At 43.6% G+C, this 144,179-nt stretch overlaps 4 protein-coding genes and 1 long non-coding RNA gene across 7 annotated transcripts; 4 read left to right on the plus strand and 1 right to left on the minus strand.

Moving 5' to 3' along the window:
• Positions 1–517: 517 nt before the first annotated feature.
• LOC125403924 (olfactory receptor 7C2) lies at positions 518–1,495 on the plus strand. The gene has a single exon (XM_048439587.3). It carries the CDS (start codon positions 518–520, stop codon positions 1,493–1,495), a length of 978 nt encoding a protein of 325 aa, XP_048295544.3.
• Positions 1,496–12,593: 11,098 nt separating this feature from the next.
• Slc1a6 (solute carrier family 1 member 6) lies at positions 12,594–37,558 on the minus strand. Of its 2 annotated transcripts, XM_048439966.3 has the most exons (10): positions 37,422–37,558; positions 30,766–30,977; positions 29,060–29,197; positions 26,417–26,621; positions 25,281–25,323; positions 23,139–23,482; positions 18,839–19,072; positions 17,108–17,302; positions 14,473–14,607; positions 12,594–12,941 (listed from the first exon to the last, which is right to left on the minus strand). In XM_048439966.3, the coding sequence occupies exons 2-10, from the start codon at positions 30,968–30,970 to the stop codon at positions 12,746–12,748; spliced, it is 1,695 nt and encodes a 564-aa protein (XP_048295923.1). In that variant the 5' UTR covers positions 30,971–30,977; positions 37,422–37,558; the 3' UTR covers positions 12,594–12,745. The 2 variants fall into 2 exon arrangements, with proteins under 2 accessions (XP_048295923.1, XP_087763295.1); XM_087907169.1 differs by lacking the exon at positions 17,108–17,302.
• LOC146894237 (uncharacterized) lies at positions 30,866–31,740 on the plus strand. 2 transcript variants are annotated; one of them, XR_015002302.1, is made up of 2 exons: positions 30,866–31,004; positions 31,275–31,740. It is a non-coding gene; the product is annotated as an uncharacterized LOC146894237 (long non-coding RNA). The 2 variants fall into 2 exon arrangements; XR_015002301.1 differs by having other exon boundaries at positions 30,895–31,032.
• A 19,841-nt stretch (positions 37,559–57,399) lies between the features above and the next one.
• Tektl1 (tektin like 1) lies at positions 57,400–63,105 on the plus strand. The gene is made up of 7 exons (XM_048439610.2): positions 57,400–58,069; positions 59,508–59,612; positions 60,728–60,926; positions 61,244–61,410; positions 61,518–61,613; positions 61,710–61,823; positions 62,787–63,105. Exons 1-7 carry the CDS (start codon positions 57,500–57,502, stop codon positions 63,033–63,035), a joined length of 1,500 nt encoding a protein of 499 aa, XP_048295567.1. The 5' UTR covers positions 57,400–57,499; the 3' UTR covers positions 63,036–63,105.
• A 26,783-nt stretch (positions 63,106–89,888) lies between these two features.
• Casp14 (caspase 14) lies at positions 89,889–98,057 on the plus strand. Its single transcript, XM_085690737.2, has 7 exons — positions 89,889–90,069; positions 92,386–92,456; positions 93,756–93,905; positions 94,006–94,231; positions 94,781–94,897; positions 95,057–95,160; positions 95,711–98,057. The coding sequence occupies exons 2-7, from the start codon at positions 92,430–92,432 to the stop codon at positions 95,813–95,815; spliced, it is 729 nt and encodes a 242-aa protein (XP_085546863.1). The 5' UTR covers positions 89,889–90,069; positions 92,386–92,429; the 3' UTR covers positions 95,816–98,057.
• The last annotated feature ends 46,122 nt before the right edge of the window (positions 98,058–144,179 follow it).

The raw sequence follows: 144,179 nt of genomic DNA on the forward strand, positions 1-144,179 counted from the left end.
GTCCGGTTTGATCACATGCTCATTCAGTCCCAGTCCAGCTGGCCTTGGTGAGCTTCCATTAGATCAGTCCCACCGTCTCTGTGGGAACTGGCCTTATCCCATAGCCACACTGATGAATATCTTGCATATCACCATAGAACCTTCATCTGGTGATGGATGGAGATAGAGACAGAGACCCACATTGGAGCACTGGACTGAGCTCCCAAAGTCCAAATGAAGAGCAGAAGGAGGGAGAACATGAACAAGGAAGTCAGGACCACGAGGGGTTTGGTGTTTTGAGACAGGATCTCTTTACATAACCCTGGCTGTTCTAGAACTCTTTATGTAGACTAGGCTGGCCTTGAACTCACAAAAATCCTTCTGCCTATTCCTTCCAAGTGCTGGAGTTAAAGGCATGTGCCACAGTGCTCAGCTAATACTTGGGTTTTAATAAAATATATTGCCATTATTTAGCAGAATCCACTTGAGATGAATTTATATTGTGTTTTTTCCTCCTTTTAGATAATCCAGCAGTCCTATGGAAAGAGAAAACCAAACAGGAGGTAGAAACTTTCTCCTCCTGGGATTCACCGAAGACTCTGACCTGCAATCCTTCTTCTTTGGGTTGCTTCTCTCCATGTACCTTGTCACCATCACAGGCAACCTGCTCATCATCTTGGCCATCATATTTGACCCCCACCTGCACATGCCCATGTACTTCTTCCTCTCCAACTTGTCCTTAGCTGACATCGGCTTCACCTCCACCACCATCCCAAAGACTCTACTGAATATCCACACCCAAAGCAAACTCATCTCCTTCACAGGCTGCATCACACAGATATTTTTTTTCATTGTGTTTGGATGTCTGGATAATTTACTCCTAACAGTGATGGCCTATGACCGCTTCGTGGCCATCTGCCATCCCCTGCACTATGTCGTCATCATGAATTCTTTCTTCTGTGTGATACTGGCTCTTGGGTCCTGGTTAATCAGTGTCATGAGTTCCCTGCCTGAGACCTTGACTGTGTTAAGACTATCTTTCTGTACAAACATGGAAATCCCCCACTTTTTCTGTGATCTTCCTGAAGTCCTGAAGCTGGCATGTTCTGACACCCTTGTCAATAACATTGTGGTGTATTCTATAACTATAGTCATGGCTGGTTTCCCTTTCTCTGGGATTCTCTTGTCTTATTCTCAGATTGTTTCCTCCATTCTAAGAATTCCCTCAGCTGGAGGCAAGTACAAAGCCTTTTCCACCTGTGGGTCTCACCTCTTGGTGGTCTTCTTGTTCTACAGCAATGGTCTTGGAGTCTACCTCAGCTCTGCAGCCACATCATCTTCTAGAATGAATCTGATTGCCTCATTAATGTACACTGTGGTCACTCCCATGTTGAACCCCTTCATCTACAGCCTGAGGAACAAAGATATGCAGAAGGCTTTGGGAAGACTCCTCAGGAAGATGGTGTTTCTGGGCAAAGGGACCATATCAGGATCCCCACAAATAGCAATTCAGTGAAATCAGAAAACATATCTAAGGTAGTAACTAAACATCATCTAAGGTAATGACTACATTTTTTTTCAGAAATAAGACTCATATTGTTTTTTATTTATTCTTGAGAATGTCATGTATACATATAAATATGGTCATATATCAAAGGTCTCAGATGTGGGTTTAAGAGGGACACTGAGACAAATATGGAGGTCAAGTAGTTGATTAGAAGAGTTATTAACATCACGGACAGAGCAGCTGACAGAAATACCATGACATGGGCTCTGAGAGGAGTTCAAGCCCTAGCACCAAAGACAGACAGCATGTCAGTATCTCTAATGAGGATATTAGGGCCCATGTTGTAGATTCTAGGTCCCTTATTACAACTCTCTGAGAAAGATGTAGTTCTCTCTGACAAAGGGATGGCACTCACAAGCACAAGTCTGAATCTGGACTCTCTAATTCCCAGGCAGGAGGCTGTGGAAAAGATAAGGGGCAGGATATGTGGTCACCAGTACCTCCTCTGATATGAGTTCATTTCTATTAGAAATCTGTTAGCTAAATATTCATAGATGGTGCTCTTAGTGAGTTACCTTCCAGCATCTGTAAGAGAAAAAGGGCTGCTTCAGGTATTGGGGGCCTTAAGAGTTTGGCCTGGATTCAAACACTATATTCATTTAGTATTTACACACACACACACACACGCACACACACACACACACACACACACACATTTTACTCTTCGAACTCTCCTCTAATCCCCCACCAATGTGACCTGCTCCCAGTATGAACTCCTTTTCTTTCTTTTTTATTAAACCACTAAGTCCAATTAATGCTGCCAGTATGTGTATTGGTATGGGGCCATTTGTAGGAGCATGGGCAACCTACCAGTGGCCACATGCCTGAAAAGGAATGATTCTGTCTCCCCCAGCAGTCAACAACTCCCAAAACTCCTTAGTTAGGGACAGGTCCTCATGATTCCCTTTCTTTTCCATCATGGAACACAAATTTAGTACCACAAGAGATCAGGGGAGGGAGCAACAGGGTTCCTCCAAAATTATCAGTTCTACAATGACTTTGATAATGTGTTTTATTAAGTCCCAGACAAAGAACTCAAAAGAACTATTATAAGAATGTTTAGGGAAAAAAATTTCAAGAAAAATGTTGAGAAAAATCTAAGAGGATATTTATAAACCCCTGAAATAATTTGAAGAGACTATAAAAAAAGAGCTAAATGACAAAAGGGAGCCAATACAGGATATAAAAATGGACTTAGTGAAGAGAAATTTAGATTCAAATTAAAATTTTGGTAATAAAACCTTTAATAAATTAATTTTTAATTAACAAAATCTCACTAATGAGTAAGGTGGAAGAAAGACTGAGAAGTTGAAGATAAGGAAGATGAAATGGAGCCTTCAAACTATAAAATTCAGAATATATAAACAAAATCTAAAAAATCTAAGAGAACCACTGAAGGACCAAATTTATGGAAAGGTGAGGTGCATGGACATATGTGTGCAAGTAAGAGATTGATATCAAATATCAAATGTCTCCCTCAGTCTCTCTTCACTTATATTTTGAGACATAATCTCTCATTGAACCTGGACATTGCTAATTCATCTAGACTGGCTGGCTAGCCATCCCCAGAGGCCATTCTGTCTCTGTTTTCCCAGAACTGGGATTATAAGTATGTATTTATGCACCCAACTTTTTCATGAGTCCTGGGAGACTGACCTCACTTCCTTGGTGTGGGACCATGGTCTGTATTCTGTCAATTATATTTTAAATAAATGCTGATTGGCCAGTAGCCAGGCAGGAAGTATAGGTGGGACAACCAGACAGGAAGTAGAGGTGGGTCAAGGAGAACAGGAGAATTCTGGGAAGGAGGAAGTCCATTCCTCTGCAGTCCTGTTCAGACACAGAAGCAGCAAGATGTGACTACGCCGCTGAAAAAGGTACTGAGCCATGTGGCTATCACAGATAAGAATAATGAGCTAAAGTTAGTTATAACAGTTAATAAGAAGCCTGAGCTAATGGGTCAATCAGTTTATGATTAATGTAGACCTCTGTGTGATTTCTTTGGGACTTAACGACTGTAGGAACCAGGCAGGACAGAAACCTCAGACAACAAATGGTGCCTAACATATGGATGACTGCATCTACATAAAGCCTCACAGAGCTTGGGAAGTAATTCTAGATAGAAAAAAAATAGAGTTAAGCATGCTTATTGATAGCAGCATTTTCTCAGATGGGCTCTGCTCGCTAGTGGCAAGCGCTCTCATTTAATAGAGCCTTCCAATTCAGCTTTAGCTGCAAAACCTTGTAGCTCTTTTAAGAGGTTCTGCCAAGAAACGCTTAAATAGTGTTGATGAAAATCTGACTGCATGCTTTTTGGTTTCAGTCCTTGTGAGAAAATAATTATAAATACACAATAAAGACAAATCCAAATGGAAAAAAATCTCTAAATGGGTCATAGTATTGGATAAATGTATGTAGGCTTGGGAGAGAAAAGAAAAAAGTATAGACAGTTAAAAAAACAAAACCTTTAAAGAGACAGAGTACAGACAGTCATAGATTAAAGGAGTAATGATAATAAAATAAATATTAAAAAGTAATAGAGGAAAAAATAAGCCACATAAAGATGGACTGTACACAGAGTCTGGATTATGTATATTATTGTGTTTTCTTTTAATTTTTTGACTGTGAAGGAGCTAAGTACAGAGAGACATTTCATTGTATGGGCTTCTAAGTTAAACCAGCAAATATATTTTAAAGGTATCTTGAATTCAAAATATGTGTCTAAGGATATATTCTTTGGAAAAGAGATTCTTCTTTTGTTTCCATAGAGGATGAGAACCAGTAGATTAATTCCAGACTAATGTGGTTTGATGGACAAAGAATCCCCAAAAGGTTTCTGTGAACACCCCCAAAAATTATTTTGACCAACAAACAGCAGGAAGCACTTTGGAGAGAACTGTGCCCATATTCCCAAATATTGTTTGTAAATGTTTCTTTGCATTTAAAGGGGGATATGCTATAGGGATTTGAATTGGTATGGATCTTGGTTTATCGATACAAATTTAAGGTCAATCTTATTATACTGTAGATAGATAGATAGATAGATAGATAGATAGATAGATAGATAGATAGATTTAGATATAGATATATGTTTCTACTCTTGATTAAGGTATTCTGTTTGGCAGATCATTTAAAAGTGAAGAATATAATTAAGAAATATAGGTTAATAGAGAGTCATATATAATAGTAAAGCTTGTAGTCATGTTCATTGGGTTTTCTAGATATATAGAGATATATTTCAGTTAGATATTCTTCAAATCTTTCAGAGACCTACAGAATACCGCATTTAAAATGTTTTAAGAACTTAGGATTTTTCATGACAATGAGACACAACTGCTCCTGGCAGCACCAATCTATTTCAAGAGGAAGATGGACATCGAAGAGGCTTATGGAATTTGTTAGCCATTTGGGCAAGAGACTTCTCTTGCCTGGACTGCTTGATGTTATGCTGTATGAACTGTACATGCAGAACCCACAGAGAAATGACTCCTGAACTTACATAAAGGTGAGACAATCCTTCAGGGTTCCAGCTTCATGAAAGAGTGTACTAGACATTCTGCAGGACACAGAAGAAAGTAACTTGCAAGCTGTCAATATAGGCAAAACTGTCTTTGAAATTTCCTGCTTCTTGGAAAAGTCTACTGGATACTAATGGGCCTGTAGGCTGAAGATGGATGCTCCAACATTACAGAAGAACTTTGGGTGACTGTCCAGGCAGCAAGAATGTCTCTGTAATTTCTAAAGTTTTGGAACTTGATTACAATGCACTTACTGTTTGCTTAGGTAATATTATATCCTTCTGGAGTCTTTGATGAAGTTGAAGAATAAATAAAAAGTAGATATTAATATTATAACTGCAACTCTTGCTTAATAACTGTTTGTTACATGTAATTTTACTATTTTAAAGTTAAAACTTTCCTTTTATTTAAACAGAAAAGGGAAGGTGATGTGGGATTCCCCTCTATATGCTGTGAATACCATTGACGAATAAAGAAACTGCTTTGAGCCTATAGCAGAGCAGGGCAGAACTTAGGTAAGTGAAGAAAACTAAACTGAATGCTGGGAGGAAGAAAGCAGAGTCAGAGAGAAGCCATGTAGCCACACTGGAAACAGACACCAGAACTTTAACCAGTAATCCACAGCCACATGGCAATACACAGATTAATAGAAATGGGTTAAATTAATATGTAAGAGTTAGCCAATAAGAATCTAGAGCTAATGGGCCAAGCAATAATTTAATTAATACAGTTTCTGTATGGTTATTTCAGTTCTGGGTGACTGGGACAAACAAGAAGCCTCCTTACAACACATGGAAACTGAAACAGCAAATATAGGGCCTGCATGAATCTGCCCAGGTCCTCTGAGTATATATTATAGCTTTTAGTTTGGTAATTTTATGGGACTGCTAAGTGTGTAAATGAGTGAATCTCTGATTTTTGTGCCTGCTTGTTTCTCTTTTTCTTTCATTGGTGTCTGGTCCAGTCTTGATATGACGGTTTTGTTTTATATTACTATATTTCATTTTATCAAAAAACAAAAGGGGCCATATTATATTTGAATTTAACTTTAAATATATAAGACTAAGGTAATATTAAGATAGAATTAAAATAAGATTAAGAACTGAGAAACTGCTTATGATATTGCTATAAACAAAATGCACTTTATTTAACCCTTGGTCTTTTATCTGTGAAACAGATGATAAATATGAAGCATGGTTTCTTCCCTAAAGATTAATTAAATTTATTGCATACATTTTGGGGGGAAAAGAAAAAGAAAGAAAATCTAATCCAGTCCCTCCCACAAACAAAATTGTGTACCCTTATGTACCTTTTATCTATGAAGATAAAATCATTTTTTAAACTCATTCTACTGTAATTTGGATCTAGCATAGTCCCAAAAGACACATGTATTTAGGGTGTGGCCCCTATTTTGGAACATTGGAAGGTTACTTAATTTTTATGAGGTGAGTCCTAATGGAGAGGAAATCTTTGAGTCATCAGGGGTGTGTCTCAGAGGAGACTGATGGGTTCAAATCTACTTCACCATTGTCCCAACCCAAAGAATTTGACCATAATTTGAAGCTTTTAAATCTTTGAGTAAAAACAAACTCTGAGTGTCATAACACAGAAAACTTACTAAAGAAACTAGAGCAAGAGGAAAGGAGAAAGAAGGCTTCAAGAATTGGGGGAAGGATGCTTCTACCTCTTCATTTGTCATGCCCTTTCACACAAAGCCCTCTCTGAGGATGGAGACCTTCTAATACAAGGCAAGATGAAGGCGTAAAGGCTGAAATTGAGCTGAATACTGGAGTCTTTGGGAAAGTTTCTAAGGGTCCAACGTGAAGTCCATTTGTTTATTTGGATGGTTGGTTGATTTGTTTGTTTGGTTGACTTTGCGTGTTTGTTTATTTGGTTAGTTGGTTTTGCTTCATTCTGTTTTGTTTTTAGAGGCCAGGTTTCTCTTTGTAGACCTGGCTGTCTTGGAACTTGCTCTATAGACCAGGCTAGCTTTGGACTCAGATTCACCTGCCTCTATCTCCCAAGTGCTGTAATTAAAGGAGTAGGAAGAGTTCATTATCTCCAGAGAAATGGCCCTTGTTAGGATATCATATGACCCTATGTGTTCTCTGGGCATGACAGGACTGATATACTCATGAAATCATAATGGCTATGACTGCTTACACAATACCTATATAAGATCAATCCAGTCAAATTTCCATTATATATAAGAGAGTCTCATGGCCTCTCCCCTTGCTGAAAACCTTAGAATTTGAAGGCTGCTGACATGGAAAGTCAGTGTTTTTTAGAAAAGTAGTACCTGGTAGGTTGCCTATGATCCAGTGGAAGGCTCTACATCAGTGTACCCACAGACAGCATTGATTGGACTGAGTGGCTATGAAAAGAGGACTTGAAATCGAGAAAGGAGTTTGATAAGGGTGGTTCTGAGAAGGGTTGGAAGGGGAGAAGAGGGTGGTTATGTTCAAAATATGTTGAATATATATGCAAAATCTTGAAGAATGAACTTTTCCTAATCTTAAAAAAGTAGTAGCTTGAGAGATGGCTCAAATGTTAAGAGTACTGCCTGCTCTTCCAGAGAACTCAGGTTTATGTCCTAGCACCCACATCTATCACTCCAGTCCCAGAGTATCTGGCACCCTCTTCTGGCTTCCATGGGCACTGCACACCTATGGAGCACAGGAAAAACATTATCACACATAAAATAAAAATAAGACTTTTTTAAAGAATTAAATTTAGCTGTACTTAGATTTCTTTCCCCTGTTGGAAAAAAAAAATGTGTTCAAGTTACATTTCATCTAACTTAGAAAAGGTTAATTTTGTCTTTCTTGGACAAAAGGGAAGCAAACTTTAACTTAGAGTCATTTTTTTTTCTGTGAAAGGTTTGATAGTATCTCCCAAAATGTACTTGTTGAACCCTGACCTCTCAGTGAAGCAGTACTGGAGAATGGAGCCTGGTGAAAACTGTTTCAGTTACAGAAATTCACAAACGGAATCATGTCTTACTTGTTTTCACACTTGATACCATTTTCCTTGTGCATTCCCTTCCTCCCCCTCTGGCTTCTTCTATGTTATGGACCAGCCCAAAACTCTCATCTGATTAGTTGGAACTGCCTGGCATTAGATTCCTGCTTCCAGAACCAGTAGTTTATATAAACTTGCTTACTTTATAAATTATCTAATCTTAATTATTGTTATAGCAATATGAAATAAACTATTTCACTATTTCTTTGTTTTTTCACCGAGTCTTTGATATCCATCCAGGTTCAACTAGGTGCAGTAAATAATTCTTAATTAAATATCCTTCTTCAATTTGTAAAGAAATACAGAATCCACTAAGGCAGCATGGAGTTTTAAGTATAGTCTTAGGAGTCAATGGTTGGTGATATTAGATCCAGAAACCTGTTCTATGAGAACATGCTTCATTTCCAACCTTAGTGTGCAGTCAAGAGGTTAATTCATGGGACCAAGAGTACTCAAAGCCTGAAAACCCAAATAAAGGTCTGGCCTTTGCTTACCTCTTGAGCTATGACCTCTATTCTCCCTTGGTTTTAACTGTTAACTTCACAGTCTAGACTCACCTACAGGAGTCTCAATAGAAGGATTGCCCAGATCAGATTGGTCTGTTGGAATTTGGAAGGAAGGAGTCATGGTAGTTTGAATGATAATGGCTCCTACAAACTCACAGATTTAAATACTTGGTCACCAGGGAGTGGCACTATTTGAAAGGATTAAGAAGTGTGGCCCTAAAAGACACTTAAGGTCATGCTCAGCATCCTTAGCGATCAGGGAAATGCAAATCAAAACAACTATGAGATACCATTTTACACCGGTCAGATTAGCTAAACTCAAAAACATCAATGATAGCCTATGCTGGAGATGATGTGGAGTGAGGGGAACACTCATCCATTGTTGGTGAAAATGCAAACTTGTGCAGCCACTGTGGAAATCAGTGTGGCGGTTTCTCAGGAAACTGGGAGTCAACCTCTCTCAGGACCCAGCAATTCCACTCTTGGGAATATACCCAAGAGATGCCCCATCATACCACAAAAGCATTTGTTCAACTATGTTCATAGCGGCACTATTTGTAATAACCAGAACCTGGAAACAACCTAGGTGCCCCTCAACAGAAGAATAGTTAAAGAAGGTGTGGAACATATATACATCAGAGTTTTACTCAGCAATAAAAAACAATGACATCTTGAATTTTGCATGCAAATGGATGGAAATAGAAAACGCTTTACTGAGTGAGGTAATCCAGACCCAAAAAGAGGAATATGGTATGTACTCACTCATAAGTGGATTCTAGTCATAATTAAAGGTCTTTGAGCCTATTATTCATGATCCTAGAGAAGCTGAATAAGAAGGTGAACCTGAAGAAAATTATGTAGTTATCCTCCTGGATATTGGAAGAGACAAGAGTGCCAGGCAACCTTGGGTGCACGGGGGGGGGGGGGGTGAGGTGGGGGGTGGACGGAAGGGGAGAGGGTTAGAGAGAAGGTAGGGGAGGATTGGGGAAAGCTTGGGGGATTGGGATGGGGGGGAAGAAGGATGGATATGGGAATATGGGAGCAGGGAAGCATATATCTCAACTAAGGGAGCCATTTTAGGGTTTATAAGAAACTTGATTCTAGAGGGGTTCCCAGGTCCAAGGAGAGATCCCCAGATTGTTCCCTGGACAGCAGAGGAGAGGGTGCCTGTACTGGCCTTGGCCCATAACCATACTGATGAATATTTTGCATATCACCTTAGAACCTTCATCTGGCGATGGATGGAGATAGAGACAGAGACCCACATTGGAACACTGGACTTAACTCCCTAGGTCCAAATGAGAAGCAGAAGGAGGGAGAACGTGAGCAGGGAAGGCAGGATCAGAGGGAACCTTCACCTGACAATGGATGGAGATTGAGACAGAGACCCACACTGGAGCACTGGACTGAGCCCCCAAGGTCCAAATGAGGAGCAAAAGGAGGGAGAACATGAACAAGGAAGGCAGGACCATGAGGAGTGCGTTCACTCACTGATACAAGGGGACTGATCTAATGAGAGTTCACCAAGACCAGCTGTACTGGGACTGAACGAGCACGTGATCAAACCGGATTCTCTGAATGTGACCGGATTCTCTGAATGTGGCTGACATGGGGGCTGACTGAGAAGCCATTAATAATGGCACTGGGACTTGTTTCGTCTGCATGTACTGCCTTTTTGGGATCCTAGTCTGTTTGGATGCATACCTTCCTAGGCCTGGATGGAGGGGGGAGGGTCTTGGACTTCCCACAGGGCAGGATACCCTGCCCTCTCTTAGGACTGGAGGGGGAGGGGGAGTGGTGGAGTGGGAGGGAAATTGGAGGAGGGGAAGAGGTGGAAATTTTGAATGGTATTATTTATAGAGCTAAAAAATTAAAAAGAAGTGTGGCCTTCAGGGAGGAAGTGTGTCAGTGGAGGTTTCAAGGACCCAAGCCAGGCCTCGTGTCACTCTTTCTCCTTGTTGCTTGCAGATCTGGATATAGAACTCTCAACTCCTTCTCTAATAGCATAACTGCCCACATGCCACCATGATCCCTGCTGTAATGAAAATGGGCTAGACCTCTGAGACGGTAAGCAAATCCCAATTTGCTTTTTAAGAGTTGCCAAGTCTCTTCACAGAAATAGAACAATAAAGCCGATGTCTTATTAATTGATGTATGAGGGCCCAGTCCACTGTGAGCAATACCATCTCTAGACAGCTGATCCTGAACTGTGTAAGAAATCAGTTGAGCACATGTTTGCCTGCCAACCACCTAGCAAGTAGAATCTTTCATGGTTACTACTGAATTCCTCTGGCTGCAAACTGAGCTCCTTGGTTGAAGATAATGCTGTGTGGAATAGAAGAAGACCAGCCTACAAGCTCCTGCATTGACTTTACTCAGTGATAGAGTATGACCTGGAATTTTACATCAAATGACCCCTCAAGTTGATTTTGATCAAAGTGTCTTACCACAGCAACAGAAACAAAACTAGAACACCTCTGATCTTTGGAATACTCTTTCAAAAATTTTGCCTGATAAAAGTGTCAGGCAAAACAGGCTCTGGCCGTACCCAAGAGTATATGCTGACCATGAGGTTAATGACTTCTGGTATGCACTTGGTGCCCTGGACCATAGTACACTGGCTAGTCCATTTCAGAGATTGAAAAATGTAAGTCCGTCATGTTCCATGCCTATGTGACATAGTCAGAGTTCAGGTGAGCTTCTTAATGATTTTTAGTCTTAATTGTCAGTTTAGATTGATAGTTTAGAATTGCCTGGAAGGAAATTTCTAAACTATCAGTTGAGATAGGGTTTTCCTGTGGACTTGTGAGTGATTTTCATTGAGTTATTTGAGATAAGAAGATTCACCCTGAATGCGGACCACACAGTTCTATGGGCTAGACCTTGAACTTAATGAAATGCAAGGAGCAAGCTGAGCACTAATGGGCCTGCATTAATAAATTTGAATACTTCTCCCTGCTCTTGTCTGTGGATGTGACCGATGCTTCAGCTTCCTGCCACCTGGACTTCCCTGCAATGATAAACTGTAATCAGGAACTAAGAGACAAATAAACCCTTTACCCTCAAGTGACTTTTGTTTGCATGTTTTGTCACAACAGAAAATGGAACTAAGATGTCACTGCACCATGCACGTTGTCATAATGTTGCTGTAGAAAGAAGTCATTGGTTTCAGTGACTTCACTAGAAAGGGACTGGAAACACACATCTGGTCTAGGCCAGCCCGGCCCCAATGAGCTGTGCCTTTGTTGGTTTTACTCAGTGCTCTTCACCATAATAAACCATACCTGAGAGGAGAATGACTTTTTGGAGTTTGTTGAGTCTGGTCAATAAATCATTAAGTCTAAAGGTGGTCTTTAATATCTCCACAAAAATGCCACAGATCACTTTATCACAAGAAATAATAGGTATTTTTCTTTACCTTTGTCAGCTCCACCACTCCTCGAGAACATAAAGAACATGAGTTGATCTATCTGAAGATTTCCTTCCTCCCAATTCCAAATGTTTCCCTCCCCTTTTCTCACACCATCCTTCAAGTCCTCATCATACACTCAGAAATGAACAGAGACCTTTGTGATGGCAGACTGTCTTTGTCAACTGGGCTGGACTGAAACCAGTGCTTAGAAAATTCATAAAGCCCACACCTGTGTGTGCCTGTCAGGACTTCTCCAGAGAGGAATGCATTGTGAGGGATCTGGCCTAATGGCCTAATGAGTAGATCAGACTCTTGATTGTTCTGTGATATGATGACTATACCGGAGTGGTGAGAAGTAGGAGACAGGGTATCGTTCAAGTAGAGTGTGTCTGGAAGAGCTGTGTCCTTCCCTGGTTACTTCCCATTTCTCTCGTCTCTGCTTGCTGACCACCATGAAGTGAGCTGCTCTTCTCTACCATGCCTTCCCACTATGGTGAACTAAGCCCTTTATAACCATAGACAAAATAAATCTTTCCTCCCTTAGGTTGTTCTTGTATTTGGAGCACACACAGTGATGGATATACCTTAGAAACCTTTCATTCCTTCTCTTTTATCTCAGCAGTTCCCAGAGAATCCATACAGAATATGTATGTTCAGTCCACAGTCAGTTGGGCAACAAATTGTCCCCAGGACTCCCCTCCCAGTCCCTTCCCTCCTCCCTAGGCAGAGAGCTGGAAGCTTCTCACATGACACTCTCATTACCTCCCCGACCCCTTGATGCCCCCTTTTCTTGTGCCATGAGTGACTTATAGGGCTTCCCCAGGCTGGGAAGGGTCAGCTCAGCCTCCTGCAGCTCCAGCTCCCGTTGGGACAAATGCTCAATGACAGCCGCTCCAATTGAGTCTCCCAGGACATTGGTCATCGTACGAAGCCGGTCACTAGTGGAAAATAGATAGATTAATGGGTGGGGCTAAAAACTCCTTTGAAAACCAAGGGTAGACTAGAAGGGTTTCCAGACTAAATCAGAACCACATGACCTTAAACAGGCCCCACTCTTCCTAACAACATCATCCCTTAAATCCTCAGATCTATTCTTTGATTTGTGATTCCTGTTTCTAAATAAACTAACTTAGAAATTATTAGATATGAGAGTCTGATGCAGATAATCAGACATTAGGATCTGACATAGACTTATTAGACATGGGGTCTGATACAGATTGTTATACATAAGCATCTGATGAAGATCATTCGATATGAGCACCTGATGCAGACTCTTGAACATGAATGTTTGATACAGACTCTTCAACAAGAGTCTACATAGGCATAGGACAGGTTGGGGACTGTTCAAATGGAACTTTAGTTTTTGTACAAATGGGACTTAGTCTTGCTCACAGTTCCCATATGGGGGATGAAAATCAACATTTTATATAAATTCCATGTTATAAGAAAAGAAATGAGAGAGGGAAGGAATGGTAAAAGAAGGGAATGATACAAGAAGGATTAAAAAGGAAGAAGGAAAGAATGAAAGTAAGAAAGAAAGAGAAAGAAAGAATGAATGGAAGAGAGAAAGGGAGGGAGGAGATAGAAAGAAATGAGACAGAAAGATAAAAAGGAATAAAAATGGAAGATAAGAAAAGACAGAAGGAGAAGGAAGAAAGGCAAGAAAGGGAGGGAGGGAAAGAGAGAACAATAAAGAAGGGGAAAGAATGGTGATTAGGGAGTGGCTCATTCCTGCCAAACTATTGGTGCTGATGGATTAGGAGTCCTTGTCTCCAGGTGTGCACCCTCTCATGCGCCTACTAAGCTCCATGGCATAGTCTTACACCAAGACACATGAATGTCTCTGTTGTAACTCAGTGGGTCACAAACAAAAGACATGAATGTGGGGAACAGAGTTGTAGGGACGAAGGCTGGCAGAGATGAGGAGTTAAGAGTAGAAAGCATTGCATACATGTATGAAATTGTCAAGGAACAAATTTAGTTAGTGAAAAAGAATACGGAGAAGGAGGGAAGGAGAGAAGAGAGAGAGAAAAAAATGTGACTAGTTGTTGCATTCAGATCATAAATCCACCAAAATTTTTTTGTCTGTCATCACAAGTGATTTTATAAGCCAAAATTCTTCACTCTTTAACACAGCAGGTAACTTGTGTTTTCTTCTCACTTCTAAAATTCTTTATATTTAGCATTTTCACTAAGGAAAAAAAAACTTTTAAAAATTTGAGTTTAAAAAATACTTATTTGAACACCTTTGTATGACTTCTGTATGAAATGACCTGAAGAGGAATGGACTGACTGACTAACAGAGACCTCCTTTTCAGAATCCTCCTCGCTCTCTATGGGATTAGAGTCTATGGCCATCATTAGCAGACCATCCCAAAGCCTCCCTAGCCCTCTAACGTTCTACAACCCTGTCCTTATAGAATCCTGCAGGAAAAGGTTATGAGATAGGTCAAAGCCAAGCACACTCACAGGAACCAATCCACAGCTATGATCAGCGTGATGTCCTCTGTGGGCAGGCCAACGGATGTGAGCACAATCACCATGGTGACCAGTCCTGCCTGGGGGATGCCAGCTGCTCCAACACTGGCAGCTGTGGCTGTGATGCTGCAAATGAGAAGAGTCGGGGATACAGGAGGAAAGAGAGAACAGGAGATTAGAGGACCAGGCAGGGAAGGGCATCTTAAGTTAAATGCCCAAACCAACACAGAAAGCAAAGTGATACATGATCTCGCTTTGGATATGAAGCTAAAGTTAAAATGCTGCAGTCACCAAAGCAAAACAATCAGAAACCATGATGCTGGGCAGATAGACTGGGAAATGGGAAATGTCTGTCAAAACCAACGAGATGTCTAGATACCAGATGACTGGGTGCTGGGGATCTAAAGTACAGTGTGGAGGGTGTGGCTAAGGATAATGTGTTCATATTTGAGTTTTTCAAAGAGAACAAACCTAAAGTCTATTCTCACCATCAACAAAGAGAAAGAGAAGGGAAGGACGGAGAGATCAGAAGGACAGACAGGGAGAGGAGGGGAGGGAGGAGGCAATAAGGCTCTGGAGGGAGAGAGGAAAGAGGAAAGGAGAGAGAAGGGACAGGGGAAGGAAGGAGGGGTAAAGAAGGAAGGAAATAAGAAAAGGAGAGGACATAAGGGTTAGAGGAGGAGGTGGGAAACGACAGGAAGACAGGAGTGAGAAAGAGAGTGGAAAAGAGGAAAGAGAAGATAAAATGAGAGAGGAGAGGAGAGAAGACACAGGCAACAGAAGGCAGATGTGGGAAAGGAAGGAAACTATAGGAGATAAATATAATAAGCATAGTGACTGCAGTGATCACTTTGTAGAGTGCACATATTGCAAATAATCATGAAATACACCTTAAAATATATGCAACTTTTGTCAGCTATCATTCAAGAAAGATGTGGCTTGAAAAGACAGATTTTTTTTAAGAAGGAAAATACAGGTTACACATTGGAGGTGAGAGTATTCTGGCCCAGAGAACTTCTCTATCAGAACGGTGGTTGAGCAAATAATCAGATTGGCAATAAAGTATGAGATTTCGAATGAAAAGACTCCTTTCCTAAGCTTTGTACCTTGCACATGAACTCAGAGCCTCTCCTGCCTCCCAGTGAGCAGGAAAGAGCCAAGGACAGTGCCTATCCAGTCTTCTTATCTGTTACTGAGATTAATATACACATACATACATACATACATACATACATACATACATACATACAAACGTGTGTGTATGTGCACACACGCGTGCACATACGCACCAAAAAGAAACTTCAGGAGAAAAGGTTATGTGTTTTAACGCACAATTCCAGGTTATAATCCATTGTTGTAGAGAAGTCGAGACAGGAACTTGGAGCAGTTAGCAACAACACATCCAGTCAAAAGTACATAGAAAATGTGTGCATGTTTGCGGGTGAGGTCTCTCTCTACTTTTAAACAACTCAGGATTCAAAATGAGGGAACAAGTATTGCCCGCTTTTAGACTGAACCCCCCGCATTTATTAAGATAATCAAGCTGACCCCCACAGACATACTCAGAGGCCAAACTGATCTACATGATCTCTCACTGAGATTCTCTTGTCAGGTGATTCCAGATCCCGACAAGAGGACAATTAAAACAAGCCACCACATCACTAGCCTAGGAAAAGATTCCAATCAAAAATAAAGTGTAGAGACCTGAGAGATGGCTCAGTGGGTAAAGATGCTGTGCTGCCAAGCCTGAAAGCCTAAGTTCAATCCCCAGGACCCACACAAGAGAAGAGGAAAACTGAATCCTGTGAGTGATCCTCTGACCTTCACATGTGCACTGTGACACACACACACACACACACACACACACACACACGCAATTTTTAAACTCTTTAAAACCACGTACCTGGAGAGATGGTTCAGTAGTTAAGAGCACTTAACAGCTCTTGCAGAAGGCTCAAGTTCTATTCCTAAAACCTGTATCAGACAGCCACCCATAACTCCAGATCTAGGGAACTTGAATCCCTCTTCTCACCTTGGAAAGCACCTTCACATACATGGCAAATTTGGACTCAGACAGGTACACATACATACATACAAAATAGAAAAATGCAAAGTGTAGTTTCTATTAAATATGTATCACACTCACACCCTTATAAAGTCAGAATATTATTCCATTACCAGGCCTGGCGGCACATGGCTACAATTCCAGCTACCCAGCCAGGCCAGCCAGCTCAGGAGGGGCAGGGGGAGGAGAGAGAGAGAAAGAAACATCGTAAGCCAAACATCTTAAGGATGTGTCTACAATAGAAATTTCCAACGAAGAAAACACTTCCCTTCACAGAGTTCACATTTTCATTCTTGTATAATGGGCAGACAATAAGCAACATAGGTGAGAAAAAAATATCTATGGGGACAAATGCTGCTGAGCATCCTGCATCTTTTCTCCAAATATGGGAAACCAGAAATGTTTCACGGGTTGGTTTTTTGTTTTTCACATTTAAGGATATTTGCACATACATAATTATATATCTTAGGTAGGAATAAGATGCAACTATAAACAGGAAATTTGTCTGTAGACCTTGTACACACAGCCTGTTCTATCCAGCTAATGACATCATCGTCTCACCTGATTGTGGTGATCTGGCCCAGATTGAGCTCATAGTTGTTGACTTGAGCAATAAAGATGGCTGCCAAGGCCTCATAGAGAGCAGTGCCATCCATGTTGACGGTGGCCCCCACAGGCAGCACGAACCTGGTGATGCGGCGATCCACACCCAGGCCCTCCTCCAGGCAGCGGAAAGTGATAGGCAGGGTTGCAGAACTGGAGGAAAAGAGCTCTGAAGGCTGAGAATAGGAAGTAGAAGGATGGGGCAGGGGCAGGGGCAGCAGTGGATCAAAGGGCTTCCCTCTAGCACACGGAAACCAGGCTAGAATCTGAGCAGGGAGTAGAAAGTGGGAGGAACAGCTGTGTGAGGGGAAATGGGACTCCTGATGCAGAAAGAACTCAGTGGTAGGGATCCCCCAAGAAGAATGTCTTTTGACCTATTCACACCAAGAGTTTATGATGCCAGTCTAGCCCTGACGGCTGACCTCCTACACCACAGCCTAAATATGATGAGTAACTTTGTCGACTTCGCAACCAGGAATTACCCGGAAAGACAGTTCCAATACTAGGTTACTACATTTGGCCATCCTATGGGAATTACCTTTGGGGGATTGTCATAACTAATTGAAATGAGAAGACTCGGGCCACTGAGGGTGGTACTGTTCCATAGGCAGAAGGTTCTGAACTATGTCAAAGTGGAGAAATCAAGCTGAGCAAAGCAAGCAAGCAGCAAGCATGCATTTACTCTCTGTGCCTGTGTGTGATGTGACTAGCTGCCTCAAGCTCCTGTTTTGATTTCCCCACAGAAATGGACTTGTAACCTGGAATTGTAAGCCAAATAAATTTCTTCCCCCACCCCTAAACTATCCTTTATTGGTATATTTTATTACAACAACAGAAATGGACCTAGAACAGTAAAAGGCAGAGTGTTAGTCTGCACAGGGAATAACCCCATCTATAGGAGCCCAAGGCCTCTCCCCAACCACTTACTTCACAGACTGTACTTCCATTTGACTCTCAACTTAAGTAGAAAGAGTAGGCATCTCATTTGGGGCCAGTTGTCTGCAAGAACTGACCCCTGTGTGGTCATCTTTATGCCATGAAACTTAGAGCTTGGACTCACAGTCTTTGGCCTTGGAACTAGACATCGCCTACTGCAAAACACCCAATGCTACCTCAACCTTTTCCGAGCATCAGAAACAGCACTGGGAGGGTGGGGTGACTAGCTCCATAGTGATCAGACTGGTTTAATTCTGGGTACAATAGTATCAATCCTATTCAGCCACAGATCAAAGATCAAAAGGCACATTCTGCAACCACCATGAAGACAATAAAAATATTTTCTCCTATCTGTTTGGCTCTTGGGATATTTGCTCAAATAGTTTTGAATTTGAATGATGAGAGATAAGGGAGCTGACTTTATTAGCTCCCTAAAAGCACAAAGAGGAGAAGAAAGCCTCAGAAGCCAAGACTCTCTGAGTGTGTGGTACTCGCACAGTACCATCTCAAACCCAACATTGGCTTCTGGTTCTCCTCATAAACTGGAGAAACAAAAGAGACAGGAGGTTAGGAGAGTCATCACAGGACAAAGACTAAAGCCCCAAGTATAGGCCACGTGTAGAGAGTTTCAAGAGTCCCCCAATACCATTGTACAACCAGAAGAGGTGTTTGGGGAGGTGGAGAGGAGGACACCTAAAGGAACCCATGAAAGATGAATAATAGACCCAGGGAGAATTCTGGGAAAGGTCATACCTGGAAGAGGTACCCATGGCCGTGATGAGAGCCTGTAGCATGCCCCCAATGAATGGGAAAGGGTTCCGATGGGTGACGAGGAAGTAGATGAGGGGCAACACACCACCAGCATGGAGGAACAAGCCAACGATGACAGTCAGAGTATACATGCCCAGTTGACCTCCAAGGACAGCCATGTCTTCCATTTCTAGAATCTTCCCAGCAATCAGGAACAGGATGCCCACTGGTGCATACCTGTGCAAGGCACATATTTATTAGGGTGATCTTCCTCACAGGTCTGGAACTGGCATTCCCAAAGATTTGCCCATATAGCATCCTGAACCCAGACATCCCCTACCATACAATCCCAACTCCATCCCAACCTATCCCAAGCATCAAAGCCAGCACTGGGACACTGGGAAAATGACCCTGTGGTTAGGAGTATTTGATGTTCAATAATGAAAACCTGATTTTGGATACCACCATTCACATTGAACAGCTCAAAAACACCTCCAACTGAAGCTCCAAGGGATCTGGCCCCACTTGTTGGGCTCTTTGGGCACCCATGGGCACATCTGCACATTCACTAACACATCCACACTCATAAATAAGTAAGTTTTTAAATAGGTTTGCTTCCAAAATATTGCCCCCAAAGACTCACTTGTTGAACACTGGTCCTTAGTGGTCTATTGTTCTCAGGTGGGGACTGTAAAAGTTAAACTGTTATGAGCATCCCAACTTCTGATGCATTCATAACTGAATGAGCTATTGGGAGCAAACTATATAAAGGGCCTAGTTAAAGAAAATAGGTCACTAGGGGGTGTACCTTCTCTCCCAAGCCCCTCACTCTCTTGCTCTCTTCTTCCTAGATGCAGTGAAGCTGGCAGCTTTATTGGCTGTATCCATTCACCCTCATGGTTCAAATACAATGGAACCAGCCAACTATGCACTAAAATCTGCAATACTGTGAGACAAAAATAAACCTTTCCTCCTTAATTTGTTTTTTTTCTAGACATTTTGTCATAACAACAGGAGACTAACTACTACAGTCGAATTCTATGAATACATTCACCTCCCACTGGTCACCCAACTGCTCATCCAATCAGCAAGAAAGTTCCTACCACACCACAGCAAGCTGCCTTCTAATGTCTTTATCTCATTCCCTCGTTCAAGACCCTTCCAACTCAACTCCAGATGACTATTCCCTTCAGAATCCCATCCTCAGGCATTGCTAAGTATGGTAGTTTAAATGAACATGATCCCCTAGGTTCATAGGAAATTGCACTATTAGGAGGTGTGGCCTTGATGGAGTAAGTGTGATCTTGTTGGAGGAAGTGTGTCACTTGGGGCAGTCTTTGAGGTTTCAGATGCTTAAGCCAGACCCGGTTTGTTTCTCTCTTCCTGCTGCCTGCTGATTCAGACATAGAACTCTTGTCTCTTTCTCCAGCATCACATCTGCTTGCACACCACCACACTTCCTGCCATGGTGATAATGATCTAAACCACTAAACTGCAAGCCAGCCCTAATTAAATGTTTTCCTTTATAAGAGTTGCCATCGTCATGGTGTCTCTTCACAGCAATAGAAACCCTAACCAAGACACTTAAGACATCCCCTATATCTGGCCTTCTAAACTTTCATAAATTTTCTTCTGTGCTAGTTAGTTTGAACTATCAAATTGACACAAGCTAACATCACCTGAGAAGAAAGTTTCAATGAGGGATTACCTAGGTCAGGTTGGCCTATGGGCATATCCATGGGGGACTGTCTTAATTGCTAATTGTTGTAAGACCCAGCCCATCATAGGCAGCACCATTTGGTGGGCCCTGGACTGTGGAAGAATAGAGGAAGCTAGCTGAGACTAAGCAGGTAAACAAGCAAGCAGTCAGGGGCTCACATGTTGATTCTCTCTACTCTTGATTGTGATGTGATGCTTTAAGTTCCTTCCTTGTCTTCTGTACAGTAATGGAATGAAACCTGGAACTGTGAGGCTGTATGTAAATCCCCTGTGTGCTGTTTTTTATGTCAGAATTTTATCACAGCAACCAAAATAAACCCAGAGTAGTCATTGTACAAACACTCGGGGCTTCTCAGGCTTTGCCTGTTCTCTTCCTTGTTTGTGATACATCTCTCCTCCTCATACCCCGTTAGGTTCTTCCTCACCTTTCAGGTCCAGTTGTAAGTCTCACCCCTCATCCTCCCAGGCAGCATCCACTGCATTTTACTACAGCATCTACTGCTTTGGGTTACATACACATGGTCTGCATCTGTGTCCTCCTAGATTTTAAAAACATCTTCAAGATAAAGTGTAACATTAGGCCTGCTTATTGGGGTTTCTGTCCTGCCCAGTTCCCACAGCTGTTTAGCACCAAAGAAATCACACAGAGGTCTATATTAATGATAAACTGTTTGACCCATTAGCTCAGGCTTCTTATTAACTCTTATAACTTATATTAACCCATTATTCTTATCTATGTTAGCCACATGGCTCGGTACCTTTTTCAGCAGAGCAGATCACATCTTCCTTCTCCTGTGTCTAGGCAGGACTGCAGAAAGAGCTTCCTTCTTCCCAGAAAACTCCTGTTCTCATTGCCCCGCCTCTACTTGCTGTCGGGTTGTCCCACCTATACTTCCTGCCTAGCTACTGGCCAATCAGTGTTTATTTAAAACATAATTGACAGAATGCAAAATTGTCCCACACTAATAAAGTATGACTTCAGTGTATCAATGTTTCAAGCCTCGGGAGATGTCTGCTAGATGAATGATCTAGTGGTGGAGCAAAAGGATTTTGAAAAAACTTAATGTGAAAAGGAGCAGGGGTCTGGGGAGATGGCTCCGTGGCTAAAATACTTATCGTGTAAGCATGAGGAGCAGAGTTTGACTCCCATGTAAGACTAGATAGGCACTGCAGCAAGCCTGTATTTCCAACCTCAAAAGGTGAAGTCAGGGGATCCCACAGAGCAGCTTGGCTAGCAAGATGAGCCATTTTCTTGAACCTGAGGTTTAACTGAAAGATCCTTCCTTAATGAGTAATGTAAAAGAGCTATGGAAAAATGATTCCCAACATCCCCCTTGGGCCACCACACACATACTCACCCCCACTAATGCAAAAATAACATGCATACACATACACATGTATATCACACCATCCCCAAATGTAGAAAAGAAAATGGGAAAACAGGACAAGAGTAGGTATATAAGTGAATAGACATGTGGGATGTCTGAGGGAGTGAATGAGAGAAGGACAAGTGCCTATGTCAATAAACAAGTCTGGGAATGAATCCAGGTAGACTGGTGGAAGTGGGTAAATGAATAAATGCAGTCAATAGCTTAACTAATAGGGTTAACACTACAGTATTAACATAGCTTATTCAAGGCCCTAGGTTTCATCCTGAGCACCATGCAAAAGAATGATTGTTATTTAAGAAACTGAGGGTATACAGATCAGTGATCGATTATCTAGTACATGTAAGGCCTCAGTTCAGTCCTAGCACTTAAAATAATTATAGGGGCCAGAAAGATTGCTCCACAGGTGAGGATATGTTCTGCAAAGTATGATGGTCTCAGATGGATCCCGAAATCCACATGGTAGGAGGAGAAAACTAACTCTTACAAGTTTATCCTCTATCTACATGTGCATGCTATGGCATGCATATCCATACACATATACTCAGACACAGCAGAAGTCTGAGTCAACATTCCAACACAGAGTGTGGAGAGATTCACAAGCCCCACCCATAGCTGAGAAACTATTTTGATTTTGACAGTTAATGGCTGTTGGGGAAGGGAAAGTCAACTTTCTTCACGGATGTGGCATCTTGTAGGTTGTCCAAGCTCAGTGAATGTGCCCTCATCCACATTAGACAGCTCTAATTGGAATCAATGGAAGATATATACAAACATATGCATATGAGGATATAAAGTTGAAAGGGGGACATGAGAGTCTGAGAGAAGCTGAGAAGTTGGAGGGAGAATGGTAATGTGAATATTATCAAAATGCTTTGTATTCATGTATGAAATCCTCTAAGAATACATTTTTATTACATAAAAATGGGGAGTGGATGACCCAATGTTTGGAAGAATGAGCATAGATTCACTGAGTCAATGCACAAGTGAGGGAGTAAGTAGATTAATGGGGTCATGAACAGCTCAATAAATCACTACAGAAAGATATGAATGAACAAATGAGTTAATGATTAAATTAACTAATACACAGATGAATGACTGGCCAAATGTCTTCAACAGTCCCATCAGCCCCATCGCCATCACCTCCAGGAACCATCACCACCCACCCAGTCCCAGGCACCCATCCTACTACTCACCAGATGATGATGCCCACCAGCCTCATAATAGCCTCATTGAGGCTGTCGAAGAAGTCCCTCAGAACACGGCCTTTGTGCTTCATGCCACCAATGACCAGCCCAAAGGCCACAGAGAAGACCACAAGGCCCAAGGCATTGATGCCATTGGCAGAGCCAGGCACAGGCACAGTCTCCTCAAAGCTTATCACCTCCTGCAGGGTGCCCAAGGCCCGGGTGACATTCTCCAGGATGCTGGTTTCATTCTCTACTGAGGATGGGGGAGACATGGAGGCCCCCAGGTCTGACCCATTCTCTGTCCTTACAATCGTCCTGGTTACCATTCGTGTGCTGTACTGAGTCTTAAACTGAAATGCAGAGAAATTGGGACCAGATTCAGTATGGTGATTAACTCCATTGTAAATATCCCTAAAAATGAACATGCTGCAAAAAAATAAAAACCAGGAACTAGACATGTGAGGTTCTATGTTCCATCCTTGGTGTTTGCATGAGCATGCACACGCACATGTATGCACATGTGCGAGCAAAACACACACACACACACACACACACACACACACAACATGAATTACTCTTATAGTCCAGCAAGACCACAGTTGGATATGTAACCAAGGAAATGGAAAAAACAACTCAAAGAAATACAAGTTGAGCTACCAAAAACTCCAACTCTGTGGCAGACAAGACAGCTCAAGGCGTACAGGAGCTTTCAACTAATGCCGATAATCTGAGTTTGACCCTGTGCACAGGCCTGGCAATCTGAGTTAGATCCTCAGAACCCATGGTGGGAAGAGAGTACCAATCCCCAAAAGTTGTCATGTGAGAGCCACGTCCACTCCTGATATGCACTCACACACAAACATACACACATATTGATGATGATAATGATAATAATAAAAGAAATTAGTTACTGACATTTGCCTAATATAAACAAGACCTGGATTTCATCTTCTTCCCCAAGGAGAAGAAATGAGTAACTGAAAACCAATGGTTCTCAACCTGTGGTCATGACCATCGGATAACACATATTTCCAAGTTTCTTAGGAACTAAGACACCTCTCAGTTGCAAAATTACAATTATAATGTAGCAACAAAAATAACTTTATGGTTGTGGGTCACCACAACATAAGGAACTATATTAAAGGGGCACAACATTAGGCAGGTTGAGAACCACTGCTCTAAATGATCCTAATGCAGAATAGCTGTCTGCATGTCATTTCCATGTGTTAGCTGTACTGTGTCACCTAGAGGATGATCTAGAGGTCACTGGCAAATTCTACCTGTTGCTGTAAGAGACTTGAGCAGCAAAGATTTTGTATACAATCTTTGTTAATGCCAAGGGATATACAATTTTTGTATCTCAATTTTAAAGTTCTTAATAAAACATATGACTAAAGAAATGAGTAACTGGGTCATCAAAATAGATCACAGCAGGTAAAAGTGTTCACTGTGCACAGGCCTGGCAATCTGAGTTAGATCCTCAGAACCCATGGTGGGAAGAGAGTACCAATCCCCAAAAGTTGTCATGTGAGAGCCACGTCCACTCCTGATATGCACTCACACACAAACATACACACATATTGATGATGATAATGATAATAATAAAAGAAATTAGTTACTGACATTTGCCTAATATAAACAAGACCTGGATTTCATCTTCTTCCCCAAGGAGAAGAAATGAGTAACTGAACAGCAAGGATGTTAAAAACCAAAGCATGGAAGAATGGCTATATAGTCTGCATCTTTATGTCTAGCCTTCAATAAAGGGGTTGTTAAACACCCCCGATGGTCAAATTCAGTCCACTACTTGTTTCTATAAATAACATTTTTCTGGAAAGTCATCTTCACACGTTGCCTGTGGCCACTTTTCTATTATCAGCCCCAAGGTGATGCTCAGACAGATTTTAAGACATCTGTGATCAGAAGTCCCAGAACGCCTACCTCAGCTTCTCAGTATGAGTAACATACCCTGACAACCCTTTGCATCACCATCATAGCTATAGGAAGTACACTTGTTCTCCCAGAATCCTCCCCAAGGCCTCCCACTCACCCACTCTTTTAGGCCCTTCTTCCCACCCTTCTCCTTGGAAAGCAAGCTCCCTCCCCCACTCCATCCCTCCTTGATTAAACCATGTGTTTCCTCCTAACCTGTTTAAAGCAGGCCTCCACAAGGTTAGGTGGAAACATATTTCTGCACAAAAACATCAGAGAAGGGAAAGTGGTTAGATTTGGAAGTGAGTCAATGGTGACTACTGCAGAAAACAATGACAATAGTTGCATCAGGCAACATAGAAATGCATGGTGTGGACCTAGTGCTGAGCCAAGTGTCTGCCCTGCATCATCTGACGTAATCCCTACAGTGACCCTAGAAGTAAATACCGTTTATATCCCTAGCTTCCACACAAGATAACCAAAGGCCAGAGGACATCACCCAGACCCAGAGAGCTGCTCGAAGGTGCAGGTGTAACTTACCATGGATTGACTACAGTTAGACCCCTCCAAAAGTCATGTTGGAATCCGACTGCCATAAAGGGGATGTTGAGAGGTACTTGTACTAAAAGATTTATAGATTAATAGGAAGTGGCTTTGTTTTGGTATGCTTGCTCTAGTTTAATATCATATGCTCTCTGCCATGTTAGCATGCAACTAGAAGGTCCTCACTAGATGCTGGTACCAAGTTGGACATCCTAAATTCCTAAATAATGAGCTAAATAAACCTTTGCTTTTTGTTTTGTTTTTGATATTGTTGTTTTATTTACAGCTAACTTTGTTTCAAGTATACTTTTCACTTCACTTAATTTTTAATATATTTATTGGGGAGCTGCAGTGCCATGGTGTACATATAAAAGGTAGACAACTTGTAGGAGTTGATTCTCTCATTCCACCATGCGGATCTCATCAGGTTGTCAGGCCTGGTGGCAAGTGCCTTTGCCCACTAAATCATCTCACTAACTCTAAATCTTATTACATTTATTTAGGGATGCATGTGTGTATGTGTTTGTGTATGTGTGTGTGTGTGTGTGTGTGTGTGTGTGTGTGTGTGTGTACATATATGCCACAGCATGTATATGGAGATAATCAGACTGTGTCCTCCCTTGTCTCAGAGTGCAAAGTCATACCTAGATGTAGCTTTCTTAAGGATATGCAGGGCAAGAAAAGAGTACCACAAATAGCAACCAAGAGTTGCTTCCTTTTCCAAACAGATCCACCTTTTCCTGTGGTCTCTCAGAGAAAGAGAATTGTTGCATGTACATCCAGAAGTCCCAACAAAATGAGAATGTCACCTGACCAGATCCATGAAAGCATCAGCTGTTGGGACAGTCTCAATTCGGCCCTCACGGTGCAGCCCCTCCTTGGAGCCCTTGCCAGGATGGATGATGGTGACCATTAGGATACCGATGAAAACCGCGATGACTGTGGTAACCATGTAGTACACAGCTGCCCGCATTCCCATCCGCCCTGTTGCCTTGTTGTCCAGGGATGCCATACCTAGAAGAGAGATAGTGCAGTCCATGCCACAGCACCCAACTCCTTTTCCCTCCATCTTCTCCACCTACTGCATACCATCAGCTCAAAAATTACTGCATATTCCTTAACTGAAGATGTCCACAGAAACCATAGGTTCACCTTCAACTGATGATAGTTATCTAAACAACTGCTTTTATGCTATCATGAATAAATATATTATCAGGTAAAATATAAATTGATTATAGTTTTGTAAAATGAATAAAGGGGCTGGTGCGGTAACTCAGTAGTTAAGAACACATACACTGTTCTTACACAGAACCCAAATTCCATCAGCAGCACAAACATTCTGTGGCTCACAACTACTTGTAACTCCAGCTCCGGGTACCTTTTGGCCTTTATGGTTACCTGCACTCATGTGCACATACCCACATAGGCACATGATTAAATAATAATACCAAAATAAATGCATAAAAGTACATAAAAAGTTTTGTTTTGCTTTGAAATAAAGTTGTACAGTTTATATGGTATACCCGTCATCTAGAGATGATCTGAAGTACACAAGAGAAGAGGCATAGGTCATCTGCAAACACTACATTATTTTGCAAAAAGGGCTTCAGCATCCTCAGGTTTTGGTTTCTATAGAGATTTCTGAACCAGTCCCCTGGGGGTTCAACCAAGGGATGATTCAGATTTTGATTCTCAAGATAAAAACAATTTTTAAATAAAAATATTGTTCAAGAAATGAGTAACTGGGAAAACCTGAATCAAAACCAGTTCACTCACCACCATACACATGTTGGGGGCTACACACACACACACACACACACACACACACACACACACACACACGAGCACATACCACTCTATTTTTTACTGCAAATAACTCTACCAATCACAGTACCTTCCCTTTACTCCAAGTCAACCTCTTAACTCCCACCTAACCCTCCCCCTTATCTCTGCACCATGAATATCACAAACATCGAAGCCTTCATCTCATAGTCCACCCCAATTCTCACCTCCTTCAAACCCACCCCTTTCAGTACTCTGCCTGGATACTGTTCATGCTGTATCTACATGTTCCCTACCAGGCCATTGCAACCATTCGGCTGCTATGAGTCTGTGATGATAACAGCTTTTACTTTTCCCTTCCACTAAGAATGATCCCCAGCAGAAAGGACCCAGAGTGAACTACAGTCAATAATTGGCTGGGGCAGGGATTCAGATGAGGACAGAGTTAGGGGTGAGGAACAACACCATGATGTTGCTCACACTTCAGAGATCCCATCCAATGAGAACACACTAAGAGACCAGCCTTCTTCTGAACACACATCTTTGCTTAGCTTCTTTCCCCACCCTGCTTCCCTCGCTTCCTCATGGGTGTCTCCCTCCATGAGTCTCTTGTGACCAGATTAATATGTTAGGCTTGACTTCAAAGAAGCCCAACCTAAGAAAGCAGTGTTTTAAGCCTTAATCATTATTTCTGTTCTTAAACCCAAAAGTTACTAAACACTACCTATGGGCTAAATCTGGTGCACTAAATAAAGTTTTATTGAAACACAACTCTGATGAGTAGTTTCAAATGTTAACTCGACACATTCTAAAACCACTAGGAAGAGATAATGAGGGATTGTCTAGATCAGGTGAACCTGTGAGTGTGTCTGTGGGGGTTGCATAGATTATACTGACTGAAGGAGGAAGGCTCACCCATGTATGCAGCACCATTCCCTAAGCAAGGGATTCTGGACCACATACATGTACAGTGGAGCATGACACAAATAAGCATGTATCCATTTATTTTCTCTCTGCTCTTGGTTGTGGATGGGTTATGATTAGCTGCTTCAAGTTCCTATGTTGACTCCCCTGAATGGTGAAATACAACCTGGAACTGAGAGTTAAAAGAAACCCATTCTCCCCTAAGTTCTTTTGTCAAGTGTTTTATTACAACAACATAAATGAAACTAGGGCAACAGCCATGCCCATTTGTTGACATATTGCCTATAGGTGCTCTTCCACTCCAGCATCAGAATCAAACCATTGCAATGAAGATCAGATGACCTTTGAAGCCAAGAACATTTACCATCTATAAGAAAAGTGCTACACAATCCATCCACAGCTCCTTCCCTTCCTCCATCCTCCATCCTGACACCTCCATTCCACTCACCTCCTACATGTTCACCCACATCCCACCTCCTATTCATCTACCCCACATCCCATCCACCTTCTTTGCCCCTCCATGGTCTTCCCACCCCCCTGGATAACTGAACTCACACCTTCAAGCAAAAGCACAAGAAAGTTATTGGGCTACATGGATCATGTGGCAGCAGAAATTAAGCAAGACCTGGGCATAGCTTGAGTTGGTGAGATGGGAAAGGGCTCCCATAGTTAGGGTAGCCCTGGTTCTTTTCTCAAGTTTGGACTCCAAATGGATCCTGAAGATGCACAACGGCTTGGGCTCTCACCTGTGACAAGGCTGGAGACAATGAGGGGGAGTACCAGCATCTGCAGCATCCTCATGAGCAGCTCACCAGGAAAAGAGAAGTACTTGATCTGGCGGTAGGAGAGCTGATATGGGCGCAAAGCAAATGCCAGGCTGACCCCTAGAGCAAGAAAAGAAGGGTTCATCGAATGGACTATGGATCTCAGTCCCACGCAGGGCCCATTTATCCCAAAGAGAGTGCAGTAGGGTAAGCAGTGAATATTCAATAGGTGTGTATTTGTATGCATGGTTATTCTGTGGATTTGTGTGTGCATGGGTATATTTGTGCATGGGTGTGTGCACTTGTGTAGAAATAGATGTGGGTATTTGTGTGTATTTTGCACATGTGTGGGCAAGTTTAAAAAAGTGTATGCATGGCTAGCTATGTGCATGGGTACATGGGTGCTAGCTATAAGTGTGCATTTGCATATGCATGGATCTGGGTATATAAGAATATGTTTATGGGTATATATGTGTGTCAGTGTGTGTGAGAGTATGTGTGTACATTTGTATGAGCATGGGTATATGTGTACATGATGTGCACTTGTATGAATGAGTGTGTATTGTGTAACATTGTGTGTACACAGATATATGTGTGCACCATATGCATTTGTGTGCACTTAAGTATGTGTATACATTCATATGTACATATATGGACAGTGTACATTCAGTTGTGAGCACAAACATGTGACTGCATAAGTGGGCTCATATACAAAGATATGAATATGCATTTCTTGGGTGTGTCTGTAAGTGTGACTCTTATGTCTACATTATCACTTTCAAATATGGAAGTGCATATGCAATTAGGCTTCTAAGCATGTAGATGTAAATGCATATATGAGTGTGTGAAAGCATTCACAAAGTCTAACACAGCTGGCCCTGGTATCCTTGGATACCACACTGTCAAGTTAATCAAGCACATATGGAAATTTTTAGGGGAAAAAAATATATCTAATGAAAGCAGTAGGGGAATTACTAGGCAAGAGGAAAGGGACCAACAGGGGCTGACTAGGTAAGATGGGGTGAAGAAAAATATGACCAAAGCGCATTGAATATATAGATGTCATGATGAAATGCATTATTTTATACAACATACACATAATTCAACAGTTGTATCTGTTGAACATGTGGAGATTTTTTCTCTTATTAATATTTCCTAGATAATATAGTACAACAACGATTTACCTAGCAGTTACATTGCTTTAGGTGTTAAAAGTAACCAAAAGAGCAAGACAGCCACCGATCCTATACAAACACTAGCACCATTTGATTTAAGAAATTTAAGCATCCACAGACAACAAAAACTTATGAATAATCAAATCCCCACATACCTAAATCAATAGACACTCAAGTTCCTTAAACAAAACGGGGTAGTATTTGACGGAACCAATATCCCAACAGTATGATGGATAGCTGCATATTTATGAACGTTTGCACAGTTTATGCGATTGCACCTCTAAATTCTGTGCATATGTAAAATATATGCATCATTTTCTGTGTGTAGTTGTAAAGTGTGTGTACATATCCACACATGTGACATCACATCGTGTTTATACAGCTGTGTTTGCCTGTGTGTGTACCCTCTCTACCTGTGTCCTCTGAGGGGCTGGGGACTTGTTAGATGAATGCACGGCGGGGAGGTGGGGGGTGATGTTAATGGAAGTCCCGCCTCCCTGAAGCAGAGCTCACCAATGATCACAGCGCTAACTGTGAGCAAGATGAAGGCATTCCTGCGCAGGAAGCGCCGCACATGCTCTCGGGTCATGGTCTGCAGACGCAGGCGCGTGCGCAGTGCTCTCTGCTGCAGACTGTCCTGGAAGCTCTGCAGACAGCCCACGCCACCCAGGCGCTGGCCGCTCTCCCTCAGGAACAGACTGTTGCCGTGGCTGCTCATCGTGTCTCTGCCAGGACAGAAGAGACCATGTCTGGTGAGGGAGGAGTCCGAAAAAGGAGTGGGTAAGGTCGAGCGGCGGGCACTGCAGCTCAGAAGTCAGGGGAGGGGCGATTTTCATCTGCCAGTGTGCTACCTTGCAGGGACACTTGAGAACCCGCCTGGATCTGATTCAGTTTTTATCCTAGCTGCAAAAGGTTAAGGCCTTTAGACCCAAACACACCGGAGAGGGTGTTTAGAGACAGGGTATAAGAAAACACACACACAAATAAAAATACTGTACACCTTTAATGTTTTCTGCCTCCAGCCTCCTCCTTCACTAAGATCATCTCAAGCAATTGGGGACTACTGCAGCTGTCAAACCAAAGCGCCATGCCTTTGCTGAATGCCGATTGCATGAAGAGCTCTTGAAAGGGCACCTATAGGCCACAATAGTTGAGCCTCCAGTCTGAAGACGCCCGTAGTGGACTTTTCACAAGGACAAATTCAGCAAGCGCCTGGTAAATGGGGGGACCCAACTAAAGTGACTTACTTTGTGTGCATGACCAAGAAAACAATAAAGTAAGGGAGGGATCGCTCAGGAAGGAAATGATGACATTTCTAGTCTCAGCTTGATGCTTGTGAACCTCTTTTGGAGTGAAATCTCAGACTTTGTATCCCTCTTTTACATTTACCCATATCTATTTATCCTTATTGACTTACTTTTTTAAGGTATCCAAAATGGGATGTTGTATTTTCCATAAATTAAAAAATGCACATAAATATAAAACCTACCAGTCTGTTTAACTGCCAAACACTTGGAAGTTACAAAACAGCCTAGAAACTATGACTTTTTACCCAGTCTTTGGCAGTCCTGTAATACCAGAAACTTGGGGGTGGGGTGGGGTGGGGGACAGACAGCTTACAAGGCCAGCACCTGTCTCAAAAAAAAAAAGTTAAAAAGAGAGTTAGTGGGCAGGGGCTGGAAGATGGCTCATTGATTAAGGGTGTATATTGCTCCTGCAGAGGACCAGGGTTCATCCCCAGCAGCCACATCTAGTAGCTCAGAACTGCTTAAGTGCCTTCCTAGCCTCACTGACACCTGCACTCTCGTGCACAGACACAGACACACACACACACATGCGCACGCGTGCGCGCATGCACACACACACACACACACACACAATCAAAAATGAAAATTCCTTTTTAAAGAGGGCCAGACTGTATAGCTCAGTGGTAGGGTACTTGCCTGCCATGTTCAAGGCCCTGGGTTCAATTCTCAGTACTGATCCTCTCCCCTTCCTAATGAGCTGGGATTGCAGGCATGCACCACCATGTGCATCCTTGAACTGTTTCGTCATTGTTTTGCTGCCACTACCTAAGTGGCTGTCTTTCTAAAATGGCTGCCCTCCCTGTCTGTCTTAGTTCTCCCTCTGCTTCCAAAGGACAGGTCACCTGACTAGGCTTCCCTTGTATGCTGCAAGCCAAGGTCTTGCTTCTCAGTGTGAAGCCCCACCCAGTCAGGATCTTGCTCCAAATGGACTTGTCCCCTGAAGCCACAGTGTTGCTTCTCACCCTGTTCTGAACACTCACCGATGCAGGACTGAAAGCTGCACAGAAAATAAGCAGTCTCTCCCTCTCCTCTGGGACATCATGTGCCCAGTCACCAAATGATAACTCAGAATCACCATGGATCCTAAAAGCATTCGACTGAGTCCAAAGCAGTCAGGAGCCTAGACACTTTGCCTTTTTCCTCTTGCTGCCCTACAAGCCATGCTGTACAGTCCAGACAGCGGTTTTGCAGATCACAAATCAGCCTCCTCAGATAAGACCAACACTGGTTGAAAAGCCATCTTGGCACTCAGGAGGCTGAGATGGGAGAAGCAGAAGTTCAAGGCCAGCCCTGGTTGGGTAGAAAGACCCCATATCAAAAAGTCAACCATCAGCTCACGTCTAGCTGCAGGAGCTGTTGACAGTTGATAGATTCTGAAAGAAGAAGGGGCAGTTTTCTTCAGTGGTGTGGCCCATGATGGGCTGCCCATTCTCCATTGGACGGTGCTTTATTTTCATGAGCATCAGGGCAGCATTAAATGGACTCAGTGGATTATTTAGAGGAAGAGGAAGATAAAGAAGAGGAGGCAGCCACATGAAGTTAGGAGAAGAATGAGAGGGGGTTCAGGAAGAGTTGAAGAGGAAAAGGAAGGAGAGGTCGATATTATCCAAATATACATGTATTCATATATGAAATTACCAAAGAATATTTTTAAAGACTCAGTGGTAAGGCTGAGAGATGGTTCAGAGGTCAACAGTGCATGCTTCTCTTGGAAAGGACTCATGTCAGGTGGCCCACAGCCAGAGGATCCAACCCTTTCTTCTGTCTCTGACATCACCTGAACTCATATGCACATACCCACACATGAATACACATAATAAAAAATGTAAAAATAATTTATGTTTTATGTGTATGAGTGTTTGACTCCATGTGTATATGTCCACCATGTGTGCAGTGACCGTGGAGTCCAAAAAGGGGCATTGGATCCCCTGGAACAAGAGCTACAGGGAACTGTGAGCTGTCCTGTGGGTGCTGGGAGCTGAATCTGGGTCCTCTATAAGAGCAAATGGCACTCTTAAAGGTTGAACCATCTCTCCAGCCACAAAATAAATCTTTTTTTTAAATCAATGGCAGTATGAGTTTAGCATGTGCAAAGACTTGAATTTAATTCCCAGCACCAAAAATCAATCAATCAATTGATAAAGTTGTTCAATTTGCATCTGTTCTGGGCATGAACAGACTTTTCCTCTTATTCCCTAAACTAATATATGCACAGTATTGAAGTTGTGCGAGGTGGAGTTATTACTCTCTATCTGTGTGTGTGTGTGTGTGTGTGTGTGTGTGTGTGTGTGTGTGTGTGGTCAGAGGACAACTTTTAGGAGTCCACCTCTCCTCCAAAATTAAGTTTTAGGGACTGAACTCAGGACTTGGGATTGGTGACAAATACCTTTACCCACTGTGTTAAAAGGTGGTGTTAAAAGTAATGTAAAGATGAGCTAAATGTGAAAGAAGACAGGAAAGGGCTCTGTGCAGATATGATGCCGTTTTATGTAGAAGACTTTCAAATACAAGGGTTTTGGAGTCTATCCAGGATGGAGGGTGTGCCTGGAACAAATTCCTTGACAAAACCTAAAAACAACTAGCTGGTGTGGGTGTTGACATGTGATAGTCTGTGAGTCAAATCTGGATTAATATCTGTGTTGTTATCATTTTTTAATCATGGTATTGGCACACAGCTACCTTCATTCATTGTGTGTTTCTGCAGGTACGTTCATGCTACAGTGGCAAAGGTGAGTTGCTGAAATAGAGATCAGAAAACAAACTATTTACCAAAGTGGCTGTGACTTTACAAAAGTGGGGTCGGAGAGGACAAGACAGCCTGTTGGGTAAAGAGGAGTGTTGCCAATCTGGATGGCTTTAATTCAGTCTTGGACCCACACAAAGAAAAGAGAGAACTAACCCTCACAAGTTGTCCTCTAACTGCCTTGTGCATGCTCAAGGGTGCATGCGCACTCACACACACTGAATAAATGTAAGAATTTTTTAAAAGGCTGATTATAGCCTAGTAAAAGCATATATGAATGCTGGAGTACTAAGGGCACGGCTCAGAAACAGAGCGTTCATCAATTGCACATGAGACCCCAAGTTCCATCCCAGCAGTGGAGGGGGAAAAAGCCAACAGGTGGTAATTAGCCATTAAAAAATAATTCAACAAATAAGCAGAAATCCAAAAGATACAGACTTGAGCTCAAATGCAAGGCTGTCTTCAACACCCTCACCATGCCCGCCTCAATCCCTGTAAACGCATACAGCTGTGATTTGCCACTATGTTGATTCTTCCTTTTTATCTCAGTGGACATGTGATAACTGCTCCCACTCACAGGCACAGTGAAACCTTTCAGAACAGAAAGGCAACGCATGACGCCAGATCAAGTTCCTTAGCACTTTTGTTCCCATTGGCCAGCAGCCTTCAAACTCCTGTTTTCTAATCCTTTATAAAAGAATAAACTGTTGAACAACATCATCACCCTTCCCTTATCTGTCTCCCCTCTCATAGTCACTATTCTTCTGTCTGTTTGTTCAAGGTCAAGGTTTGTAGCTTGCATGTGAATGAGATTGCACAGCATTTGACTTTGTGTGCTTAGCTTATAAAGTTAACATCACCAAACGTTTGGGGAAATGCTATAATGAGAACAAATTCTTCGTATACTTATTAAAATGCTTTAAAACAACACTTTATAATACTTGAATTGAAAGTATCCTTCACCTGGCTCTCTTGGGCCCCTGGAGCTGTCGGATAGATCTCATCCGGGGAGTTGTTCTGGTTTCTTTTGGTTCTAGACCTTCTCTTGGCCCCTGTCTCTTAAGCTACCTATTCTGGGAATGGCTTTTCTAGAATCTCCAACACCTGCAAGGTAAAGGGTTAAAGGATGGGTCTCACCCCTTTCCCCCCAACTCTCGAGTATAATGAGCCATGCCAGCCACACTTGGAGATAAGGGGAAGACAAGAAGGTCCTTCTGACCCCTAAAGCTCAAGCAAATGTCAAACTTTCAAGACCTAGAGGTCTTTGAAAGTAGAAGGGCTAGTTTCACTATATAGCCTAAGCTAAGAGCCACCTGAAGCATGGCCAGAAAGCAATGGGGGAAAGACCTCAAAAGATCTAAAGGGACCATGGTGTGTTAGAATAAGCCCTGAGGGAGAAGAAATGTACACTTCTTACACAGACTGTACATTAGCTATAGATGTGCAATGGCACCAACTTCACAAAACAGTCATTGTTCTGAAATAGAAGGTTCATTCAAAGCCAGATTTTTGTGAGTCTGGCATGGTGATGCATGGCTGTAGTCCCAACACTTGAAAACAGCAGCAGAATGGCAAGTTTCGGGCTAGCCTGAGCTACACAGGGAGTTCTTATCTTCTAATAGAGGGAGGAGGGGAGGGGAGGAAGGGGGAAGGAGAGAGAGAGAGTTAGTTGTTGGTACTTCTTCACCAAATCAGAATGTGATATGATGTAGCCTTGTGGGGTAACTTCAGTCTTAGCAAAGTAATATGCAGAAAATATTTGTTTGTTTATATTATTCATGTTTTCTTTTTCTTTGTTGATGTAGCCTGAAGCTGTGCAGAAGTGTGTGTGTGTGTGTGTGTGTGTGTGTGTGTGTGTGTGTGTGTGTGTGTAAAAAGATGAGTTTATTTTTATCTTATGTATGTGAGTGCTTGACCTGTATCTTACATGCCTGGTGCTTGGGGAGGCCAGAAGAGGATGTTGGAGCCCCAGGAACCTCTGCAAGAGCAGAGAGTGCTCTTTACCACTGAGCCTGCTTTCCAGCCCTGAAGTTGTGAGTTTTTTCCTTTCCTCCCTCCATTCTTAGACTTATAACCAAGCCATCTCCAAGGTCTCTTCTTACACAAACAATGGTGGGCTAAATCATATATCAGTGCTGTGCTAGAGGAAGAGTGAGAGGCCGGAGAGAAAGGCAGGATAGAAATTAGTTCATCACACATATACACACTTAAATACAGCCTCACATCTTGTGTTCCATGACACCTACATAATCCTTTATGGACACACAGTCCCTCAAAGACTCTTCAGTCAAACAACTACACACACCCTTCATAAATGCAAATCCATATTGCAACACCAGACACACAATTCCTTCACAATTCTGCACAAACATCTGCTACATTCATGTACACCAGCAGACGCATAACCACTCACACCGCCTCAGAAATGCAAACCCATGCAGTCAGCATCAGCCATACAAAGTCTACACAGACACACACACAGACACACACACACACACACACACACACACTGGCCACTGTCATGCACACCATGAAACGCAAAGCCACACACTTAGAGTCTCCTGCACAAGTACCCCATGGAAATGAAACTACATGGATAGTGACATCCACACAACTCTTGGGCACACAAGCGCACACTTGAGAATACAAAACTCTCAAAAGTGAAACACTTAACTACACACACCTCTTTAGAAAAACAGTTCCACCCAAAACTCAATCACACACAAACAACCATGCACACAGCATCTTCATACTCAGTTCCTATGAAATGGGGCCAGTTTTAACCACAGCAGACATGGTTGGGATTGTGTTTTGAACCTATGGCAGGACAGAGGGACTTCAGCCCAAGAAATAGGAGAGGCGTCAGATTCAATGTTGAAAACAGGACTATCTGAGAGTTGAGGTTACTAAATGGGGGGTGTGGGAGATGGGAAGGAGACCCAGGGATCTAGCGACAGGAAACTCACTAGGATGACCCGGGGCAGAGGCAGGTTCCTCACCTGTAAAGGGACAGGGAAGAGCTAAGGAAAGCTAGTAGTAAGTGGAGACCTGTGCACAGGGGACCCCTACCTGCCTCGGACCCAGAGCCAGCCCCGAACAGAAGCAAATGTCCCACTCACCAGCCTCGGGTCAGCGGGGCCGCCTTGCCCGCGCCTCGTCGCTGCGCCTGGATGCAGAAGCCAGAACCCTTGGAAGCGCCGGCCGGGTCCGCTGGGACCCGCCAGTGACCCGCGCTGAATCTGCGTTGGGGACAGGACTACCGAGGCACCGGCACGGAGCCGGTACTCGCTGTGCAACCGGAGGGTTGCGGGCTGGTCTGACGCTCACGTGGGAGCGGGGGGCGAGGGGCTGGGGCGGGGGGCGGTACCCCCTCAGGGATGTCCCCGTGCCGCAGTCGCACAGGAGCTGGGGGACGCGGGGCGGGGTGGGTGACCGGCCTCTCGCGCACAGCCTCCGCCCCTGCGCCGAGCCGCGCCTCCGAGCCCGCCCCCTGCCCCTCCCGAGTCCTCGGAGGCCAGTAGGTCCCCTTGGGATGCACAGGGTACCAGGCGTTGTTACCGCTAGGCGGGAACCCACATTCTCAGCGTGGGTCTGAGGCAGGGGGAGGGGAGAACGCCAGCGTGGGGTGACCACCGCCACCACGTGGTGTGGCTGGCCAGCTTCTCCCTCCGGTGCACTCTCTGGCTTCGGCCACTCACTGCTGTGTCCCTTTGGGCCAGCCCCTCTCCCTCTCTGAGCCTGACCTGAGAGAAAATTACAGCTGAGCAAAGCAAAGCGCGAGAGCCTGGAAACGCTCTCTGCTGTGTGAACCTCTATGCAAACCGGAACCTTTCATAATTGCTGTTACCATTGTAATTAATATTATATCTTGCTTTTAGCACAGCACACGGGACAATGTGGAGCTACATTTTCCTCTTAGATGACATTGATTTGGTTGCTTCCAGCATATTGGTTCTTCTGAGAACTGGGGCTCTTTATAATTGTTCACAGAGCCCAGTGAGAGAATAAAAGTCAATAAGGTGGACCCCAGCGAGATGACCTACAGCTTGCAGTACTAGGCTGGTGACTTGAGTTCCATCCTTGAGATTTACATAAAGGTGAAGGAGAGAAACAGCATCAGAAGTTGTCCCCTGACTTCCACACATGTGCTGTGGCAAGCTCACCGACACCCATATGCACACATACTTATTATTATTATTAATTCTTATTATTGTCATATCAGTGCTCTTTATTGTTATTTTGGGCGATCATTGGTGGCAATCTTGTGAATCAGACAGATTCCTTTAACTATTTTCTATTTGTAAAACTCTACAAAATAGACATTACCACCCCAGTCTGCAGACAAAATGACAGGTAAGCAGAAAACTGGACAGCCAGAGAACTGTCCCCCAGTTCCAATCTTTGTACACACAGCCCTGGCCCTAATTCTTGAACACACTTGCTAAACAAGGTGGTTCTCAATATCTTAGCTGTACCCTTCAAACACCAGGAAAACTTTTTAAAATTCTGATGCCAAAACAAAACTGCACTGGGATGCCATCTCCCCCGAGTCAGTGTGGCTATCACCAATAAAACCAGAAAGAGATTCTGGAGATGATAAGGACTAAGGGAACCTTCATACTCTGTTAGCTTTCCTATAGAGGTTCCTAAAGAACTGAAAAGAGAAATATCATATGACACAACTAGATCATGCTTGAGAATAGACATGAAGGATTCTAATCCAGATCCACACATCATGTATGCGGCTATGCTACTCACCTCAGTGTGGGATCTGTTCATCAACCCCTGAACAGATTAAAAACACTTCAGGAAAGGTACACAATGAGATTGTACTCACCAGTAAAAAATGAAATTGTCAAATTTACAGGAAAATAGATAGGACTTGAAAAACACCATTTTTAAATACTTTTTATTTGTTCCTTGAGAATCTCATATTTGCATATAATTTATTTTGACCATATCCTCCTTCCAACTCTTCCCAGACCTTCACCACCACACCCCTCTATTGCTTGATATCCTTATTTTTGACCCATTGAGTCCTACTAGTGCTGTTTCCATATGGACGTGTGTATGTGTAGCCATTCACTGGAGCATGGTCAGACCACACTGCTCAAGAAAACTGACTTCCCTCCCCAAGCAACCATCAGTTATCAATAACTCCTCAGCTGTGGGTTGGGGCTTGTGAGCTCCTGGCTCTGTACTAGACTTCTCATTCTAGATCTTGTGCAGACAACCAGAGTAGCTGCTCATGAGTTCAAGTCTTGCTCTGTTCAGAAGACATTGCCTGCCAACATGTATCTCACAAAACATCTGACTCTTGTTTAAACTTCAGAACAATCGAATCACATCCCCTTGAATGGAACCCAGACATTGGTTTACTTAAATAATCCTGCAAGTGATGCTCAGATATGATGTAGGTTAAATGAATACCTGCCCTAGATGTAGGTAGGACCAGCAGACCACACTTTTAAACCATTTCTGCCTCCTCCCCATTCCCTCTGCTTTGATCTCTGCCTGTGATCTGTTTCTATTTCTCCTTCTTTATATGTCATTTTCACAACTCTGTTAGCACACATGGAGACAGGGACTCAGAGAAGTTTGATAACTTACCCCAGGTGGCACAACCAAAAGTGGCTCCCTAGTTTCGGTCTTTGTGCACGCAAGCCTGGCTCTGTTCCTTGAACACATTTGCTAACCAGGGTGTTTCTCACCTCTACCTACTTAGAACATCCTGATACCAAATCAAAGTTGTGCTGACGTGATCAGTGTGCAACCGATTCTGTAATTTTGTATGTGGTCCTGTTCTTAAGGCTTAAGCTGTGGAGCTATCAACAAGGAAAGTCTCAGAAACTGCCAGAGTCAAGAGGATCTCAGGAGATTCAATAACCCAGTGTAACTCAAAACCTTAGAATGGAATGAGACTGCAACTCAAATCCAAAATTCTCCAGTATCCAAACTTTACATAACCTACCTGATACCCCAGATGGAGATTCCACACCTGGCCATATGTGACAGTTCATGGCAAAAACTCAGGGGCACTGAAAATACCGTAGACTGAGCATGACATCGCACACTTACACTGCCTGTATTTAGGAGTCTGAAGCAAGAAGATTGCAAATACGAGGCCAGCCTGGGCTACAAGTATGAACTTTTCTCTAAACGAAAGAAAAATCAGGTATGAAATGGTTTCCAGATAATGTCTATCAGATGTGTATGCAACATGACTGAACTTTGTGTTTAGATTAGAATCACACCATTAATTCAAAATCTAAGAAGAAATTGCAAAATCTAAAACAGTGGCTGGGGTAATTAAATCACTTGCCAACCAGGTATAATTCCCAGGTGGGCATGGCAGCCTTCCTATAAATCCAGCCTCAGAAAGTAAAGGCAGGAGAATCTCCAGAGTAAGTGAGCTAAGGAGTCTCGTCATATTGGTGAACTCTCAGTTTTACAAAGAGACCCTCAATAAATAAGGTGGAAGAACAATTGGCGTATGATTCCTAACATCCATCTTGGGCTTCCATATGCACACACCACACACACACACACACACACACACACACACACACACACAATTTCCCCTTAGTTCAGACAACCTATCCTAGAGAAATGGTCTTAATGATTAAGGAGGTTCTGAGAAGAGGCTCATAACAATAAAGAAATAAACAATTCAAAAGTCTTGAGAAGTCCCTGAAACTTAGTAGATTCACAAGGCTCCTCCTTTATATAAGCAGTGAAGAATTTTGAGAAAAGGAGAGTCCCTGCCTGCAAGTCCTGTAGAGCAGTCTTCATGAGTCATCGTCCATGCTCACCCACACTCATCCTCCAGTAAACACGTTGGTCCCCCCGTCAGACTTTGATGGTGTTGTTCCTCTGGTCTGTGGCCAGTTCCCTCTCTGAGGTGGGTAGACATTTATTCTACGTCTCTCCAGGAAGAGGGTCACACAGAGGTGGCTGTACTGGGGAGGCTGAGATAGGAAGACTAAGAATGGCACAGTTGTGACAATGATGAACTCAGTGCCTTTGCCTACTAGAGGGAGGAGGAGCTCACAGAACCCTACCACCTACAACTGAGCTACTAGAAACTAGCAGAGTCCAGGAGAGAGGGAGGAATAGTATCCAGGGTTGTCCTACTTGCAAGCCCACTAGGTTCTGATGGTTAGTTTCAAACTCAGGGTCACACAGGTAGCTCTGGTTAAACTTTGTGGTACACTAAACAAACCGAAAACCAATGCTTACAAGAAATATATTTGTAAGGAAGGAGTAGGTACTGCCAGGGCTTGGAAAAACATGAGAATGAGCAGTTGTGCAAGTAACCAGAATACACCAGAGACATGGATGAAATTGTCAAAGAACAAAACTTATTAATGAAAAACATCAGACAACCATCTGTAATGAGGTCTGATGCCCTCTTCTGGCCTTCAGGCATACACGCAGACAGAATATTGTATACATAATAAATAAATAAATATTAAAAAAAAAAAGAAAAACATCAGAGCAATCAAGGAAGACACCCGGTGTCAGTCTCTGACCTCTGCACATGCACACACACACACACACACACACACACACACACACACACACTTGAACAAATTATATTTTTTGAAAAACAAAGCACACACAAAGGCATAGCATTTGTTTCTATTTCTATGAACTGTCCAGAGTAGGTCCATCCATGAACACAGAAAACAGACCAGTGGCAGCCTGGGACCAGGGGAGAGCAGTGTAGTGATGCTAAAGGGGTAGAATTTTCTCGTGGTGATAAACTTCTCTGTGACTAGATGGAATGATAGGTATCCAACATGGTAAATTGTGCTGGGTGAGGTAACAATACCAAATTCACGCTCTTTGAAATTATTGCATATGACATGAAACTCCCCTCAATAAAACAAAAAAACTAGTAACATAAGAAGAAAGAACTTAACAATTTGCACGAATATTTCTACACATTGTTTCTCCAAGATTCATTGATTTTAAACCAAGCGGGAGATCAGGAGAGATGTATATGGTGCCTGCAGCGCCTGCAGAGGCAAGAAGAGGACATCAGATCCTCTGGGCTACAGTTACAGGTGACAGGGAGCTGTCAGAACCAGGTGCTGGAAACCAAACTCCAGTCGTCTGCAAGAGCTGTACAGGCTTTTAACAGCTGTGCCATCTCTGCAGGCCCCTGAACACTTGACATACCAAACTTTGTGTGTTAACCAAAGACATCATCTAACAGCACAATATAAGACATAAAACTGATGATGACATACCCACACGCAGAATGTCGCTGTGGAAACTGTAGTGAGGTTCCTGGTTTTTCTTTCTGCCTCAGCCACTTGTGTTACTTGGCTCAACAATATTACTGATACTGTCAGAGTTTTGATATTTTGATGATTTTTTTAAATAGTCGCGGTAGTGTTAATATGGGAGGTTGTTAATTACTAACATTGTAGTGCTATGAGCAAATGACCAAGTTTGGGCATTCTTGACATCTTGCACACTAGATAAATACTTCATCCTGGTTCTCACCAATAAATCTTTCCTCCCAGTAGGTTAAGGATACTGGAATCACAAGAGGCTCAAAGGGACTGTTAATGTACAGTTGCACAGGCATTTGAGCCCAAGTCTATGACCTGCTGTGATAGAATCAGTCTCTGGCTCCAGCTCCCTCCCAGAGCTGCCATCCCCTGGTGACTGCACGCCTCCCTATGGGATGGGCTTGAGCACTGAACAGGAGCCAGAGATGGAAGAATCCAGGCTAATTCCTCTGTGAGACGTACTCCCTACCAATTAATTGGGGCAGAACTAGCCTAAGGCATCCCCGAAGCCCCAAGAGTTATTAAGAGAGAGGAGGGTCTCATTATGGGCTAGCTGTTTCTCTGCTGTTTCCAGAACCACCCCCAAGGGGGTCCTCCTCTCTAACTCCCACAGCCAGAGCAGCCTGATATCCAAGAGAAAAGTCTGAGAGTAGAAAGAGAATTTCAAGGGAAGAAAAAAAAAGAGTGGACTATCAGAAACCACACACACACAATTCAGTCTGCAGTCTTTTATTCACATTTTATTCCAATTACTTGATATATATTAATTCTTGGAAAGCGCAGAAATTTTTCTCTTGGTAGTTGTGTGACAGTATATGGTGATATTAAACCTATTTTTTACATTTCACATTTTCACATGATTTATATTGTAAAGTTAGTTTTATCTGCTTCATACTAAACTGAATCCTTATAAATGCTTCCTTGTTTTGAGACATGTATTTTGAAAATAATAGCAAGTAAAGCCTTCTATCTTAATTTTAGATCTCATCAAATTATTTCTTTACAGTTCATGTGTTCAGTGATGAGTTTTGTCAACCACAAGTCATGTTCCTGTCTTTAGCTTCTTGTACTTATTTTAGAATAACTCCTTTTAAAGGGGGGGGGCATAAAGTTGGTAGGAAGTTGGAGGAGGAAAGTGGTAGTGAGTAAGTATGATCAAAATACAATGTACAAATTAAAATTTTTCAAATAGTAAATAAATATTATTTTAAAAATAAAAGGTACATATGTGGGTTGATGGATTGTTCTCGTAAATTCATTTATTAGGAAAATCCAGAGCAAGTAAATTCATAAGGATAGAGAGCAGGTGGTTGCCTGTCGGGGCTGCAAGCAGGGGAAAGGATAGCAGTGTAAATGGAGGCCCTTTGGGGTAATAAAAAGCTAGGATTTTTTCTGTGATTTATTTTTTAATCATGTGCATGTGCGTGAGTTCATGCAGCAGCTCCCTTGGGGCTGGAGTTACAGGCAGTTGTGAGCTGCGACTCTGGTCCTGGACAAGATCAGTAGGAGCTGCTAACTGCTGAGCCACCTCTCCGGCCTCCACAAGCCAGTACTTGAAGTTGGTGACTGCATAGCAAAATGGTTGTAATAAATGCCTGAAATGTATTGGGTTGTCTGTTTATTTGGTTGGTTGATTTTGACTTTTTTTGAGACATGGTCTCATTCCACAGCCTGGACTGGCCTCACACTGATAGTAATCAGCCTCTTAAATGTAGGATTCTAGATGTGAATCACTCTGTACAGAGGAATTGTGTGCTTTCTAACAGTCAAATTTATCTTCTGTATATTTTACACTTAAAAAAACCAAAGCCTGATATGATGATGCATGCCTTTAATTTCAGCACTCATGACAGAGAGATAGTGGATCTCTGTCAGTTCAAGTCTAGCCTGGTCTATATAGCAAGTTCCAGGCCCACCAAGGCAACAGGGAGAGATCTTAAAGATAAATAGATAAGAGATAGTAGATAGATGATAGATAGATAGATAGATAGATAGATAGATAGATAGATAGATAGATAGATAGATAGATAGATAGATAGATAGATATAAATCTCAAGGGATGACTCGATGGATAATGGTGCCTGCCATCAAACCAGCTTCATAAACTGTTCTCTTTCCTCCTCATGCATACCATGGCGTGCATGCAGGAATGAGAAAACACAAATGCACATGAAATGGTTGTGAAAACTCAGTCTCACTATTTGATCAGAAAGAAAACTAACTAAAGGCTGGAGACAGATGTCCAATGTAGAGCACCTGTCTGGGGGCTTATGATCCTGAGTTTGGTCTCCAGGAGAGGCAGGATGGAAAACACATCACTGCACATTTCAATGCATTTGGTTCAAAGTAAGAGTTGTGGGAAGCAAAAAAGAAGCTAGCTACTGGGGGATAAAGGAATGGGGTAGTCAAGATGGAGGAAGGACAGATATAAAAGCAAGGAAAGACATATCTTGATTGAGAGAGCCATTATGGGGCTAGCAAAAAACCTGGCTCTAGAAAAATTCCCAGGAATCCACAAGGATGACCTCAGCTAAGACCCTAAGCAATAGAGGAGATGGTGCCCTAACTGGAATTGCCCTGCAATCAGACTGATATCACCATAGAACCTTCATCCAACAACAGATAGAAACAGGCAGAGACCCACATTGGAGCACTGGACTGAGCTCCCAAGGTCCAGTTGAAGAGTGGAAAGAATGAGAATATGAGCAAAGAGGTCAAGACCATGAAGGGTTCATCCACCGAAACAGTTTACCTGAGATAATGGGAGCTCACCAACTCCATCTGGACTGGAAAGGAACAAGCATAGGACCAAACTAGTCTTTCTGAATGTGGTTGACAGTTGTATGGCTGGGGCAGACTGAGGGGCCACTGGATGTGGCACTGAGATTTATCTCTACGGCATGTACTGACTTTTTGGGATCCTATTCTCTTTGGATGGATGCCTTGCTCAGCCTACAGGTAGTAGTGAGGGCCTTGGACCTTCCACAAAGCAAAGAACCTTACCCTCTCTTAGGATTAGATGGGGAGGTGGGAGGGTGTGTGGAGGGAATGGAAGGAGGGGAGGGCTTGGGAATTTGGATTGGTATTTTTTTAAAAAAAATCTAATAAATTAAAAAAAAAAGAGGGGAGGGGGACTGGAAGAAGTGGAAAGGGGTTGGAAGATGAGAATCACCAAAACAGATTATGTACAAAAATGACATCATGAAGTTCTTGACTTTGCGTGTTAATTAAGCAAACTATTTAAAAAGAGAAAATTCCTAATTTAGCAAGAACTAGAGTTTTTAAAAATCGTTTTTCTAAGTGGACGTAGCATCAACCTTCGTTCTAAATAGTTATCTCCATGCCCACAGGATTGCACAGCTCTCCGATCTCATGAGAAGCTCTTTGTGCGTGGAGACTAACACAGAAGCTTACAACCGAGCTAATTGTGGTGAAGACTGCCAGAGTTTTCTCTGTGCATGAGGTTAGGGAAGAAGACCTGGACAAAATAGTGACCCCTGCATATGGCAAGACCACTGCATCCGTGAGTTCACAGGTGCTGCCATTACCTGCACAAGAAACCAGTCAACACTCCAGAATGGATCTGAACGGGCACATAAGCCCCCATTCCCAGCTGAGGAGCATCTGACAGCTGAGAAATGCCAGAGACATAAGAGTCAGTTTTCATGAGGGATGTGACCCCAGGAAGGTGGCTCCAGAGAATGGCCCCACACCCATGCACTTAAAACCAACACTAATTGGACTCAGTGGGACATAAAATGAGAACATGAAGTTTGGAGGGTGATGTAAGGGAGGATCTGGAACAAATTGAAGGGAGTGTGAGAGGTGAGTTTGATCAAAATATATTGTAGGCATATATGAAATTTATAAGAATTTAAAATAAATAAGAATGTTTAAATCATATTCTACATGATGAGAACACAATGTTATCTAGGTAATCTTTAAAAATTAAAAATTTAAAAAGATAAATGTCCTTCCAGCTTATGAATATTTATTTATTCAACATTTTTAAATATTTTTATTTTTATTTTAGGCAAATTGAGCGTTCCACCTCCATGTATGTCTGTGAACCATATGTGTACCAGGTGCCCCAGGATGTTGGTTCTCCTAGACCTGGAATTACAGACAGTTGTGAGTTACAGACAGATAATGTGATACTGGGATTACAGACAGTTGTGAGTTACAGACAGATAATGTGAGACTGGGATTACAGACAGTTGTGAGTTACAGACAGATAATGTGATACTGGGAACCGAACCTGGCTCCTCTGAAAGAGCAGTCAGTGCTCTTTACTGCTGAGCTCCCTCCAGCCCTTACTTAGCATTTATTATCTTCTACCTTATGCTAGGTGTGGTGACCTACACCTTTAATCTCAGAACTCAGGAGACAGAGACAGGTATATCTCCATCAGTTCAAAGCCAACTTGGTCTACATAATAATTTCCAGGCTAATCAGGGCTTCATGGTCAGGCCCTGTCTCAAAAATAAAATAAAATAAATAAAATAAAACCATCTACTTTGGTATCATACTAAGATAGGAAGCCTAGGCCAACCTGATCTTGCAGCTGGGTGATCATGAGAAACATTGCTGGACACTTACATGGCCTGCAAGGACCCTCCATCCATCTTCACCAGCTCTATGTCCTCGTGGACAGTGGTACTCAGGAACTGTATCAACTGGCCCATGATCCTCTGACTTCTCTTGGGTTCAAGCCGTGGGAAGAGCAGAAAGATGAAGGGATGGAAGAAAGTGAAGCTGGAGCAGTTATTGCTTTGGACCCATCCCCTCGTCCTCCCAGCAGATTTATCCGTCCCCCAGCTCCTTTCCCAGGTCTTCCCACTATCTTCACATCCACCAGACTTCATCTTCTCTTTTGTTGTCATTGTTCTTTTTTAAATCTATCTAGTCCAAACTGTGTTCCCCAAATATTCTTGAATGTGGAGCCTGCCTTGGAGTGTGGTCCAATCCTTAAAGAATTAAGAACCAATCCTTAAAGAAAACAGACTCCCTCTCTCTGCGGCCATCAAGTGCTAATAACTTCTCAGCTAGGAATGGGAATATGTGCCCACCTCCCTCCTTCCACACCAGCTTCCACTTCCTCAGCTGATGCTGAGATTTTGTCCAGCTTGAGTTTGTGCAGGTCTAGGGTATAGTCTGTCATAACTGCTGTGAGTTTCTGTGTGCAACTGCCCTGTTGTACTTCCTGTCTACTGCCTGGGGCTGACCGACTTAAGAACTGGTCTTTAATTACTACTCCTCCAGTCAGAGTCAGAAGTCAAATTAATACGCTTAGTTAAAGCAGCCTGCAACTTTTCAGAGAATTCTACCGGGTGCTTCTCTAGCCTTTGGATGCCTAGTAAAAGCTCAGAATTACATCAAGGCAGATGGTATCATTTCATATGAGGAGTAAGCTCATGATAAAAGAGGAGACTGACTCCCATGGGTTGTCTTCTGACCTACACACACACACACACACACGCACACACACACACACTATGGCACATACATGCTTACACACATACAAATACACAAAATAAATAAGATGTATTTTTAGATCCCCATTTAAAAAAAAACTGAACATAGGCTACACATGCCTGTAATTCCAACATTGATGGGTAGGGGCCTAGAGACAAGAGGATCCCAAGAATCCAATGACCTCACTGAAGTGGTGAGCTCCAGGTTCAGTGAATAACCTTGTCCGCAGTCAATAAGTCAGAGAGTGACAGAAGAAGACATCCAATTTCCTGAACTGGCCATTCCATGTGTGCACATTTGCACACTCACGTGTATGCAGTGTAACACACACACACACACACACACTCCAACAATAACAAAAGAAAAACAAAAGAAATAAAAAACCTTGGAGCACGAAAGCATGGATGAGCTTTCTCCTTGTGATGGGGAGGAGTGAGGCACTACAGCTAAAGTGACCGCTCAGAAGTAAAGAGCATTTGCTGATCTTCCAGAGGAACAGAGTTCAGTTCCCAGCACCCATGTTGGGCAGCTCACAGCTCTCTGAAACTCCAGTTCTAGAGGCTCCACTGGCCTCTTCGGGTCTCTGAAAGTACCCACACATGCTCACATAGACACACACATACACATAAATAAAATAAAAAGTGGAGAGTAAGAAAGTAAATGGAGACAGAACCTCAGTGCATGGATTACCTATTACTTATACAAATGATTCGAAATTTGTCAGCTTAAAATAATACATAGTAAGTACACCAAATGGATCCCTGCACATCTAGACATGGCTCAGCTGGGTTCTCTAGGAGGCGGTCTCTCACCAGCTTACAGATAAATGTCATCTTAGGTCATTGTTTCATATCAAGAGTCAACTGTGGAAGCATCTAACTTCATGCTCAGACTTGCATTCTGAGCAAGTACTATATGATTTTTTTTCCCTGGGGAGATGTGAACAAGCATCTACTCCCCACAGACTGGGCACCAATCACTGACCAAAGTAATAATATCAACAAAGTCCAACTTGATACGCCATTGAGTTTATTGGGATTACTTGCAAGAGTATGGATGATGAGTTACTTACAGGAGCAGCTGTGTCATCAAAAGCCAATCTTAGCATGGGGAAAACTCACAAACACTACATCCCACATATAAAGTAATGACATGATCATTCCAAGATGTGGTTAAGAAGGTTTTTATTGTAGATATGAGGGAGAATACAGTTAGAGGCGGCTGGAAGAGACCAGTGCAAGGAGAGTAAATGAGTAAGTAGTACACCAAGCATGGCCAGCAGAGTGAACTGGGCCATGGGAGGCAGTGATGGACCAAGTCAAGGGGACAAGAGAGAATAGTCAGAGAGAGAGAGAGAGAGAGAGAGAGAGAGAGAGAGAGAGAGAGAGAGAAGAGCAAAACAATAGAAAGCTGAGCGCCAAAAGAGCTCACGGCCCAAATGGCAGGGTTATATAGGAATGAGAAGCTATACAAAGGGAAGCCCATGATCTGGAGACGTTTAGGATCAGGGACGGGTGAGAAGAGCCAGGATGTCAGCATGGACACTCTGTAGCAGGTCCTTGAGATACTAAGAGATCCAGGAGGCCAGCATGCACTTTCTGATAGGCACCACAGTTAGGCATTTTGTCCTGAGCTTTTTTTTTTTGTAACCTGAAACCAGGTCTCTGCACACCTTGCAGGCAACTCAACAGGCCAGAGTCTCCTCTCCCCAGCAGTCTTTTCTGCTTAAGTAACCTCTGGAAAGGACTTTATGAATCTCATAAATTTCAAGGACATCCTGAGACTTATAATGCTTTATTTACTTCCTGGGTCTGTCATTTGTTTGCTTTTTTAGATTTTTTATTTTATTTTATATTTATGAGCATATATATATTCATCACATTCATGTCTGGTACCCACTAAAATCAGAAGATGTTGGATCTCCTGGACCTGAAGTTATGAATAATTGTGAACCACCATAAGGTAATGTGAAATTGAACCTGGGTCCTCTGCAAGAACTCTTAACCACTGAGCCATCTGTATTGGCTAGTTTTATGTCTACTTGACACAAACTAGAAACATCAGAGAGGAGAGAACCTCAGTTGAGAAAATGTCTCCATACGATGAGGTAGTAGGCAAACCTGCAAGACATTTTCTTTCTTAGTGATTGATGGGGAAGGGCCCAGCCCACTGTGCCATCCCTGGACTGGTGGTCCTGGGTTCTATAACAAAACAGGCTGAGCAAGTCGTGGGGAGCAAGCCAATAAGCAGCACCTGTCCATGGTCTCTGCATCAGCTCTTGTCCCCAAGTTCTTGCCCTGTTTGAGTTCCTGTCCTGACTTCCTTCCGTGATGGAAGGTAGAAAAGTTATATGTAAGAATATAAGGGAAGTGTTCTAGTTTCATTTCTGCTACTGTGATAAAATCCCTTGACAAAAGCAACTTAGAGAAGGCAGGGTTTATTTGGCTTATAATTCCGGGTTACAGTCTATCACATCAGGGAAGTCAAGGTAGAAACTTGAAGCAGCTAGTCACACTGCATCCACTGTGACGGGAAGAGAGCTGTGAATACATACATGCTCATTCATGCTCAGCTTCCTTTCTACACTTATCCAGGTCAAGATTCCCTGTCAAGGGAATAGTGCCACTCACGGTGGGCTAGGTCTTTCCTCATCAATCAATAATCAAGACAATCTCCCACAGACATGCCCACAGATCTTCCTGAACTAATCAGTCCCTCACTGAGACTTATTTCCCATTAATTCTAGATGGTGTAAAGTTGGCATTTAAAGCTAACTGTCCCAGGAATGGAATCAAGTTTTGGGTATTCAACAATTTTAAATACTACCTCTGAGTCAAGTTGTAAAAAACTGGAAAAGAAACAGTAGGATCTGCTAAATGCAAAGGCCCTTGATGACTTTGGCCTGAGTCAATTCAAAGGGCCAATAAGGTTACAGCCCCACGAACTCATCCTTATCACTCATTGACCTATATGGTCACCACCTCTACAGGAGGTGGTCAGAAAGCATCCCACACAGCCTGGGGCTTCCCATGTCGCCTGACACCTCCACCAGGAAAGCGACCTCGTTTCTCAAAGACAAAACAGATTCTAGGTCACATCCCTCTGGAATGAGAGACCAATTGATGTGATTATCTCCAAGAGAAAGGGGGCACCTGCTAAAAGTAGAAACCAGTGCCCCAGAAGGGAAGACATCGGGGAACATAAAAAAGGGTCTCTGATAATTACCTGCCAAGATTTCAGAGCGAAGGGCATTTCCATGTGATAGCAAAAGAAAAAGGAAAGAGGAGCCGGAATTTTTCAAAGGCTCTCCTCAGCCACTCACCTACCCAGCCACTTTCTACCTCACCGAGGAGGCAATTCTGTTACCTGCTTGACACACGCAATATGGAACAGACAGCCTCAGCCAAAAGTCAGAAGGAGGAACTCTATAATGTGTTATTTATAAAATTCAGAGAGCTAAGCTCTCAAAGAAATGCAATTCCCCATTGACCTGAGTGAGAAAGAAGTAGGGCATATAGCGAGATGGACACAGCGAACCAAAGAATATGTTTAAAATGAATGTCTCTGGATAGTAAGATTAAAGGTGAATCAGTTCCATTCTCTTCATTGTGTCTGTGTTTTCCACGTTTTCCACAAAGTGCATACATTAGTTATACAGCCTAAAAGGCAGAGGATAGGGGCAAGTGCGGCCAAAAGATGCCATCTGGATGTGGCACAACCATTGTACGCAGGTACTCCCTGCAGTTGTGACTTTCTGCACAAGACCTATTATAGGGCTGTATTATACAGGCCCATATGTCTACGTTGTGTGGTGGCCAGAATTTCAGGCCACAGTGTGCACGTGCCACCCAGAAGGTGGTCACCCAGCCTTTCCAGGCAAACTGATGCCATCCTAACAAAGGGTCAGGATGTGCGAATGTCACTCTGCTCCTTCTTTGTAATTTTGGAAGGTCGCCTGGGGAAGAGGTGTTAATTCAGTCTATGTGACAGAGCAGGAAGATAGGAAGACTCGACAAATTGGACATAGAAAAGTGGGGGTGTGACCTAGGAAACAGAATGCTAATTAATTTCCCCCTCAGGTTACATTTTGGTACAAAAGCTGTTTGGAGAATAAACGCAGGTGAATTTTCAGGATGTGAACTCAAGATTTCATGAAGGATCCCTGAAAACTACCTCCCGATGAAGTCATGTGAGTTGTGTCTTTATTCCCACACCTCCCCTCGGGTCTGAGAAATAATTTATGTCAGGCCTGGACCCCAACAACCTACGTTCACAGGGTTGGATCCTTCTCATGGTCCCTACTAGGCTTCTCATGCTCCAGAGCATTGGCCAACATACGTGTGTGTATACAGGTAACATTAATTATACTTAGTGGTTTATGTAAAAAAGAAAAGACATGAAGTGAGGAGGTGAGAGGTAAATCCAGCAAGAGTTATAGGGAAGATGGATATAATCAAACTGCATTTTATACCCATATGAGATTCTCAAAGAATATATATTCAGAAATAGTGGGACCCTCAGTATTTCATCTTAGATGAGGAAGGGGCCCATGAAGCCCCACCACCACCACCCTGGCAGTTAACTGCGGTTGCGGAAGGGATGTTATTTCCCTCAGTGATATCCTGTAAATAATCACGCTCCTGCAGGCAGCTCTAATTAAACTCAGCAGGTCACACACAAAAAGACATGAAAGTAGAAGATGGAGTTTCTGAGAAGACTGGTACAGCAGGAAATGGCGGGGAGGGTGGGGGACTGAGTGAAAGCGACTAAACTTGATTACATAAACGCATGAAGCTATCGAACACTTAATAACCAGATTGGCATGCATACGGCTCGAGGGATGCTGGCCTCCTGTACACAGTCCTCCCTTTCGTGCCGCGGAGGTTCCCAGACCATCTCAGATACCAAATCCACGATAGTCACATCCCCCCTCTGAAGTAATATATATTATTTGCTTAGAACCCACACATATCCTCTTGAATATGCTAAACTATCTCTTAAACTGTAATATTTGGGTGTTATGTAGGTAGTTTTTATATTCATTCTATCACTTAGTGAATAGTGATTTTAAAAATTTAGGGCTTGGGAAGATAGCTCAGTGGCTAAATGCTTGCCTAAAGCATGAGGACGGTGTTTATATCCTGAAGCCTATATAAATACTAGGTGGGTGTGGTACCCTGCCTGTAATCCCCTAAACAAGCTGACTCATAGACTGGCCATATCGGTTAGCTCTGGATTTGACTGAGAGGCCTTGCCTCATTGAATCAGGTAAAAGAGTGATTGAGAACGATTCCTGATATCAACTTCAGGCTCCCACCTGTATGTACACAATGCACACCTACACGTGTGTATACAGAAAGAGAGAGAGAGAGAGAGAGAGAGAGAGAAGAAGAAGAAGAAGAAGAAGAAGAAGAAGAAGAAGAAGAAGAAGAAGAAGAAGAAGAAGAAGAAGAAGAAGAAGAAACACATGTTCAGTTTAGATACAGTATGTCTCTGTAGCTGTTTGGATATGTGGGTGTGGTATCCACACAGAGCTGACTATAACTTTCGGAAACACTTTTGGGAAGACACCATTAATCTCTTGGAGACTGTGAGCCAATCTCAGACTGTGATCGGTGTTTCCTCTGAGACATCTTTGGTGCAAGTCACCTTGGAACAAAATATCTGGAGGAATACATTTAAGGGAAGAAACGTTTACTTTGACTCATGAGTTCAGAGGTTTCTGATCCATTGTTGTGGCACGTGATAAGGCAGAGTGTCATTGTAGGGAAAGTATGGTGGGGCATAGCTGTTCACCTATGGAAGCCAGGACAGGCAAAGGAGGGGGCCAGGGACAATATCTCCTTCAAGAGTGTGCCCATGGTGACCTGCTTCCTACTGGGCCCCATCTCATAAAGTTTATACCATCTATGATACCTCATTAAGATATAAAACTATCAATGGGTCCATCCATTGATGAGGTCAGACTCTCACAAACCAATCACTTCCCAAATGTCTGAATGAAACTCTGCTGAGAAACATGTCTACAACATGCAAGCTTTTGGGGTACATTGCAGAGCCAGGCCATAATAGCTATCAACCCAGGTGTGAGCAGTAGGCTTTAAAACAGTTCGAGCAGGCTGGAGCGGTGGCTCAGCAATTAAGAATGTGCACTGGGCTTGCAGAGGACCCTAGTTTGAATCCCAGCACCCAAGTCCAGCAGCTCACAACCACCTGTAACTCCAGCTCCAGGAGATCAAATGTCCTCTTCTGTCCTCCTGGGGCAACTGCACTCATGTGCACATCTCCCTGCACAGATATATAACCATATACATACTTAAAAATAAAAGTAGAATGTTTAAGAGTAGAACAGAATCGGGGCTAGAGAAGTGGCTCAGTGGTTAAGAGCATTGGCTAATTTTCCAAAGGGCCCATATTAGATTCCCAGCTCACAACTGTCTGTAAGACCAACCCTAAGATCCAGTGCCCTCATGGGACCTCCTCAGGAACAGGTACATACGCTGCACAGACATACACACTGACAAAACACCCATACACATGACATAAATAAATTTAGAAAAAAATGTAGAGCAGAAAATGGTTTGCCTGTCTTCAAATGTAGAGAAGTTGGGAAAGACAACTATCTAAAATGGGACATTGAAGGAAATCATGACTGGTGATATAAACCTGGTCAAAAGTCAGTGACCTTGGAGTTCATAATCCTAGGAGGAACGTAGTATTGTTGTCTGACTACAAGGGCATGCTGACAAACTGCCTTCCAAATATTCTTTTTATACCCATGAATTAGCACTGCTCTCAGCCTTGGCCAGAGAAGCTGCTTCTACCATGGGTAGCAGTTAAGACAAAGAATCATAACTGGCCGATGTACTAAGAATAAAATATTGTTGATGCCAGGTGGTGGTGGCACACACCTTTAATTACGGCACTGGGAGGCAGACGCAGGCGGATCTTTGAGTTCAAGGCGAGCCTTGTCTGCAGAGTGAGTTTCAGGACAGCCAGGGCTACGCAGAGAAACCCTGTCCTGTCTGATGTGGGGGGGACAACTGTTGAGTGCTCAGCCTAAATCAGAGCTAACCCTCATGCCCCAAGACTCAGGAAACATCACAGAAGAGAGGCAGTTAAGAATGTAAGGGCCAGAGGATGTGGAGAAGAATGTCTAATGCTGTCTTCCAGACAGGATGTGGCCACTGCAGTAACAGCCCCACCGCAGCTGTGGTCATCTGCACCAGACTGAGCCACCGAGAACAGTCAATGTCCCCACAGGCAGCACTAACTGGACTCGGTGGGTTACAGAAGAAAAGGAGCAGGGAGAAGAGATGTTGAGCACAAGGAGGTGTGATGGGGTGGTATCCAGAGGGAGTCGAAAGGGAGATTTAGAGGTCCATAATGTCAAGATACATTGTAAATATGTATGAAATTGCCAAATAAGAGATAAAGATATTCGAAAATAAAGAATGCAGTGCACCATTGAGGTCACAAGTGAGATTTGAGAGCTGGCACGGAGAATCAAAACCGGGAGTTAGAGATGACATCTTTTCTGTGACTAAGTCATGGTGGTTTGAATTAGAATGGCCCCCATAAATGCATATGGTTGAATACTTGGTCCCCAGCTAGAGAAACTGTTTGGGAAGGATGAAAGATGTGAACTTGTTGGAGATGCATCACTGGGAGTGGGCTTGAAGGTTCCAAAAGCACACCCCAGGCCCAGTCTCTGTCTCTCTGCCTGCTGACTTTAGATCAGGTGTTGCTCTAGCACCTTGTCTGCCCACTTCTCTCCATGATGACCATGAACTCACCCCCTAAAACTGAAACAAACCTTAAATGCTTTCTTTTATAAGAATTGCCTTAGTCGTGGTGTTTCTTCACAGCAATAGAATACTAATTAAGACTATGAGTGTGTGCCTATGTGAGTTCCTGTGCCCCACGTGCATGCAGGTGATTGGCCATCCTTTATCAACCAATTAAGACAGCCAACTTGATAGTGATAAAGCAGAAAAGAAAGATTTATCCACTATGGTCAAATTGAAAAGACTGACAAGGAGATTCAGTGACCCCCAAGTCTCCACCTTTGGGGTTCTGAAAAGAGGTTAAAGAAGAGATCATAATTACACATACCTAAGTAGTCCTCACTTAGGCCTGGTTGTAAACAAAACTGGCCCATCATTGCTCTCCTGTAAGGCAGTCTGAAGGGTTTTTTGTTTGTTTGTTTTTTTGTTTATTTGTTTGGCTAGCTGGTTGATTGATTTTTGGTTTTTTGAGACAGGATTTCTTTGTAGTTTTGGATCCTGCCCTGGAACTATCGCTGTAGACCAGGATGGCCTCGAACTCACAGAGATCAACCTGCCTCTGTTTCCAGAGTGGTGGGATTAAAGGTGTGCACCACCAACAGCTGGCTAGTTCTAAATTTTGAGGTGAGAAAATAACTTAGAATGTCCTAAGAGCTGGGGAATATTAAGTATGTTAATCTTTTTGGTGCTATTATAAATAGAGTTGTATTTTTTTAAGGTATGAGTGTGCAGGTGCACGAAAACCTCAGCTGTCTTAGATGTCTCTTCCATCATTTTCTGAGTCAGAGTCTCTCACTAGCCAAGAGATGGCCAGCTGGAGGGTAGGCTGATGGCCAGTCAGTCCCAGGAATCCTCATTTCAGTATCCCGAGAGAGTCTCACCACCAAACCAACTGGCATGTTTTCACGTGGGTTCTGGGAGTCAAACTCAGCGCCTGTGCTTGTAAAACAAACACTTTACCAACTGAACCATCTCCTCAGCTCCGTGAATTGTATTCTTAATTCAGTTTTTTGATTGTTCATTCCAAGAGTAAGAAAGCATACCTGGGGGACCAACCAGATGGCTCAGCTAAAGGCACTTGACTTCAAACCTGGTGAGTTTGATCCTGGAACCCACACGATGAGAACCGATTGCCGCAGACTGTCTTCTCACCTACACACACATCCTGTGGTAGTTTGTAAACACAAACACACACGTGCGTGTGCACACACACACACACGAAATAGATGCATATGGTATTCGAGTGTGCCTCAGGACTACTGATAATAGTACTAGTACTGTTCGTGGATCTCTTAGGATTTTCAAAATACAAGACGGTGTCATCTGCTAGTAGGGATAGGTTGGCTGACATCTTTCAAAAATCAAAAATCGAGAGGAACTCCATAAAGTGAATTCCTCAAAAATGCCTAACGGAATTTCTAGGTATGATCCCGCCTCTCCAGCTTCTGTTCCCCTCCCCCACTCCTGGAATGCAATCTGCGTGCTTGTCCTCCTGGTCGCCATGGTGAGAGGAGCTCTGGGCGCTACTCATTCTAGCAACCAGTAAAGACAGGTGTGTGGTTAGGGGTACGTGAACCCCTGCCCATTCAGCTAGGGGATCCCGGCCCAAATCCGGGTACCTAGTTAGGAACCATGCCTGTGGTGCTACCCTCCACAGACCGCGGCCAGGACTCGCGCGTCGGGGCTCCAGAATGGCGCCAGGCAGCCCAGGCCACTTCGCGCAAGGCGCACCTTCTGACCGATCGCTGCGGGCAGGAGGCGGTGACCATGTGGCAGCCCAAAGACAGTGTCCTGGACCCGAACTTGGCTCGCCACCTGGGCCGCGCCGCCTACATGGAGCCCTGGCGCTTTCGGGTGGAGATGCTGAAAGGCGGCGGCACCCTGGAGAAGCCACCGCCCGGAGAAGGCGTCACTCTGTGGAAAGGGAAGATGAAGCCCCCGGCCTGGTACGCGCGCCTACCGCTGCCTATGCACCGCGACGCGCGGGCCCAGCAGACCGCCGAAGTGGTACACGCGCACGCTCGCGGGGCGCGCCTCACTGCCGCCCGCCTGGGCCGCGCGCAGCACCAGATCAATGGGCAACTGCGGCTTTTGATGCGCCAGCGCGAAGCCAGCGATCGCAGACTCAGCGAGGTGCGCAAGGGCCTGCTCATCAACCAGCAGAGCGTCAAGTTGCGGAGCTACCGACCCAAGTCCGAGAAGGTGTGTCCCTCCCCGCCACCACACCAGAGGCAGAGGTTGACGCTTCCTTCTTCAGATGGACAACACCTCCCATGCTCCATTTCCAGCGAGAACAACCCCAGGATAGGGTGGCTATGCCTCCAAGTTCCAAAGCCTAAAAAGTCTCCCTAAGTATTACAAAATTGGAGTGGCAATCTGTACCCCCAAGAAACAAAGTTTGGCCACCCGTACTCTATAAGCCAATTAGAACAGCCAAATTTATAATAGAAAGCAGAAAAAAAATATTTAATCAATGAGGCCACGCCAAGAAGAGGGATAAAGAGATCCATCCAGTGACCCTCTTCTGTCCATCTTCGAGGGCCTCAGTGAGATTAAAATTTAAAGAGGGAGCCACAATGCCACATCTAAGCAGTCCGAGTCAAGCTGGTCCTGCTCATAGCTGACCTTTTGACTCAGCTCTGTCTCCCCAACAAGGTAGTCTGACCAGCAGTATTGTGTGAAATTCCTCTCTGGAATAAAGAGTCCTCCTCCAGCAGGCACCAGGCCTCTTTCTTTTCCCAGTATGAGGGGTCTGGGGTGAATTCCAGTTTCCTGGGGTTCATTGATAGATTGAAGGACACAAGAAGGACACGAGTATCTCTTTAGAATATCTCCGTTCCTGTCAGGCTGCTTACAAAAGGATAAAATCCCCAGTCCGTAGACAAACTGTTCCAAATCCTCCCTGAGTCACAGGGCATGAAAATCTTCCCGACAAGGAAAATCCACAGCCCCAAGTCTAAACATCAAATCACTTCTACCCATGTTCCAACAGTTCCCCAGACCCACAGGGTCTGCCTTGGCTACGGCGCCATGGTGCCCCAACTTCACGGGAGAAATACACACCCTCATATGGGTACTTGATGACACTGTGGTTCTCAAACCAGAACCACAATCCCACACAAAATGGAAGTCAGCACTCGGGAGACAGAGACAGGCAGATCTCTATGACTTCGAGGCCAGCCTGGTCTACAAGAGCTAGTTCCAGGACAGGGTCCAAAAATAAAAAAAAAAAAAAAAATGGAAAATAAAGTCCAGCGTTGAGCTAGGGGGATAGCTCAGTGGGTAAGAACCCTTGCTGCGCGAACATGAGAACCTGAGTTTGAATACTCACATCACAGAAAAGTCAGACATGACTGAGAGTGCCGCTGGGGCTAGCACTGAAGGCTGGAACTTAGCCCGGTGATCAAACTTTAAAAAGCCCCAGACCCGGGCTGGAGAGATGGCTCAACCTTTAAAGACTAGGCTCACACTAAAAATATAAAAGGTCTCAGACCCACTTCCCACTCCCAATGGAGTGAAACTCCTCCAATTGCAAGTTCCAAGCTCTGCAGTTCACAAGGATGTGATGTCCCCTCCACTATGAACGATAACTCCCCACCTCCAGCCTTCTCCTGAGAGAAATTCTTGCCTTGTTTTCTAGATTCCAGACAAGGCTGACAGCATGCTGGTCTGGGAGAAAGAGGAGCTGAAGGCCATGAAGAGAAAAATGGAGAAAGACATGGAAAAATCGGAGACCTTGCTCAAGGTTAGGGGGTACTGGAGAGGGACATCCGGGTGCCTAAGGCACAAACTGCTCTGACCGAAGTGGGGATGAATAAGGTCAAAGTACATTGTGTGCAGTTAGAAAAATGTCACGGTGAAGCCCGCTGTGTAAAATTAGTATAAAAACTTCTTGGTTTCTCGAGACAGGGTTTCTCTGTACAGTCCTGGCTGTCCTGGAACTAACTGTAGATCAGGCTGGCCTTGAACACAGACATCAACCTGCCTCTTCCTCCGGAGTGCTAGGATTAAAGGTGTACACCACTATTGCCCGGCAATAAAAAATGCTTTTTAAAAACCACAGCAAATAACTAAACAGCTCTCTTCTCCTGATTCTCGACTGCTAGTCAGTTCTGTCTACAGACCCCTCTAAGTGGGAATGGTATCTGACCAATTTGTCTCTGTTAGCAGGGCACCGAGCCCCCACTCAGCATACTCTAGCACACAGTAGGGACTTGATGAATATTTAGATTCATGTAGGAAAAACATTATTTTCTGAAATACCAGGATTGAACACACTGAGTTATACCACAGGACCGTTTTTTGATTATTTTAAATGATGTATACTTTGGAAGGGGAGGTTGTATATGTCATGTAGGCGTCCCTAGGAAGCCATGGCTGCTTCTCCAGAGGTCCTGAATTCAATTATCAGCAAGCACACAGTGGCTTAAAATCATCTATAATGGGATCTGATTCCCATTCTGGCATCCAGGCATACATACAGATAGAGCACTCATATACATAAATAAATAAGTCTTTTTTTTTTACGCTTTAAGAAATAAAAATCAAAGCAGGCACCAGTCTATAGTGCTACCGCCCCCCCCCCCCAAAAAAAAACCAAGAACGTGCAAAATTACCAGCTTGGTTCAGGGGATGAAAAGAAAAGGCACCAGGAAAAAGCACTGGTTTCTAAAAAGCCTCTCCAGCATCTAGGTGGAAGATGTGTTTACAAGGATATTTACATATGCAAAAAGACTTCTATTTTGATGAAGTTGGGCTGCACTTTAACAATGAGCTGAGTCAGCTTTTGTGTTTTGGGGTGGCTTCAGCCCTACCCTCAACCCCCAGGCTAACTTTCTGCCTTCTTTCTCTGGCTCTCAGGCTCTGGCCTCCTGCAGGGACACTCTGGACTTCTACTACCAGGAAAGGCTTCAAGCTGTGGATCTCATGAACCAGCCACTGGACAAGGTTCTGGAGCAAGCTGGCCGCCACTCCTGGGTGGACATCACCCGACCCCCAACTCCTCGAACTCAGGGCCTGAAAACACCTCCCCCTGACCCTGTGGGCACATATACCCCAGGTAGGCACCACGGGAAGGTGTCTGCTAAACCTAACCTTCCATTAACTAACTGTTCCTTAAGTACACAGCCTTGCTTGGCCTCTTTCCCTGGACACTTCCAATAACACCCATACATTCACAGGTTACACTTCAAAAGAAGTCAATCCAAGGCACAATTTAAATTATGCTCACTTACTAGCCCTTACCTGGGTATTCTCCCAGTCCTTCATTCATGGCCCTTCACCCTTAGCCTACCACCATCCTAGAATGGGTAAGTGTGTGGGGGGGGGGGGGAGATAGCAACCTGTGGCCCCCATGGGCATCGTGTGCTTTCACAGCCTGTGCTAAGGCCTTGTTTGAAGCCAAGCGCTTGTTGATGGAGTCCAAAGACACCTTAGCGGAGTTGGCAAAGAATGAGGTGGACATTCAAAATCAGCAACAGCAGATCAGCGACCGCGTATGCGGCATACTGACACAGAAGATGCGCGAGACCTCGGAGTTGAAGGTGCCCAGGCAACCTGGAGAGGCTCCAGAGGGTGGCTACTGCTGGAGTAGGGGGGGAAGGAAGGGACAGTGGCCCCGTTGGAGACCTCTGTGTTCCCCCATCTGCAGGAAAGAATGACCATGACTTTAGGGCTAATGAGGGGAACTATCCACCGGTGCATGAAATTCAATCAAGAGATGTATGTCACGAGGGGCCTTATCAAGGTGAGGTTTGAGAGAGAATTCTATAAGAAAGGGACGGGGAGTGCATGTATGTGGTGGGCTCTCGGCCTCACTGTTCCCCACAACAAACTCTGCCAGGGTCCTCTGTTGAAAAGAAACCTGGAGGCTCGAGAGAAGCTGAACAGACCCTTGGTTCGCATGTATCAGAGACACGTGGGCACCCAGCTCCCCGAGGCTACGCGCCTTGCCCAGGTTTGTTTCTCGGGGTGGTGGGGGCCACGTCCTGCTAAGCTCCCTTCCCCAAGTACACCTACCTGACCCAGGAAGAACTGCTGGCTGCAGGACTGCCACCAACAGCTTTTCAGACCAGTCACGTTGCTGCACACCGTTCTCGTTTTGGCCCTCCCACAGTCCGGTTTGAAACTCTTAGCATACATTGCTCAGATGTGATCCACCATTCCCGGAACATCCTGCTGTAAGAGCATCCCCTCCCTCAGCCATCTCAGCCCTTTATGTGTGTGTGTGTGTGTGTGTGTGTGTGTGTGTGTGTGTGTGTGTGTTGTCTTTTGTTTTTTTCACACGAACCTGGGTCAGCTTTTTTTTTTCCCCCCTGGGACCTCTGCAACTGACATCTACCTCCTCAGCTATGCCTTTTCGAAAGCGGGGCACGCCTGGCAAGTGTTAACATCTGCCCCCTGCATAAAATTCTGACCCTCTTTGCATCTACTCTACGATCATGCCTGCCCGATATAGCATCAGCTCAAGGCTCTGGGTTTGACTCACCAGTCCTCCAGCACTGCCCACTCCCTTCCCAGCACAGTCCCTTCTTCCCCAACACCATCCAATTTTTCCCCAGCCTAAGTCTCCTCGGCGAGACCCCACTCCGCCCGCAACACATCCCCTTCCCAGTTTGGCTCCGCTCTGCCTCAGAACAGCCCTCACCTCCCCTAGCACAGCCTCGATCCTCCTCAGAAAGACTGCTAGCTGCAATACTTCCTAAAAGCCCCTCCCCTGCGCAGAATGCCCACGCCCCTTCTCCACAAGACCGGAGCCTCTACAGCAGACCTGCTGCCCTGTCCCTTTTAAAGCACTGTTCCTCCCCTTGCAAAGCCCCTTGCTCCTTTGCCAGGACCTGCCCCTCCCAGTGCAGCCTAGCCACCTCCTCGCCGAGGCCCCGCCCTTCCCCAGCAAGACCGCTGCCCACTTCTTCTCCAGGGTACTGACAAGCTGACGCGCCACAATTTGCACATGGAAAAGAATTTAGAAGAGCTCCGCATAACACACGACAACCTCGCCTGGAGCCTCAAATGCAAAAAGACAGGACATGACGTCGACTACGATGTCGTGCGCCTGCGCCAACGCCAGCGCCACCCGCATGTGTGCTATGCGCAGGCACGGAGCCTGGTCAACGACTGGGACCCTCGTACACCACCGCGCGACCGAACCAGTACTGTCCCCAAGTGACCACAGCTGGCCTTGTGCTCAGGCGACTGGAGAGATGTCCCCAGCTAGATAGCTCTCACTCCCCTCTGACTCATCTTCCCTTCAAACGCACTCTAGCAGAACTATAATTAAAGATATTGTCACTTATTAGGCACCTACTGTATGTCAATCATACCACAAAACCTAATGTGCACTTGCTGTCAAATTCTTAGGATCCAAATCCAGGTCCCTGGTCCCTGGTTTCAAGCTGCGAGGCTTTGGGTCGCGCACACACTGTCCTTTTCCAACCTCAGTCGCTCTGGCCTGTAAAATGAATATTACAACCCCTGTTCTGAAAGGTTGTGGTAAGAACAGATGAGTTTATCTGTAGGAAGTCGGTGGTATAGCTACTCCCTATCGGAACTTGAGCAGTAACATGGAACTGTTATTAACATTTCATGAAATGAAATGAAACCCAGGCAAAGAGAAGTTAAGCTGATTGCCCAAGCTCACACAGAATCCCCATCCAAGGCTATAGGGCCTGCTCTCTTAGCAGAATGCCTCTGGTCTCTGTTTCTATCCTCACCCCACAAAAAGTACCAGACTCAGAACTAGGCAGGTGGCAGCACTGAGCACCTAGTGAAGCTCACAAATCCACCCCCTGCAGCCCGCTGTGTTCTCTTGGGAGAGGCCCGTTCACATCCTGTTGTAGCTCAGCTCCTCCTGTGTGCTCTGGTTACCTCAAACACCAGCAAAGAACTCTGCTGTCTGTTCTCCCTGGATCCTAGGACCTAGAAATCACCGACGGGTGGGGGTGTTGCTTACGGCAGTCACACTATGGATTCAACCAGGGTGAACTTGAAAAGAGTCTCAGGACTCTAGGGCTCAGACTTCTACATCAGCATCTGTCAGCCTCTTCCTCCTTCCCCAAACTGGTCAGGAAGGAACACACCCACAGGAATGATCAGGAAGGAACACACCCACAGGAAGGGGTTGTTTGTTTGTTTGCTTTTTGTTTTTTATGTGTACTTATATTGGGAGATCTGTGTGCATATGAGTGCGGTTGACCACAGAAGCCAGAAGAGGGCGTCAGATTCCTAGAGCTGGAATTGCAGGTTATTGGGAGCAACCCTTTATGGATGCTGGGAGCTGACAACTGAAAATCCACCCTCTGCTAGTGCAGTGCACACTCTTAACCAGTGAGCCATCTCTCCAACCCCAAACCAAGGGAACTTAGAAAAAGACATGAGGGTTGAACCTCACCAATCAGATTCCATATTTGTGAGTCCCCCTTCTCACTAGGAAAAGTTGTAGCCACCAATCAAAGCTTGTGACACTTTTGTGGTCATTTGTAGACAGTCGCAGAGCATTGAAATTCCAGTCATTCTGACTCGCTGCAGGCCTCCCTAGCAGGGACAAAGCAGGAGAGGGCCTGCCTCCTTGCTTCAGCTCCCTAACTGGGAATATGTGTCCTCCTGGAAGTCTGCTTAGCACCCTGAGATGGCACGTCTCATTTCAGCTCCTGGCTTCACTATGGCAGATGCCCTCCAGGGGTAGTGCAGAAACACTGTCTTAAGATCCTTAAGTGCAAAAAGGTTATGATGTGTCTCTGTGGGGAAAAAATGCTGCGAGGTGTGTTGGCACAGATCCGTCATTCAGCATCAGGGTGGAGGCAGGAGGATCAAGAGTTCAGGCTCATCCTCAGTTACACAGAAAGTTCAAGGTCTGCCTGAGCTACAAGAAACCTACCCTCAAAAACAAAAAGGAGGCTGGGCTAAACGAGACATTTATACCGCTCCCTCTAAGGCCCAGAGAACATTGCAGAAGAGGGAGTGAGAAGAATGTGTGAGCCAGAGGTGAATGGCTAAAGAACGCCATCTTCTAGACAGGACAGATGCAATCACAAACTCATAGCAGCTGAGGCAGCCTGCAGCTTACCTCTCAACAGTCAGGTATGGATGGGGGAGGGATTCATGGAGCCCTATCCTTCCCTGGGGGCTCCTGGTAGATTCATGGAAAAAAGTCAATGTCTTAGATTGAGTATCCACTGATAAACCCGTCAGGCTCCAGTGGATTGTTCTAATCCAATGGTCACACAGAAATCCCTGCTAAACTTAGCGGATAACAAAACAAAAAGATATCAATCTGTGAAGAGAATTGATAGGGATGGGAGGGAGATAACGGGATGGGGGTGAGAATGGATCATATACATGTATGAAATTGCCAAAGGACAAACTTAATAACAGAGGAGGCTGAGGAGATATCTCAGTCAGAAGAGTGAGGACCCAAGTTCAGATCCCCAACACCCAAACCAAAGTCAGACCAGGCAATTCTAATCTGTAACCTCAGAGCTGGGGCAGCCTGAGACAGACTCATTCCTGGCTTTGCTGGCCAGCCTGTCTGAACAATTGGTAAGCTCCTGGTTTAGCGAGAGACTCTGTCACCAAAAACCAAAGGTAGAGTGACAGAGGAAGCCACCTAATGTCAACCCTGGCTTCCACATACACATACGTGTGGTGTAGGAGGTTCTTCTGTTCATGTGATGCTTTCATTGGTTAATGAATAAAGAAACTGCCTTGCACCTGATAGGGCAGAACTTAGGTAGGAAGAGAAAACAGAAATAAATGCTGGGAGGAAGAAAGCAGAGTCAGAGAAAAGCCATGGATCCTCTGCCAGAGATGTACGCCGGTTAGAATCTCCTGTAAGCCACTGCCATGTGGCAATACACGGATTAACGGAGATGGGTTAAACTAATATGTAAGAGTTAGTCAATAAGAAGTTAGAGCTAATAGCCAAGCAGTGTTTTAATTAATACAGCTTCTGTGTGGTTATTTCGGATGAAAGCTAGCCGGGTGGCCGGGACAAACAAGCAGCCCACTCCTCCTACACACGTGCACATGAGCCATACACATACATGCACACGCATACATTCATATACACGCATACATTCATATACACTGTACTACACACACACACACACACACACACACACACACACACAAGACTGACTTGTCATATTAGCTTCGTTTAAGCTTGCACTACAATGCTGTTTACTGTAAATGCATCAGCAATATCTTCATCCTAAATAAAGTGCCTTTAAATGGACGCTGAAAACAAGGTTGGGTGTGGATCTTTGATTACAATGTGGTCAGAGATTCACAGGAAGCTCACCTTTTGTTTCCCAAAAGAGCCATGGTCCAGCATTTACCGACTCAGTGCTCACAGGGGCTTTCTAAAGCATAGCTAGGACAACTAACTGTTTACAAAGAAAACCTCTGGTGATAGTGCAGTACCAACCTGCTATTAACTGCTGGGATTTTTCCACAAGTGGGTTTCAAGGACCTGAAGCAAGAAGCTGTTAGGAAATTCTGCAGGGTGGACCCCGCTGGCTGCTGTTCAGCATAGGTAGAACCACTTGTTTTTTTAAGCTATGGACCTTCCTTCCCAGCACACAGGTCTGCTTGTTGTTTCTCAGAAGCCATCCTCGGGGATGCAAATGCTCTTTTTGCAAATGACACCTTGCCCCACGGGTTGTAGGCTACTGCCCTCATCCTTGCTGACACAGACCCATTTGTCACCTCGCCTTACACAATCTTCCCATGTGGCATTTTCACAATCCTACCGCAGCCTCAGAGGTGTCAGCTGAGTCCCAGGGGTGAATTCCTGAGACTCAGTGAGACACTTTCTCCAGGAGGCCATAAGGGGGTGTCAGATCCACACTGTAGAGAAGAGGGAGTAAGCCGGGGGTTGTGTTACGGGTCAGATATGCTTCTCAGCGAGTACAGGACTCAGTCTGACTCGTAAATACTAGCAACAAAAACACGGGAAACAAGAGCAAGAGTTGGCCAACAGGGTTGTATCAATGAAAAATCTTCCACACAGCAAAGGGAGCCATAGAGTGGAGAGATGCCTCCAGGATGAGAAAGAATATTTACTTCATTTGATTGAGGAACAGGCTAATGCCCAGAGCAGCAGTTTTCAACCTGTGGTTCATGACAGTTTTGGGAGTCAAATGACACATTCACAGGGTTACCAAAGACCACTGTAAAACACAGCTACTACATAACAATTCATAATAGTAGCAAAATTATAGTTAGGATGTAGCAATGAAAATAATTTTATGGTTGGGTCACCGCAGCATGAGGAACTGTATTAAAGAGTCTCAGCATCAGGAAGGTTGAGAACCACTGGTCTAGAATATATATGAAACTGAAAAATAGGTACTCCAATGTGAAATTAGGAAATTAGCCAAATAGATGTCTCTCTAAAGAAGAAATAGTCCAGGTCTACAAGTCTTCCCTTCTATGCTGGCCACAGCTGACTCACTTGCTCGGTGGTCTTATTAATCTCACTTTGAAGTATCTGCTAGGCCTAGAGAGATGGTTTACCAGTTAAAGCACAACACACCTTTGTGCAACAGTTTCCTTTGAGAGAAACCAATTAAGACATCAGAGGTAAAGCCAGAGTGAAACATGGTCTTTTAGGACAGAATGTTACAAGGGGGTAAAACAATGGATTGTACTTGGGAGGAGGGAATTGTATCCTAAAGACAAAATTATATTGTAAGCAGAGTTTTCCTGTCCAGAATGCCTATTCCCAAATACCCAGCAGCCACTTCCCAAACTACCACACAGAGGGTTATATTACTTATAAATGCTCAGCCAATAGCTCAGGCTTGTTACTAGCTAACTCTTACACTTAAAATAACCCATATTTCTTATCTATGCTTCATCACGTGGCTCATGGCTTGTTACCTCATTTTCTATGCATTCTGCTTGCCCTACAACTGGCCTGTGTCTCCAGCACCTGCCCCAACTCTACCCTTCCCTCCCAGCATTCTCCCTGTATCAGGCCATCTTGCTCAATCTCTTTCTGCCCTGCTATCAGCCAATCAGCTTTATTAACAATGTTTATTAATAACACAGCATTATACAATTCAAAATAGCTTCAGGAAATCCCTGAAACTGAGCAGATTCACTAGTTTTCTCCCCTCTGCAATATATATAAACATGAAAGACTGCCCAGAGTCACTCTCAGACAAGTCAAACTTCCTGGAAGAGGCTCAGACCAACTGAGCTTCCTTGAAAGGACACCCTCTATAACCTGCTGAGTGGCTGCAGACTGTGCACTGTGCTCCAGGCTCCCAGTGGCTGCAGACTATGCACTGAGATCTGGGTTCCCAGTGGCTGCAGATTGTGCACTGTGATCCGGGTTTCCAGCTCTTATACTGGGAAGGCTTTGGTGATGCAGCTGTCTTTGAATCGTTTTGGGTCCTGTAAGTAACCTCTTGCCCATATTCCTATAAGTAACCCCAGTAAAATTGGTTCACTAAGTTAGACAATGGTGGTATCTGTACTTTGGTCTGGTCTGTCATTGGTTCCCTATCTGAGCTCAGCAGAAATTTCTTCACATCTCCCAAGTAACAGCATCACACCACACACACACACACACACACACACACACACACACACACACACACACGAAAATGAAAAGCAAAAATAATACATTGTTAAGCATGAGAAGTGTGAAGTTTTTTTTTCTTGTTGTTTATTTCACTTGCTTGCTTACTTATTGAGACAGGATTTTACAAACTAATCCAGGCTGGCTTTAAACTCAAAATCCTCCTGCCTCAGCTTCCTTGTAATAGAGATTGCAAGCATGTGCTACAAGACAAAGCAATTTTTCTGCAAAATATCATATTGATTTTTCTTATATCCACCCTTTTTTACTACTATAACTAAATAACTTTATGAAGAAAAATAATGTATTCAGTCCACACTTCTAGAGACTCAAGGACACAGAAAATGGAACCAGCTCTGGTGAGAACCTATGATATATAACATGTAAGTATGAGAGAGCCCTCCTGTGGTCTTTAAAAGAGAATGGCGTGTATAGGCCCCCATATACTTCATATACTGAAATGTTTAGTCCCCAGCTGGTGCAACTGTATGGGAAGGATTAGGAGGTGTGATTTTGTGGCTGGAGGAATGTCACTGGAGGGGGTGCTTTAAGGTTTCAAAAGCCCATGAAATTCCCAGTTATCACTCATGCTCTCTCCACTGCCCCAAACTTGAAAATCAGATGTAAGCTCCCAGTTAATGCTTCAGCTGCCTGCCTGCTGCTATGCTCCCCACATGATGGTCACAGACACACCCTCTGAACCTGTAAGCCCCCAATAAACTCTTCTATACATTGTCTTGGTCTTGATATCTTACCACAGCAATACAAAAGAAACTAAAACGCTGTCACAGGCCAGAAAGACAAGAATGGATTCTGGGTGAGGCCTGTTCCTGTAATAACTCCCACTAGAACTAAATCTTAGGTCCGCACCCCCATGGCTCTCTCCTACCTTCATACCTCTTTTGTTAAACAAACATGAAGCTAATTAGTGTTCCTCATATGTGCATAAATGTGTGGCCATCCAATGATAGGCTTCACCTCTTAAAGATCCCCAAACTGCTAATGCCTCCACACTAGAGTCCAGGCTTCCAATACTGAGGGATGAACCACACTCAAATCATAGCACCCCTAATAATCTTAAACACATCTGTCTCCTTTCACCCTAACCCTAGTTTGTGGTCCATGCCACCATCAGCCTGGGTGTTCCTATGAAGCTTCCTGCCTGGCTATAGCAGTTACTTTTCTCTTGCTATGATAAAATATCATGACCAAAAGCAGCTTAAGGGGAAAAGGGTTTATTTTAGCGTATGGTTCCAGAGTAATGGTTCTCAACCTTCCCAATGCTTACTACTCTTTAATACAGTGGGTGTGACCCACCCAACCATAAAATGATCCCATTGCTACTTCATAACTGAAATTTTGCTAGTGTTATGAACCATAACATAGATATCTGATATGCAGAATATCTGATATGTGACCCTCAAAGGGGTCATGACCCACAAGGTGAGAACCACTGTTCCAGAGGGATAGGGTGTGTGATAGTGGGGAGCCACAGCAGCAGGAGCAGGAAACTGGCTGATGACATCTTTAGCTACACATAGGAAGCTGACAGAGAAATACAAGAGGAAATAAAGGAGGCTATAAATCCTCAAGCTTGCCCCCGGTGACATACTTCCTAAAGGTTTCACAACCTCCCCAAACAGCCCCACCACCTGGAATCTAAGTGTTCAAATACATGAGAACCTCTAGGGGTACATCTCTTATTCAGGCACAGCCCTGTCCATATATCTCCAGCATTCTGGAGACTCTGTCCTGTGACAGGACACAGTTTATTGTGGCCCTTAAGGCTATGACATACATACAATTACCCTCTCTCTTTCTCGCCCCACCCTCACTCTGCCGCCATCTCAGATGATTCTCTCTTGACTTCAGCCGTTTTCATTTCTGTAAAAGTTTGCTATTAATAAAGTACGATGAATTTTGTACTTTTAACCTTTAGGATGGTTCTAGTGTTAAACATCCAAAACAGGTCTACTGGACCCAGGAAGGGAGTCCAGTATTAAAGTACTTGCCTTGCAAGCATGAGGACCTGAGTTGGATGGCCAACACCTACATAAAAGGCCAGGCATGATGGCATATGCTTGTCATGTCAGCACTGGGGAAATGGATACAGGTGGTTGCCTGGAGCTCTTTGGCTGGCCGGTGTTGCCAAATCAGTGAACCTCAGGAGGTTGTCCCAAAAAGTCAATATAGAGTTGCCAAGATGGTTCAGTGATTAAAGGAGATTGCTACTCAATTCTGACTACCTGAGTTCAATTTCAGAGCTCCAGTATGAGAGGGAGGAAATTACTACCTCTACAAATTGGTCCTGTAACCTCCACACATACCACAACATGGGCCTGTGACCCACACACATCACAAACGGTAATAATAAAGAAAAATAAGATGGAAAAAGGGTAAGTTGACTCTGGTTTCCACAGGCACGCACACGCACACACACACACACACACACACACACACATACATGCAGGTACATCATACATATGTGCACATACACACACACACACACACACATAAATGAGTTTACCAGGATGACTATAGAAACCTCTGTGGGTTGCAAAAAAAAATATATTTCCTACTTCTAGAGGCCACCAGCCTTCCTTAGCTTCTTCAAAGTCAGTTAATTGTAGCATCCTCTCTCACACAGAGAAGGAAATCATGGCCCTCAGTTCTCCCTCTAGCCCCTGGCACACAGCAGACAGCAAGTCAATGTGTATTAAACACATAAAACTGAAAAAGCAAAGTTTAACTGAAGTTCACAGGTGTTTTTGTAAGCATTGTGTGGTCGATTCTCTATCGTCACATCAGAAGATTTCCTTTACAATCTTACCCACCAGATTGGTGGCACACACCTGCAAACCAACACTTGGGAGTCCAAGGCAGGAAAATTACAAGTCCCAGTCCCATGGAAGGTCGGCTATATAGCAAGAGCAAGGAGCAAGTTGTAAGAAGCAGCACAGCTTCCTCTGGCAAGCTACAGCCCTGAGTTCCACTTTTTCCTGGGTTGTCTTAAGTTACTTACTTAACCTCTCTATGCTGGGTTGTTCTGTCCTGTAAAACTGAGGAAGGTTTTGTTGTTGTTATTGTTATTGTTGTTGTTGGGGGTTTTTTTGTTTTGTTTTATTTTTAGTGCCTTTTTTGTCGGGTTGCTGTGGGGACCCACTAAAGTAATACTTCACTTACTCCAGTGCCTGGCGTGTAGTGAGGTCACCACTCTCATCTTTTGCTTTGTTTGTTTATTAAGAGATGAAATTCGCACAACATAAAGTTTCAGGCTGTGCTGATTTGAATGAAAATCACGCCCATAGGCTCATAGGGAGTGGCACTATTAGAAGGTGTGACTTTGTTAGAGTAGTTGTGACATTGTTGGAGCAAGTGTGTCACTAGACTTTGAGAAGTTCAAACCAAGTACAGAGTCTCACTCTTCCTGCAGATTTAAATGTAGAACTCTCAGCTCCTTCTCCAGCACCACATTTGCCTGCATGCTGCCAAGCTTCCTGCCATGATGATAAACCTCTAAACTGTAAGCCTCCCCAATTAAATGTTTTCCTTTCTAAGAGTTGCTGTGGTCATGGTGTCTCTTCTCCGCAATAGAAACCCTATCTAAGACATTTATCAGCCTTTCAGTGTTCTGAAAGCCTCACCTTTATCTAATTCCAAGGACTTCACCATACTGGAAAGAAGACCCTGCACCCAGAACCCAGCTCCCCCCAATCTGCTCTAGAGAAAATGCATAACTTTGGAGGGAATATTTTGTGAAGCAGTGAGTTTCCCAACACATGAGCAACCAAACACAGGGTAGACAGTTCCAGGAATGTGGCAACTGGGAAGTAGGCTTAAAACAATGTTCTGCCAGTTTTAAAACACCAGACACTGAGTTCTGTAGAGAAGGCTTTAAGTTCAATTAGATAGCTATCGGGTACTCCTGTAGTATTCATGGCACTATTGCACCAATGGGTATATCTTGCCAGGACTGTCATTAGATATGATCTAAATACATAGTATACTTGTGTGAAATTATCAATTAATGAATGAGCGAATAAAATCAATGTCTCTGGATTAGGTATGTTTGTGGCACCTGGGAACATTTGACAATATCTGAATTTATGTTTGGCTGTCACAATAGCGGGGTGGAAAATGATGCTGAAATGCAAGGAGTCAAGAGATGAGACACTGCTAAATGTCCCACAGTGTGACACTCGACACCCCTCCACTGTGACAGAAGCACTCTGCCAAAAGGTGTCCACCATTGATACCATAAGCCTGGTCAAAACCTATTGTTCAGAGGATCATAGGCCTTAGGGGACACCTACTATATGGTTGTGATAAATTGACATGCTCTCAATAAATATGCATGGTCATAACAATAGATGAGTACCGCTCTCGACCGTCAGAGAATCTTCTCTCTACAGAGAGCCACAATTAACATAAAGACTCATAACTGCTCAAGGTGCTGAAAATAAGTGACTGTGGAGTGTTCAGCCCTAAATGCAACACTTATATCAGCCCTCAATACTTAGAGAACATTGAGGAAGAGGGGCAGAAAGAATGGAAGAGCCAAAGGATAGAAATAAGTGCTAAGAAATGCTGTCTTCTGAACAAGCTGCCGGGGTTGCACCCCTCAACTCACTGTGTCTGTGGGCATTCACACAAGATCAGATCAACAGGCTTGGTCAGCATCCAGTGGGCAACACTGATTGAATTTAGAGAGAGGAGGAGAAAGATGAGGAGGACATGTTTGGGAATGTCTGAGGCTTGGGAGGGGGAACTGGGATGAGCTGTCCACATGTATGAAATTGTCAAAATAAATAAAAGATGTTTCTAATGTGAACTGTACCAAAGTGGAATAGATCTGAACTAAATGTAGTGCCTCTCAGGGTCAGCTTGGAAGGACAAGTTTCCTTTAATTAACACACATTCATTTCACAAGACAATGGGACTCAATAACAGAGCCACATATGTGCATAGCATAGACCCCTCATATCTGTTATGGATTCAGTCTGAAATGTCCCCATGTCTGAACCCTTTATCCCCAGTCAATTACAATATTCTGGGATGCTGAAGTATCTGTGGGACATGGACTCCAGGAAGCAGAAGTAGGTCCCCAAGGCCAGATCTCAGGAGATTTTATCCATCTGCTGTAGACTGTTGTCTTCTGAACAAAGTAGTTATCATCCTCATCAGATCAGCTGTGCTCACTCTTACACAAGTCCATCAGGATGGGGCTTACTGAGTGTTGACATTCCCTCCTAGAAGGAGGTATAAGGAGGACCACTGAAACCTCACATGAAACTCCAGCTGCTTCTCCAAGTCATTTGTATGCAGTTCTGCCTGAATGGCACATGGCCTTGGGGTCTGTGAGGAGTTATAGTAGCTAGGCTGGGGGTAGGGTTACAGATGGGGTGCCATCTACACAGCTGTAGGGAAGCAGTAATTCATGCTGGGTAGACTTCCAGAGGAGCTGCTTTGGAGTCAACCATGCTCTTGTAGGCAACCTTTCAACCATTCTTAGCAGATTCAGTAAACCCAGCAAACTCACTGGTTCTCCATCATCCACTTTGATGGAACTATACTTTGGTTTGTTGTTGGTACTTTATGAAGAGGGGTATCAGGGGAGCAGAGGAAGTCCTGAGTGAATGTGTTTTGTGGACATGGTCACATAAACACACTGAGTTTCCAGGTAGCATAGTAAGTGCTCTTCAGCAGTAAGAGTACTTCCCACCTAATCATGTCTTCCAGTGTCTCCTCTGAGTATCAGGAGTTCCTCCAGGGGCCAGAAAACTGGCTTAGTGGGTAGATGTACTTGCTGCAAATGCATGAGGACCAGATTATAAATTCTTGTATCTACATAAAAAGCTTGATATGCCCACATAAATACCTGTAACCCCAGCACTGTGAGGGGCGGAAACAAGAGGCTCACTGGGGCTTGCTGGCCATCAACTTAACTCCAAGCTCAGTAAGGGATTCTGTCTCAAGGAAATAAGATGTTGAAAGATGGAACAGGACACACACACATCCTCCTCTGACCTACACATGCACAGGCATGCATGCACATGCACACGGAGAGGGATGGGGGAGGGAGTCAAAAGCACTCTATGAAAGGCAAGAGGAATCAATAGAAAAGGAACAAGAGAAGGTTATATAGGGAAAGACAACATATCACAGTGTCTTTTATGAGAAATATAGATACACACATATATGCCATGTATATATACACATACACATATATACATATATATGACCAGAAAGCGGAAGGGAGACTTTTTATGAGGAGAGAGAGCATGGAGGGTTGGAAAGAAAAGATGAGAGAGGATTATAGGGAAGCAAATAGTGTATAATGATGCATATGTGTGGAAACACCATAGTGAGAAGCCCTTGCTTCTATATACTAAGAAACTGACCTAAAAATTGATATAACACTGTCCTGTCAGTTAGCATGGAACTGTCACAGGGCATCCAACCGTCCCCTGTGGATAAATGACCTTGTGCAAGCGATTCCCCTGAAATCCCTTTCCAGAAGTAATCTTCCATCTAGGTTCTTTCTTATGTCACTGGAATTCCCTCCCCCTCATTCTTTCCCACCTCGTTCCTCACCTGTTTCTGAACACACAAACATGTTTGTGACTCTCAGTTATAAGAATAACCACAATTGTTGTTTTTCCTTGTTTGTACTAGCACACAATAATTATTCCTTTATTTCCACCTTATTGTTTGTTTGTACCTCATTAATAAACACAACTCAGCTACTGCTAATTGCTCTGAAGTCATCACATCCTACAAAGCCACAAACCAAGGCCTCCCTGGAAGACCTGTCTCAGCATAGGCCGAGTATCAGCCTCTGGTCCCTATCCACCTTCTCCAACAAGGACCAGGGTCTGTTCAGAGGGAAAAGCCAGTATCTCAAAGGCACAGAGATCTAATCCACATTACTTAGTCAGGGTCTGCTGAGTGTGTCCCGCAACCTCCCAGGTCATGGGTGTTGATCATCACATTTAAGACAGGAAAGGGAGGATGAAGAAGAAATAATGGATTCAAGGAGCATCTTGGGGTGAGGGATCTTGCTCAGGGGTTAAAGTACTTGTCTCAGGAGCCTGAAGTGTAGTGCTCTGATCTGAAATCCACAGAAATCAGTGCTGGATGGTTGGGCAGCCCACCATAATTCTAGACTTGGAAGGTAGAGACAAAAGGAACCCCAGAGCAAGATGGCTAACAAGATTAGCCTTCTCAGGTAGCTCTGGGTCTGATTGAGAGACCCTACCTCAGTGAATAGCGAGGAAGAGTGATGGAGGGTGGTTTCTAACATGAATTTAGGGCTTCCACATGCACACACACACACACCACACATACACACATATACTACCCACACATACACCACCACCACACCACGCACTCCACCCACCCAACACATATACATAACATCACTTACATACATGCACACCACACACACCACACACACACACCCCACATACACACATATACTACCCACACATACACCACCACCACACCACGCACTCCACCCACCCAACACATATACACAACATCACTTACATACATGCACACCACACACACCACACACACACCCCACATACACACATATACTACCCACACACACACTACCACCACACCACGCACTCCACCCACTCCACACACATACATAACATTACTTACACACACGCACACCACACCACACATATACACATACACAAACACACTTTTGGTGCAGGACAATTGTATTCTGTCAATTATGTTTTAAATAAATGATGATTGGCCAGGAAGGAAGTATAGGCGGGACAATCAGACAGGAAGTAGAGGCAGGACAATGAGAACAGGAGTATTCTGGGAAGAAGGAAGCTTTTTCCACAGTCCTGCCCAGACACAGAAGAAGGAAGGTGTGACCTGCCCACCAGCAAAGGTACCGAGCCATATGGCTAACATAGATAAAAAAAAAAATAATGGGCTAATATAAGCTATAAGATCTAATACAAAGCCTGAACTAACAGGCCAATCAGTTTATAACTTATGAAGACATCTGTGTAATTTCTTTGGGGATTACTGGCTGTGGGAACTTGGCAGGACAGAAATCCCACCAAGCAGGCCCTCATGTTACACATTTCATTTTTATTTTCTTTGTGTATGTGTGCTGTATATGTATGTGGCATGTGCACACATGTAGAGTGGAGTGTATGCACCTAAGTGTGTACAAAAGACAGAGGACATTGGATGTCTGGCTCTACCACTCTCTGCCTTTCCTGAACTCAGGATCTCCTACTGGAACTAGAGCTAGGCTGTCAGTCAGCAAGCCCCAACATCCATTCTGTTTCTCCTCCCCACAGCACCGAGGTTACAAGCATGCATGGAGCCATGCCCAGGTTCTCACTTGGGTGGTTGGGTTTAAAACTTCATGTCTTCATGCTTGTGTAGCAAGCTCTCTTACACAGTGAGTCATCTCCCAAACCCTTACCTCCCCCCAACAAATAAACACTCTTTTCCCCTTTTTCATTTTTCATTTTTTATTTTATGTTTATGGTGTGTTTTGCCTGTGTGTGTTTGTGCACCATGTATATTCAGTGCCTGTAGAGCCAGAAGAGGATTTGGATCCCCTGAGACTGGAGTTACAGGCAATTGTGAGCCACCACATAGATGGTGGGAATTGAACACAGGGCCTCTAAAAGAGTATAACCACTGAGCCATCTACAGCCCCGAAATGCATACTCTTCAAAACAAATTAGCAAAATAAAAACTGAAACAACATGAGTCTGGCCAAAAGGTTTAGCAGAAGCCAGAGCCAGAGTCATGAAGGAAATATGTACTTGTCGAAAATCATAAGCAAAATTGCTCTTGCCTCTAATTTCTTTGGGTTCTCCCAAACAGAGGGCCTTTGGTGGAGCTTGTGTGACCTTCTCAGCATGGACCTGAAGGGGCCAAAGGCCCCCAGGCTCTTTTTTCTCATTGACCTGACCCCAGAACTGTGGAGCAAAAGAAGAGGAATCGAGAGTCTGAGAGAGCTGCCACAAGCACCATACCCACCTTGGTCCCCTTAACTTACACATCTTTTCAGAGGAAGCTGTTGTGGTTAGTAGGGTTCAAGTTCTTGGGTTTAAATTCCGTGCAGGGATCAAAAGCTTCCTCTGGCAGGTAAGGGCTGGGTAACAGAAGTGTCTAAGAGTGCTTGTCTCCAGCACAAGGCCCTGTATTCAAATCCAGGGTGGTCGTACACCTGCCTGTACCCCTAGTGCTGCAGCAAGCAGAGCCTGGAGGGTCACTGTGGCTTGCTGCCTGCCAGCCTAGCTCCAGGTTCAGTGAGAGACTTTTATCTCAGGGAGTAAGGTGGAGTCCTGGAGTGACAAACAGACACTCCTCTGGTCTCCACATGTGTGCATATGTCACTCATGCACTCACACACAAAGACATACCCATTCTACCTGAACTGTAGGCATCCTGTGTCCCTCACTAACTATGTGTATCACATACATAGGCCAATTGATCATTGTGTATTACAGTCATGTACAGAAATGTCACACTGTACCACGTGCATATGCATAATTACATGTGTCCATTAAAAACACCATGTGTGCTTGTACAAGGTAAAATATGTGCTATGTGTTCCTTGCCGTGCTGAGACATCAACCCATCTCTACCGAAAACTGGGAATGAAATACAAGAAAACAAGCAACTGAAAAAACAAGCTGTTCCACCTAGCCTGGTAGTGCAGGCCTGAGATCCCAGCTGCTCTAACAGCTGAAGTAAGAGGATTGCAAATCTGCAGGCAGCCTGGGCAACTCATCAAGGCCTTGCCTCGAAACGATGTCTTGGGATAGCCTGATAGTCGAGTATTTGCCTAGCTTGTGAGAGGCCTCGGGTTCCATTTCCAAGACTGAAAATAAGAACTCAATATTTTCATGGCTGGGGGCATAGCTTAGTGGTGGAGCACTTACCTAGCATGTGCAAAGTCTTGATTAACAATTGGGGAAAAAAAAGAGAGAAAGAGGGAAAGGGAGGTAAGAACGAAGAGGGGACACAAGGCACAGGGAAGGAAAGGGGAGAGAAGGGAAGGGGAGGGGACGGGAGCAAGCTTTTCACCTAACAGTAACACTGTCTAGTATTATTACTGCTATTAAATCTATTTGTACTCTTATTGTAAATATATATGATAGGTAAATACCAGAAGGAATACTTAAAATTAAAATAAGATGCTCCACATGAAGGCCTGAAAACTCAGAGCCACAGAGCAGCCCTTCCTGTTGGCTGTCAAGCTACAGGTCTTGCGAAACTTCCGTGTGTTCAGGAGGACAGACGTGAACGCCTGGGGCACTCGGGCGTCTTCCCAGACTGTAGTTGACAAAATCCTGCTTAACAAGATGCTATCTCATCTTGCCAGAGCTGGAGTGTCAGTGTTGGGAGTGGTTTACACTTCCTGGCAGCCAGGGATAACAGAAAGCTGCCCCAAGTGTTGGGGCAATGTCACCTCCTTTACCCCTTTTTGTCACCATGCAGTTCTCTTCTTTGCTCATGATGCAGGGAAAAGGCCAGGTCCTGAGTCTGCTGGACCCACCCACTGGCGACACAGAGTACAGGTTCCAATGTGGTGGCTGCAGAAACACAAGAGAGTGATTCAAAATGGCAGCTGCTCAGCTCCCTTGTATAAAACAGCACCATAGCATCAGTGAGATGACTCAGTGGGTAAAGGTGATCGCTACCAGTCCTGACGACCTGGGCTCAATCATCCAGACCTCCAAAATGAAAGAAGGAAACTATTGTTCTTTTAAAAAGAATATGATGATGGGATGCCCCAGGCGGCTCGCAGAGCAGCTCCTAGTCGGACAAGGACAGCTGTGGGTCCCTGTAAGATCTCCAGGGTGGCAGCGCCATGCGGCCGGGGGAGTCAGACAGGCGGTTCCGGCGGATAAAAGGCTCATAGAACATAATATTATTTAAAGAAGAGGGAGACATTTATTGCTTAAAGAAGAGAAAAACAGAGAGGCATAAGAGAAACATAGAGAAAACAAAGACATACGTACACACGACACGAGACAAACAAACACACACACACACACACACACACACACACACACACACACACACGAGAGAAGATGGGGGGTCAGAAGTGGCTGGGGTGGGCGTGGTTAGTTCTTAAAGTGACAGCAAAGAATAACAGAAACCAACTCCTACAAGCTGTCCTCTGACCCTCACATACATGCTATGTATGGCATGCACACAACTAAGTTCATAGGCAAAATAAATAAATATAATAAAAAAACTGTAAATAGCGTTGTATTTGTGTACAACACATGGGCATGCTTCAATGTGCTTTTTTTTTTCATTGAAAAGACATGGTCTCAGGTAGCCCAAGTTGGCCTGGAACTCCATATGTAACTGATAATGACCTTGCATTTCTAATGCCCTGCCTCTCCCTCCCAGTGCTGGAACAATAAATTCCCATGCCAAGTTTCATCCAGTGCTGGGCTCCATGCACACTAGCCAAACTCTACCAGCTGAGCACACTCCCAGTCCTTCCATACAGTTTTTAAATTTTATTTTTATTGATGTGTGAGTGTCTGTGTGTGTGCCACCTAAGTGCTGGTACCTGCAGAGGCTAGAAAAGGAGGCTGGATCTCCTGCAAGCTGGAGCTGCTGGTGGTTTCGAACATCCACGTGAGTGCTAGGAACCAAACTCCAGTCCTGTGCAAAAGCAGCAAGTGCTCTTAACTGCTGAGCTGTCTCTCCCGCCTCCCTTCCAAACACTTGGAATTACATCTAGGTTATTTGCAACACCTAACCTAATGCAACTGCTATATAACAATATGTTTATGGCTATGTCTGTGTCACAGGACCCCCAAAGATGATCTCTACAGAGCTGGTATCCGATGCAAACACACTGGTGTTTATTGATTACAAGTTAGCTAACTCAAACCATAATCAAACACACTGCCACAGTGGAGGAGAACGGCCCTGAGGCTTCAGGGTAAGGGAATTTTAAAGGGGAAACCATAGGCAGGGTGGCACAAGCCTTGACGTTTTAGGATTGGGTAAAAGTATACAACTTTTGAATTTGCTGGTTGGGGTATAGGGGGACTTCAAAACAGTGACTGTCAGCAGACAGGAAATTTCAAAACAGCAGTTAATCTTCCTACAAGGGTGTCCAAAGCAAGCAGATGTTGTTTGGACACCCTGGTGGGGTCACTTTGACCAGGGCAGACACAGTTTCTTGGGAATGTTTATGTCTTTGCTGGGCTGTGTTTACCCACCTAGTTAGGTCCTGTCTAAAATGGAGTTTTTTCTGCTCCTCCACTATAAAATATTGTGCCCTATAATTAATAGAATGAGAAAGAAAAAAGAATTCTGTGTGATCCAGAGGGCCTTCGGAGTGATCCTTTGTCTGGAGAAGGACGGCTATGCAGTCGGAGGCCCACATTGGAGCAACGGATTGAGCCCCCCGAGGTCCGGAGGGGGAGCGGAAGGAGGAGGAACATGAAAGACGAAATCAGTACTGCGAGGGATGCTATCACCCACTGATACAAGGGAACGGATTTGATGAGAATTTACCAGGGCCAGTCGGACTGGGACTGAACGAGGACGTGATCTAGCCAGATTCTCGGAATTTGGCCGGATTCTCTGACTGTGGCTGGCCCGGGGTCTTTCTGAAAAGCCATTGACTATGACACTGGGACCTGTTTCCTCTGCATATGCTGGATTTTGGGGATCCAGTCTGTTTGGACGCTCGCCTTCCTGGACTTGGAGGGAGGGGGAGGGAGCTGGAGCTTCCCACAGGGCAGGAAACCCTGACTGCCCTGGGGGACGGAGGGGAAGGAGGGGGGGAGTGGGGGGAGTGGGAGGGTGTTGGGAGAAAAAAAAAAAAAAAAAAGAATTCTGTGAGACTTTACATTTGTATTAAACAGCTCGAGATTGAACTTACTGCGTGTGGAGGTTGAGCTCATGCTCTACCCTGAGCTGGAACCACAGCTCTCCTCTTTAAAATTTATCAAATCATATGCCAATAAAAAGGATTTGTTGATCATAATCATTTGATATTATACGGAATTTTTGCTTTTTCTTTTCCTCCTTTTGTTGAAAAGAGATTTTTTTCCTCTCACATAATATATCTTGACTACAGTTTTCTCCTCCACCCTCTCACCCTGATCCATACCCTTCCTGTCTTTCATTAGAAAACAAACAGGCTTCCAAATGAATATAATATAATTTATAATATAATATAATATGACATAAGATAAAACAAAAACTAGCATATTAGAATTGGACAAATCAGGAGGGAAAGAGTCTAAAGAAGGCACAAGAAACAGATACCCACTTTCTCACACACTCAGAAATCCCATGAAAACACTAAACTGGAAGCTATAATATATACTCAAAGGACCTGGTGCAGACCCATGCAGGCTCTGTGAATATTATCTCCGTTTCTGTGAGTTCTTATAAGATTTGATCATGCCGATTTAGAGAGTCTTGTGTCCTATACCCTTTGTCCCTTCTGACTCTTACAATCTCAAACCTTCTTTTGTTTCTTACTTTAAAGCAGGTCTCAATTATCCATACTAAACTTGAACTTGTTATCCTCCTGCCTCAGTCTCTCAAGTAGCTGGGATTGCAGGTCTGTGCAGCCAACTCAGATGCCAATATTTTCCCAATTTTTTTCTCTTTTTAATTTTTTTCATTTTATTTATTTATGTGTGTGCACGCATGCTTACATGCAAGTGCATGTGTGTGCATGTGTGTGTGTGTGCGCACGCGCACACGTGTTTATGTTTGGGAACACATACTTGCTAAGGTGTGCATGTGGAAATCAGAGGACAACTTGCAGGAGTCAGTTCTCTTTGTCTTCAGGCTTAGCAGTAAGCACCTGTACCAGTCGAACCACTCACTGGTCCCTCCCATAAAGGAAGCTTCTGTCTCACCCAGTCCTGCAGCCATTCAGTCCCAAAGAAACACACAGAGACTTATAGCAGCTATAAACTATTTGGCCTATTAGCTCAGGCCTATTGTTAACTAGCTCTTACAACTTAAATTAATCCATAATTCTTGTCTATGTTAGCCACATGGCTTGATAACTTTCATCAGTGAGGCATTCTCATCTTGCTTTTTCTGTGTCTGGCTGGTAACTGACTCTGTCTTTCCTCTTCCCAGAATTCTCTTAGTCTGGTTGCCCCACCTATGCTTCCTGTCTGGCTACCGGCCAATCAACACTTTATTACAACACAAGTGACAAATATTTACAGGATACAAGAGCATTATCCCACAGCACCTTCCCAAATCAGCAGTTAGTGGTATTCACAAATGCAGATCCCATGAATAGAGAGGACTGGGGGGGGTGGGGGTATGAGCCAGAGGGGATGGAGGTGACATGATTAAGCCAAGCTAACAAGTACGCCCATCACTTCATCTGCTTATCACTTGAGAATGCAATGCTTTATTACAGATTATCTCTGAGTCGTGCAACAAATCACTACGATGTACTCCACCTATTTCACTGTGGCTTCGAGATGTTGGTCAAAGGGTACAAAGCTTCAGGATACTGCTGGTGACCATGATTGTGAATGTCAATCTCTTCCAGATACCAAGCCACTATGATAGATAGCAAATATGACACATGGTGGTATTTGATTCTACCAACACACAATATACAGCGTGGGCATTTGTGTCTGGCTTCTGTCACTAGGCATATTTTCAAGAACTATTCACATAGTGGCATGGGTCAGAGCCTCATTCCCACTCCCAACCCCCCGAATTTTGAGGCAGGCTCTTACTATGTAGCTCAAAACTGACAGGAGACACAGGACCCCTCCCTCTATAAGATTATGCAAGCAGTAAGGACTCCAGGGAGGGGACCCTCTCCAACCTGCCAAACTGCCTACATACAGATCATGCAGGAAGCTCCAGAGATGCAGTGTTCATGAGCTGTCACCCAGGCTGAGATGAGCTTAGGATGCAGCTGCGTTTGAGGCATTCATGCTCCTGAGACACTTTACTAGTGGCCCAAGTAAACTCATTGTCTCACCGAGTTCAATTCTCGGTCTGGGGGGAATAAATCATTTTGCGCATCTCTGCAGGAAGTGTCACACAAAAGTCCCTCGCCACCCAGACTCACTGTTTAACACCACCATCCTCTTACACTGCATTCCCTAGCTATATGAGAGCAAGCACGGTGCTCTACGGTCACCAAGCTCTCTCCTCTGCTACCGCCCATGCTGGCACCCCTCTGTATCCACTGACCATGCTCATCCAAAAAGCACCTCATTGCCCTGTGACTCTGGCCATGCATCCTTCCATGGAGCCTTCATACAAGACTCACTCACAAATCCTCTGATGCCTCATTAATGTAATTAGTCAATTAAGTTCATTGGTTGTTATTTGAGCCCATGGTGACACATCATTCTCTCTCACACCTCCTGGCACACTGCAGGTGTGTGTCTCAGAGCACCAGGGAGCTTCTGAGACCTCGGCACAGGTGGACTAAGAGCAGTCAGTAAGGACGCCTCCCTGCTGCTCTTTGTTGCAGGGTTTAACTAGACATCCTGGCACACTTGGCCACTTGCTTTCCCTTTCTGGATGCTCACATGTACCTGTCTCCAAGGGAAATGACCAGGCAGGACCCTTATCAAGGGACAGCCAGCCTGGACTCCCTGCTGCCCTGCACAGCCTTCAGTCCTGACTTCAGGCCACTTCTTCCCAACCCCACATTCAGGAATTATCTTGGAAGTTTGACATTGGCCACAAGAGTATTACACAAAAGAAACTGTTAAATGTTGCAAATGAACATTATTATTATTATTATTATTATCATCATCATCATCATTGTTATTATTATATTTGCTTTTCATGGTTTGGTTTTTCTTCACTTGTGTGTGTATGTTTGTAAATTTTATCCTTTTCTTTCTTTCTTTCTTTCTTTCTTTCTTTCTTTCTTTCTTTTGGTTTTTCAGGATAGGATCTCCCTACGTAGCTCTGAATGTCCTACAACTTACTCCGTAGACCTGGCTGGTCTTGAATTCAGACTTCCATCTGCCTCTGCCTCCCCAGTGCTGGGATTGAAGGCCTATGCCACAATGTCCAGTTTATACATTCTTTTTTATAAATGGTGTGTGTGTGTGTGTGTGTGTGTGTGTGTGTGTGTGTGTGTGTGTGGTGTCCACATGCCATGGTGCCTTTGTGGAGGTCAGAGGACAACATTTAGAAGTGGGTTCTCTCCTTCCAACTTGTGTGTCCCAGAGATCAAACTCAGGTTTTCAAGTTTGCCAATGAGTGCCTCTACCTACTGAACCATTCTCCAGCCCAGATCTTGGGCATTTTCTTGCACACCACACCAGACACTCCTTCCTCAATTCCTTCCTCCAAAATCTAACCTTCTTAACTGACCAGCTTCTTTTTAAGAAAACACTTTTCTGTTTCAAAAGCAGAAGGGATGGGTGGCTAAGTAGTAAAAATAGTTACTGAGCAAACTTGAGGACCACAACTCATATAAATGCTGGATAAGCCTGGCCACCTGGCTTGCAATTCCAGCCTCAGACTCAGAGACAGAATCCCCAGAGCAACCAGGTTAGCAAGACTAGCCACACACACACAAACTCTGGGTTTGATTGAGAGACCCTGCCTCAATGAATTGTGGGAGAGAGATGAAGAGTGAATCCTGGCATTAACTTTGGGCCTACAAATTCACACACACACACACACACACATACACATAATAAAAATAAAATAAATCTTTAAATAAATAGATGAAAAACAACCAAGAATTCTGGAACATTTTAGAACCTATTGATCTTTTATCATCTCATTCGCAGCAAACCCCAACCCAGACCAATTTCCATTTTCTGCATTCTAGACTGAGTCCTTGTCACTAGAAGTGAGTGTGTTCTGGGAGTGGCAGACTGTGAAAAACGCCCAGTTCTCACAGTGCTTCTAAGGGTAAGCGCCATCAGACAAGGACAGGGGTCACACAACCTCAGTACTACCTGAAAGCCCAGCTCCACATCAGCCTGGATTCTTCTTTACCTTTTCTCCTGAACTCAGACAGGAGACATTAGCTGTTTGAGTTAGAGCATTCAAGAAGAAATATTCTCAAACTCACACGTCTTTCCACTTTGGGATAGGTTTTTCAAAAGAAATTTCAGGACCAAGTCCTAGAGAACAATGCCTGAAAATAACAGAACAAATGGGGAAAGATTAAGGAGAAAGTCCAGCATGGCAGTGCCTGTCTTGCATGCCTGCAACAGGAAAAAATGGAGAAGGAAACACAGTGTGCCGCTTATGTGCAGAGAGTCAGCTTCATGAGCTGCTGTGTGTGCTGGTGACCTTGTATGTCATCCACAGAGAAAGCAGGCAGTGTCACCGTCATTTCACACACAGGGAAACTTGGCAAGGCAGGAAAATAGACTCTCTCTCTCTCTCTCTCTCTCTCTCTCTCTCTCTCTCTCTCTCTCTCTCTCATACTGCTTGATGGAAAGACAACTGGGGGAGGAATTATGACAGACAGAATATGTCAAAGCCAGAGGCAACAGGTCTACCCCTAGGAGGTTCTTATTCAGAAAAGTCTTCCGGGAAGGTGAGACGACTCAGCAGGTAAAGGTGGTCACTTGCCGCCAATCCTGATGGTCTGAGTGAGGTTCCTGAGACCCACAAGATCAAAGGAGATAACTAACTCCAAAAACTTGTGGCACACTCTCATATACACACCTGCAGATAGATAAATAAATGCATATTTTTTTAATTTTTGAAGAAAGAATAGAGACTTAATCATGTGTCTAAACTGGTATGTGTGAAGTTGGCCTGTGGCAACATTTACTTGTCATAGAGAGAAACAAGAAACACCCAAACTGTCCATCAGCAGACGAATGACTAAACAAATTCCTGACACCCACTCAATGAAATATTGTGCAGCTTTCAGAGCCTGGAGGTTGCTCCTGTACTGAAGTGACCAAGGTGGAAAGGACCGGAATCCAGCGCTGCTGTGGGCTTGGCAAACTCTGTATTGCTGGTGTGAGGCTTAAGCAGCTGGCACTCTGTCAGCAGCTCCCACCACAAAGGGGTGCCCAGGAGTAAATCATGTGTGCATTCACCAAAAGATTCAAGCTGTCGGTGCACAGTTCTGTGACTCATAGTCTGAAGTCACACTAGAAATGACCCAAATACCCACCAGTGAGAAATCAGGCAGGACAGGTATGGTCTGCCTACAAGGCGCACTGCATAGGAAGCATCCATTTTCAGGGAGTAGTAGCACCACCAGAGGGGTAAGCATTGGCTTGAGAGGAAGAAAAAAAATAATTTTACTCTTTATATGTCTAGTGTTTTGGTACACTGAAGTTTACACAGTATATGCAGATATAAATCTGTGTACAGATGTGTGGAAATATAGACCACAGAAACAGATAGATCTGATAGATTTTCTTAGACAGACTGTAAAATAGAATAATAGATTGATTGTTAGGTAACGGATGGATGTGTAGATAGATAGATGATAGATAGATAGATAGATAGATAGATAGATAGATAGATAAATAGATAGATATGTGGATGGATAGATAAATGGTAGATATTAAATGGATGATAGATGATAGATGGAAAATGGATGAAAGATAGATGGATGCATAGATAGATGACAGATACATGGATAGATATTAAATGGATAATAGATAGATGATAGATGGTTATTGAGTGGATGATAGATACATAGATATATGGATGATAGATAAATAGATATTAAATAAATAATAGATGATACATGCATATACACTTAGATACATAGATGATAGATAATAAATGGATATTAAATGGATGATAAATAGATGGATGGATGGATGGATGGATGGATGGATGGATGGATGGATGGGTAGACAGATACTAGATAGATAGATAATAGATGATACATACATACATAGATGATAGATAATCAGCTGAAATTTTATGGAAGGACAATGAGTAAAAAATATCTCAAATGGCCTGTGAGTGTGAATAACTTTTAAGACCCCAAGAATCGTTACCCTAAAGCAATTGGATTGAAGATCTAAACACATACATTAGAAATTACTGGACTGTTGCTGGGTGATGGTGGCACATGCCTTTAATTCCAGCATTCAGGAGGCAGTGGTAGATGGATCTCTGAGATTCTGAGCCCAGCCTGGTCTGTAGATTGTTCCATAGCTATTGGGAAATCCTGTCTCAAAAAAAGAAAGAAAGAAAGAAAGAAAGAAAGAAAGAAAGAAAGAAAGAAAGAAAGAAAGAAAGAAAGAAGGAAGGAAGGAAGGAAGGAAGGAAGGAAGGAAAGAAAGAAGGAAAGAAAGAAGAAAGAAAGAGAAATAAATAAATTACTGGACTGTACAAACACAGTGCTGAGTGAACCAACTCAAAATGTCAGCATAACAGGCCAACAAGATGGCTTCATAGGTAAAGGCACTTGCTGTAGAGCCTGACCATGTGGGTTCTATCCCCAGGACCAAAACGGTGAAAGGAGACAATCAATTTCCACAAATTGTCCTCTGACCTCCATGCATACACTGTACCATTGTTATAAACACAAACACAGAGAGAGAGAAAATATAAATGTAATTAAAAGTAATTAAATTTTAAAAGTAAAATTTAAAAAGAGTGTATTGTGAGATCTCACTTATGTGAAATGCTAAAAGCAGAAAAGAAATGAAGTCTAGTGTTTAATATTAGAATGGTATTTGGAAAACTGTAGAAATAATTTGGGTCTTGTGGCTGGGTAACGCCAAAGTAAACAGGAGAGGTGGGTAGAAAGGAATATACCAGTTGTAAACATCAAAACAAGGTGTCTATTTCAGTATTCCACCCTCAGGAATGGGCTGAAGACAGAAGCACTTACACAAATACTAGTCCACGAATGCACATAACATTACACGTGAGTATGTGTAATTCACACCATCTAAAGGCAGAGATATTCTAAATGTCCCTCATCAGACAGGCTTCATCCCGAGGAGCAGTGTTCAGTGATGAAGAGCAGGGGAGACTGATGATGTGAAGGAAGCTCAGAGATACTCTGCTAAGTGAAAGAAGACACAGAAGAAGGCCTATCATTTCTGTGAAATATCCCAAAAAAAGAGATGGAAAGATGCCTCAGCCATGAGAAACTGAGTTTAGTTTCTCAGAGCTTCACATAAAAGCCTGAGTATAGCAGCACACATTGTAATCTTAACCATGGGGAGGTGAAGATAGGTAATTATCAGGGACTTCATCTAACTAAACCAGTGAGCTTGAAGCTCACTAACTAAGGGAGAGAAGCCACAGTGGAAGATATCCAACATGGATAGCTGGCTTCCACACACTTGCACTCATGTGCATGCACTCACACACACACAAGTGCCACAGATGGTTTAAAAAGGGGGGTGGACAAGATGGCTCAGAAGGTAAAGGAACCTACTGTAAACCTGGTGACCTGAGTTTGATCCCTCAGACTACATGGTAGAAAGAGAGATCCTCTGAGTCCCACAGACATGCTATGGCACAGGGAATGGTAGGGTTTTAATAAAAATATGTATATACAATAAAATTACTTTAAAAATACATGACTGGGAAAGATGCATCAGTGAATAAGAGTTTTTCGTGTACAAGCATGAGGATCTAAGTTCAAATCCCCAGAACCCATGCAAAAGGCCAGGTGGAACCACTAATTAGGCCTATAACCCTAGCACTTTTGGAGACAGAGACAGGAGTATTGCAGGGAATTGCTGGCTGCAGACCTAGTTCCTAGTTCCATGAGAGACCCTGTCTTTTTAAGGCTATGAGTATGTTCTAGAGTGGATGGTGGTGAAGAATCCCTGGCACCAATCTGAAAAGATAACAAAGCCGGTGAACTAGACGTGTCAAATGGAAGAGCTGTATGGTACTTGAGTTTATCTCATGAAAGCCGTCAACAGAAAAATAATCAGAAAACAAGATACTAGAAAAGAACAGCAGAGGAAGAATCAAAGGAAGAGAAGAGAGCTGATGAGGGGAAATGAAGAATCAAGAAGGTAGCTAGATTTGCCTGTCCTGAGTTTGAATGCCAAGTACTGGCAGGGTGGTGTTGAGCTGCCACCTGTTTACCCAACCATGAGCCTCAGCTTCAAAATAGGAGGGACAATGCTAATCTCCTGAGGGCTCCTAAGGACCAGAGACCTGAGAAAGTGAAGCCGCTGTTATATGTCTGATAAGGGGTGGAATGAATGAATTGGGCTTAATGATAGAGATCACACATTAATAAGGACTTTAGCTGAACCCAGGGCGGTGAGCGGAGGACCTGTGATTTCTCTCATTTGGATGCTATGCTTCGGACACCTAGGCAGAGGGGGGCGTCAGCTGTGACATGCCATCACGCTCTCATCCATTCCATGGGCGTTTGATTCTATTTCCACACCTCCTGCTAAGGGTGTGGCCCTCTCGTCACCAGGCTTCTTGAGTGATAGAAATCTCACTGGCAATAAAGGGACAGGGCTTGCACCGCTCCAGATCACAGGCAGGATCTCAGGAGAAACCTAGGAAGATCTCTCTGTGTCTGCCCCTTCTCAGAGAGCAGCACATGAGTCTAACTCCTCCTGGGTGACAGCGCAGCATCAGCAGTTTGGAGACAGACAAGCCAGAGCCTGACCCTCAGGAGCACCTGCTTCTGCGGCTGGTGAGGGGTTTGCCAGCCACTTAATGTTCTCTCTCTTATCTCTTTATCTCTCTCTCTGTCTGTCTGTCTCTCTGTGTGTCTCCCTCCCTCCCTCCCTCTCTCTCTCTCCCTCTCTGTCTCTCTCTGTGTCTCTTTCCCTCTCTCTCTCTCTGTCTCTCTCCCTTCCTCTCTCTCTCTCTGTCTCCCTCTCTCTCTGTGTGTATGTGTGTCTGTCTCTCTGTCTGTGTGTCTGTCTGTCTGTCTGTCTCTCTCTCTCACTCTCTTTCTCTCTCTCTCCTCCTTTGCCCATTCTGTTCTGGAAGAACTGAAGAAATCTCTATCCATTCTTCCATATGTCTACACAGGCCTTTTCTCATCTGTTCGCTTGTTTGTTATTTGTTTGCTCAACACATTCTCCTCAACACTGCCTCTCCACCCACACTGTCAGCCCTGATGGAAACACGGATAAAGACGTCAGGCTTTGGTCGTGAAAACAGCTCAGCTGCCAGTGTCAACCATGGGAGTAAGAGTCAGGAAACCCTGCTGCTTTCTATTTGTGTCATTTTCTTTGATCTAGTCGAAGGAATCTAATATTTTATAAAGTATGAGATATTGCTTGTAAAGTTTGTTTTTCCAGTCAATACATCTGTCTTGCAATCTTTTTACATACATGTAATCATGAAGATGTTTAAAGCGATATTCAATGCGTAGTTTGTAAAAAACACACACTGCTGTAATGCAAGTATAAACAGGCAGAGAAGGGAGCGGCACACCCAGGAGGCAAGTAAGGATCATGGAGCCTGCCTTACTTTGCCTTTACTATTCAACTACTTAGTGCTATTCCCAGGTCCTGTCTTTCCAGGTGTAAAAACCCGGATCTCAGAGAGGGAGTGAGATGCTTAAGTTTTAGACAATGACAGGTAGGAGCAGGGTCCGCTGAGTCTGGGTTCAAAGCTGCGTTCCCATCACTTTCAGTCATAGCATTTGGCTCCTCTTTCCTTATGGCATGTGTGTGTGTGTGTGTGTGTGTGTGTGTGTGTGTGTGTGTGTGTGTTGTCATCATAGGAGAGAAAGGGATTTGATGTTCATATCTGTTATAGACCTACACAAGAGCAAAGAGAAAGTCTATCTGATGTAATGTCTTCCCCGTGCTTAATACATAAAAGAGAAACTGTCAGGAAACATGTCCTTTATGAGTGAAGGAGTAGAGAGTCAGATGCACAGGGGAGAGGATGGATTGGCATAAAGGCAACTAATAGATTGGCAGTTGGTGTATAAATAAATAGATGGATGATTGATGGTTGAAAGGAGAGTAACTGAGAGATGAGTGCACAGTTGGACCATTGGATATAAAACTGTATGGATGATGGATGGATGGATGGAAGGATGGATGGATGGAAGGATGGATGGATGAGTTGATGAATAAATGCTCAGAAAGTAATTGGTGGATTCATGAATGGATGTATAAATGAGAAGATGAATAGATACATGCTGGATGGTGGATGGACAGGTGGATTGGTAGGTAGGCAGAAGAGATGCAATGGAGAGAAGGCATAGCAGACATTATGTCACTCCAATCATAAGAATTCCAGTCTGATACAGAAGTGTGAGGAAAGGCCCAGGGCGTGCCAGACATCCTTCACTTTGCCAGAGTGCAAGACAGGACTCGGAGAAGAGGTTGAAGACTGCTGGCAAACGCTCGCTCTCAAGGCAAAGGAGAGAGAGACTGACCTCAGATGAGAGAGTCACCAGGACAGTGCCAAGACGGCCCTTACTTCATTGGAATTCTCCATTTAGGTTAACCCTGAATTGTCCCCAGCCAGTCATCCCTTAGTATAAATGGAGGGATACGTGAACTATTTGCCTGATCATCAGTCCTGGGGAGGAAGAGTCTTCCCCAGCACAGTCAGGAGATTGTTCTGGAGGAAAAAAGCAGGGTTCCAGACAGATGCCTACTTTCCTTTTATTTTCTTTTTCTCTCCCCTTTGGGTTTTTGAGACAGGATTTCTCTGTGTAACCACCCTGGCTGTCCTGGAACTCACTGTGTACACTAGACTGACCTTGAACTCATAGAGATCTGCCTACCTCTACCTCTTGAGTGCTGTAATTAAAGGCAAGAGATACCGGTTTTGATGGGCCTATAATAGCATTGATGAAATACTCCATCATATTGTGATTCTAGAAAGAACACACTCCAGGGACTCAGATCTTGCCCAGTCTGACCATATAGAAACTTTCCTATTCAGTTTCAGTAGCCCAAAGTAGACATGTCAATCTGCCACCCAGTCCCCTCAATATTTCTACAGAGACTTTCTACCTATATTCTCTTTCTTCCAGAACAAGACAGCCGGGCTGAAAGCCAAACTTGGAATCTAAGAAAGATGAGCGGTCCTCGACCCTTGAATGCGGTGGGTGAGGGCACCAGAAAGGATGGGGATGTGGGAAAGTGGTGGGAAATTTCGTGTTTCAGAAACAATAAAAGGATGACCAAAAAATATGCAGACCCAGCGATAGAATCCAAGTTGAAGAAAGGGAGAAGGAACCCAGCTACATCTGCTTCCAAGACCTAAACTCTTACCACTTTGATTCTCAGTCAACTGCTTCTCTTCAAAAACGAAAAACTGACCCCCAATACCATTCTTTCTCAGATGACACAAGATAGGATCCCAGTCATGGCTTTAGACATTCTGAGGCTTCTACAAGTGAGCAAGAAATGCAAAATTCCTCAGAGCACCGTGAACTTTGGTGACTTGTTTGAAAGTTCTAGCAGGGGAGCGCAGTTACTCACTCACTTTTGACCTAAGTGTCAATCAGGGAAGGCCTTCCTCTTTGACTGAGTGCACAGTTTCAGGAAGGACACACTGACATAGCGAGGGAGGACGGGGACATCTACTGAGCCAGCCAGATCAGCTTAATTAATCCCTGAAGGTCAACGAGGTGACAGATGTTACAGTCAGACCACACTGACCTCCTCAGAGCTCCATCTGGAAGGAGCCCAGGAAGGACCAGGAGAGAGCCAAGCCCACCAGATGTGACCACTGGAGATGACCTTCAAAATCCCACCCACTCCAATCTCCACCCCTACATGCATGCACTCACTTATATCTGCAAACTGAATTTAGACTCAAGGCCGGGTTGTCATACTTGAGGAATGCAAATAGGAGGTACTCAGGTGAATTTGAATTCCACATCAGTAATAAATGGTTTTGTTGTCTAAGTATATACCTGAAATATTTGGGAAATGCTTACACTAAATATTTATTTTGTTTGTTTTTGTTGTTTGTATTTTTATTATTTGAGAATTTCATACATGTATAGAATGAAACATGATCATATCCACCCCTATTCCTCCCCCAACTCCCATCATATTTCCCCCAACATGTTCCCTCCCAACTTATGTTCTCTTTTATGTGTGTAATAATCCACTAACATGTTCACGGGTATGGAATCACCAGTGTGATTCCCATGGTTGGATAGGTGCCTCCATACTTACTGGCTTTTTATCTGAGTGTCAGGGCCTGAAAATACAGCTCAATGTTAGAGCATGGGTCTAGTAGAAGGAAGGCCTTGGGTTCAATTCCCAGTACCACAAAGACAACCTTGGAAGTGAAGTTTGAGTGACACAGGTCCCTTTTGTTTTAGCTGCCAACCCTAACCTTAGGCTTCGTTGCACTGTTTTTGTCTTCCTATGTCTCTCTCTGCTCTAGGAAAGATATGATATGACGGGCGACCGCCTGGCTCTGACACTGTGTGTCACCAAAGCCCGGGAGGGTTCTGAGGAAGACATGGATGCCCTGAGTCGCATGTTCCATCACCTAAAATTTGAAAGCACCATGAAGTCAGATCCCACTGCTGAGGTACTGAGTTGCTAGCTCCAGGGCAGGAAGAAAGGGGGTAGGACCAGAAAGGTAGGCCTCACGGCACCTATCTGAGCCTGCTCATTCCTCTTCCTCCAAGCAATTCCTGGAAGAGTTGGAAAAATTTCAGGAGACCATAGATGACAGGGAAGAGCCCGTCAGCTGTGCCTTTGTGGTGCTCATGGCGCATGGAGAGGAAGGCCTCCTCAAGGGAGAAGATGAGAAGATGGTGAGACTGGAGGACCTTTTTGATGTCTTGAACAACAAGAACTGCAAGGCCCTGAGAGGCAAGCCGAAAGTGTACATCATTCAGGCCTGCAGAGGAGGTGAGGACTGGGGTACCACATTCTTCTTCTTTGGTGAAAGGGTATTCAGACAAAGTCTCACTATGTATCCCAAGCTAGCCTGGAACTCATTATGTAGTCCAGGCTACCTTCAAATTTATGTTCTTCCTGCCTTGGTTTTCCAAAAGCTGAGGTTATAGGCTTACATCATCATGCCCAGCTGAGTCCATGTACTTTTAAGATTTATTTTATTTTTAGTTTTGTGTGTGTGTGTGTGTGTGTGTGTGTGTGTGTGTGTGTGTGTGTAAGTATGTACATGGGTGACTGTAGGTAATTAAGGAGGCCAGAAAAGGGTGCAGTTCCCTGGAGTTGAAGCTACATGGGCCCTGAAAACTGATTTTTGGTCCTCTGCAAGAGCAACAAATGTTCTTAACCACTGAGTCATCTCTCCAGCCCAGGGTCTGTTTTCATCCAGGTTGGTCCCAGACTCGGGACCCCAGCTGGACCCAGCATGCAACCAGCTTGCTCTACAACCTTCTCTCTGTCCCACTTTTCTCCTTGACTTTTTCTTCTGCTGCCCCTTGGTTTCAGAGCACAGAGACCCCGGTGAAGAAATGGGTGGAGAGCAGGTTGCTGCGGTCATGAAGAGCAAACCCCAAACCATCCCAACCTATACGGACACCCTCCACATCTTCTCCACGGTAGAGGGTATGAGGTCGCAGCTGGCCTGGGGAGGCTGGTGCTGCCCCTCCCATGGCCTACGACCAGCATGCCTGACCCCTGAACTTTTCCTTCAGGAAGTCACCCTCTCCCAGGGCCCCCTCTGCTCTAAAGATTTCTCCAAACTCAGTTCTCTGATTTTTGCAGGTTACCTCTCCTATAGACATGACGAGAAAGGCTCTGCCTTCATCCAGATCCTGACAGATGTGTTTACAAACAATACAGGACCCATCACAGTGTTGCTGGAAGAGGTAAGGCAGCTGAGTCATCTGGGACCCCTACCCAGGCTGAGCCCCTCTCAGCCTTTCCCTATGCCCCCCATCTTTATACAAACATATTGGGGCTCCCAAGCTCACCATGCATGGGGATGGATCTTAAGGTAGGTGTTTTTTTTCATGTATTTGTATTTGGTATGCATGTGTGTAGGCACACATATGTAGGGATGGGTGGATGTGCGTGCATGTTTGTGCATGGTGGGGGCTCAGAGAATCTATCCAAATTGGTGAAGTACTAATTCAATGAGAAACCCTACCTCAATAAAACATTATGAAAGAAGACACTCCAATGTCACCACCTCTCTCAGATAACTCTCACATGCACGACAGGAACATATATACACATATAGACACACATACAAACCAGCTAACCAGTGATTCCATGGAAATTATAGAATACCAGAGGACAATTACTGTCTCGAGACATGGATACCCACCAACCCTTCTCTGCATCCTCATCCATGCTCTCATGACACCAGCTCCCCAGAAGCCCAGTCCCCGAAGCTGACCACGCCTATTGTTGCAGGTAACCCGACGCATGGCAGAGATGGAGGTGATTCAGGAAGGAAAACCAAGGAAAGTGAACCCTGAAATCCAAAGCACCCTCCGGAAGGCTCTCTACTTGCAGTAAAAGCAAGGGCAATGGCAGTGTTGCTGCAGGTGTTCTCTCTGCCCACACAGCTGTTTAGAGACAGCCACCAACATTCCTCAAAGATTGCTGCTGGATTCCTCGTTCATCACACCCTTTTATCCATGTCTCTTTTTAGAGCAAGTCAGACAAAGCAAAGCATATATTACCAGCAACATTAACATCACCTTCCTCAGGCTGGACCCCCTACATCAGTTACCGAAGACTCAGATTGCCTTTTTATAGCTAACCTTCCACTCCCTTTGTCTCACTAAGCCTTCCTCTTCCTCCTATGACTCATACAAAAATAGTTACTCCTACTTGAAAGGGAGGAACTTACTGAACAAGTACTAGAAACTCCCTCCAGCTAAGGTCATCACTGTGGGATTTGGGCACTAGGCTGGAAGATAGATCAGCCATATTGTCTTTCAAGTATATGTTTCATGATTTTACTGACATGTCTGTCATTGTGAAAACTCACAGTTTAAGATGGGACTTTTCAGTCCAGCAGTAGGGTTCACACCTTTAATCTCAGCACAAGGGAGGTAGAGGCAGGAAGATCTCTGTGAGTTTGAGGCCAACCTGGTCTACAGAGTGGGCTCCAGGACAGCCAGGGCTACACAGAGAAACCCTGTCTCAAAAAAAAAAAAAAAAGAAAGGAAGGAAGGAAGGAAGGAAGAAAGAAAGAAAGAAAGAAAGAAAGAAAGAAAGAAAGAAAGAAAGAAAGAAAGAAAGAAATGGGGGCTGGAGAGATGGCTCAGTGGTTAAGAGCATCCTGAGTTCAATTCCCGGCAACCACATGGTGGCTCACAACCATCTGTAATGAGGTCTGGTGCCCTCTTCTGGCCTGCAGACATACACACACAGACAGGATATTGTATACATAATAAGGAAAGAAAGAAAGAAAGAAAGAAAGAAAGAAAGAAAGAAAGAAAGAAAGAAAGAAAGAAAGAAAGAAAGAAAGAAAGAAAAGGGGGGTCTTTCTTTCTTTCTGGTTCCTTTTCCCAAGCTTGCCTGACTTCCTCCCCCTCTTGACCTGGCCTGGGAATTCTGACCATGGTTCATACACCCCTCACATCCCTCCAGCTGATTTTGAAATGGCTGTTGCACCTGTCTCTCTTCTCTTCCCTAGCAGACTCAAGGTTCAGCCTGGATGATTTCAACTCTGTGGCGGCTAGAATCCTTCCTCATCTCTCTGCACAACCTGTAGGAGCAGGCCTGTTGCTTAGAGTCCAAAGCTATCTAGTTATCACACCCAAGTTTCTCATGCTTGGTTTACAATTTGTCGTTATGGGGAAGTCAAGGCAGGAAGTGCACAGCTAGTAACATCATAGAATAAACATTCTCTTCAAAATCACAGAACTGGAGCGTGAAACAATCACACTAACATAAACTTCTGGGCCCTAAAGGATTTGAGTAGCTCCTCTCCTCCAGCTAGTAACCTTATTCCAAAAGGCCTGTCCCTGGGAAGGAGGTGCCATGAAAGTTGTGTTGACCTCTTAGACAGTCACCATCACAGCGGTTTCTTCAGCCCCAGCATAACCAGCACGCACACACACACACACACACACACACACACACACATTCTTAGCCAAAATATCTACAAAACGTCTCTGCTCCTGATGAGACTTTGTTCCTCTTCTGAACCCCAGAAACTAGGCCTCAACTGTCTAAGTTACCTATCAGCTCTGTTTCCAGGATTCAGTGGCATTTCCAACCCAAAGCTTTCACATTCTTCCCACAAAACCTGTCCAAAGCATAAAAGCCACATGGTCAGCTCTGTCATAGCAATGACCCCACTTCCTCAGTACTCATTTCTAAGAAAGAGGTGTCTCTGGATGCCTCAAGGAGAAACAAAGAACACTGCTACTCAGAGATCAAAGTCAAACCCCACATCTGTGTTTTCTGAGTTTTTGTGATCCAACCCAATAAGGCCTCAGATAAATTCATCTCCTCTGCTAGGAATTCGTTCTCCCAGAAATTCTAGCAGCCTCTCCTTGTCCCCGCCTCTGTGCCTCTGCCCAATCACCATTTCTCCAGGCTTAGGACTCCCATGTATCCGCCTCTTCTCCTCCCTTTTTCCCACCGCCTCCCCTAACCACTTACTCCACTCCTATACTCCTTCTAGTTTATGCTGCCTCTTACCCATGAAAAAGTTCTATAATTTCTTTTGTTGGAGGACAGGAAGCAATCTTTGACTGGCGTAATGAGTATTCAATAAACAGTTGTCAAACTTGGCAAGAAATGTGTTAGTATCTTTGCTTTGAGCCTAACTTGTGGGAAAGATAGAAAGAGTGATAGGTTTCATTTCTCCCCACCCGCCTCCCCATGGCTAGTTACTTCTCATGTGTGTCTACAATAAGCAGAGATTCAGGACCTGTCTCTCACATACAAGAAGATGTGTTAGGATTTATAAAATTACAGGTCACACTTCAGTGCCAGATGGCTATACGGTATGTATTTTTAATGTGCAGAATGTTTCCAGAGGACTATCTGGGCATACTATCATGCCTTGTCTAAGCTACATGCTGGAGATCATCTTGTTATAGGAACATAAATACTTAACAGACATACCATGCTTCCTCTTCTGGTGCCCATAGCGACATGACATAGCAGATCATACCTTCACTCCTACAGAATTCAGACATATCCTCAAATTTTTCACTTCTCAGCATCCAGGAAGTTAAAATCTGCCTATTGGCATGCATAGTCATTCACATTTAAGGAGATTTTAAAGTAGTATCACTTTTATTTATTCTTTGAAAATTTCACCTATGTAGACAATGTATCTTGCTCATATACAACCCAACTCTCACTGCCCACTGATCTCTCCTCAGGATCCCCCAAGACATTCCCCTTCGTGTCTTCTCCTTTTTATTTTTCTGTTAAAAACACACTGAGTTCAATTAGCGATGCCTGTTAGAATACTGATGATCTTGACTCAGTCTTGTGCAGGTGATCATAGCAGCAGTGAGTTAATGGGGACAACGGCCATGCATGTTCAGAAGACAACATCACACGGCACTCCTCCACATCCTCCAGCTCTTACTTTCTTTCTACCACCAGTACCACAACCCCCTTTTCTTGAGACAGGGTTTCTCTGTGTAGCCCTGGCTGTCTGAGAACTCGCTCTGTAGACCAGACTGGCCTCAAACTCACAGAGATCCACCTACCACTGACTCCTGAGTGCTGGGACTAAAGGCGTGTGCCGCCACCACCACCCAGATCTCTTTCTACCCCTTTTGTACAGTGTTCTCTGTTCTTTGAGGGGAGGTGATCTAGATGTCCCATTTAGGGCTGAGTACTAAATAAGCACTTATTCTCAGCAGTTTGGAAAGTTTTTTTTAAAGTAAATTTTATTAAATTATAAAAGTTTCCATTTCCGCCCCTCTTCCCAACATCCTCCCACTCCCCCCACTCCCTCTCCTCCTCCCTCTTCATCCCTTAGGGCAGTCAGGGTTTCCTGCCCTGTGGGAAGTTCAAGTTCCTCCCCCCTCCCTCCAGGTCCAGGAAGGTGAGTATCCAAACAGACTGGATCCCCAAAATCCAGTATATGCAGAGGAAACAAGTCCCAGTATCATAGTCAATGGCTTTTCAGAAAGACTTCGGGCCAGCCACATTCAGAGAATCCAGCCAAATTCCGAGAATCTGGTTAGATCACGTCCTCGTTCAGTCCCAGTCCAACTGGCCTTGGTAAACTCTCATTAGATCCGTTCCCTTGTATCAGTGGGTGATGGCATCCCTCGCAGTCCTGATTTCCTTTTTCATGTTCTTCCTCCTTCTGCTCCTCATTTGGACCTTGGGGGGCTCAGTCCGGTGCTCCAATGTGGGTCTCCGTCTGTATCGCCGTCCTTCGCCAGATGAAGGATCTATGGTGATAAGCAAAATATACATCAGTATGGTTATGGGCCACGGCCGGTTCAGGCACCCTCTCCTCTGTCCAGAGAACAATCTGGGGATCTCTCCTTGGACCTGGGATCCCATATATAATCAAGTCTCCTGTAAACCCTAAAATGACTCCCTTAGTTGAAATATATTCTTCCCTGATCCCATATTCATCCTTCCTCCCTCCCCCCCCCCCATCCCAGGCCACCGAGCTTTCCCCATTCCTCCCCTACTCCCTTCTCTCTAACCCTCTCCCCTTCCATCAACCCTCCCACCCACCCCCCCCCATGCACCCGAGGTTACCTGGGACTCTTGTCTATTTCCTACCTCCTGGCGGATAGCTAAATAATCTTCATCAGGTTCATCTTCTTATTTAGCTTCTCTAGGATCACGAATAATAGGCTCAAATACCTTTAATTATGGTTAGAATCCACTTATGAGTGAATACATACCGTGTTCCTCTTTTTGGGTCTGGCTTACCTCACTCAGTAAAGCATTTTCTATTTCCATCCATTTGCATGCAAAATTCAAGATGTCATTGTTTTTTTACCGCTGAGTAAAACTCTAATGTGTATATGTTCCACACCTTTTTTAACCATTCTTCTATTGAGGGGCACCTAGGCTGTTTCCAGGTTCTGGCTATTACAAATAGTGCTGCTATGAACATAGTAGAACAAATGCTTTTGCAGTATGTTAGGGAATCTCTAGGGTATATTCCCAAGAGTGGAATTGCTGGGTCCTGAGGGAGGTTGACTCCCAGTTTCCTGAGAAACCGAGTTTGGAAAGTTTTGAATCTGTACATTAACTTCCACCACAGCAGAATAAAGCTTCTCTGACCAAGAATAAAAGCTGTGCTAGTCTGTGGGTGCAAATGAAAACCTTTAAGAAGGCAGTTTGATAACATGTCATTTAGCCAAACAACAATAGAAGGTTTTCCCCAGGTCCAATGACTTACCCAGTCATTGGCTTTTGCTCCAGTTAAAGTAGCAGACCTGGGTTTCCCCTATAAAACAGACCTAATGAGATATTTTTAAGGCTTTTCTCCTGGTGATTTGGGGGATAAAGCATAAGTTCTCATGCAGTCTAGAAAACTCCACCAGAGTTGTGGTCTTGCTTCCACAGGTCATTGCTGATCTAGTTCAACCCTCTCACTAAGGAATGACTGTGTAGGGTCATCTTCAGGGTCCTGATCTGTGCTACAGTCATAGCTGTGATGTGGTTGGGGCTTCATCTATGGGGATTCTAGAGCAAAAAACCAAGTTGTGGTCACACAGGGCTAAACAAGTGTAGATGGCACATATACTGCACACCAACACATAGATCAAATACTCAGTCATTCTGGAGTCTTTATGCAAAGGTCAAAGAGCTGTGGCCCACTTGCTATATCCAGGCTTCAGCCTTTTAATAAACAAAGGTTTTTGGCATAGAGTCATGCTCACTCATTTATATATTGTCTATGGCTGCCTTCATTCTACAAGAGGAAACTTCGGTCATTACACCAGATAGCATCTGGCCCTTCATAGAAACAGTCTGATGTCCTCAGTCATCTAGCCCATGGGGAGCCCTCCCCACACTCCAACAGGTGGCTCTAAATCCATGGTCACACAGATGGTCCTGGTTAAACACAGTGGGTCACAAAACAAAGTGAATAGACGTGAAAGTGAAAAGAACTTCATGGAGAAGATGGGGTGGGAAGAAAGAGGTAGAAGGGAAATTGAAGAAGGTAGGGGCTAAGAGTGGTCAGTATTGTGTATATGTGTGAAATTCTCTAAAAACAAATTTCATTCATTTTTTTCTTTTTCTTTTTTCTTTTTGTTTGTTTGTTTGTTTTGTTTTGTTTTTTGAGACAGGATTTCTCTGTATAACAGCCCTGGAACTCACTCTGTAGACCAGGGTGGCCTTGAACTCAGAGATTCACCTGCCTCTGCTTTCCTAGTCTGGGCCTAAAGGAATCACTGCCTAGAGAAAAAAAAAAGAAAAAGAAAAGAAAAAAAAACACAAAATAGTAAGGCCATTGTCTAGCCTGGGGATGTGGTTCAGTGATTGAGTGGTCATCTAACATGTGCAAAGACCTGAGCTCTACCCCAGCCTTGAAAAATAAATATTAGTAAATACTTACAAAAATAAGTGCACTTGAGGGAATGGGAAGGTTGAGATGAAGGAGGGATGGATATGGGAGCAGGGAAGTATATATCTTAATTAAGGGAGCCATTTTAGGGTTGGCAAGAGACCTGACTCTAGAGGGGTTCCCAGGTGTCCAAGGAGATGTCCCCAGCTTGTTCCTTGAGCAACAGAGGAAAGGGTACCTGAACTGGCCTTCTCCTGTAGCCACACTGATGAATATCTTGCATATTACCATAGAACCTTCATCTGGTGATGGATGGAGATAGAGACAGAGACCCACATTGGAGCACTGGACTGAGCTCCCAAGGTCCTAATGAGGAGCAGAAGGAGGGAGAACATGAGCAAGGAAGTCAGGACTGCGAGGGGTGTGTTCACCCACTGAGACAGTGGGACAGATCTAATGGAAGATCACCAAGGCCAGTTGAAATAGGACTGATGGAGCATGTGATCAAACCGGACTCTCTGAATGTGGCTGACGGTGGCTGCTGACTGAGAAGCCAAGGACAATGGCACTGGACTTTGATTCCGCTGCATGAACGGGCTTTGTGGGAGCCTTGTCTGTTTGGATGCTCACCTTCCTGGACCTGGGGAGAACGGGGAGGACCTTGGACTTCCCATAGGGTAGGGAACCCTGACTGCTCTTTGGCCTGGAGAAGGAGGGGGAGGAGAAGTGGGGGGAGGGGAGGGAAGTGGGAGGAGGAGAGGAGGTGGAAATTTTTAATAATAATAAAAATAGAAAAAGAAAAAAAGTGCAGCTACCTTTTTTAAAGATTTGAAAATTATCATTCCAACCAATCTATCCCAAGTTTACTATGAAAAACAGAGCAAAACCACCTCATGCCAGTGAGCACGACTGTTACAAAGAGAGGAAGCTGGGGGACTGGAGGGGGCCAGCAAGAATGTGGAGTAAAAGGTAATCTTGCGTGACTGTTGATAGAAAGTAGATTTACAATGCCACTGTGGGGGAAAGTATAGAGATTCTTGAGAACATTAAAAACAGGGCCAGGAGAGATGGCTCAGAAGGTGAAAGTACCTGCCACCAAGACGGAAGACCCGAGTATATCCTCCAGAACAATGGGGGAGAACCTACAGCAGCAACTTGTTCTCTGACTTCCACTTAGATGGCATGGCATGTACACAGCCCCCCCCCCCAAACACACACAGAATACATACATACATACATACATACATACATACATACATACATACATAGAATGTAATTTTTAAAAAATATCCTAGAGAAAAGAAGTTGAGCCAGGCTGTGGTGGCATATGCCTTTGATCCCAGCACTCAAGAGCCAAAAGTGGACGGATCTCGGTGAGTTCGAGGCCAACCTGGTTTACAATGTAAGTTCCAGTACTGTTATATAGACGAACCTTGTCTTAGAAAACCAGAGAGAAAGAAAGAAAGAAAGGAAGGAAGGAAGGAAGGAAGGAAGGAAGGAAGGAAGGAAGGAAGGAAGGAAGGAAGGAAGGAAGAAAAGAGAAAAGAAATTGAAGACTGAAGAGATGGTTCAGTGGTTAAGAGCAGTTTATCCTCATGCAGAGGACCTCGGACTGGTTCCCAGAACCCACATGGTGTCTCATGGTCATCTGTAATTCTAGTTCCAAGGGACCCAATGGCCTTCTCTTGTCTCCAAGCACACTAAGCACTCACACAGTGCATAGACATGTATGCAAGCAAAACACGCACAGTCATAAAACATCTTTAAAAGAATTTAAAGGATATAGAGAAGGAAGTTAAAAAATAAGCCAGGCAGGTGGCCAGGAAGCTGACTGTTGTAGCTGTGCAATGTGGGTGTCAGGGGCCAAGCAGGTCCTCTACAAGAGCCGTAAGAGCTCTTGACTGCTTAGTCACCTTTGTCATCCTTGCTTATGAAGTTGTAAAACAATCAGTGGCTTCTAGGTAGAGAACTAAATACTTGTTATAGAAGAAAGGGGAGAAATATAGAAAGAAGTGGGTAGGTGTTGATCAAAGGATACAAAACAGCAGATAAGACTGATGCAGTGGCCCACACCTGTAATTACCACACTCAAGAAGCTGAGGCAGGGGAATCACAAGCTCCGGGTCGGCCTGGGCAACACATGGTAAAAATAGATTTCTAGTGCTCTTACCTCCAATAAAAGTTGGGGGATCAATGGTTAACGAAAAGATGTAATAAATACGTTAACTTGTCTCACTATAGGAATGTCCCTGTGTCTGTATATTTGGGGCATCAGGTACCTTACATGAATACAATTTTAACTCCAGTTTTGCTGAATTCAAAGTTATTCAACACTAAAAACTGTGACTGCAGCAATGGTTTGCAGACCACTGGGATGCACAGCTCACGCTTTAGGGCAGCTGCTCGCAACTGCAGTCTGCCCTCACTTATTAAGTGAGGGGACTGGGGTGAGGACCAGGCTAGTGTACTTGCCCAAAGCCCATACCCAGCACCAAAGGGAACAAAAGGAACACTTAGCTTGGTGTGTGTGTGTGTGTGTGTGTGTGTGTGTGTGTGTGTGTATGGTGATGGGAGGGAACCTGGGTCACTAAGCAAGAGTTGCCCCTTTGAAAATTTCCTGCTATAGCACAAATAATTGATTTAATTCTATTAAATTTATTATATATATTTTATTGTTTCATTGAGCTATATGCTTTTCTCTGCTCCACTCGCTTCCTCTCCTCTCCCCTTCTACCCACTCCCATGGTCTCCATGCTCACAATTTGATCAGGAGATTGTGTCTTTTCTATTTCCCACGTAGATTAGATCCGTGTATGTCTCTCTTAGGGTCCTCTTTGTTGTCTAGGGTCTCTGAAATTGTAATTTTAGGCTTTTTGTGGGGGCTTTATGTCTAAAAGCCACTTATGAGTGAGTACATGTGATAATTGTCTTTCTGGGTCTAGGTTACCTCACTCAATATGATGTTTTCTAGATCCATCCATTTGCCCTCAAATTTCAAGAGGTCATTATTTTTTTAACCACTGTGTAGTACCCCATTGTATAAATGTACCACATTTTCCTTATCCATTCTTCAGTTGAGGGGCATTTAGATTGTTTCCAGGTTCTGGCTATGACAAATAATGCTGCTATAAACATAGTTGAGCACATGTCCTTTTGGTGTGATTGAGCACCCTTTGGGTATATATCCAACAGTGGTATTGCTGGGTCTTGAAGTAGTTGTTTCCTAATTTTCTGAGAAATTGTCATACTGAAACCCAAAGTAGCTGTACCAGTTTGCACTCCTACCAGCAATAGAGGAGTGTTCCCTTTAACCCACATTCTCTCCAGCATAAGCTGTCATCAGTGTTTTTGATCTTGGCCATTCTGTAAGATGGAATCTCAGATTTGTTTTGATTTGCATTTCTCTGATGGTTAAGGATGTTGAGCATTTCCTTAAATGTCTTTGAACCATTTTAGATTCCTCTCTTGAGAGTTCTCTGTTTAGATCTATACCCATTTTTTATAGGATTATTTGTTCTTTTGATGATCAATTTATTGAGTTCTTTGCATATTTTGAAGATCAACCCTTTGCCCAATATGGGGTTGGTAAAGATCTTTTCCCATTCTGTAGGCTGCTGTTTTGGTTTGTCTTTGTCTGTTTTGTCATTTGCTTTACAGAAGCTTCTCAGTGTCAGGAGGTCCCATTATTAATTGTTTTTCTTAGTGCCTGTGCTACTGGGGTTATATTTAGGAAGTGGTCTCCTGTACCAATGTGTTCAAGTGTACTTCCCACTTTCTCTTCTGAGGTTCAGTGCAGTTGGCTTTATGTTGAGGTCTTCGATCCATTTGGACTTGAGCTTTGTGCATGGTGATAGATATGGATCTATTTTCATTCTTCTACGTGTTGATATCTGGTTATGCTAGCACCATTTGTTGAATATGCTTTCTTTTTTCCACTTTATATTTTTTACTTCTTTGACCAAAATCAGGTGTTCAGAAGTGTGTGGATTGATATCTGGGTCTCCAATTCGGTTCCATTGGTCCTCCTGTCTGTTTTTATGCCAATAACAGGCTGTTTTCAATGCTACAGCTCTGCAGTAGAGTTTGAAGTCAGGGATTGTGATGCCTCCAGAAATTCCTTTATTGTATGGGATTGTTTTGGCTATTCTGATTTTTTGTTTGTTTGTTTTGCTTTTCCATATGAATTTGAGTATTATTCTTTTGAGGTTTGTGAAGAAGTTTGCTGGATTTTAATGGACATTGAGTTGAATCTGTAGATTGCTTTTGGTAAGATTTGAATTTTCTGGTGTCTTCTTCAGTTTCTTTCTTCAAAGTTTTAAAGTTCTTGTCATACAGATCTTCCACTTGTTTTGTTAGAGTTACTCTGAGATATTTTATTCTATTTGTGGCTATTGTGAAGGGTGATGTTTCTCTGATTTCTTTCTTAGCCCATTTATCATCTTTGTAAAGAAGGGTTACTGATTTTTTTTAGTTAATCTTGTATCCTGCTACATTAAGGGTGACCGATTTTTTTTTTTAGTTAATCTTGTATCCTGCTACATTACTGAAGGTGTTTATGAGTTGTAGAAGTTCCTTGGTAGAATTTTTGGTGTCGCTTATGTAAACTATCATAATCATCAGATAATAGTGAGAGTTTGACTTCTCCTTTTCCAATTTATATCCCCTTGATCTCCTTTTGTTGTCTTATTGCTCTAGCTAAGACCTCAAGAACTATATTGAATAGGTGTGGGGAAAGTGGATAATCTTGTCTAGTTCCTAATTTCAGTGGTATTGCTTTGAGTTTCTCTCCATATGGATTGATGTTGGCTGTTGGCTTGCTGTATATTGCCTTTATTATGTTTAGGTGTGTTCCTTGTATTCCTGCTCTCTCCAACACCTTTACCATGAAGGAATGTAGTGATAGGAACGGCAGGCTGCGTCCCTGCCGCCTGGCTCCAGGCTAACTTTACCCAAAATAATTACACGGAAACTGTATTCTTTTAAACACTGCATGGCCCATTGTCTCTGGCCCCTTTTTGGCTAACTCTCACATATTGATTCAACCCATTTCTAATAATTGGTATCTCACCACAAAGTCGTGGCTTATCAGGAAAGATTCAGTATGTCTGACCTGGCAGCTTCATGGTGGGCAGCTCTCTGACTCTGCTTCTTTCTCCCACAATTCAGTTCTGTCTTCCCTGCCTACCTATGTTCTGACCTATCAGGCCAGGCAGTATTCTTTATTAATTAACCAATGAAAGCAACAGATAGATAGAAGACTCTCCTACATCATGTCCCCTTTTTCTGTTTAAACAAAAAGAAAGGCTTTAACTTTAACAAAGTAAAATTACATATAACAAAACAGTTATCAAGCAAGAATTACAGTTACAATATTTATATCTATTTTTTCTTTTATCATAACTAAGGAAAACTGTAACTATCTATCTTCAGCTCCATCAAAGACTCCAGAAGAATATAATATTACCTAAGTAAACAAGAAATAAGCAACTTCCAAACTCTAGAAATGACAGAGACATCTCGCTGCCTGGACAGTCACCCAAAGTTCTTTTGTACCATTGGGGTACCCATCTTCAGCCTTCAGGCCCATAGTATCCAAAGACATTTCCATGAAGCAGGAAATTTCAAAGGCAGTTCAGTCACTATCTGTTGTGTCCTGCAGAATGTCTCGCAGAAAGATATGAAGAATGCCTATCTGAAATATATCTATGCACATCTAGAAAGTCTAACTAACATGACTACAAGCTTAACTATTATTGATAATTATCCATTAACAACCTATATTTTCTAATTATACATTACATTTTTAAATGAACTACACAATCACAATACCTTAATCAAGAGCAGAAATACATATACATACAACAAAATTGGCCTTAAAATCCATACCAATGCAAATTATTCATATCTATATCGTATCCCCCTTTAAATGTAAAAGAACATTTATAAACAATATTTGGGAATATGGACATAGTTATTTCTCTCCAAACTTCTTCCTGCTGTATAGGGGCGCTGTTAATTACATCTTTCATGGTGTATCCTGTTTGTCAGGTTCATCTCAGTTGGCAGTTGAGTGAAGTAATTTTTTGAGGGTGTTTACAGCATCCTTTCAGGAGGGCGTTACTGACATGCAGAGCACTGCACAGCCTGGAAACATCTCTGTGTATGGCGGCAGAAATCCGCCATGCTCTTCTGCCTGCCTACTCCTGATTCCACCGTCTGCCCAGGTGCAGGCAGGGAGCACTGAGCCATTGGCATGGTCTCAGAGTACTTTCTTTCTGATCCCGAGTGGGCACACAAACATCTGAGCCCAGAAATGCTCCACAGCCGGAGTTTGCACTGGCAGCAGGGCCCAGCGCAGCTTGTCTTCTGGCGCTATTGCTGAAACAGGAAATCTCTCTACGGCATGTCCTAGCAAACAGCAAAAAGCTGTGTTAAACTCTATATTTGTGTCTACAATTCGTTTTAAAGCCCTCTTAGGTTTTACATGGAGTTAGTTACCACGTTGGGCGCCACATGTAGTGATCGGAGCAGAGGACTGCGTCCCTGCCACCCAACTCCCGACTAGCTTTACCCAAAATAATTACATGGAGACTGTATTCTTTTAAACACTGCATGGCCCATTGTCTCTGGCCCCTTTTTGGCTAACTCTCACATATTGATTCAACCCATTTCTAATAATTGGTATCTCACCACAAAGTCGTGGCTTATCAGGAAAGATTCAGTATGTCTGACCCGGCAGCTTCATGGTGGGCAGCTCTCTGACTCTGCTTCTTTCTCCCACAATTCAGTTCTGTCTTCCCTGCCTACCTATGTTCTGACCTATCAGGCCAGGCAGTTTTCTTTATTAATTAAACAATGAAAGCAACAGATAGATAGAAGACTCTCCTACATCAAAGGGATGTTGTATTTTGTTGAAGGCTTTTTCAGCATCTAATGAGATGATCATGTGCTTTTTTTCAGTTTGTTTATATAGTGGATTACATTGACAGATTTTCGTATGTTGAACCATCCCTGCACTCTGGGATGAAGATGACTTGATCATGGTGGATGATTTTTCTGATGTGTTCTTGGATTCAGTTTGCCAGTATTTTATTGAGTATTTTTGCATCAATGTTCATGAGTAAGATTGGTCTATAATTCTTTTTCTTAGTAAGGTCTTTGTATGGTTTAGGTATCAGGGTAATTGTAGCCTCATGAAAAGAGTTTGGCAATGTTCCTTCTGTTTCTATTCTGTGAAACAATTTGAGGAGTATTGGTATTAGTTCTTCTTTGAAAATCTTGTAGAATTCTACACTAAATCATCTGGCCCTGGACATTATTTGGTTAAGAGACTTTTGATGACTGTTTCTATTTCTTTAACTGTTATAGGTCTATTTAACTTGTTTATATGGTCTTGATTTAATTTTGGTAAGTGATATTGATCCAAAAAATTGTCCATTTCCTTTACGTTTTTCAATTTTGTAGAGTACAGGTTTTCAAAATATGGCCTAATGAGTCTCTGGATTTCCTCCATGTCTGTTATTATGTCCCCCTTTCGTTTCTAATTTTGTTACTTTGAATATTCTTTCTCTGCCTTTTGGTTAGTTTGGATAAAGCTTCGTCTACTTTGTTGATTTTTTTCAAAGAACCTGTTCTTTGTCCCATTGATTCTTTGTATTGTTTTCTTTGTTTCTATTTTGTTGATTTCAGCTTTCGATTTAATTATTTCCTGCCATCTAATCCTCTTGAGTGAGTTTGATTCTTTTTGTTCTAGAGTTTTCAGGTGTTCTGTCAACCCTCTAGTATGGGAATTTTTTTTTTCAGTTTCTTTATGTAGACATAGTGCTATGAACTTTCCTCTTAGCATTGCTGTCATTGTGTCCCATAAATTTAGGTATATTGTATGGTCATTTTCATTGAATTTTAAGAAGCCCTTGATTCCTTTGATTTCTTTCTTTTTTTCTTCTTTGACCCACTGATGGTCCAGGTGAGCACTGTTTAATTTCCACATGTTTGTGGGCTTTCAGAAATTAGTGTTGCTGTTGAATTCTAATTTTAAGCCACCATGATCTAATAAGATAATGGGGCTATTTCAATTTTTTGGATCAGTTGAGGTTTGCTTTGTTACCTAGTATGTGGTCAACTTTTGAGACGGTTCCATATAGTGCTAAGAAGATGGTATATTCTTTATATTTGGATGGAATGTTCTATAGATGCCTGTTAAGTTCATTTGAGTCATAACATCTGTTAGTCCCCTTATTTCTCTGCTAACTTTCTATATGACACATCTGTCCAGTGGTGAGAGTGGGGTGTTCAAGTCCCCCACTATTAGTATGTGATTTAAACTTTAGTAGTGCTTCTTTTATATGTATGTGCCCTTGTACTTGGGGCATAGATATTCAGTATTGAGATTTCTTCTTGATGGAGTTTTTCTGTCACTAATATGAAATGTCCTTTTTGTCTCTTTTGATTGATTTCAGTTTGACGTATATTTTGTTAGATATTAGGATATCTATACTAGCTTGTTTTTTAGGTCCATTTGATTAGAAAAAATTTTCCCAACTCTTTATTCTGAGGGTGATATCTGCCTTTGAGTTTGAAGTGTGTTTCTTAGATGCAACAGAAGGATGGATTGTGTTTTCGTATCCAATCTGTGTCTTTTTATAGATGAGTTGTGTCCATTTATATTAAGGGATATTTATGACGAGTGATTGCTAGTTCCTGTTATTTTAGTTTTTATTGTTAGTGATGTTATTTTGTATGTTTTTCCCATCTTTGAAATTTGCTGCTGTGAAATCATCTATTGTCTGTTTTTGTGAATGTGGCCAACTTCCTTTTGTTGGAGTTTTCCTTCTAGTACTTTGTGTAGGCCTGTGTTCGTAGCTAGATATTGGTTAAATCTGGTTCTGTCATGGAATATCTTGTTTTATCTGTCTATGATGTTTAAAGTTTTGCTGGGTATAATAGTCTGGGGTGGCATTTGTTGTCTCTTAATGTCTGAATAATAATGGCTTTCATTGTTTCCATTGAGAAGTCAATTGTAATTCTGATAGGTCTGCCTTTATATGTTGCTTGTTCTTTTTCTTTGCAGTTTTTAATATTCTTTCTTTATTCTGTGTGTTTAGTATTTTGATTATTATGTGGCAAGGGGACTTTTTTTATTTAGTCTATTGGGTGTTCTGTAAGCTTCTTGTATCTTCATATGCATCTCTTTCCTTAGGTTGGGAAAGTTTTCTTTTATGATTTTGCTGAATATATTTTCTGTGCTTTTGAGTTGTACTTCTTCTCCTTCTTCTATCCCTATTATTCTTAGGTTTGACCTTTTCGTGGTGTTCCATATTTCCTGGATGTTTTGTGTTAAAATTTGGTAGATGTAATGTTTTCCTTGACCAGTGAGTCTATTTCCTCTATTGTATCTTCAGCACTTGAGATTCTCTTTTCCATATCTTATATTCTGCTGATTATGCTTGTATTTGTGGTTCTCATCGTTTTATTATAATTTCCATTTCTATAGTTTCCTCTGTTTGTGTTTACTTTATTGTCTCTATTTCAGTTTTCAAGTCTTGAGTCATTTCTTTCATCTGTTTGATTACTTTTTCTTGGTTTTCTTTAGGGGTTTCTTCATTTCTTCCAATTTTTTGTTTGTCTTTTTCTCCATTTCTTTGAGGGAATTATTTTCATTTCCTCTTTAAGGGCCTCAAACATTCTCCAAAAGTTATTTTTTAGGTAATTTTCTTTTGTTTCATTTTTATTTGGGTGTTCAAATCTTGCTGTTGTAGAGCCACTAGTTTTTGTTGGTTTCGTGTGGCTCTTTGTGGTGTTGAGTGTGTTCTTACCTTGTCTACCCATCTTTTTCTCTGATTGATGTAGTTGGGGCCAATCCTCCAATTGCCAATGGATCCAAGGTTTTTATGGTTATTCCTTGTAGTGCAGTCAGGGCCACAGTTTCAGTCATTCTGGAGGTCACTTGGTATTCCCAGAGGTCGCTCTACAATTTCATGATTATTCAGGCATGCTCCCATGGAGGTTGCTTGCTAGGAGTTGCTCCCACTGAGGTTGCTGCCTTGGGCCTACTCCAGCAAAGGTTGCTTGCTCAGACCTGCTCTGGTGGAGGTCATTGGCTTGGGACTGCTCCCTTGGAGGTTGCTGATTCGTGCCCAGTCCTACAGAGGTCTCTGGCTTAGGCGTACTCTCTCAGTGGTGTCTTTCTTGTACCTGCTCCTGTGGAGGTGGCTACCTCGGGCCTGCTCTAGCAAAGGTCACTGGCTCAGGCTTGTTCCCACAGATGTACCTGGCTTGGGTCTGCTCCCACAGAGGTCTCTGGCTTGGGCCTGCTCCCTCAGTGGCCAATCCCTTGAACCTGTTCCTGTGGAGGTGGCTGCCTTGGGCCTGCTCTGGCAGAGGTTGCTGGCTAAGACCTGCTCCCACAGATGTCCCTGGCTTCAGCCTGGTCCCGCAGAGGTCTCTGCCTTGGGCCTGCTCCCTCACCAGTTGATCCTTTGTACCTGCTCCTGTGGCAGTTGCTACCTCAGACCTGCTCTGGCAGAAGTCACTGACTCAGGCCTGCTCCTTACCTCTTGGGAATGTGGGCATCATGTTCTGAAACTTACTTCCTGCTGTAGAAAGGGTAGCAATCCACCATCCTCTGCATGCATTGGGAATTGGAACTGAATCCAGCAGCCAAGAGACCCCACATATGTTATTTATACCTATAGAACAAAAGTTTAGTTTTCTGTAGCTATTTTCCTTCACACAAGTGACACAATTCAATCACAGAAAAAATTCCCGGAATATATAAGTCAAAAATAAATGTGTTCAAGCCTGAGAAGCTGTGTTTGATCCTCAGCACCCATACAAAGACTAAGTAAGTCATGGCCCTTCCCGAAACCAGAATAATCCCAAGCTATATCCTAAATTTATCCTTCTCCCCACAGATAAGTGTAATTCTCACCTCTCATCAAGGAAACTTCTTTTTGCAACAGATGGAGACTGTTACAGAAAACTACAAACCTGCCTCTGCCTCTGCCTCCCAGGTGCACATTATAATTAATATCATGGTCAGCGATCTTGAACCCATGTAAGAAACTCACAGAATCTGTGAAACAAAGGGAAAGTCACTTTATCTATGACAAAGTTCCACCCAGAGTTTACTCACTACCACACACAAGTCATTTCCAAGGAACCCGTGTTCAGCCCTAAATTCAACAGGAAACCCAGGAAAAACTGATAATACTTCTTTGGCTTTGAGAATTGCTCACAAAAACTAACCCACCTTCATTCTAATTAGATGGTTTATTTGGAAGGGGAGTATTTCAGCTGTTTATGAAGTTGTTCTTACAGTGATCAATTATAAGAAATGAGGTCACCCTCATCACAGCCAGTTCATTAAACTAATCCCTTATTGATGAGGTCCTCCTCAGAGTCCACACCCATGATCTTAAGACAAGATCCATATGCCCAGCTGTTTTCCCGTGAGCTTCAACAGTGACAAGCAATAGAGAGGAGAGAGAGTGGGGGTGGGGGAGAAAGGAGGAGGGACAGGGAACAGAAGGATGAGATGGAGCTCGTTCTGATTTGATTGTCATCGATAGCAAATCACGTCTGCTTCTTTTCTTTACATTTTAGTTATGTATTACATGCGTATGAAGGGATGTGCCTACCACTGCACATATGTGGAGGTCAGAGGGACTACCCACAGGAACTGGTTCTCTCTCCTCCATGTGGGTCTTAGGGATTGAACTCAAGTTGTCAGTTTGGACAGCAGACACCTTTACTTGCAGAGCTATCTCTCAGGCAAGTGACTCCTGCTTCTGACACAGTGGCAACAGCTAGTCATCCACGCCCTCTGAGAGATGAGGAGAGATGCACACAGCCACCTCCTTTTCAACTCTGAAGCTTCTAGGATCTCACAATGACTTTTTCTTTCCTGGACCTGGAAAGTAAAAGTCTGCTGATTTCCACAGGAGTAATCTGCTAAAAGCATAGTATTGTAAACACCGTGTGATTCATTGATAAGAGTGCCTGCCTCACATATACAAGGCATTAGGTTATATTTGGAGCACTATCAAATGAATGAAAAGGAAAGGGAAGGTCGGAGGGAGGAAGAGATAGATGGACTGAGGAAAAAGTCCAGGACATGAAGAGATGGCTTGGCAGTTAAGAGCACTTGCCGTTTTTGAGAGGACTGGATTGGATTCCAAGCAGAACATGGCAACTTATGAGTGAATTAAAAGAAATCTATGTCCTGACAATGCTGAAGCATGCATAGGCAGCCTGTATATGGTGGTTCTGTTGAACTTCTCCATATTGGGTTTCATGGTCTAAGTTGATGAGAATGACTAACCAGGTCTCTTCCCCACGTGGCAACTTATAACCACCCTTAAACCTAGTTCTAGGAGGTCCTTCTGACCTCTATGGGTCAGACATGCACTGTAGTACACTACAAACACACAGGCAAAACATTCATACACATTCAAAAATGTTTAGAGACTGGGTGTGGTGACATATAACCCTCTTATCCCAGCACTCAGGAGGTCAAGCTGTCCCAATCTCTATGAGCTCAAGTCCAGCCTGGTCTACATAGCAAGTTCCAGGCCAACCAAGGCCACACAGAGAGTCTCAAAAAAACAAAAAGAACAACAAAAAATATTTAATATTAAAATTAAAGCCTGGAATGGTGACATATGCCTTTAATTCCAGAACTCAGGAGGCAGAGGCAAGTGGATATTTGTTGTAATGAGGAGCGGCGGACTCCTTGTCATCCCAGCCACCCGGCTAGCTTATGCCTGAAATAATCACACGGAAATCTGTATTAATTAAATTGCTGCCTGGTCCATTAGTTCTAGCCTCTTATTGGCTAACTCTCACATCTTGATTCAACCCATTTCTAATAATCTGTATGTCACTATGAGCTCGTGGCTTACCGGGAAAGATTCAGTATGTCTGATCTGGCAGCTTCATGGAGGGTGGGCTCTCTGTCTCTGTCTTCTTTCTCCCAGCATTCTGTTCTGTCTACTCTGCCTATCTAAGCCGCTGTCTGATCAAAAGGCCAAGGCAGTCTCTTTATTTAACCAATGAAAGCAATACATAGAAAGAAGATCCTCCTACACCAGATATTGAGCCCAATGTCTACATAGAGAGTTTCACAGCAACACAGAGGAACCCTATCTCAAAGAGGGGGAAAAAAACCTAGGGAAAAAAATGTAAGAACTCTTAGCATTGCCTTTCTTTTTTCCATTTGTTTACAGAGTGGATGGGCATGGGCATCCATGTGTGGAGGTCAAAGGACAACCTGCGGGGTCAGTGCTCTCCTTTCACCAAATGAGTTTAAGAGAATGATCACAGACCGTCAGGCTTAGAGACAAGTGCCTTTACCCACTGAGTCAACTCACCAGTCCAGCATTGCCTTCCTGCTTTTCTAGTCCTCTACTGCTGTCTTTTAATAAATTCCTATGCTTGTCTCTTTTTTAAGACACCTCGAGTTCTTCTCCCACCTGAATAGCCCTTAGAAACATATTACACAACACAAACCAGACACAAAGCATGGTTACACTGATAAAAAAAAAAAAAAGTATCCAGAAAGGCAAGCTCACAGAGACAGGCAATGAGTTTGAGGTTATCAAAAGCTAAGGGCAGGAGAGAACTGGAAGTTTAAAAGGTTCTATGTCAGGGACTGGAGATCTACTCAATAGTTAAAAGGTTTTGCTGTTCTTACAGAGAACCTGAGTTTAACTCGCAGCACCCACAGTGGGAGACTCACAACTGCCTATAACAACAGTTCCAGAGTGTGACAATAGTTTGGATTTTTTTTTATTGAAGATAGTCCTGAATTTTCCATGCAGGAGTTGTATTATAAATGTATCAGTTAGGAGTAGGAGCTACAACTCCACATTTTGATTGGTTCTGGTTTTCTATAATGGTCTCTATCTATTACAAATTAAAGTTTCCTTGATGAAGGGTGAGGACCACACTTACCTGTGGATAGAAAGATAAATATTTAGAACACAGTTGGAGATTTTGCTGGTTCAGTAAAGCAATATCCAAGGTTCATGGCTTTTACTATGGGCAGTGGGCTAGGTTTTCAGTTCCGGGCATGATTTCCTTTTTGGTGAGAGGATCTTAAGTCTAGTTAGAGAACTCTTGGTTACCACATAGGTATTGTGACACTACTGTACACTTGGTGTTATTGTGCTGATCACTATTGTGATTCATAGGCATTATAGCTGGGTAGAACTGTTGGTTGCTTCCCTTCTTTGGAAGCTTACATGATGCCCTCTGGTACCATGAAAAGCTAAATCTCAGGGAGAAGACTTTCATGCCAGTGCCAGCTCAAGAGCCCCTGGACCTTGTGTCCAAAATGTATGATATCCTCAGGTGGAGGAATTTTCTGCCACCTCTGGAGGGGAAAACCAAGGATAATAGCAACAGCCTATAATGTTTTGGAGAGACTCTTGAACGGCTGTAACCAACAGTTCAAAAAGGACTTCTTATGCCTGGTGGTGAAGTTTTTGTTAGATGATCTTTAGCTCTTGGAGGGAACATTGTCAGCCCTGAAGGGGAAAGCTTTACCAAAACTACAATGGGTATTTATCCACTGGCTTATGTATATTATAACTATTTTGGGGAGATAGTTAATAGTATGATTTCCTTTGACTTTTCGGATGTCTTTACTGCTATTTTTCCTCCTTCCTCCCTATCCCTAATTAGAGCTTCCCCATTTTTTCATTATTTCCTTCAGATCATTTGTCCTCTACCATTCCCTTCTCTACTGCTCCCCGACCCCAGAAATGCTTTTTTTATCTGTTTGTTTCTTGTTTATTTTCCTGTTTTTTGTTTGTTTGTTTGTTTTTGGTAGTTACTGTGGGTTATATAGTCACCACTGAAGATTTGGAACTAGATGAGAAACTCACATGAGAAAGTACGTGCCAAATCTGTCTTTATAGATCTGGGCTATCTGAGTCAATATGGCCTTTTTAGTTCCATCCATTCACCTGCAGAGCCCATAATTCCGTTTATTTACAGCTGAATAGTATTCGATGCTATATATATTCTCTCATTATCTACTTTCAGTTGAAGGACATTTAAGTTGTTTCCATTTCTTTAAGCAGCCGTGAGCATGGCTGAACAACTGTCTGTAATGCAGGATGTCCAGTCATTTGGGCCAAGGAGTAGCATAGCTAGGTCATATGGTAGATTTATTTTTAACTTTTTGTGGACCTTCCACACCAATTTCCAGGATACCTGGACAAATTTGAAACCCATCCAGCAGTGTTCCCTTCCCCTGACCCCTCCTACAGCATTTCTCCTCCATCATCCTCCATAGTTTTGTTGATCTTTGACCTAAGGCTGGGTAAGATGAAATTTCAACAGAAATGTTTTAATTTGCATTTTCCTAATTGCTCAGGATTGTCGTGAGTCTCTGTCCTGCCAGTCACCTCCCAAATAACCACATGAAGACTTATTAATTATGAAAGCTTGGTTGACAGCCTAGGCTTATTTTTAACTAGTTCTTATATCTTAAATTAACCTATTTCTGTTCATTTATGTGCTGTCATGTGGCTCATGGCTTGTTATCTCATCTTCTACATGTCATGCTTTCTCCATGTCTCTCAGAGACTCCACCCTTCTTCTTCCCAGAATCCTCTGTCCCTGGAAATCCTGCCTAGCTAAGCTATTGGCCATTTAGCTTTTTACTAAACCAATCACAGTGACATTTCTTCACAATGTACAAAAAGATTATTCCACAACAAAGGGCAATGAACATTTTTTTAGATATTGCTCAGCAGTTTTTTCTCTTCCCCCTCCTCTTCTTCTTCTTCCAGGAACTCTCTGTCCAGGTCCCAGGCCGATTTTTTAATAAGTCATTTGTTTCTTTGATCCTTTTTTTCCAGTTGTATATATTCTGGATATGAATCCTCTGTCAGATATTTATCTGGATGAGATTCTCTTCCAAGGGCTTCCTCTTCACATTCTTTAACATGCAGGAGATTAATACATCTTTCTTGCTGGGCAAATGTCTTACCATTGACCTGCACCCTGAATGTGATCCTTGTCATTTCTTGGAGCCTTCAAGCTCCTCTCTTGTAGATCACTAATAAAATATGGAATAGGCTTTTGTGTTTTGTTTCATTTGTACGATTCTTTCTAATTGCCAAAGGGTTTAATCATCCTTAATTACAAAGAAGAGTAAGTAAACCCAGCGAATCTAATCTATGTAAATGAATTTGTCAGTTGCCAGGAACTTCTGATTAGCAAGTCCTAGCTTTTGTAATTAGGCTTAAGTTGGGAAGAATTTAGATGCTTGGTCCTGGAGCTTAAGGTTCAGTGCTATTGTACCAAGATAAACTGTCACTTAATCTGGGGAAAATCAATCCCCCATAATAAGTGTTAGTACTGCATTTATGAAAGTAGAAAATATATATACAAACTAACTAAAAAGTTGCTCTTTCTTGCCTATTTTCAGCAAACTGCATTGTAGAGGTCTTAATTGTCAAGTGATATCTATGTCTACATATGTGCATCACATGATTTTGTGCATGAGCTTGGTGTGTGAGGGTAGTGCGTTCATACATGTGTGAGAATGTGCATTTAACTTGTTAAGGTAGCTGCTCCTTTGGGCAGATTCTTTGGTGAAGAAAGATGATGCAACTGACTTTGAGCCTCCCTGGCCAATGTTTTCCACCCAGCACTTTCCCACTGATAATTCAATAGAGCAGGGCGAATTCAGAACTGATGGGAACACTCAGTAAACGATCCCTGCTTTCAAACCACAGAATTAAAGAGTGTTTACACACCCACCCAGAAGGCATGCTCCAGCAGTTCAATCTCTGCCTGTTTCCAAACAGGATTTTTATATGACAGTTCCCACAGTTTTGTGTTTTATATTATTAAATCTTTATTCCATGTGCTGTTACTCCAGGATATTTGTCTTATTTTACTTTTAAAAATCTTTTAATTATGCATATCCCTGTGTGTCTGTGTATGGGTGTGTGCATGTGTATGCTGGTGGTTATACCCAGGAGAGGGTGTCAGATCCCCTGGAGGTGGAGTTACAGGTGGTTGTGAGCCACCATATGTGGGTGCTAGGCCCGGAACTCAGGTCATGTACAAGAGCAGCAAATGCTCTTAACTGCTGTTTTCCAGTTGCAGGTATTTGTCTTTCAACAATCCTACGTTGTTATCCATAAACATGGAGTCTTATCTGGTAATACAAAGAATGAAAAAGTAGTGCAGGTTATAGCATGAAAGGTTATAGCATGAAACACTTGAAAGAATGGGAAATTCCAGTTGCAGAGAGTCGCATACTGCCACATGCCCGCCTCTCACTTGGGGATTCTAGGTAGGGGCTTTTATCTCTGAGCCATGTCCCCAGCCCTGTCTCACATCTCTTCATGCATGTGTAAAGATGTTTCCCCAAGTATAGAGTGCTAATCCAAAGGGGGAAGCATATTTCTGATACATTTGTTTACTCATTCTTGCTTTAAAATATTGATTCACCTCTACCAAATGCCAAACGTATTTGAGATGCTGGAAATAATGTGATTCTAAGAGTACCAGGTCTGAGGACTGGACACGGGTCAGAGGTTAAAGCAGCTGCTACTTTTGTAGTGTACCCAATTTCTTCTTCCAACACCCTCACAGCAGCTCATAGCCATGGATAACTCCAGTTCCAGTGAATTCAATGCCCTCTTCTGGCCTCTCCAGGCACCCATGTGTAGGCAAATTAATTATAGATGTAAAATAAATATAAATAGAACTTTTTTTTAAAAAGTGTCAGCTCTAGGCCAATGAGATATCTCAGCAGGTAAAAGCATTTGCCACCAAGCCTGACAACCTGAGTTGGACCCCAGAGCCCACATGGTAGAAGGAGAGAACCTGCTCCCACAAGGTGTACTCTAACCTCCATGCACAGTACTCACACACACACACACACACACACACACAGGCACACATACAAATATTATAAATAAATAATAAATATTTAAGTTTCAAATCTTACGTCTTATGAACACACATTCTGGCAGGAAGATAGTTACTAAATCTGTAATCATACAGTGTGATTAAGATCGTCTTAAATGCAACAGAGAAAAGCTGAGCACCGTGGGAGTTAGAGAACGATGGGAACAAGAGGCTTTTCTTATTGTGGTGAAATACGTACAACATTTAGTTTATTATTTTAACTCAAGTGCCCAGTTCAGTGGCATCCACAGTTGTGTATAGCCACCATCTGTAGATAATTCCAGAGCATGTCGTCAGCCCTGAACCTAGGTCAGGAAAGGGACTTCAGTTTTGCTTTATTTAGTCTTGTTTCATTTTCTCCTCTTTTGCAAAGTTCTTTTCATTACATTTTTTACTTACCACTTTGTGTGTCTGGAGAACGGCACACGCAGGTGTGGAAGTCAGAGGACAACCACTGAGGACACACAGAGAACAACCAACTCTCCGGCCTTATTTTGTTTTGTTTTTGTGGTGCCAGGTATAGAAACCAGGGTGTGGCACGTGTTAAGCAAGTTCTGTGCCACTGACACACAATCCCAGCCCAGAAAGGCAACACCCAAGTCCAGAGTTGAAAGGGTAAAAACCGTGTGAAAAGTTGATGGAGACAGGAAGATGGTAAGTCTAGGCCTGGGCCACATAGTGAGATCCTGTGACAAAATAAATAAATGGAATCCACGATCTTAGCATGTTACCCTCTAGACGTTGGACTAGTCCATATTCTTCTAACTAGAACAGGAAGTTGTAGCTTGTCAGATAGGGGAAAGACTCCAAAGCAGCATTTCTGAGAACATCCTGGCGCCGCCTCCTGGGTATCTTTGCTGTCTCCTAAATGAGCACTCTGCCTAGAGGCTCTGTGTGACTGGCGACTGAGATGGAGAGCATGCACATGGTCACCTGCCTGGATCATCTGGACTGTCCAGCTCCTCCCTCTTCCCACACCTCACCCCATGTCTGCCATTGAGTCCCTTAAGAAGACCCAGACCAGCATACCCTGTTCCCGAGCCTCCTGCTGCTGCACAGGAGCTCGGGGTTCTCTTGCTCCCTCTTAAGTTCCCTCCTAGCAATCTACAACAAACTTCACTTTCCATGACCCGTAAATGTCATTTATTTGAATTCACAAGAACCCCAAAGCTACTGGTTTGAAGTAACTTTGGTGGCCCATGAGTTGTCCAGGGTGCTATCTCCCTAAGAAAGGTCCATCATTCTCAAAGATACCCCAAAATCCCCATAACATTTCTATTTTTAAAAAAGTAGACATTGTTAATAGTCCATTTGTTATAATTCTGCTGGCCTTCCCTGTCACCTGACTACCCTGTCCCTTTAAGAGAAAGCTCTACCCACTCCCAATCTTCACCCCCTACAGCAGAGGCAAGATGATTTCCTGCCTTCTTTCTCTCTCTCTCCCTCCCTCCTTCTCTCCCTCCCTCCCCTCCCTCCCCCTCTCTGTATCTCTCTCTCTCTCTGTGTCTCTCTCTGTGTCCTTCTGAAGAGTCAATTCTACTTCCCTCTTCCTCTTTCTTCTCTTTCTCTGCCCCCTCTCTCTTTCTCTTTCTTCCCCCACCCCATAACTCCTTACCCTTATACCCTTCCCAATACCCAGTAAATAAACTCTATATTCAAGCTCTCTCAACATGGCATATCTGCCTGTCTCCCACCTACCTCAGTCTCGCACCCACCAGGGAACCTGCCAGGGTTGTGCCGCCATTAATCTTTCCTTGGTGCCATAAACTGGGCAGGTTCTCCCTTGCAGCTGAGGACTGCTTAGGATCTTGTAACCTTTAACCCCTGGACCTTGTCAGTGATGAGCCAAAGCCAGCCTGAGTCGTGGTCCATACTGAACTCTGGGACGCTGAAGTTCGATCTCTGGACCTTCTTGCCTCACTCATGGAAACTGCTTCTCCCCACCCCCTCAGATATCAAGCTATATAACTGCCTATCATCAGCTTACATTCTGTCCATGATTGTTAGTTAGAAATGCAGTCTCCTTTCTCTATGTTTGTCTGTCAGCCTTTCATTCCTAGAATGTAATCAGAGCCATGCTAAACTCTGTCCCACCGGCGACCCCCACCCCCCTACACCTCCTACCATGGTTAAGCTGTTTGCAGCAGAATCTGTCTCTTTTATTCATGGAGTCCTGTCTGTGCCACCACTGCACCGCAGGTATACAAGCTAAGTCACATGGGGATCCTGGACTTGAACCCGCTCCCAGCCCACTTCCCAACTCTCCATCTGTCTGCTGGGACAATTTGTAAGATTCCCTTCTTCAGGTTCATGAACAATCACCTCCGGCACTTCCCACAAGCAAGGTTCTGGAGCTCTGCCCTAGTACTGTGCTCACTGAGCAGTGCATTCATTTTTTGGGGCCCAGGGCCCCGCGGATCTACAGATCCTTTTCGGGATATAGTTCCCCTCTCAGCCTAGTGCCTCTCAGGTGGCTGCTCCTTCTTGGTCCCCATTATCTTGTGGACCAATGAACTGTGAGGACCTGACTTTGAAAACTCCATTTTAAAGGAGGGGTTTCATCTTAAGCCATATAATGAACTGGGGTGGGGGGAGAGCAGTTCTCAGCCCCAGAAATATGCTGTGGTAGCAGAAATTTGAATGGATACCCTAAAAATGGTCAATTAAGAAGAAATGGAACAGGGCCAGCCATAAAATTTAACGAGGTCTAGATGCTCTTGGGAGGCATCCTGTCCTTGAAGATACCTTGTCAGTAATTTATGGCTCTTCGTTAGGTTTTTACACCCAAAAACTGACCAATGGGTTCAGAAACTACCTTATCTTATATACTCTTCACCCAATCCCAAAATGACAGGCCTCAAACTCCTCTGACTACGACGTTTCCCCTTCAAAAGTTTGCCCCTTCCCCAGGGTTCGAGGCTGCCTTCCTTCACCCGGCTGCTTTGGTGTGGTGGAGGTGTGGTCCAAACTTGAGTTTAAATATTATTAAAAACCCTCACGCAATTTGCATCAGAAATCTGGCTCTGTGAATTCATTTGGGGACCAGAAACTTGGGCATAACAGGACAACCACCTGAGGCAGTCATTTTTTTCTTGCCTTTCCCATAGGAAACAGGCTGACAAAAAACATATGCTTTTCTAACTTCTACCAGGGGGCAGTTAAACACAAAGTTACACCATATGGGCAACCATGACTACAACCATTTTGTTTGAGTTTAAGAAAGGGAGGTTCCACCTGTAGCCAAACGGTGCCAGCAACAGGTTCCTCACATGACCTGCTTTAAACTTTTAAAAATTACTTTTATGCTCTGCTACATTTGGTGTGATTGCACGAAGGTTCACCTTGGCAGGGCTCACTGAGGCTTCCATTACACACAGAGCTCTGTTCGTTGTATCTGTTCATTCCAGACTAAGAAAGCAGTAAGTCTTAAATATTTTAAATTGCTATGTACTTTTAAATCTCTTACAACATACTGTATATGTGATCCAACCCTGCTTTAAAATATATTAAGCTGTTCTTCACTGTTGTCAGTTTTACTGTTACGCTTCTATCGCAAGCAGTTTTTTCTTCTTTATCTTTCTCAAGTATAAATCCCACCTGCTAAATTAAAAACCAGTACAGTCAAACTTGGACCCAGCTCTCCAGGCAGATCCTATACTGTCATTATAACTTTAAATATATACCCAGTAAACAGCCCTCAAGTGCTCAGAGATCTGGGGAATATGGCATTTAAATGTTTAATTATTAAAAGGCTTTTCAAAACAGAGAGACAGTTTGACTTCTAGCAGCAACACCTCATTTCCTCCAAAGAAGACAGAAGACAGATGGGCATAGAACAACGTCCATCCGTAATTTGCTTCAACAAGTAAAAGTGCTAACCACTGGGAAGAACTGTCTTTCATCTAAGCTTCTGAAGATCTCCAGACAGTGGACAGAACTGACTGGAATCAATGGCCTAACTGTTCAAGGCAAGGTAAACTTGTCTTCCTACAGATTTCCTAACCCACAGGATCTTTTAAAGCCTGACAGGCCCTGAGCGAACAGAAGACAAATACAGCCCTGATGCCCTGCCCTCGGTGACCATGGAGGAAAGGCTCTAGGTAGTCAGTTGAATAAGTTCCCTGACATTTTTTTAAATCAATAACTCAAGTAGAATTTTATCCTTCTCAAAGATCTCTGATGCAGTTTGACAGCTGAGAGGTTTTGCCAGTTTAAAAAGGACAACCTCATCAAACAAATTTTAGTATAACTTCTTACCGTGTTCTAAATAAAAGGTGTTTTAAGATATACAAATGCAAGTTATTAAGGTGTGTGCCTGCAAGTTATAAAAGTCTGAGGACAAATGCAAGTTATCAAATTTCTCTCTCATTAGGCTGCCGTTCATAGTCTTAACATTATCAATAAAATGCTGATAAGCTATTAAGCTGACTCTGGCAGAATTCTATACTGCAAGATCAAGATTTTAAATTCTCTTTGGTCATTTTCTAAAGATACTTTTCATTGTGCAAAAACATCTATCATAGTCATTCTGGCATAAATATACTACTGTTAATACAATGTATGTGTCTAAAACTTATTTTTACAAACTCAAAGAACGCTTTTTTCTTTTTTTTCTTGTTTTTATTGAGTTATGCAATTTTCTTCACTCCCCTCCCTTCCTCTCTCCTCCCCTTCTGCCCTCTCCCATAATCCCCATGCTTCGACTTTACTCAAGAGATCTTGTCTTTTTCTACTTCCCATGTAGATTAGATCCATGTATGTCTCTCATAGGGTCCTCTTTGTTGTCTAGGTTCTCTGGGATTGTGGTTTGTAGGCTGGTTTTTCTTTGCTTTATGTCTAAAAGCCACTTATGAGTGAGTACATATGATATTTGTCTTTCTAGGTCTGGGTTACCTTACTCAATATGATATTTTCTAGATCCATCCATTAGCCCTCAAATTTTAAGATGTCATTATTTTTTTAACCACTGTGTAGTACCCCATTGTATAAATGTACCACATTTTCCTTATTCATTCTTTGATCGAGGGGCATTTAGGTTATTTCCAGGTTCTGGCTATGACAAACAATACTGCTATGGACACAGATGAGCACATGTCCTTTTGGTAAGATTGAGTATCCTTTGGAAATATACCCAAAAGTGGTATGCTGGGTCTTGAGAAAGGTTGTTTCCTAATTTTCTGAGAAATCACCACACTGGCATCCGAAGGGGTTCTACCAGCTTGCACTCCCACCAGCAATGCAGAAGTGTTCCCTTTACCCCACATCCTCTCCAGCATAAGTTGTTATCAGTGTTTTTGATCTTGGCCATTCTTACAGGTATAAGATAGAATCTCAGAGTTGTTTTGATTTATATTTCTCTGATGGCTAAGGATGTTGAACATTTTCTTAAGTGCCTTTGAGCCGTTTTAGACTCTTTTGTTGGGCATTCTCTGTATAGGTCTGTACCCTATTTTTTGTATTTCCTTAAGTGTCTTTCAGCCATTTTAGATTCCTCCTTTGAGAGTTCTCTGTTTAGATCTGTACCCTATTTTTTATTGAATTATTTGTTCTTTTGATGACCAATTTCTTGAGTTCTCAAAGCATTCTTGTGAGTTCTAGGGAGCTGAATTGAAGGATTCACTTGAAACAGTTCATACACTCTCTCAATTCCCTGATCCTTATACCCTCCTCCTCAATTACCAGGATCTAAAGAAAATTTTTTTCTTCCTAAACTTAACCTTGTCATCTGCCCTGCCAACACCTGGCCAGTTCCAGGAGACATCAGACAGTTCTGTTTGGTCAAAAGTGAGACCCCAGCCCCCTGACACCCCTATATTCAAGGACTCTGGGATGTTTGGTCAAAAGTGAGATCCCAGCCCTCTGACACCCCTATATCCAAAGAGCCTGGGATGGTTGGAAGTGTCATCCCCAGCCCCTGGCCTGGGAGTTGCCTTAATCCAGACTCCATCTCCAGAAAAGCCCACTTGGGGAGGGGTCAGTTCTTGGTGTATTCCCCCCCACCATGCTCTCCCTGCCACCCGGAGCACTACAGTAAATGTGGGCATCTTTTATCTGGTCAAATTTGGTCTGATTAAAATTATTTGCTTCAGCAGAGAGGCTTGTCTTAAGAATATTCCTAACAAATTCCACACCACAAATTCTAGACAGGAGGGAAGCAACCAGCTACCCCAGGATATGACTGGTACCCAGCTTTCTCAAGTACCCCAAGACTCTAACATCCACTGTTTCCAGCAGGAAACAGTCTTGAGAACTCAATGCCCCCCTCCCTTAACCTACCATGCCTAACTCCTTGCCTTTTTATTATAAGAGAAAAACACAAATAATTCTGCGGGTGTTATTCTTTTGCTCTGGTCCCTTTAAGGGCAAACCACGCCCACTCCCAGCCACTTCTGACCTCCTTCGTTGCCATCTTAACTCTTTCTTTTCTGTCCCCGTCTCTTGGCGTGTGCACACGTGTCTCTGTCTCTCTCTATGTTTGTCTCCATGTCTCTCTATCTCCCTCTTCTTTAAGTAACAAATGTCTCCCTCTTCTTTAAGTAATAAATTTTCAGCTTTATGTTTAACCTTACGTCTATTTATTATGTCCTGTATGCCTTTTATTCACCAACTCCACCCGCCAGCTCTGCCACTCGCCGCATGGAACCTGCACCCATTCTGGCGGCAGCCTCTGCCTGGACTAGCCTGCCTCGGTCACCCGCCAACATATTATTTTTTTAAGAACAATAGCGGGGGCCTTTCCTGCCACCTGGGTACCCTGTCCCTTTAATAGACAAGCTCCACATGCCCCCAATCTCCCCCACCACTTTCCTCAGAGGCAAGTTTATCTTCCATCTTCTCTCTCCCCTCTTTCCCTCTCTCTTTCTCTGTCCTTCTGAAGTGGCAATCTCTACCTCTCCCTTCCCCCTTCCACTTTCTTCTCTTTCTTTCTCTGTAGCCCCCCTCTCCCTCTCTCTCTCTTCCTCTCTCTCATTCTCCCCCTCCATAACCTCTTACCCTTATACCCTTCCCAATGCCCACTAAATAAACTCTATACCCAAGCTTTCCCCACAAGGCGTATCTGTCTGTCTCCCACCCACCAGGGGACCTGCCAGGGTCATGCCACCATTAATCTTTCACCATTGTATGGACTATATCATTTGGCAATGATACAAGCAAGAAACATTAAACCACCCTATTGAAAGGACTCAGTTGCAGGGCTCAGAAGAAACACTGAACACTGAGATAGATTACTGGGGTTAAGAAGTGCGTTAGAAGAGCTCTTAATGCCGTGAGCAGACAAACAACAGCATAGTACCGCTCGGAGGGGTTCAGACATCAGTGCCATAACCGATGTGATGGGGGCTCCGAGGAGAATCGGGCATATTAGACAGGAGTGAAGTTCCTTCTTCTATACTCAGAAGGAGGAAATTTTTCACAGCAAAAGCCTGCTGCCAGCTCCTGGTAGGCAATCTAGAGGAAGGAGTCCGGGATGGGTACCACTACCTGTGGCCAACAGCAGCCCTTTGATTTGTAAACTCTGGAAACCTCACTTGAGAAATCCAGGCACTCCAAAGTCCAGTAGGAAGTTAAACTCATCAGGCAGACTCTTCACAGTGTTAGGAAATAAAGAATAAACAGCTTTGATGTCACACAAAGACAAAAAAAAATCTTAACATGGAAATGCTTTTAATTTAAAAAAAATAAATAAAAAGGATACACCATAGCCCAAACTGGGCTTCACAACACATTGGGGCCACCATGGTTCCAGTCTTTTATCCTTGTTGTATGTGATGAAGACTTAACAAACTGACATGATTGACTAATCCAGGCAAAGGAAAGGGAAGGGGAAGGGAGGGTTCAGTTAGTCTCTCTGTGAGTGGAAAGCAGGGAGGTGCCAGTACTGAATTCTAATACCTACAGAGTCAACAACTCTCTGAAAGGGGAGGCTGTCTGGGGAGACTGTTATTTATGGCTCTGAGAAAAAAGCAAGAATCCACCACTCGATATCCTGAAGAAGCAGACTTCAGACTAACCTCAGAAGAAGCTTCTAGCATTGGCAAGCACTCCACGGTGCAGAAGCATGAAACGCCCTCCACAGTACACCTCTTCAAACAGCTGCAAGAGCAGAGTTCACTCTAGAGTCTCCAGGAGGACAGGTTCCAAGACAAAGGGTCTGTGGTGGCTAACTCTTCCAAGAGACCTGCTAAACCCTAATAAATTCTTGGCTAGGTTTTATTAGCTATCACTGAAACACCTGGTAGCGATAAAAACTGTTACAACCTTTGGAGTTCCCAGCTGTGTCAAAGATTGTAAAAACGCTTGCTCTGCCTTTGTTTTTTGGTTTGGTTTTGTAATGTTGTAAACTGAAGGAGACTCCCTGCCCCACACAGCAGGGGCTCCCCCTCTAACCTGGGTTAGGCACAAACCACACTCAAACCCCTGTTTTCACAGAGAGATCCTTTATTAAGAGGAAGAAAAGTTAAAGTGGCTCTTTTCTGACCCAGGCAGAAAAACAGCAGCAAATGACCTTGCAAGTGAAATTTTTAAGAAGAGAAAAAGGGGAAGTCACTGTGCTGATGGACTAGGATATGGTGGTATGTTTTGATTGGCTGTGTTAATTAGGTGAGTCAAAGGGAGCTTTTGATTGCTGAACTTCAGTGCTTTGATAGCTGGACCTTGGTAGTCAGCCTCAGGACAAAGAAGGGGCAAATAAGGGAATAGATTTTGGTGGCTAGCTTTAGGAATGTAATCTAGTGGTTTTTAGGAAGGCAAGGAGAATGGGGTAAAAGGGCAAGGCCTGCAAGAGTCACATGTTTGAGTGGACTCTTGTCCCTTCATAAGTGGTGGGAGAATGAACCCCCCAGGCTTCAGGCATGCTGGGTAAGTATACTCTGTCCACCATCACCCTGCTGTTACCCAGTTCTCTTCTTTTGATTCACCTAGGAAAACCCCCCAAAAAAAGAGAAAGGTAACCGTGTGGTGGTATAAACGGCTTGATTTTAACCCCAGGGCTGGGCCAGTGGGTTCTGGTTTGTACAATGAGTTCCTAAGACAACCAGGGCTACACAGTGGGAGAAGGAGATAAAGAGGGGAGTGAAGGGGGAAGGAGAGGAAAAGAGGGAGGAAAAGAGACAGGATGAAAGAGGAAGTGAGAGGCAAGAAAGGAGAAGGAGAGTGTGCTGGGATTTTGAAGCAGCCATTGAAATAGCAATTATGAGGCATACATGCCATCTGAGTGGCTATAAAGCTAAACAGAGGAAAGTGATATGCTCTCTGAACTTCTGACCAAACTGTTTTAGATGTTCGATAAATCTCTGCTTGGGGCCAGGGAAAGGGCTCTGTGGGTAAAGGTGTTTACTGCCAAGACTGATGAAGGCATTTGATCCCCAGGATACACACATACACACACACACACACACACACACACACACACACACACACACGGACATGCACATGTACACGCACATGCACATACTACTGTGTGGCAATCTTCTCTAGGATAAAACATTCTGTCCTGCATGGATGCTCCTTAAGCTCAGAAAGCAAACAAATTGTATAGTTGCAGGAAATCTGTATGTTGTAGTTTAGCAGCCCTGAGAATGAACCACAATGTAAAACAAACCCACAAGGAAGTTTAATGATAGGCGGTGAAAAGAGGGGGCGTGGAGGCCTGTGTTGGAAAAGGAAGTAGTGAAGAGAGAGCGAGGAATGGGCTGAGCTTACTTTTAACGGGGCCTTGGCACGTAGGTACAGAGACTTATGCACCCACGTAGCACATGTGCATAGATTATGTAGTGACATACAGCTGTAGGGCCCTAGGCTGACTAAGCATTTGCGTGAATACTGATAATGCAGGCACCATCATAGGACCCTGGGGCTGGCGAGGTGATGCTGAAAATGCTCACATTCTTCCCTTTTATTATAAAAAGTGAGTTAGGGATAGCAAGTGGGCATGGGAAATAAGGGCACCAGGTTCTTGAGACTGCTTCCTGCTGACTTGGGGGCATCGCATTTTGAAGGACCTAAGAAAGCTGAGGTGCTGGCCAAGTCCAGGAATAGCTGGCTGTTTAACTTCACTGTCCAGGCTCTGTGGGGCCGTCTGGTACCTCCTGGTCTGGGTAAAATGCTGGCAGAGAAGAGGATAAAGTTAAGTTTAGGGAAAACTCTTTTCTTAAGTCCTGGTAATTGAGGAAGGGGAGTCCCAGGACCAGGGAAAGGTGGGGAGGCTTAGGCTGTTGATTGATGGTACTTATCTGGACTACATCTGACAGTGAACCTGACCTGTTCAAGGTGAATCCAAGCTTACAAGAATTGCCAGAAATGATTCTGGTTGAGAAACATTAACATTCTTTCTTCTATCCAGAAAACTGTGACAGATGTTTTTAACACAATGGAAAGCACCTTTTAAGTCTATTAGTTAAAAACAACAAAAGAGAATTTAAAATATTGATATGATCATACAGTAATAGTATGGGGGTTAGAACTGGCCGTCCATACATGAATGAGATTAACAGGGATCACTTGGGGAAAGCCCAGAGCCTGAAAAAAGTCAGAGATAAGAGGTTTACCCAGTCAAGGTGAAGTTCCTGTGACATTTTAACAAGAATAGTTTTTAAAGAGCGATTGGTTTATCCAGTCTTTCCTGAGGACTGAGGGTGATACGGGATATGAAAATGCCAAGAGATGCTGAGAGCTTTAGATAGTGTTTGATTGAAAGTGAGACCCAGCCCTCTAACACCCCTTTATCTAAGGAGTCTAGGGTGAATGACTGAAAGCATCACCCCAGTCCCTGGCATCCATCCTAGGGGTGCCAATGGAGCAGAACGCTCCATTTCAAGCCCCCTTCTCCTGGGAGTTGCCTTGATCCAGACTCCACCTCCAGAAAACCCACCAAGCACTGACTACTCCCACTCCCACGGGCTGTTTAGGCTGCCACGGAGAAAAACACATGCATGGTCTCTCCCTCTGTCTTCCCCACCCCACCCCCCTCCCGCCATGTTCCCAACCACCCAGAACACTGCATTTATTAAATGTGGGCATCTTTGATTTGGTCTTACCTGGTCTGATTGAAGTTATTTTGCGTGGGCAGAGAGGCTTCTCTTAAGGATTATTTCTAACAGATAGGTTTTGGGAGATCTGAGAGGTGAATTCAGAACCATAGTTTGACTGGAGGAAAGCGAGGATTCCAAATTGGGAAACCCCAGAGAAGGAGGTCGGAGACTGTTTGCGCCCTTTGTTAGTGGTGGGAAATGCTCCTACCCAGTCTGAGAATGTGTCCTCTAGAACTAGGAGATATTTAACTCATGTGACTGTGGGCATGTGGGTAAAGTCAAGTGGCCAGTCAGTCCCCAGGAGGGAACCCTTGGCCTAGTGGGTAGGAAAGGGGGGGGCTACTATATCTGGAGTTGGGGTCTGACATTTGACAAATTTTACAAGAGGCAGTAAAAGTTCTTAAGAAATGCAAGTCCTCAGGGGTAGATTGGAGGTGAGCCTTGACAAAATGAGACAGAGACTGGCTATTGAGATGAAAGAGTTGGGATAGACAGGACAGAATTTGTCAAGCGTCAGGGTGGCTGTGGAGATGGGGGTTGTAGTGTATGGATTCCTACAGTGAATGAGGTGAGTCTGGACCTCACAGGTCTCCTGCTCTAGCTGCCTCTTCAGCTCAGTTATTTCCCTTAGAGACGATGGAGTTGTCAGTCTGATGAGACCAGCAATGGGTAATTCCTGTAGCTTTGGGTAGATGGGAGGCTTTTAGCATGGTCATAATTTGACCTGGGTTAGTTGTGGATATCTCAAAGATATTTTCATACTGAGTACTGAGAAGGATAAAAAAGAAAGTGTCCTTGAGGTCCAGGACTGAGAAATGAGAGGTCCCTGAAGGGACAGTGAAAGAAGGTTGTAGGGATTGGGCACCATGGGATAGAGGGGGACCACTGCAGAATTATTGAGTCAGAGGTCTTGAACTAAGTGGCAGTTCCTGTTAGGTTTCTTAACTGTAAGCATAGGGGTGTTAAAAGGAGAAGATGTAGGACAAAGTGGGTTTTTTTCCCCCTTAGGAGGTCAGAGATGATAGGTTTAAGTCCCCTGAGGTTCTGGAGTGAGAGGGGGTACTGGGCTTGGGTAATGTACCAAATAGGATCCTATAGTTGGACAACAATGGGGGAATGGTGTCTAGCAGCAGAGGGATTTGGGGTGTCCCAGACTTGGAGGTTTTTCCTGGGAGGCTCGTTGGGGGCTGTGGACCCAGACCCTGAATTTCCTGTAAACACCTTGCTATGCTTGCCGCTGCTCTGAGCAAAGCAACTTGTTTTCCTGTGTTTGCAGCTGCTCTGAGTGTGACACCCTCAGGAGTTCCTGACGGCAGGGGAGTGGTTTCTGGTGGGTTTGGCTGGGGCGTGGCTATCAGTCAAGGATCCCTATATAAAAGGGCATTCTTGTTTCAAGGATGACCCGAGTCTCTGTGTTTCTTTGTGTGTTTAAATCTCCAGGCCCTTGGCCAGCTCGCGAATGGTCCTGTAGTGCGGGCGCCACACTACAGGTGTAGTACCATAGTAGTATGGACGGTACAGAAACTGACAGAGGAAGTGACATGGTAGAACCAGTAGGGTGGGTGGCTAGGAGGAGGAGAGAGGCGTTTGATGTTCCCATGCCATGAAGGATGCGGGAGCAGTCAGCTGACCAGTGTCTCTCTTGATAGCACTTTGGACATGGCCCGGGTGGCCTGCCAGGATTAGGGCAAGCCCTAACCACATTTGAGAAAGGGATTTGGTGGTCCCAGGGGTCAAGGAAGCCTGGGCAGTAGGGAAGGCTGGTCGAATGGCCTTGGCCAGCATTTGGTGTTTTTGTTTATGGACTTTTTCATCTCTCCCATGGTACACCTTAAAGGCCAGAGCTTCTGTCTGGGATTAGGGACCCTCTATCCAGATGTTTAAATTTAGTCCTAATGTTGGGGATTAGCCATAGCTTTGAAGACAGTGGACTGGGGTTCCCACACCTCCAAGAACATCAGTGGAGCACCGAATGATCAATGGTCACTCCCATAGGACCAGGGAAGCATTTACACTGACCAGGAGAAGGGAGACTCACCAATCACAGCCCATGATGTGTGGAGGGGCCCAGCGGTTGAATAGTTGGAAAATGGGCTGTCGTAGCAGGACTGGGTCCAGGGTCCTGGCATGCTTCAGGGCACCAGGAGGGCCTACCGAGTCTCACAACACCAAATGTTGTCATTTAGCAGTGGTGAGAACAAACCTCAATGTACAACAAACCCATGTGGAAGTTTACTGATGGGGGTAAAAAGAGGGGCATGTAGAGGTCTATGTTAGAAAAGGAAGTGGTGAAGAGAGAGCAAGGAACGGGCTAAATTCACTTTTAAATGTGCCTTAGCATGTGCTAAGGTGCACATGATTACACAGTGACATTCCACGGCAGGGCCCTGGGCTTACTAAGCATTTGCCTGAATACTGGCAACGCTGGCATATGGCCTAGGACCCTGGAACTGGCTAGGTGATGCCGGAAATGCTAAACTGTGAAACTGATTAGATTCACTAGTCCCATCCCCACCCCAAGTTTATATAACAGGAAGAACTACTGAGAGACACTCAGACAAGCTGAGCTACCTGGAAGTGGCTCAGACCAAATAAGTGAGAAGAAAAGTCCTGGAAAAAAACTGTGTCCACCGAGACTGATTCCTTACCCACTTCTTGCTCCATGCATGCTGTTTCTACACCTGGAATGTTATTTCTTGCAGAGATGTACATATTTGCGACTTCACATACATATTCACATATACCCACACACATATCCCCACACTGTATACATACATATACATAGGCATACAGTCACATACACATTTATGTGCTTATATAAATATATCCAGGGTTGCAGAGATGGATCACTGAAACAAGCACTCACTGCACAAGCCTCAAGTCCTGAGTTTAGACCCCAAAGCCCACATAAAAGCTGGACCCAGTAGCACAAGCATCAGTAATCCCAGTGTTTCCACAGCAAGATAGGAGGTGCCGACAGGAGAATCTCCAGAAGCAGGTGAATTAGCGTGGCTCACAGCTTATGAAGTGAAGAGACCCTGTCTCAATCAGGGAAGAAAGGTGATGACTGACACCTGAAGTTTATCCTCTGCGTTCCATTCACAAGCCTTGATATGCACATACCTGCACTTATATTCAGCATGCATACACTCACACATTACACATTAAAAACACATCTATTCAGGGTGTGGTGGCACACGTCTCTAATCCCAGCACTCAGGAGGCAGAGGAAGATGGATCTTTGAGGCCAGCCTGTTGTAGGATAATCCTTTTGTGTACTGTGAATATGTATTAATCTCATTGGTTAATAGAGAAGCTGATTTGTCTATAACAAGGCAGGAAAAGTTAGGTGAGGATGCTGGGATAAAGAAGGGCAGAGCTAGAGAATAACCGGTAGGTGCAGAGAGAGCAAGATGGGCATGCTGTACTGAGAAAACGTACCAAGTCATGGGTCAAAGAAATATGGGTTAATTTAAGTGTAAGAGTTAGCTAGTAATAAGCCTGCGCTATTGACCAAGCATTTGTAATTAATATAAGCCTCCGAGTGGTTATTTGAGAGCAGTCATAGGACAGAAAAACTTCACCTACATCAGCCTGATCTACAAAACAAGTACCAAGACAGCCAGGGCTACACAGAGAAACCCTGGAAAAAAAACAAAACAAACAAACAAAAACAGATAGATTCAAAATATATACACATGTAAACTTAAAGACTTACAATGTTTCAATTGACCACTTTTGACTTTACCATGGTGTGACTATGTGGCACCATGTCCATGTGACAGGCGTTCAGTAAAAACTGTACTTCAAGCCTAGTATAGTAATACACATCTATATTCCCAGCACTAGAGAGGTGGAGGTAAGAGGATCAAGAGCTTAAGTCATCCTCAGCTATGTAGTGAGTTTGAGGCCAATCTAGCTATACAAAACCATGTTCCAAAAGGAAGCAACTGGGAATGAAGACATGACTTAGTGGATATGAACATGCACTGCTCTTGCAGAGAATCTGAATTCAGTTCCCAACATTCCTGTGAAGTGGGACATAGCTGCTCCAGTGCCAAGGGGTCCAATACCCTCCTCTGGCCTCCACAGATACACACACACACACACACACACACACACACACTTTAAAATAAAATCTATTTTAAAACAACAAAAAAGAATACAAGATTCGGTTTTGGATTTTGATTTCTTCCTGGCCTTGCCATGTGCATTAAATGCTGCCAGTTGCAACTCTGAGTCAGTGCCTTCCCAGGTGTAGAGAGGAGGAACCACTCTGCAGTGTGCCGTATTGCTAAGCAATACCTAGGTGGGTTCCATGCATATTTGTTTATTTATTTCTTACATTTTATTTATTTAGTGAGGGGGGTCACACACATGTGCCACTTCTGCACATGTGTGGCGGTCAAAGGACAGCTTTCAGGAGTCAGGTCTCTCCTTCTACCTTGTGGGTTCTAGGAACCTAACTCAGGACACTGGCCTTGGTAGTAGGTGCCTTTTCTTTTTGAGTCATCTCCATGGCCCCCAAAGCATATTTGACTTATGTATTTTCTTTCCTTTTTGTTTTTTGTTTTGCATGTTTTGCTAAGCTGAAGTCTCGCTGTGTTGCCCGAACTGGTCTCAAACTCCTGAGCTTCTCAGATCTTAAGGTCTCAGATCTTTCTGACTCATTACCTTCCCCAATATCCAATAGCTGGGAATACAGGTAGGCACTCCCAGTCACTCTCCTGCGTGGGAGTCCTTCTTGGAAATACCTCTATAGACATACTAAGGGATGGGCTTCATCAGTACCAGCTCTCTCTCAACCCAGTCAAATTACAACCAAGAACAGGCATCACACTAGAGTTGTACACTACTGCCCGCCACACCTCTTCTGCTGCTGGGATTATGGGCTTATTAAAACATAGCTGTGACCATCGCTTACACATGCTGTCTGTGTGCCATTGGACTACAAAGAGGAGCAGAGGGGAGTAGTGTCAGCAGAGACCTCAGGGCTCACTGCTGGAAGCTTTACTACCTGGTCTTTTTCAGAAAGAATATGGCCCAGCCTGAGAATCACTCAATTATGTTTCTCTAAAACAGTGGTTCTCAACTTGTGGGTCACGATGCCACGAATCCCTGAGCTCGCCCCAAGATCAGGATTTGAAATCCCACCAATCCCCACCCTGGAAAACTCTGCCCCCAAGAAAAGCTGTATAGCTTGCCTCCCACTGGTTTGTTTGCTACTTCACTCTGGTACAGAGGTAGCCATGCCCCACTTGGTGTTTTTCCCAGTAACTCTTTTTGTGAGGGATTTGTTTTGCTGTGTTACTTTGTAATATTCCTTGGCTTCTGACTGCCAGGATACTTTTCCATTTGAGCCGTAACATTTACATACATTGTATAAGAATGTAATCCTAGTTTTTGGTGCCTGTCCTGGAACTAGCTCTTGTAGACCAAGCTGGCCTCGAACTCACAGGGATCCACCTGCCTCTGCCTCCCAAGTGCTGGGATTGAAGAGCTAGTTCCAGGACAGGCACCAAAAACTACAGAGAAACACTGCCTCGGAAAAAAAAAAAATCCATCTCAGTCGTAACACCTGCTGTAGCCTTTCACTTCTCACAGACACCACAGGGGCCCTACCGAGACAGTCTCTAGCTAACTAGATTCAGGTACTCTGTTTTCTCACCCATAAAAGCCAGTTTGCATCAAAGGTGGTCACACACCCTGCTCCCCACCCCAGGCCCTGACCCCACCTGGAGAGCAGGCCTGACTGCAGGTTTATGCTGAGGAATCACCCCATCTTCAGAAAGGCCTGAGAATGGACCCCACTTCTGCCACATGGATCCTGGTTCTTTTCTTCAGAGCCCCAACATTGTTTGTCTTTGGTGCCAGGTCCTGAACTTGTCTCAAAGCCCCTGCCATGATGCTGTCTGTCTGTTTATCTGTCAGTCTTTCTAAAGCATTAATAAGCTTCCCGTTCCAAACAATGCATCTCAGGGTCCCCTTGAGCCCCCATTTGAGACCTTTCACATTGTTTACATGTATGAAATTGTCAAAGAAAAAATAAAAGATATTATTTAAATATATTACTAAATAACATTCTATTTAAGACAAAAGCCTACTCCCAGTGACCTATTTCTCAAAGCCTACCTTCTTCTGCTAAAGGCACCTGAACATTGATTCCAACATGAGCCTCTGGGGGGACATTTCAGATTCAGATCTCAACCCCGTCTCTGACTTTAGAGAAGATACGGATTCATCAAAACATGAGGCTGGAGAGATAGCTCAGCTGTGAATTGTTCTTCCACAGAATCTGAGTTCAGTTCCCAGCACCCATGTTAAGCATCTCACAATTGCCTGTTGATTCTAGCACCAATGTATCCAGTGCCTTCCTCTGGTCTGTAAGGACGCTACCATCATGAGCACACACAACAAATAAAAAATAATAGTGATTTTAAAGTCTTCCAAAGATTACCATCCCTACTCAAGGACACAAGCTTGTAAGTGCCATCGGCAGGCCTAGCTGTGCCTGGAGCTCTTCCAGTGTGTAGCTTCTTCCTAAAAAGGGCATTAGAATCCACCTGCCAGGATTCACACCCAAGTCAAAAATAAAGCTGGCACATCCAAACCACTGTGAGCTACTGTGAGTCAGGACTTCAGAGAGGGAGGGACACGAGGGACATGAGGGACATGAGGCCAGCATCAGGGTGGTACAGAGCCATACTCTAGATGTTAGGAAAGAGTTTGACTTTCCAAATCTGGGAGGCAGCTTCCTATGAAACATTTCTTGCCTGACAGCTATCAGGGCACTGATGCCTTCTAGGTGAGATCATGCAGGGTTGCAAGAATGGATTCCTTTTCTCCGCCAATTTAAAGAACAAACAGACAGGAAAATCAAGGTCTCAACACTCAGTCAAGCCTTGAGTAAGGTGCACAGGCACAAAGCAGACTGCACACAAGTGGGGTGGGAAGAGGAAACCAAACTCCAAGCACCCGAGGACTTGGATCTATTTTTTGGTGGTACAAGGCAGGTCCCCATTTATTTCAGATTAGTCATCATAAACAAAGAGGGGGCTGGTAGATCTATAGCTTCATGCGAGCTGAAACATGTCCAGGACCAGCCTTGAGCAGTCTAGGCCACTGACTCTGCCAGCAAGGGAAAGAACTCCACCAACCCTCATTCTAGGTGAAGAAACAGCTGGGAATGGGCTGCCTGCTTGTTTGCCAGTGGCCTCCTTCCCTATGTGTCTGCTGGTCAGAACGCCTTCCGCATCACAGAGATTAAAGCACTGGACTTCACTGTCCTTTCCCTTTGTTCATAAAGCCCGAAGGGAAAGGACACAGAATCTCAGACTCCACATTCCCAACGAATATTTAACCATGTAAGTATTTGTTAGAGGTGAACTAGGGGCTAATGTCTGTGAGTCTCTAGCAGGCTTCCTGGACTCCCTGACCTGAAGAAATGCTGAATCCCAGAGACACAGCCTTGTCTATCTCCCATGACAGCACCTCAACCTCAAATCCCCATACCTCCCAGACCCCATCCCTTGTCCTCTGAATTGATTCTTGGGTTCTTGTGCTACAAGGCAATGGAAACAGCAAGTCTGAATTTGTACAACAAACCCCTAGACTTCCAAACTGGAGTAGAATGACAGGTGCAAAGGAACTTAGAGACAGCAGTCATCAAAGGTCTAAGACACATCCGTAACCTGCCCCACAAAGACACCTTAAGGTGCCACCCCTCTACACCTCCCCCACAATCCTATAGATTTTCCCCTTCCCCCACAGTGAAGATAATCCCCCTCCTCTCCTTCCCCAGATGCCTTGAAGTGGGCCTCCTAGCCTTTCCAGATGCTCCACACTCTTTCTGGAGTTAAACCTTGTGGCCTCAAAAAGGAATCTTTGTTTCACTCTTGAGCCTAGCAATAATATCAGTCACATTCTGTAAGAGCCAAAGTTAACCTGTAAGCCCCGTTGTGCAAGGACAAGATAACTTCTTAGAATGCTAGGAGCTGTAGTCCTTGGAAAATAACAGGCCACATGTTTCCACTCCCCTAAACAAGTTTGTTTGACCCATCTACCACCGGAGGTGCTTGATCACATGTGGGTGGGAGGTACATAAGCAGGAAATACGTCAGGATGTGTGCTTGGACAGAGTCCATCTTTCTGGCCAGTATTTAATTAATGCTTGCTTCAAATTTTGCTCAAAATTGTGGAACTGATTTTTCTCTTGTGACTCTCAGGATAAACATTTCCTGAACACAGACTTATAATTATACCAACACCATTTGTTGAAGATGCTTTCTTTTTTCCATTGTACAGTTTTGGCTTCTTTATGAAAAATCAGATGTGTGGGTTAATGTCAGAGTCTTTGGTTCAATTCCATTGGTCCCTGTGTGTCTTTTTACGCCAATATCAAGTTGTTTTTATGACTATGGCTCTATATTAGAGCTTGAAGCCAGGGATGGTGATGCCTCTGGAAGTCCCTTTATTGTACAGGATTGTTTTGGCTATCCTTGGTTTTCAGTGTTTCCATATGAAGTTGAGTATTGTTCTTTTGAGGTCTGTGAAGAATTGTGTTTGGATTTTAATGGAGATTGCATTGAATCTGTAGGTTGCTTTTGGTAAGATTGCCATTTTTACTATGTTGATCCTACCTATGCAAGAACATGGGAAATTTTTCCATTTACTGATATCTTCTTCAACTTCTTTCTTCAAAGACTTAAAGTTCTTGTCATCAGGTCTTTCACTTGTTTAGTTATCCCAAGATATTTTGTACTATTTTATGGCTATTGTAAAGGGTATGTTTCTCTGATTTCTTTCTCATCCCATTTCTTATTTGTATACAGAAGGGCTACTGACTTTTTTGAAGTTAATAATGTATCCCTCCACATTACTAAAGGTGTTTGTCAGCTGTAGGAGTTCCTTGTAGAATTTTTGAGTTCACTTATATCTACTGTCCTATCATCTGCAAATAGTGAAAGTTTGACTTCTTCCTTTCCAATTTGTGTCCCCCTTGATCTCCTTTTGTTGTCTTATTGCTCTAACTAGAACTTCCAATATTGAATAGGTGTGGACAGAGTGAACAACCTTGTCTTGCTGCTGATTTTAGTAGAATCACTTTGAGTTTCTCTCCATTTAATTTGATGTTGGATGTTGGTTTGCTGTAAATTGCCTTTATTATGTTTAGGTATGTTCCTTGTGTCCCTAATCTCTCCAAGACCTTTACCACAAAGGTTTGGGTGTTGAATTCTGTCAAAGGTTTTTTCAGCATCTAACAAGATGATCCTGTGGGGTTTTTTCTTTCAGTTTGTTTATTTGGTGGATTACATTGACAGATTTTCATGTGTTGAACCATCCCTGCATCTCTGGGATGAAGCCGACCTAATCACGTTGGATGATGTTTCTGCTGTGCTCGTGAATTCGGTTTGCCAGTATTTTACTGAGTATTTTTGCATCAATGTTCATGAAGAAGGTGGGTCTGTGATTCTCCTTCTTTGCTACATCTTTGTGTGATTTTGGTATCAGGATAACTGTAGTCTCATAAAAGGAGTTTGGAAATGTTCTTTCTGATTCCTTTGTTTGGAACAATTTGAAGAGTATTGGTATTAGCTTTTCTTTGAAATTCGGGTAGAATTCTGTACTGAAGCAGTCTGGTCTAGGGCTTTTCTTTGATTGGAGACTTTTAATGACTGCTTCTACTTCCTTAGGGGTTATAGGTCTATTTAAGCTGTTTATCTGGTCATGATTTAATTTTGGTATGTGGTACCTATCCAGGAAATTGCCCATTTCTTTTAGATTTTCCAATTTTGTGGAGTACAGGTTTTTGAAGACCTGATGATTCTCTGGATTTCCTCAGTGTCTATTGTTATATCCCACTTTTCATTTCTGGTTTTGTTAATTTGGATATTCTCTCTGCCTTTTGGTTAGTTTGGATAAGTGTTTGTCTACATTGTTAATTTTCTCAAAAAACCAACTCTTTCATTGATTCTTTGTCTTGTTCTCATTGCTATTTTATTGGTTTCAGCCCTCAACTTGATTATTTCCTGTCATCTACTTCTCCTGGGTGAGTTTATTTCTTTTTGTTCTAGAGCTTTCAAGTGTGCTGTTAAGTCGCTAGTGTGAGTTTTCTCAAATTTCTTTATATAGGCATTTAATGCTATAAACTTTCCTCCTAGCACTGCTTTCATAGTGTCCTATAAGTTTAGATATGTTGTACTTTCATCTTCATTGAATTTACAAAGTCTTTAATTTATTTTTTCCTTGACCCAGTGGTGATTCCATTGAGCATTATTCAGTTTCCATGAATTTGAGACTCTGGGTAATTTGTGCTGTTGTTGGATTTTAACTTTAAGCCATGGTGATACAATAAGACACAGGGATTTTTTTCCAACTTTTTTTTTTGTATCTCTGGGGATTTGCTTTGTAATCAAGTATGTGGTCAGTTTTAGAGAAGGTTCCATGAGGTGCTGAGAAGAAAGTATATTCTTTTGTGTTTGGGTGAAATGTTCTATAGATGTCTGTTGAGCCTATTTGAGTCATAACATCTGTTAGTTCCCTTATTTCTCTGTTAAGTTTCTGTCTAGTTGACCTGTCCATTGGCAACAGTGGAGTGTTGAAGTCTCTCTCCATTAGTGTGTGGAGTTTGATGTGCAACTTAAGTTTTAGTAATATTTCTTTTATATATGTGGATGCCCTTGTATTTGGGGCAGAGATGTTCAGAATTGAGACTTCATCTTGATGGAGTTTTCCTGTGATAAATATGAAATGATCTTCACCATCTCTTTTGATTACTTTTAGTTTGAAGTCTATTTTGTTAGATACTAGGATAGCTACACCAGTTTGCTTCTTAGATCCATTTGATTGGAAAGTTTTTTCCTAACCCTTTACCCTAAGGTAATGTCTGTCTTTGAGTTGAGGTTTTTTGTATGCAGCACAAGGTCATCCCCTGTTTTCATATTCATCCTCTTAGCCTGTGCCTTTTTATGAGTGAATTGAGTCCATTGATATTAAGAGATATTAATGACCAGTGGTTGCTAATTCTTGTATTTTTGATTTTGTTGGTGGTGGTAATAGTGTGTGTGTGTGTGTGTGTGTGTGTGTGTGTGTGTGTGTGTTTCCCTTCTTTGGGATTTGCTGGTGTGAATTTATCTATTGCCTGTGTTTTTGTGAGTGTGGCTGCACCCACAAACCCAGACATTCTAATTCAACACATGTGAAGTAAATTCTAGGCCCAAAAAAGAAAAACTTTTTTCCCCTGAGAACTCTCTAGATAATGTTCAGTGTGCAATAGACACTGCCTGAACATTTCATAACTATTTGTGTCATTGCACTAATGCACACCACAAAATAGGTTTTAAAGTTTGCAAAGTCCAGTTGTCCAAACAGAAACTGAGTCAGCCTTGCATCCTTTTTCCTAGGTAGTGGGCTTTTATTGCTCCCAAGCCATATCTAATTCATTCCTTGCCTTGGAATAGAAAGAAGGGAACAACAGGATTGACTGATTATGTTGAGACCATGAGACAGAAGCTGGTCTGAGTATGCAGAGACTCCACAGCAGCGGTTGCAAGCATGTCCTGATTCCTGTTTCATCTCCTCTGTGAGCACTCTGCCTGAAGGTTATGTGTGAATGCTACTAAGAGGAGGCTCCTGAACACCTGGGGTCTGGACTATCATGAATCCAAAAGCTACTATCTCTGGATTGTTTTGGTAGTTGTCAAGTTTTCTGAGACGCTAGCTCCCTGAGAATGGATCTATCAATTTCAAAGACATTGATCTCAAAGGCATCCCAGTATCCCTGTATTATTTCATTGTTTGACTGATGAATTGGTTGACAAATTGCTTAACTGAGAATGCAACCTCACCACAGGGAGCAAGTTTTTTTTTAATTATTTCATTTATTTTTAAATTATTCTTTGATAATTTTATACAAGACATTCTGGTCATACTCTCCAACATACCCTTGTTGGAAAATCAGTATCACACAGAGAAACAGAAGATCAGAGCAAATGTAGCCCAGCAAGGCAATTTCTTTTTGTAAAAAGGATGTGCCAGAACCAAACCAGAAACATGTGACCAAGATGGCCTTTATCTTTGACTCTTAGCACAGATGGTGACTGTGTCTCATCTAGTTGGTGTTGTCACTACATCACGATCTGATTGATTAATCAGTGTGAAAGCTATGTTAGTGTTCAGAAATGTCTGAGGGGTAGGGGAAAAGGCTGGTCACAAGATGCAAGAGGTTTATGGAATATTTTCCCTTAGCAGGTTAGCTTACAATTGATAGGGGGAAAAAAAACTCTTACTATCCCCTCGTCTTTATTATCCTTCTTTTTATTCAGATTCAGCCAGCATATTCTGACGTTCTGAGGTCTCTAATAACAGGAAATTATTGCTACAATAAGTAAGCATGGATTGTTTGGTGAGAGTGGTCTTGATGAACCCCTGGATGAGGCCTCTAACACAAAGATTAGTTATTTCATTGAGTCTTTAGCATGGCTTAAAGTGAGCCACCTTCTTAGGGGTGGTCCCTTAGCCAGGAGACTGACCTGGAATTCAACACACAATTCAAAAATTACCAATACATACACACACACACACACACACACACACACACATACATCAAACACAAACCCACTAGAAAGAAACGCCTTTAGTATACCATTCAATAACTTAAAGAAATGCAAACAAATCAAACAGGAACCCACGAGATGGCAAGTAATAACAAACAAAGCTGAAATATAAAATGCATAAAAATTCTTTGATAAAATCCAACATGCCTTTGTGATCAAAGTTGTACAGCCGATAGGACTAGAAGGAACATGTGTCTATCAAATAAGAGCTAGAATCTCAGATTGTCGTAAAAGAAGAGAATCTTTTTTAAAAAAAAATATATTTATTTATTAAAATTTTCCCCTCCTCCCCTCCTCCCATTTCCCTCCCACTCCCCCTCCAGTCCTAAGAGAACTCAGGGTGCCCTGCCCTGTGGGAAGTCCAAGGTCCTCCCCGCTCCATCCAGGTCTAGGAAGGTGAGCATGCAAACAGACTAGGCTCCCAAAAAGCCAGTCCGTGCAGTAGAATCAAAACCCAGTGCCACTGTCCTTGGCTTCTCAGTCAGCCCTCCTTGTCAGCCATGTTCAGAGTGTCCAGTTTGCTCACATGCTCCATCAGTGCCAGTCCAGCTGGCCTTGGTGAGCTCCCATTAGATCAGTCCCACCGTCTCTGTGGCCGGATGCACCCCTCGCGGTCCTGACTTCCTTGCTCATGTTCTCCCTCCTTCTGCTCTTCATCTGGACCTTGGGAGCTAAGTCCAGTGCTCCAATGTGGGTCTCTGTCTCTATCGCCGTTCATCGCAGCCAACTTCATCCTACCTAAATTGAGAAAAACTTGAAGCAGTTGGGCGGAAGCAGGCGCCTAGTGAACTCTTGCTGCTCTCCATGCTCCAGAAGATTCTAGTCTCACAGCA

Source organism: Myodes glareolus, chromosome 6, assembly GCF_982192425.1.
Source record: "Myodes glareolus chromosome 6, mMyoGla1.1, whole genome shotgun sequence".
In the NCBI taxonomy this organism is placed as follows: Eukaryota; Metazoa; Chordata; class Mammalia; order Rodentia; family Cricetidae; genus Myodes; species Myodes glareolus.

Coding starts and splice junctions, on each gene's coding strand:
- LOC125403924 (XM_048439587.3), top strand. CDS start 518: ATGGAAAGAGAAAACCAAACAGGAGGTAGAAACTTTCTCCTCCTGGGA.
- Slc1a6 (XM_048439966.3), bottom strand. CDS start 30,970: ATGAGCAGCCACGGCAACAGTCTGTTCCTGAGGGAGAGCGGCCAGCGC. Junction 29,198..30,765: donor AGTTAGCGCTGTGATCATTG/GTGAGCTCTGCT, acceptor TTCTTGCTCTAG/GGGTCAGCCTGGCATTTGCT. Junction 12,942..14,472: donor ATAGCTGTGGATTGGTTCCT/GTGAGTGTGCTT, acceptor ATTTTCCACTAG/TGACCGGCTTCGTACGATGA.
- Tektl1 (XM_048439610.2), top strand. CDS start 57,500: ATGCCTGTGGTGCTACCCTCCACAGACCGCGGCCAGGACTCGCGCGTC. Junction 58,070..59,507: donor ACCGACCCAAGTCCGAGAAG/GTGTGTCCCTCC, acceptor CTTGTTTTCTAG/ATTCCAGACAAGGCTGACAG. Junction 61,411..61,517: donor GCGAGACCTCGGAGTTGAAG/GTGCCCAGGCAA, acceptor CCCCATCTGCAG/GAAAGAATGACCATGACTTT.
- Casp14 (XM_085690737.2), top strand. CDS start 92,430: ATGAGCGGTCCTCGACCCTTGAATGCG. Junction 92,457..93,755: donor GTCCTCGACCCTTGAATGCG/GTGGGTGAGGGC, acceptor TCTCTGCTCTAG/GAAAGATATGATATGACGGG. Junction 94,232..94,780: donor CATTCAGGCCTGCAGAGGAG/GTGAGGACTGGG, acceptor CCTTGGTTTCAG/AGCACAGAGACCCCGGTGAA.